Raw genomic sequence first — 143,258 nt, 5'->3', positions numbered from 1 at the left:
TGTGCACTCTGTGTGACATAGTGATGGACACAAGATGTCACTTTATAGGTGCACCTTCAGCATGCTTAAGTCTACTTCAGTATCTGATTAAGTTTTAAACTGTTAACATTCACCAATACACTGTGATCTAAAGAAAGCTCCCTTTTCATCCTGGATCTGTGTGGGAGTTATTCAGTGTCTTTCTGCTCAGAAAAAAGCACATTACCTGACAAGGCAAAACGACAAGGCAAAACAATTATGCCAAATGATTGTGCAACATGTACTAAGGAACCCCTTTCTCAGAGTACATAATGTGGGACAATGTTGCTGTTTTAAAAGTGTCAGTGTAACAGGCATTGGTGTGTTTAAGCTTTCACGGTTTGTTGTGTGGCATCAGGATAACTCAGTTGACTTAGCTTGTTGTCTTACAGGGTAATATCTTTGGCTAAGTGAAATTATCGTCGGTGTATGTGCCACCAGCGTGCCACACTCAAGCCAAGAGTGGTGTAAAATGTTACCCCTTTAAAATTGATAGTAGCCTAATACAAACCCATGCCAGGATTCATTAGATTTGGCTGACCATGATGCCATGCCAATCAGTGTGTTTCTTCTTATTTTGTTGTATTCAACTAACTATCTACTAGCCCTTACCATCACCCTAGTTTGTCAAATTGCTGTATATCAACATGGCTGTATATCAGTATAGCTGTATATCAACATAGCTGTATATCAACATAGCTGTATATCATAATAGTTGTATATCAACATAGCTGTATATCAACATAGCTGTATATCAACATAGCTGTGTATCATAATTTCTGTTTATCAACATAGCTGTATATCAACATAGCTGTATATCAACAAAGCTGTATATCAACATAGCTGTGTATCATAATTGCTGTATATCAACATAGCTGTGTATCATAATTGCTGTATATCAACATAGCTGTATATCAACAAAGCTGTTTATCAACATAGCTGTGTATCATAATTGCTGTATATCAACATAGCTGTATATCAACAAAGCTGTATATCAACATAGCTGTGTATCATAATTGCTGTATATCAACATAGCTGTATATCAACATAGCTGTATATCAACATAGCTGTATATCATAATTGCTGTATATCAACATAGCTGTATATCATAATTGCTGTATATCAACATAGCTGTATATCATAATTGCTGTATATCAACATAGCTGTATATCATAATTGCTGTATATCAACATAGCTGTATATCAACATAGCTGTATATCATAATTGCTGTATATCAACATAGTTGCAAATGTTGTATCTATATACTATAAATAGGCGACAATTTGCATAAAGCAGGGTAAAATGCTATAGGTAAATATTTAATTGTAACATTCAATCTAATATTGTTTGTTGTGAGATATATTTAGAAGTAATTACAATTATAAGAGGCTTAAACTTTGAAAAGTGTTCTCACTCCACAATTAGAGAAAGACCATATAAGTTAAAAGGTAAACAAAGAGTGAAATTCCCTCAGCCATTGAACTCTGTGACCTGTGCTTTTTCCATGTGACCTCACCAATAAGAAATGCCTTTGGTAATTTGAATCAAATGGAGGTGTCAAATGGAGGTGTGCTCCCCTGGGCAGATGTATGTATTATTATTATTTTTTTTTTACAAGAGTAGAAGAAGCTGATCGTTGCAGGTGCGAGGCTGACACAGGGGCTGGCTTTGCAGGCCTACACAGAGAGGATATCCATTGCCTGTGTTTAATAAGAGCCAGTGGGATGGGATGGGATTCATTGCTCTTTGATGGAAAAACTGTTATGAAGATGGACAGTCACTTTGCTCTCTAAGTGAAACCATCGTTTAGCCTCAATTCCCAGAGAAAAGGCCCATTTGTTATCCACAAGGAAGAGCAGAAGGAGTGGTGGTGCTGGGTGGGTACTGCATGCATTTTCCCAATTACATTGCTCAGGCATACATTTTTGGTAGTAGAAAACGGACTTTCCCAAGCCAGTGTCCAGATAGGGCACACAGTTTAACTCCTTAGCATCATACAACTGGATATTGTGGTAAATATGCCCCCATATCTAAATAGAAAATCCTAGACATGTGGGTTTTGTATCCAAGATATCAATGGGCATATCATTATCTTTATACATAAACATAGAGGTGAATAGGACTGATGAAACATAGAAAGTTGGGACTGCACACCAAAGCTCATTCAAACGTTTGTCAGTTGCCTGATGATATGTGTCAATGTTGAGGAAGAGGAAGAAATCCTATTCCGTTGTCCAGTTTAGGTAGGGGTTCAATGGGTGCTTAAAGGGACAGTTCACTTTCCTTTCAAATTCTAGCTTATTTTCAACTTCCTAGGGTGTTGTTGTTTACGCCAAACCATTTTAGAATTTGTTTGGTTATTTAGGAACATCCAGAATAACCTGTCTATCTTTTTTGGAGAATATAGCAATGCTAGTGGAAACTGATTGTATCAGTTAGCAGTGCATTCAAAATCATGGGGGAAAGGATTGGGTTATGTCTCCCTCCATCCTCTGTGGAGGCATAAAGTACTCTCTATAAAAGAATACATTAATACTAATGTTAATTCCACCATCAACCTTTTAATTGACTATACAAACCGAGCTCTTATCTAATATACACTTATAGTCAAGTCGTTATCACCCACATGGCAGAGATTTAGATGTTTAGAGGCTGCATAACTAACTACAAAAGAATGAACCCGGCCAAAGCCACGACATGGTGAGGAAGGAAAGTGTATCTGTACTCCTAATTCCTAACCCAATCATCTCAGGAGATGGGAATTGCATTCTGACAAGACAGCCTGCTACATCCTTACTCATGGAATTTGACAGGGATTCCAATAGGCTAAACTGGGGATTGTCAAGAAGGTTAATATAAGAAAAACCTCCTTAAAGTTCCAACATGTCGTGCCAATGAGAAGAATTGCTATTATAATGACTTTAACTAATAAAAATGCAAAAGGAATCAATTAGTGTAATTAAACCTTGTGTTGCTCAATATTTTTAAAGTGGAATGACCAGCTAGTAATCCCTATAATAGCATAATGCATACACACATCCACTTCACACGCAAGAACGCACATACACATGTTTAAATCCAATCGTTTTTTGTTTCACGACATCTTGACCGTTATGCTACTGTATTCTGTGACTGGATTTAAAACTATTACAACAAAGAAACTTGCAATTTCTTATTTTTGATATTAAAATATTTCTAAAATATTGTCATCGCAACTTTCTAACTAGGTGACATGCTAACTTTTGGGGATTGAAGCTAAAACAGCCATTCAGTAGACTACACGTTGTAGTGTCAAGGAATGAGCCTTGGCCAAAATAAAGATACTCTCTGCCATAAAAAAAGCTCATATCAAAACGCCTTGAAGGGATCACTTTCCTGTTTTGTTTTTCAATTCCTTTTTAACACAGCTTGATAAGCTCACTGTGAACTTATCTCATGGAGTATGGTATTAGAGTAAATGGAGCACTTCACACTTATTTTGCCCTGTCTCAGCTATCACTGTGTTGAATTTAATGATATCTCCAGCTTTGGATGACTGATACCAGCCTGAGCGGTCAGAGTGTTAGCACTCCCCCAATATCTATTACAATTAGTTTTTGATTAAGGGACCCAGCGCGTCTGTTTGAAGCCTTTAATGTTGTGTCAACTGGATGATGATAGAGAGAGCAGCATGGACACCTCCCAGTAACAAAGAGGCTGGTAAAATACTCCCAGTGAACCATTTTATCTTCTTAGTGGAAACCAGATGACCCTTGCTTTTTTCTCCTTTTTTAATGTTACACTATTTGCTGGGGTGATATATACTTGTACAACCCTCCCACTCGTGTAGTTTATGCCAGGCTTTTATTCCCTCACTCCTACAAAATAAGGTTTCCTCCACTTTTTGCCTATTGTCGGGTTTATGATACCAATCTAGGTCTTGGGGGGCTTAATAACAATGAAAACATCACATTTTTTGATTAACACAGACTTGAGTTACTAAGATTATGATCTTTTAGAATACCACAAAATGATTTGTGTGTCATCCTCTCTCAGCTTGACCCAGGTTTACCAAATTGGAAAGATATGCAGTGGTCACACAGGAATGTGACATTAGGTAAAGTCATATTCCACATAAATGTAGTGTGATGTCCGAGAGAATATACAGGAGTACTGCACTGGTTTAAGGAAAGTTGGATCCGATGTATTGATATGGTACTGTAATAAGGTATATTTTGTTGAAACTACATAAAAGCCATCTAGCCAACATTTGCAAAAGTGCAGTTATCTGAAATAAATCAACACCATTTCAACCAGTAGTATAACAGGTAATAATTGTTACTTACTTGGTGTTCTTGATAAAAATAAAAAACTCTATAAAAAGATTTTATAGATTAGCTTCACGCCATTAATTTTGGACAAATTACACCACCCATACAGAAACACTTTACAAGCACCAACCTGGCCTGACATCCACCTGGCCTGACATCAACCTGGCCTGACATCCACCTGGCCTGACATCAACCTGGCCTGACATTGAACAGACTATTGACAGAGAACTGGCAAACCTTCACACTTTCAACAGTAGCTGTATCTCCAATCCCGTCTGATGGAGAGTTGAAGTGCATGAAATTTAAAGCACTCTAAAACATTTCACAGTTTGTTTCCTAATTTTAGGGTAAGGAAAAAGGAAAAAACATGTACACAAATATGCAGGTTTTATGCATATATTCCTATGGTGTTTATGGATGATCAACTGTTGAAATGGTTCATACAGAAGAAGTAAGCTCTCCATGCCCTGACACATTACTCAAGTGTCAGAAGCATGGTGGCAAACAATGAGGAAACGCTTCACATTTCCACAAATCATCAACAGATTTTCATGAGGACAAAAAAGATGGTGAATTCCATTGATGCCTATGATTACCCTCATGTTTCTCCTGGACCCCCAAGGACTGACGAGTGTACACTGTGAAAGGACAGTACTTACAGCCTCGTCACTGAATCACTAGCCTTGAAGTAGCCTTCAATTTTCCTCTTTCGCTAGCTTGACGTTTCATTGAACAAGGTAACCACATTTTTATATTAAATTTAAAAAATGACCATGGACAAACAAAAGGGGACACTTTCTTTTATTTCATGGCACACAAAAATGTGTTTTTTTCAAGGACTTTAAATGTTGGGGTTCAAAACCCAATTTAAATGTTTTTATCAAGTATGTGTATCATGTCCTTTCCGCAATAAATAAATACAACTCTTGTATTGTATTAATTTACAACGCAGAAAAGTGTGAATTGTTATCTTGCTGATGTTGAATACTTGTGCTGAGGACAGTCAGCTCACTGTTTTGTTTTCAAAAACATTCACACTCACAAAAGTGAGAAAACAAGAAAAAACTCTGGCATGCAGGCGGCTTGATAAGTTGCAGCTTGTGCAGTTTCGCTCAGTTTACTTTATCCCTAGGCTGGAAGTGACCTTGTGAACTTGAGAGTGCTTTTTGTCTTCATTTTTACCATGAACAGCTAACAACCCACCCACTATACAATACCTGCATAAGAGTTCTGATGGCTTTCAACAGGCATATTTTACTGCTGTCCCTGCGATCAAGTGTCTGTGTGGCTCCCCAATTTTCTAAAGTGCTCCAGAGGTACCCTCTAAAACTACTGCTTTCACACATCACAAGTCAAAGATCCCTGTCCTAAAACAATTCCATTCGCTCCTTAGCACCGGCATGAACCTGCTTTCGCCCAACATGCTTTTGTGCACACATGGCCTATAACCTAACCAACCTTGGCTTAATCATTACCTTGACCTGTTTATCTGGTTGTCATGCAGGTAACCATTAACAGGTGTTTACTTTCCGATGACCTCCGCAAATGTGCATGGAGCCTTTGCCCCATAAATGTCAACACTGTCAGAGGGGTTGGCCTGATTTTTTTGTTCTTTGCAACACAGCTGTGGTCTTGAAATATTCAGGCGTCAGCTAATTTGATCAAGTTAGAGATCCTGTTGCCCTGTCGGTTTTACAATCATACGGAAACAGGGTGAAACATCCCCCATCATTTGCAATGAACTATCAAATAGAAGAATTTTAGCAAACACACCTGGTAACACTTTATTTAAATAGTCCATCAGTAACATTTCAACTAACTTCCTACTAACCTTGACCCTAGCCCTAACCTTAACCCTAACCCTTATCCTTACCCTAAACTTAACCCTTACCCCAACCTTAATCCTTATCCTAACCCTTATTCTAAACCTAGCCATAACTGTAACCTTAGCAAGCAGTTGCTTATCAACAGATAGTTTGTTGATAGTATGATTATCTGTAGAGCATCTACAGACGGACTATCCGGACTACTCAAATAAAGTGTGACACAAACACCTTTTTTGAATGATCAAGGATGTGCTTCATTCTGCTTGTAGGCATACCTGGCAGGTTACCTACTATACCTTACTAAAATGAAAATGCTTACTAACACTGTGTGACCTCTGAAAATAGTGATATGCATATTTATAAAGCATTTATGCAAATACCGGAAAATGTGTAAAGCGCCATGTTTTGAGACAGATGTGTCCCCCGCTCTGTATCAAGCTCATGAAGAATGATAAGTAATCTCTTGTCTTCCTCTGTGAAGCGGGTAATATATAGCTGTGAGGTGTCCTGACATAGATATATCTGTTGGTGTCCTAGAAAAGACAAGGAGACTCAATTAGAACACCTTTAAGAATGTCAACTCCCAGTGAGACGGCTGTGATAAATAACACCTGACCTCACACCAGGCGGTAGTTTCTCAGCAGCACCTTACAACAAGCATGGACTAAGAAATTAGAACTCAAGATGAAGCAGGAGGAGCTGTAGGAGAAAGGTGAGGGTCATAGTGCAATAGGACAGGGGACATCTGAAGATGAAATACAAGGATACAGGCAGACATGTCTAGCCATCGTTTGTACCCTTGCTCTACTGAAGGCTGGAACACAGTGTTTTAGAAATATGAGACTTTTTCACAGGCGCTGGCCCTGCTGCTGTTCATACCCTGTTCTGACAAGAAAAATAAACCTGCATCCCTTCCCGCACATGCTCTGTTCGTCCACATGAGTCAGGGAGCAGCAGGTTGGGCTGCCAGGAGCTCCCACTGTGCTCTTCTGAAAGTAATCTCTGTTGGCAGAAAGCAAGTGTGGATATCAGGTCACTCTTACACAGCACACACTACAGTAAGTAGTAATGCACTCTGCAGTGCCTCTCAGTTCAGCAAAGTGAGTACTCATATTATTGATACTCTAAGTGTAGGGACCTTCCCCACATGGTTTTGACCAGACTGACCCTATCAGGGTTGACTGTGCCCCCCCAGAGTCACTGTCTGCTGTGACAGGGTTAGGGGAGGCACCAGGGCCAGGGTGAGTGTTTGTGGGGGGGGGGTAGGGCAGACAGGGGCACGCGGGGGAGTCCCAGGGCTCATGGTAGACGCGCTGGCTGAGAGGAGGAAGGAATGAGCAACAGGCAGACACAAGGGCACAAGCAGTTGTGTGCAAGGATAGATGAGGAGATAAATCACTGCCTGTCTGGGCCCAAGGCATTTGCATTCCTGAAATGAAGCTCCAAGGAGGAACACTGCTGTACAGTCAGCTCTGACACCTCAAAGGAAAGAATTCCAGCCAAATGTAAACTATGCTGTAGAATCAAAGGAGGTTGTCTTAATTCAATTCTAGGGACAAGCTCAAGGCTGACCTTCCTCTAGCAGACTAAACTCCACTCCATGGTGAAGGAAGTTCCTAATGAACTTCACCAATGGCGTGGAGCCGAGACCAGGCTTTGTGGAATCCAGCTCCAACTACATCGATTTGCCCAAGGAAAAAAAAAAAATGGCCACCTTGTATCTATGTTTGTCCTCAGTTGCGTGCCTTTCTTTGTTTGCTGAAATCCATACTTTTTCAATTTAACTTTAATCAAATACAACCACCGACTGTTGTTCATTGTTGTTTCTCTAAGATGACAACGCGGAGCAAATGGTTGTTGTATTTTATTAACGTTCATTGAAAAAGTTTGGATTTCAGCAAACAAAGAAAGGCACGCAACTACAGATGAGAAATATGGGTACAAGGTGGGCATTTCATAATTATATATATTTTAAAGTATTGACCTTGGGCAAATCAATGTAGTCGGAGCTAGACTCCACAAAGCCTTGTCTCGGCTCCACGCCGTTGGTGAAGTTCATCAGAAACTTCCTTCACCATGGAGTCCGCTAACCATGGAGTCCGCTGACCATGGAGTCCGCTAACCTTCCTCATGTGTTAGTGTGGTAAACCATACCTCTGTAAACAGAAGAGAGCTCTACCCAACATTCCGAAGCAGTGCTACCGCCCCCTATTGATTGATTGTTGATCATACAGTCACACGCGATCTTCATAAAATTGACTTAGCAAACAAGTAAAGTATCAAATTCTGGTTACAATTTTCTGTACTTGCTAATAAAAACATAAAAAGGTCTAAAGGATCTGTGTATTTCAAAACCTGAATCCCTGTGAGTGATAGGTCTCAAACTATTCAACATTTGGTCGGGGAAAAAATGCACATGGCTTATTTTAGGCAGCCTGTGGGATGTATGGAGTAAATGTCCTGGGATAGTTCAATGCCATATGGCAGGACAGGCTCTCCTTCTGGGAACTGAGCATTCCCTGTCAGAGGCCGATGTCCATGTCACAGAATGGAAAGCAGAAGAGAAGGAAGGCAAAGAAACACACATCAAATACAGACGAACATGTGACAAAACAATATGGAACCAAAATGAGATCTTACATATAAATATCTGAACTTGACATTTGTAGTGTTTACTTACAAATGATAGTGTAAAAGAGACCCAAGATGCCTTTTCTTGAACTACACACCAGCCCCGTGTACCTCATTATGATAAATGATTTACTAGATCTATAAGCTCTTCTCTTCCTGGATGAACACTTCACCCTTAACTTATGGGAGATTGGCTTTCTCACGAGCAGAGCAAGGGAGAGTCCCGGAGCCCTCATGGTGGGAGGTTCTGAGAGTGTGGGAGGGAACAGGGTGGGGAAACTGTCAACAGGAATTCCTTGTCTGGCAGCCCAAGAAGTGTTGAGTAACTAATGAGCATGTTTTACAAGTGAAATGTATCATGGTTGAAGAGACACAGCTGGATATGCATCCCACGCAATGACGGATCCAGCTAAAACATGTCATTGTCTTAAATGTAATCCCCCTGTATAAATGACCTGTTTTCCCTTAGCTCATTTGGGGGAGTTTGTGAGATGTACTACATAAAGTGTGTGTGGTGTGTGTGTGTCAGAGAGAGAGAAAGAGAGAGAGAGAGGGAGAGGGAGAGGGGGAGAGAGAATGAAAGGAAGAAAGAGAATGAGAGGGAGATAGAGAGAGAGAATGAGAGGGTGTGTGTGCAAGAGAGACAAGGGGAAACAGCTGGGTTTATCAAGCCGCAAGGGTGGTTGCGGTTGGGAGATGAGAGAGCTACTCTTTGTACTGTAGCTATAGTGGGCTGGGAGGACAGAACCTAGCGGGAAGACAGTCTCTGGGTTGCAAATCCTGAGAGAGAGAGAGTAGACAAGGGCTGGATCAGACACCACACATTATGAATGACTAATAATCAAAAAGAGTTACATAAATGTAATTTGAAAGACACAAAGCAGGATGCATTTTTGAAATGAGATGGACTGAATGGGATGGAGAACATTTCAAGGACGTCTTTGAAACAGAATATGTCACCTGTGGAAAGAAATCATGGAAAAAGTCAGAAAACGGTTAATAAATTATCCCTCAGTTATAGTCTCCCCTACTTTGTTCTCATTTTTTCACAATTTATTGTGAAGAAATTGGTTCCCTTGAAATGAATCTCTCCCTGATATTAGGTTGGAACAGGAAGTAGTGAAAATGGGGGATATGGGCACATGTTCTCAACTAGTCCGACAATTATTTTACCTCAGATTTACTGTTGTTCTTAATTAAAGAGCCGTTTGGCAACAAACAACAACATGTGTAGAGATGCTGCGGTGGAGCCAAGTTGTTCATATTATAACTCCAGCACTCCTGGCCTGACCAGGGCTCATGCTGTTTTGTATTCTCCTCAACAGCGTATTCATAAGTCATTACACATGCCAAGTTTCTGTTTGCCGATAATGAGGTAGAAAAATCCCCCACCATCATACAAGGGCCATACTAGTTTTGCAGTGTTGAACTCTACTGTTTCTGCTACTCAGAGTTCTTTACCCAATATAATCCATCTAATGAGCCGTTACTCCAACTACCATTTATGGCCTCTCTGTATTCCAAGATGTGTATTCACATGTTGTCCAAAGTCATCATTAAAACATATTAAGATATTTTAATAAAGCATGAATTGGTATTTTCGGTCCATTCTTGAATAAACTATCGCAAACAAATTGTTTGTTGTTGAAAGAAGCATACACCAAGAACTTTGGTGGGGTAATCTTGTCAGACAAAGTGTTGGGTGCATCATTTGTCCAACAACATTACCCACAAGTTAATTTAGCAGTGTGCTCCCTCTATGTGTGGTTACACCACATGATTACATGATGACAGCCCATGTTTCAGGAAGTAATTAAGGTTTAGGGAATATCTGAGGCTACTCTAAACGGAAGTCACATATTTCAAATTGACCATCCAAGCTGTTTTAAGACACTTAAATGTGCGCAATTCGATACAGTGTTTGCAAACCGTTTACTTGTGACCTGTGCTCTCACATTCCTTAAGCCATCCACACGTCCAGGGGAATTGAAGTGCCTTTTAAGGCCCTGAGTATTGCCAGAGTCTTCCTTATATTACTGATGATATCTCTCCCAAGGAGTTCACTGACAAGAGCCCAAGGATCAGAAATGGCCATAAAGCAGATGGGAAATTACATCTTATCCAACATACGCTGTAATGGCCTGTCTGTTGATGGAGCAGGCTTGTGATGTCTTTAAACAGAGATTTAGCCTCCGAGCCCACCTCCCCAACCCTATAGGAAAATGGCTCTTGTCATGGAAGTCCATTGCATCACAAGTCAATCACTTCAGCTAGCTAGACTGGTGAGAGTACTGTAGGTGTCAAACAAGAATACCAGAGTGCACCGATTCTGAGAGAGAGAGAGAGAGAGAGAGAGAGAGAGAGAGAGAGAGAGAGAGAGAGAGAGAGAGAGAGAGAGAGAGAGAGAGAGAGAGAGAGAGAGAGAGAGAGAGAGAGAGAGAGAGAGAGAGAGAGAGAGAGAGAGAGAGAGGGGGGAGCATTAATCCGTTAAGCCCTGCAGTGATGGCCCCTGACCGGGCCATATGAGATCCACTACCCTCCTCTACTAATCTGTTCCAAACAGTGAGTAACCCAGAAAGTGGCTCTTGCATTTAACAAACTGTCTACAGCAGGATTATCCCGTTTGTCGTAATGCAAAGTTCAGAAATCACACAGTAATCCCTGACTCTCGATGACACACGTGGTTCTATGCAGAAAAATTGTGTTTATCCACTCATCAGGGTCCTTCCCTGACCTTGGGTAGAGATGCTGATTAACTTTAACTCTCCACCTGCACAGAGACAACTGACTGAAAATCCCATACTTGGACTAGACCAATCTGATGGGATGGTTGTGGTACAAGCTAAAGATCATGATTGGAACTAGGCACCTCGCATCTCGCATCTGAGCCCTGTTGAGTGGAATATTTTGTGTTGGACAGAACGATTAAAGATCTGTGGTAAAAAAAAGTGCATGTTTGTTTGGAGGGGGAATCATGGAATTAGATTCAAGTAAGGAGTTATATTATGTTAGTGTCATGTTTTTGTTTGCTAATGTTTGCTACCCCTAGCCTTAAAAACCCTAACCCAAACCTCAACCAGTTGCTAGCATGCCTAACCCTAACCCTAATCCCAATCCCTAACCCTTTGAGTTAACAGCTAGCATCAAGATGGGAAGCTGACTGGTCAGATAGCATGCTTCAAATGAGCTGAGGCAATTCTTGGCTTGTGACAGTGTAAACATTTTTAGAGACTACCTTCACGGGTGGCAGCACACATTTCATAACATTGCTACAAGATTGTATAAATGTCAGATTTTCAGTTGAAGTCAGAAGTTTACATACACTTAGGTTGGAGTCAATTAAACTCGTTTTTCAATCACTCCACAAATTTCTTGTTAACAAACTATAGTTTTGGCAAGTCGGTTAGGACATCTACTTTGTGCATGACACAAGTAATTTTTCCAACAATTGTTTACAGACAGATTAATTTACTTATAATTCACTGTATCACAATTCTAGAAGATCAGACGTTTACATACACTAAGTTGACTGTGCCTTTAATCAGCTTGAAAAATTCCAGAAAATGATGTCATGGCTTTAGAAGCTTCTGATAGGCTAATTGACATAATTTGAGTCAATTGGAGGTGTACCTGTGGATGTATTTCAAGGCATACCTTCAAACTCAGTGCCTCTTTGCTTGACATCATGGGAAAATCAAAAGAAATCAGCCAAGACCTCAGAAAAAAATTGTAGACCTCCATAAGTCTAGTTCATCCTTGGGAGCAATTTCCAAATGCCTGAAGGTACCACGTTCATCTGTACAAACAATAGTACACAAGTATAAACACCATGGGACCACGCAGCCGTCATACCGCTCAGGAAGGAGATGGGTTCTGTCTCCTAGAGATGAACTTACTTTGGTGCGAAAAGTGCAAATCAATCCCAGAACAACTGGTGCGAAAAGTGCAAATCAATCCCAGGACAACAGCAAAGGACCTTGTGAAGATGCTGGAGGAAACAGGTGCAAAAGTATCTATATCCACAGTAAAACGAGTCCTATATGGACATAACCTGAAAGGCCGCTCAACAAGGAAGAAGCCACTGCTCCAAAACCGCCATAAAAAAGCCAGACTACGGTTAGCAACTGCACATGGAGACAAAGATCGTACTTTTTGGAGAAATGTCCTCTGGTCTAATGAAACAAAAATGGAACTGTTTGGCCATAATGACCATCATTATGTTTGGAGGAAAAAGGGGGAGGCTTGCAAGCCGAAGAACACCATCCCAACTGTGAAGCATGGGGGTGGCAGCATCATGTTATGGGGGTGCTTTGCTGCAGGTGCACTTCACAAAATAGATGGCATCATGAGGACGGAAAATTATGTGGATATATTTAAGCAACATTTCAAGACAACATTCAGGAAGTTAAAAATTGGTTGCAAATGGGTCTTCCAAATGGACAATGACTCAAAGAATACTTACAAAGTTGTGTCAAAATGGCTTAAGGACAACAAAGTCAAGGTATTCGAGTGGCCATCACAAATCCCTGACCTTAATCCTATATAAAATTTGTGGGCAGAACCGAAAAAGCATGTGCGAGCAAGGAGGCCTACAAACCTGACTCAGTTACACCAGCTCTGTCAGGAGGAATGGGCCAAAATTCGCCCAACTTATTGTGGGAAGCTGGTGGAAGAATTCCAGAAACATTTGACCCAAGTTAAACAAGGTAATGCTACCAAATACTAATTGGGTGTATGTAAACTTCTGACCCATGGGAATGTGATGAAAGAAATAATAGCTGAAGTAAATCATTCTCTCTACTATTATTCTGACATTTCACATTCTTAAAATAAATTGGTGATCCTAACTGACCTAAGACGGGGAATATTTACTAGGACTAAATGTCAGGAATTGTGAAAAACTGAGTTTAAATGTATTTGGCTGAGGTGTATGTAAACTTCCGACTTCAACTGTTTATGGGGCAGTTCTTTACAAGAGCAATTCACCAATTTACCAATGCATTTGTTTATAGCAATATGATTAATCACATTTCTAAATGTTCCAGTTGCCAGATTAAGAACATGTGTAGGTGAAGAAACATTCAGTTAGATTTTTAAGCTTTGTGATACCTGGGGAAGTCTGCTGTCATATAAATTATCAAGGTCAGACCTGTAAAGACTGAAGTGTTCTGTTGCGTTCAAAATGTTTCTTTACAAATGTGATAGTGCAGACCCAGTAAAAACCTTGAACGTTTTGAGGCCGCACTCTGCCACCGCCAAATTCAATGGTACTTATTAATATGCTTCTCAGAAAAAATTATAGAACCATTGAATTACACATTAATGTTCTATCCCATTTGTGGTAAGCTTTGCAAAAATTCTCAAATAGTGAAGAACGATATATTCAAGGATGTAAGGAGGTCTCTGTATACATGTGTGATTGGTTGGTAGGCCGTTTACCCATAGTTGATTGAGTATATTAACAAAAATAATAAAGAAAGTAAAGTTTGCACGTGAATTTCTTTATTTTAAATTGAACTTTACATTTTGTTGATTAAACACAACAACAACAAAAAGATTGTCAGCATTTGTTTTCTGAATACGTTGCATTGGTCTCACAATTGCTTTCCGCCGTTTAATTTCAGTGTGGAAGGCTAAGTGAGTGTGGAAAGGTCAGAATACAGTTATGCATCCTGCCAGGTGCCAAAGGCTTTTTCTGACATGTTTTTATCTGCCTTTGTTCAGATGTGGACCAGGAAATCAACAGGATTTTCACTCCATTTAACTATTCATGTCCAGTGTGACCAAAATCAGTATCCTTAACATTCACACCTGATTGCACATTCACAGAAAAAAATACAAAAGAAAGTATCCTTAACGATTCAAACTGAAATAACTTAACATCGACCAGCCTCAGAATTCTCACTTCCTGTTTGGATTTTTTCTCAGGTTTTTGCCTGCCATATGAGTTCTGTTATACTCACATACATAATTCAAACAGTTTTAGAAACTTCAGAGTGTTTTCTATCCAATACTAATAAGAATATGCATATATTAGTAACTGGGACTGAGGAGCAGGCCGTTTACTCTGGGCACTTTTCATCCAAGCTACTCAATACTGCAACTGCAGCCATAAGAAGTTAAGAGGATGGAAAGGTCTTATGGATTGTTTTGCAAGCTAACAAAGTTTCCAGTTTACCATATAACCTTCAAAGACAGGCTTCTATGTCCAAGTACTGTATACTCCCTTAGCTTCCCTATTGAGGTACCCTACCCCCACCATGCAAACACACACACGCGCACGCACGCACGCATGCACGCACGCACGCACGCACGCACACACACACACAGACACACACACACACAACAAAAAGTTTTATTCTGGTTGGCTAGGAACCAGACACAGCTGAAAGAAAAATCTCCCTGCTTTCCATCCTGATAGAGACCATTGAGTCAGAGACCCCACACAATGACTAATAGCAATGGGAATCCGCTGAAAATATGCGACATAATCACATTAGTGTCTTAAAGGACACAAAGCGCTTAGTCAACTTCCCTTGATCAAGGCACATCTGGAGGAGCGAGGGACTTGAAACATAGTCCTGGCGTTCTCCTACTGAAATTAAAACAAGCTGTTGTGCCATGCTTCCAGGCCGGAGCAGAACAAGAACTTTGACACAATAATGGATTGCTCCGGCAGCAGTGCAGTTAAATGTGGGGCTTGTGAAAAAGGATGGATCTTAAAAGGTTTGGGAATAACGCCCACAGCTTTCCCAGGGAGTTTGAACTCTGACCTGGAAGACAAAGCGTTTAAATCTAGATCTTTGTTATTCCCTCCAGATATAAGTGTACAACACATTGCAATACATTTTTGTTTGTCAATATGTACTACACTTTGTTATTCCAGTAAAGGAAAACACGTGACAATTTAAGGCCAGGCACCACACCCTAATAGGGATTGTTTTCCCTTAATCATATCGCCAGTTGAATGTAGATACAAATATAATACTTTTTTGTATTAGTTGTTTTCTGAAATATTGTATACAAATATAGAAATAAGGCTATATCGCTTTAAATATGCACATATTTGCAAATCCCACAAAGCCTATATAATTTTGTGAAAACACTCCAGGACTGGACTTACTCAGAGCAGACGGTGGATTAATATTTTTTTCATCTTTCTATCTGTCAAATATTAAAGACATACGTAAAATGCATTTTTGGCAAATTTTTAAAGTTTTGATGATGGCAGTATGATAAACTAAAGAAAATATTCATTTATCAAGATTTTTACATTTTTATGTTTACTTTTTGAAAATACTAATATTAATGGACCAAAATACCAACGAATCTCAAAATTGATAAGTAGATACAAAAATGTAATTTCAGTCTGTGGTGCCTGGTCTTAACTACAATGGTTGTGTTTTTAGGGATCAACAGTACTGTAATAGCATAATGCTGACACCTAACATTCATAAAACCCAAATTCCACGATAATAAAAAATAATGAGAAACTACACCACTATATTGAGTTGGATATTTCATGGAAAGGGGTTCTGCATAATTTCCAAAATAGCCCTGGAATTGCAAATACCAGGTTGCTAAAGGGTTTCCAACTCCACACTTTAGAGGTGACAGTCATTATAACTGCCTTCAGTTTCACTCAATTTGAGCTTTCTTTTTTTACTGTGAATGCCTGTTCATATTTTCCAGAGGACCTTCTACACACGTTCTAGCAGCTTTTTGTCTTTTTCCTGTCCAGGGAACAAAGCCCGGTTTCTGTTTCTGCTCTCAGCCTGCTGTGAGAAAGAGTGCCTGGTCGTCTCATTATCACCCACAGGCACCTGGGAACCCAATACAAATCAATGAGGGAGCTAATTACAAACACTGGCTGGGCTTAAAAACCTCTTAAAGACAGCAAACAAAAAGAGAGAGAAAGATAGAAATAAAGAGAGGGGGAGAGAAGGGAGAGAGAGAGTGAGAGAGAGAGGGGCAGAGAGAGAGTGAGAAAGAGAGTGAGAGAACTGACATAAAGTAAAAGAGGCCAAGGGACTGAAGAGGGGGGAACCCGAAGAGGCTTATGAATCCATAGGAAGCTCCACTCCTCTGACATGACATACACACTCCCATTCAGAACAGAGGGAAGCTTAAAGAATGTTCTGCCTTTGTCTCTCCTCTAATTCCTCGAGAGGAGATGTGATGTAAAAGGTGTGTGTGCGTGTGTGTGGTTTAGGGGGATTACACAGTATCTATCCCCAAGGGCTCAAAATCAATAAAGTAGAAGATAATGAAGTAAACAAAGATTTTTGGAATAAAATGACAATTTAATTTAAATGTTTGTAAATGTTTACCTGCATGAGTGCGTCTAAGTGTGTATGTCATTTATTGCATATTATTTGCAATGATTACATTGTAAAACAATGTCCCACAAGGCCTGGGTCCAAGCCTTAAGCCCCCTTTCCCTTACTGTCCTATAGCCTTGATTAGATCTGTTGTCTTACCCTGAAGCTCACAAGACACTTGTTATACAGATAAAGCAGGAATCTATGAAGTTCTTATGATTCAAAACAGTTGTTCCTTCACCACAATGTTTGGAGTGGGTTCGTAGAAAACCACAGGTTGAGTGCAGAGAGCTTTGGAAACAGTTGATCTGTTGTTTCTGATTAGTGATGTTTCAAGTTTGCATCCAGACAATTCCTTCATTCAGAATACGAATTTAGAAGCCTCTATGCAAACTTAAAAGTACATTTTTAACAGATTAAATCATCACAACACTTGAAAAACAAAACATTTAAAATGTCAGATTTTTGTAGTCAGATCTACTATTTTTGACAATGGTTTTTGTTTGCTTACTGTACATTGTAAGATCCTCCCACATGGTCTCATTCAGAAATGCCACGAGGACATTCACCCCAAGCTGTGGTTAAAGAAGTAGCTCCCACATGTCATTTGCTCTAATCAAGTCCTGTGCGTAGACGCCTCAGGCACTGAGATTGAACTGATCTCAAAGTGTGCCATCAACCACAAATTACTGGCTTTGATTTTAGTTTAGCTACATGCCACTCCTCTAAGAATAACAGTGACAGTTGCAATACTTATGTAGGAACCACCTGTAACAGAACATAAGCAAGACACATCTCAGAATAAACACACAAATAGTATCACTTATTTAGATTTTATTGATAGATCAGAGGGCATGCAAAGAGGATAACCTTTTTTGGCAGATGGAGTTATGGATTAAAAACAGTGTGTGAATACTTTGATAACATATACTGTACATGAAGGATTTCATTCTAAATTGCTATATATCCATTTTCAGAAATGTTAAATTAGCTTTTAATGTTTAAAGAAATGATGAAAGAGATTGGTGTGTTTTTTTCACCATAGGGTTGTTCAATGACAGACAGGTATTTGTTTATGGTTTAATTTCTGAGACAAATAATCATGTTTTTTTTCTCAAACTGCTATACATCCACCTCACTCGCAGAGAAATAAGTTGTACTGCTAGGTTTTACACAGTCAAATGTAACAAATAAATACATTTTAATAAAGAACTGTACATTTGTGACATCAATATTTAAATAATATTAAATGCAGAGATTTGAGATCTGATAATATGAAATCTGTATGTATGTACATTTTAGTAATTTAGCAGATGCTCTTATTCAGAGTGACTTACAGTAAGCGCATTCATATTAAGATGAGACAACCGCATATCACAGTCAAATATACAGGATATTCCAGCTAACCAATGGATATATAGCGTTTTGCAAAAAAAAAGGTTTTCATGCACATCTAAAATCTCTGAATAAAAAATCTGAGAACAGTAATATTTTACACACACATGAAGGAACGCATATGCAATCATTTCTGATGAAAAAACACAACAAAATTGGTGGATATAGCATTTTGGAAATAAACTCTTATATTTATGCACTTTGACTGCACATACAGAACCAATAACCACCCCAGAGTGCATTTTAAGGCACATTCATAACAGCTCAATACTAATTTTAGTCTTTAATTGCCTAAAAGCTACAGATGCCTTCATAAAACAGTACACAAGGCCAGTAATAGGTATTCTAAAACATGTTATAACCATTTATAATAGCTCTTTATAATAGGCTACAATACACTTTAAATCATAGATCCAAGGAGAGAGCTTTTATGCATTCCTTGTGTGTTTTGGGGATAAACACAGCCTCCGTTTATGAAATAGCATCTTGTTTATTGTGGATTGCAAAGCCGGAGCTGAAAATGGCCATTACAGATAGATAGACAACAGGCTCTTTTCTACTACTTTGTTTTAACAATACTACTCATTGTCTATAACTGCATAGCAAATTTACAATATTTAACTTTTAGTGAACATACTATAACTTAATATTGGCTGTCATGTTAATAGAACAAATGTATTCTATGGAAAGTTGTGGATCTGTTCCTTGCACAGTTGATATTTTAACCCTTGACACAGGTTAAGATAGAGCATATTGACCAAGATGAGCTTCAAACCCTTCAAAATGTGTGAATGCCAATGTCAAGCTTGAAGGAATATGTGACATTCCGAACATTTGTACACGTTATAGAGTATCATTGTGTTCGAACATGTGTTGTGGCGTTTTGAGAGACAGAAAGAGCGAGAGAGAAAGATAAAGATAGAGGAAGCAAAAGAGCGAGAGGGTGCGAGAGAGTGCAAAAGAGCGAGAGGGAGAGAGGCTGTAAAGTTCAATACAAACTAACCTAAGCATAATCTTCTAATTTTGTATGTATGAGGTCATCTGAGGTGAAGTTACTTATTCAGCAGTTTAAAGTAATGACATTTGGGGGATTGACCAAGCAGTTAAAGTGCATGTGTCAGTAGTCTCAAAATGAGATTCTTTAACAACCTGCACTCCACACTATATGTTTACGCATCCAAATTTCATGATTTCAAACAGTGAGCTTTCCAAAGTCTGCGCAAGTTGCTTGTCCAAGGCAAATTCCAACTAAACTATACCGTAAAAATAAAGACAGAGTAAAATATTTTATTTAATCTGGCTGGGGCTTTTATTATGAGACTTTCTTGGCAGGTAAGCGGGTGGAGCTGGTGGTAAGTGAAGGAAAGTGAGTGGCAGGCTGAAGTCCCTGGCACAATCATAATCAAAGGGGCACCACCACATTAATGGCGTCATTGTTTTATTTGTATTTTTCATACTGCTGTGAACTTGGTCAGTGTCCATGGGTCCCACGTCATAAAGCTGTGCAGACAGTTTCCATTGTAGCTGACACCTCTCAAGAACGCTTTTAGTCCTCTGCAAGGCATGTGGAGGAAGGGTAGGGTACAGCACAAACATTTGTTCTCTGTTTGGCTGCAGCTATCACTAGCATGTCCCAAATGCGTCCCTTGTATTGGCTTAGAGGCTGTGTGTGCCAGTCCAGTTCATGTGACTTGTGGGTAGGCTGCCAGGAGTAAGTCTCCTCCCACTGTTGATTGAAAATAAATGTACTGCCTCATTCCATATTGCTGTTAAATTGTATAAACAAGTTTAATGCCCCTTTTAATTGAGCACCTGGTGACAGAACGTGACCTTGCTAGGGGTGGCTGTTATTTGGACTGGAGCATCCAGGGATTGGTCAGTGATGGTTTCACTGAGATATGCATCCACCTATAGACATCCTCCAACTGTAATTGTGTCCAATAACCTAAACATATGGTTTGAATTGCACATTTGACATTCATTTAGATTGAGTACGTAGCATAATTCATATTATTGAAGGAAAGATACAATGTGTAAAATTACCATGTTGAAGACAGCAAACACATTCTAATCATTGCTTAGAGTTGAGCCCACATATATACCCTTAATTTCACCTTACTTTGAGGTCTGTCTTTTTTTCATGTCTTTAAAATGTAAAGCCCTCTTTTTGTTACCTCAAAAGAGGGCTTGCCGCTAATTGAGCGTTGTAGCCAGATCATTGGGCCCGAGGACCTATCCACATGGAGAGGGTGACCCTTCTAACCTGGTCCTGAAAAATAGACAAAACCAGGAGGAGGAGTAATGTGAGTTAAGAGATTATCAGCAGCTCTTGTGAGAGCTTGTTTCACATACACCACGCAAAGTGGGGCTAATAACTTAACACGCTGGTGTGTTTTCCCTCTTGAAGAGTCTTTTCCCTGGGATCTAGAACGTTCTCCCAGATCCCTCAGTAAGGACTCTTGAGAGACTTTCTTGCCAAACTCTTTACAAAGACACACACACATAACACACATTAATTATCTGCTATTCAACAGGACTTGGACACTTGAGAATTGTGGTGACCACACTCTGTTTTAGAGGGTACTCGCAGTTCTAGTTTTTCACCAAGTATAGAGGCCTCTCTTTGTGGCTAGCAATGAAGTATAACTCCCCAACTCAAAGCTCTTTTTTTACTGGCGTAATTACTGTTTGCAGAGGTAGTTTTCTTGACCAAAATATGTATTTTGTAGGCAAACAGAACCTGTCTTGTATGAGTTGGAGCATTCTGTCATAGGTGAAACAAAGGCTCCAGATTCCCTGATAAACAGAGGGCTTAGCCAGGCTCACTCAATGTTGTATAGACAAAATCGACACTTTTATTTTGCTTTAAAAGAAAGATCATGACATTTTAAGTGACTTTATGGAGTCAGACAGAGAGGTCTCTGTTGACATAAATGGCTGTGTTGTATTGCAGATAGGCTGTGTTGAACAATAATGTAGCAGTGTTAATGAGGCCCACAATGCTCTCACAAACACGCACACACGCACGCACGCACGCACGCACGCACGCACGCACACACACACACACACACCCATTCCTCTATCAACAGGACATGCCATCCTGCCCTTGACTCAACCCCTCCTCCAGTGTTGCTCCTGCTCTCTCTCCCCCAGTGACAGCTTTGCACCAGCTGGCCTCCAGTTCCTATCTGGGCTGCTTTTTACTATCCCAGGCCTGATGACAGGAGCTTCAATTCATTGTAAGCAACAGGCTTTCTATGCGATGTGCCCCAGCTACAGTACCTGCCAACCAAGTGGAAGTATTCAGTCGTTCATTTTCCTTATCAGTCCACTGGATGATCGGTGAAACAAAAGTATTTAAAGGGAGAGGGATGGAGAAGTGGGCCTGTAGTGTTTCACTTGGTGAAAAAGAGTGTGCTTTGTAAAAAGGAAAAGAAAAACAGTTATTATGTGTAATTTATGATTGTGATGGTATAGTACAAACTTTGCTGCTAAACAACCAGATGTCATTTTCTTTGCATTTCATGTTTGGCTGTGATCTCAAAAGAGCAGCATCTCTGACTGGTTGTAACTTAACCCTGAGTTTCCCCTTCTATTACAGTACTTTGTTTACCAGTCATTCTCAAAGGTAAATATACTTGTACCATGTTGCACAGAACCCTAACATTCAATCTCGGATGTAACGATATGAAAATGAGACTCGGTTGAGACATGGATTTTATTATGAGTTAAAAGTTCAGCAGAAATGGGCATCACGGTTTTGCCCATTGAGGAGCTCGGCAGACCTCAAAACTATGATCTAATGGGCCTCCCGGGTGGCGCAGTGGTCTAGGGCACTGCACCAGAGACTCTGGGTTCGCGCCCAGGCTCTGTCGCAGCCGGCCGCGACCGGGAGGTCCGTGGGGCGACGCACAATTGGCCTAGCGTCGTCCGGGTTAGGGAGGGTTTGGCCGGTAGGGATATCCTTGTCTCATCGCGCACCAGCGACTCCTGTGGCGAGCCGAGCGCAGTGCGCGCTAACCAAGGGGGCCAGGTGCACGGTGTTTCCTCCGACACATTGGTGCGGCTGGCTTCCGGGTTGGAGGCGGGCTGTGTTAAGAAGCAGTGCGGCTTGGTTGGGTTGTGCTTCGGAGGACGCATGGCTTTCGACCTTCGTCTCTCCCGAGTCCGTACGGGAGTTGTAGCGATGAGACAAGATAGTAAATACTAACAATTGGATACCACAAAATTGGGGAGAAAAGGGGGTAAAAAAATAAATTTTATAAAAAATAACTATGATCTGATGGAAGACTTGGATGCCCATCAACTTCCTGCTAAAATGCTACATGTTTCTCCTTTTTCTGGGTAACCATAGAGCTACAGGAAAACAATATGCAACTATATTCCATATTCAACACAAGGTATACTTGGGTGAGGTTCAGTAAAAAGGCCTCTGGTAACAGGCCACAGTTCCACACATGGGAAATGATGAAAGAAGACGTATACCATTACATAATTACTGTTTGTCTATGTTGTATGTACTCTGAATATCAGATGGCATTCTATTGATGATGAACTGTGTGTCAACTCTGGGATGAGGTCCAAATATCTCTGAAAGGTCAAAGATTTGCTCTGTCTATACAAATAGTTTACAATTACTCTTCAGTGCACAAGGAAATGAATACAGATCCTGTGTCTCCAGGGATTGACCCTGAGGGATTGATTTAATGCGCCAAAACAAATATGACACAGTGTACTCTAAACCCCAAGAAATAGACAGTAATGACACTTAAATCTCTACTTCCTAGGAATGTGGAAATAAACTTTGATTATAAAAATACTGGACATGCATGACATCATGTTTGACCAATCAATTGCCAGTACTAATACAATGACTCTAGTTCTAATGTTTTACTGTGACAAGTTGGGGTGTCAAGTTCCAGTACAATCAAAGTACAAAACAAACAGTATCACTGTATATCATAGTAAAGCCTAGAGATGTTCCTTACCACACGGCCTGACCAAGAAAAACTCTCAGGGTTGGAAAAAAACTCCTTCCCCTATCATCATGTCATGTAAGCATTTATAAGACAAAGTTATTTGACTTGGATCCCCCCGAAATAGTGCTTTTAAGAATGAACACAGAGTAAATGTTGCTGTCTCTTTGATTCTCCCAGCGCGGTGTATCTGACTCACATGGTTAAATACTTTAGATGGTATGGGGAGACCAATGGCAGCGGTTAAACCACAGTAGCAGAAAGGTTAATACGCTCAGCACATGTTGCCTCTTACAACAGGTGGTGCGCAGCAATCGGCGGCTCCCAGAATTTCCAGCTTCTCTATGCCGGTGGCCCCTGGTATTCTGGGATTTACACTGCCTCCCCTCCTTCCAACCACACAGGCCTGACTGACAAGCTAATCGTTAGGCTGGGATCCCCTCAGCTATTGATTCCACTGCAACACAACACCTCCCAGTCAATGAAACTGCAATATAATGCTTGAGCTGAGAAGAAAAGGGGAGGATTAGCGTGTGGAGCAACTGGAAGAAATTTGCTGCTGCCGCCTCCACTGCTCACTCCTTTTTGCAGCTGCTGGTATGTAGAAACAGAGCGGCACAAATAAAGTGGGGAAAAAATGTGTCTCAAGGGGGAGGAGCTTGGAGAGGCAGGTTATTAAAAGCCACAAAGTGGAGCTCATGCTGTGCAGAGAGAAATAGCTGCAGCGCTGTGAAGACACAATTTTAAAAAAGGGGGTCCCTTTCTAAATTGTTCTAATCCTCTGAGTGTTTTATTTCCTTGGGTTTTGTAGTTTAGCAATGTTGCCTTGGCCTGTGCATATGCTTCACCTCATCCATTACAGGTCCAAAAAGACAGTGTTCGTGGGACCCAGCAGGGCCATATGTTGATATGAAATGATAATAGATATTTATAAAATATGTAATAATTTGCAACTCAAGCAGATAAGCAAGATGTTTATAGCACAACGACATATTTTCTCCTATATGTTTTCAGAGTGGTTGACATGCATCCTTGCAATTATGTTAAACAACCTGCAACACAGCTATGCTCATCTCTCTGATAAAGCTTGACAAGCCGTGTTCAGTTTTTTGAAACACTATACCACGCTTCTCTAAGTATTGATCCAAAAGGCACAGTAACTAAAACAGAGATTGCAATTAGTAGTATTATTGTTGGTTTCAGTCATTTAGTCAAGTATCCAATTTCCATGCTGTGTGCACACTTAATTAAAACAAATGTGTTACATATATCAGGGATCAACAGCCTTCAAAAAACATCTTGTAGCTTAGTGAGTCAATGCAACAAGGAGGATGACAAATCAATGTATTTGGTCGCTTATGCCACAGGGATTGAATTAAACACTTGAATATCGATAACTGCCACCTGGACACTGAAATAGTTTAACTCCCCAAAGGGAGTTATAGTTCAATTAAAGCATAATTTCTCAGGAATCTTTCCTCCTTCAAAATACTTTTTTAAAAGATAATAAAATATGTTAATGCTGCAGGGAGGGGAGAGAGGACAGTTAACATTTTATTACATTTGAAGATAAATACCAAACACTTGACCTATTGGCTCTCCTCCCTTAACTCTTCTCTGTGATACTTAAAAATATTCTTCAAACTCAGCTATAGTATCATGTCAGGTCGGAACACAACACATTTTCAGCGACATCTATTGAGTGTCCACGTTTGTTTGTTATGATAGTCAATGCCACTTCATGTTTTTTATGAAGCAACCAGTAGATTCCCCATATGTAATTCAATTAGATTTCCCATATGTAATACCCCCTCTGCCTGCCTTCTACTGCTGAAAGTCAAGTAAGATATGTAGTTATTGTTCTGTCACTGTGACCTCTGTAGATATTTGTCACCTATTCATCTTTGGTCCTTAATATGTCAAGATAATTGGCTGGATCATATTTAGATGCAGCGAGGGCTTAGTTGTTTGTTTCATGGTGTCCCACACAGATGGTATATTGATAATGCAGAGAAATAGCTAAACTGTACTGACAGAGGTCAGTGGGAGGACTCTATCTCACTCACTACTGTAAGTCGCTCTGGATAAGAGCGTGTGCTAAATGACTAAAATGTAACTGTAAAATGTATATTTGGTCAGTGACATTAAAATGGTGACATTTGGAACTTGATATCCCATACACATCCAGACTAGTATTGGCAGAGGAGGCTCAGTGTAAAAATAGCCGACTTGTGTCAAAGCAAATGTCAAAGGTTTACAGCACATTCCACAGCTAAGGCAACGCAATAACCAATGGTTGCGTGCCACGTCACCGGATGTGTCATTGACTGACACATTTCTATAACATATAATGTGGTTAGCTGATACTTATTAAAATACCTATCCAAGTGTTGTAAGATCTGCCAGGCGTCAACAACGTCTAAGCATAGGAACGCGCCCTTAACCTCTCTTACCCTCAACATTGACTTCAAACCCTGAAGCCTACTGACAGACCGCGAGAAGCCGGCTGTAGACATGGCTGCCTCATATTGATCTAGAGGCCATGGTATAGACTAACATGCAAATTAGTAATGAAAGAATATGTATGATCTTTCTATAAAATGTAATGGGAGTTATTAATATGCAACACATTTGCCAACAGTTTTTTGGAAACTGATCAAATACACTGAACAAAAATATAAACACAACATGTAAAGTGTTGGTCCCATGTTTATTGAGCTGAAATAAAAGATTCCAAAAAAGATTTCATACAAAAAGCTTATTTCTCCCAAATTTCGTTCACAAATTTCTTTACATCCCTGTTAGTGACCATTGTCAGAGTCTAGGTGATGTGGGTAAGGCGGAGTCAGGCGCAGGACACAGAGATGAGTAATAATAGTAACTTTACTCAAAAATAATCTTCCAACAAGGAGAACGAAAATCCAGAATCACATAAACGAGACAACTGACAACAATAAACACAAACAAAACCATGATTCATCCAGAGGGTTAAATAGGGAACTAATTAAAACGTAATGGGAACCAGGTGTGTACAATACAGACAAAACAAATGGAAAAATAAATGTAGATTGGTGGAGGCTAGAAAGCCGGTGACGTCGACCGCCGAATGCCGCCCGAACAAGGAGAGACCCCAACTTCGGCGGAAGTCGTGACAGTACCCCCCCTTGGAGCCGCGCGCCGACACCGGCCTCGGGGACGACCCGGAGGACGAGGCGCAGGACGATCCGGGTGGAGACGGTGAAATTCATGCAGTAAGGAAGGGTCCAGGATGTCCTCCACTGGCACCCAATATCTCTCCTCCGGACTGTACCCCTCCCACTCCACGAGGTACTGAAGGCCCCTCGCCCGACGCCTTGAGTCCATAATGGCTCGCACAGTATACGCCGGGGCCCCCTCGATGTCCAGAGGGGGTGGAGGAACGTCCCGCACCTCAGACTGCTGGAGCGGACCAGCCACCATCGGCCTGAGGAGAGACACATGGAACGAGGGGTTAATGTGATAATCAGGGGGGAGTTGTAACCTATAACAAACCTCGTTCAGTCTCCTCAGGACTTTAAATCGCACCACAAACCGTGGACCCACCTTCCGGCAGGGCAGGCGAAGGGGTAGGTTTCGGGTCGAGAGCCAGACCCGTTCCCCCGGTGCATACACCGGGGCCTCACTGCGGTGGCGGTCGGCGCTCGCCTTCTGCCGCCTGATGGCCCGTTGCAGGCGCACATGGGCAGCGTCCCATGTTTCTTCCGAGCTCCGAAAACATTCGTCCACCGCAGGTGCTTCAATCTGGCTCTGATGGAACGGTGCCAGGACCGGCTGATAACCTAGTACACATTGAAAAGGAGATAGATTAGTGGAGGAGTGGTGGAGGGAGTTTTGGGCCATTTCTGCCCAGGGGATGAAAGCCGCCCACTCACCCAGCCGGTCCTGGCAATAGGACCGCAGAAACCTACCCACATCCTGGTTAACTCTCTCCACCTGCCCGTTACTCTCGAGGTGAAAACCTGAGGTGAGGCTGACCGAGACCCCCAGGTGTTCCATAAACGCCCTCCAGACCCTAGACGTGAACTGGGGACCCCGATCAGAATCTATATCCTCAGGCAACCCGTAGTGCCGGAAGACATGGGTGAACAGGGCATCCGCAGTCTGTAGAGCCGGGCAAAGGAAGGAGACGGCAGGACTTAGAAAACAGATCCACAACAACCAGGATCGTGGTGTTTCCCTGTGACGGAGGAAGATCCGTCACGAAATTCACCGATAGGTGTGACCACGGCCGTTGTGGAACGGGTAGGGGTTGTAATTTCCCTCTGGGCAGGTGTCTAGGTGCCTTGCACTGAGCGCACACCGAGCAGGAGGAAACATAAACCCTCACGTCCTTAGCTAAAGTGGGCCACCAGTACTTCCCACTAAGACAGCGCACTGTCCGACCGATGCCAGGATGACCAGAGGAGGGTGACGTGTGAGCCCAACAGATCAGACGGAACGTACAGACGCCCAACTGGACACTGGTTGGGAGTGGGCTCTGTATGTAACGCCCGCTCGATGTCTGCGTCCACCTCCCATACCACCGGTGCCACCAGGCAAGAAGCCGGAAGAATGGGAGTGGAATCCGTGGACCGCTCCTCTGTGTCATACATCCGGGACAGTGCGTCTGCCTTAGCATTCTGGGAACCTGGTCTGTAGGAAAGGGTGAAAACAAAACGGGTGAAAAACATGGCCCACCTTGCCTGACGAGGGTTCAGTCTCCTCGCCGCCCGGATGTACTCCAGATTGCGGTGGTCAGTCCAAATGAGGAAAGGGTGTTTAGCCCCCTCAAGCCAATGCCTCCACGCCTTCAGAGCCTTGACAACAGCCAACAGCTCCTGATCACCCACATCGTAGTTTCGCTTCGCCGGGCTGAGCTTCTTCGAAAAAAGAAAGCACACGGGCGGAGCTTTGGTGGGGTGCCCGAGTGCTGAGACAGCACAGCTCCTATCCCAGCCTCGGACGCGTCCACCTCTACTATAAATGCCAAAGAGGGATCAGGGAGCCGAGGATAACAGAGCCTTCAGGTGACCAAAATCCCAGTCCGCGCCAGCTGACCACTTCAGTCGCACCGGGTCCCCTTTTAGCAAAGAGGTAATGGGAGCCGCTACCTGACCAAAGCCTCTGATAAACCTCCGGTAGTAATTGGCAAACCCTAAAAACCGCTGCACCTCCTTTACCGTGGTTGGAGTCGGCCAATTACGCACGGCTGAAATGCGGTCCTTCTCCATCTCCACCCCTGTTGCGGCGAGGCGGTACCCTAGGAAGGAGACGGACTGTTGGAAGAACAGACATTTCTCAGCCTTGACGTACAGGTCATGCTCCAACAGTCGACCAAGCACCTTGCGCACCAGGGACACATGCTCGGCGCGTGTAGTGGAGTATATTAGAATGTCATCTATATACACCACTACACCCTGCCCGTGCAGGTCCCTGAATATCTCGTGTACAAAGGATTGAAAGACTGATGGAGCATTCATCAACCCGTACGGCATGACAAGGTACTCATAGTGCCCAGAGGTGGTACTAAATGCCGTCTTCCACTCATCCCTTTCCCGGATACGCACCAGGTTGTAAGCGCTACTGAGATCCAATTTTGTGAAGAAGCGCGCCCCGTGCAATGACTCTGTCACACTGGCTATGAGAGGCAGCGGGTAACTGTACTTCACTGTGATCTGATTTATACCTCGATAGTCAATACACGGGTGTAAACCTCCATCCTTCTTCTTCACAAAAAAGAAACTCGAGGAGGCAGGTGAAGTGGAAGGCCAAATGTATCCCTGTCCCAGAGATTCGGAGACATATGTTTCAACAGGAACAATAGGGATCCCTAATCTAATTGCAAATGAACGATCAATAAAGTTCCCAGCTGCCACCTAAATCTACTAGCGCCTTATGCTGGGAATGCGGGGAAAACTCAGGAAATTCTATACATACACACAGGTGCGAAACAGGAAGCTCTGGGTGAGTCGGGTGCCTACTCACCTGGGATGATCCACCAGTGCCCTGCCTCCTGCCTCGACTCCCTGGAGAACCTCCCCAGCACTGACCAGCAGTGTGCCCTCTGCGGCCACAGGTGGTGCAGGGAATGGCCCCCCCTCCGGTCCCCCTCATAGCAGGACCTCCTAGCTCCATCGACGTCGGATCTGAGGTGCTGGGGGATGGAACTGACGGACCTCGATCCGGACGTCCGCGGGAGGCCAACAGGTTATCCAGCCTGATGGATAGGTCCACCAGCTGGTCAAAGGTAAGGGTGGTGTCCCTGCAGGCTAGCTCCCTACGAACGTCCTCGCGTAGACCACACCTGTAGTGGTCGATCAGGGCCCGATCATTCCATCCCGCGCCGGCGGCCAGAGTTCGAAAGTCCAGAGCGAAGTCTTGTGCGCTCCTCATCCCCTGTCTGAGATGATACAAGCGTTCCGCCGCTCTCCCTTCAGGTGGATGATCGAAAACCGCCCAAAAGCGGCGGGCAAAATCCTCATAATTGTCCAACGTCAGTCCTTCCCTTCCCCAGACTGCGTTGGCCCATTCGAGTGCTCTACCAGTCAGACAGGAGATGAGGGCGTTTACACTCTCACATCCCGAAGGAGCTGGGTGAACGGTTGCCAGGTAGAGCCCCTGCTGGAGTAGGAACCCCTGGCACCCGGCAGCCGTTCCATCGTATACCCTCGGGAGCGCGAGCCGAATCCCACTGGATCCAGGTGAAGGTGGGGGGGACAGCGGTGTTGTTGTTCTGGGAGCTGGGGTGATGATGATGGGGTTGCTGGAAAAAACCCTCTCTCCCATCGCTCCATGTTTGCAGCACGCGATCCATGGCTGTGCCGAGACTTTGTAACATAGTCGCGTGCTGCTGGACGCGCTCCTCCATAGGTAGAGGAGGGCTGTGTGCACCTGCTGACTCCATTGATGGTGCGTGTTTCTGTCAGAGTCTAGGTGATGTGGGTAAGGCGGAGTCAGGCGCAGGACACAGAGATGAGTAATAATAGTAACTTTACTCAAAAATAATCTTCCAACAAGGAGAACGAAAATCCAGAATCACATAAAGAGACAACTGACAACAATAAACACGCACAAAACCATGATGGCTCCAGAGGGTTAAATAGGGAAATAATTAAAACGTAAAGGCTCCGGACTATGGATCACCATGGATCACCGGACTGTGGACCGTCTCAGGAGGTTCCGGACTGTGGACCGTCTCAGGAGGTTCCGGACTGCGGACCGTCTCAGGAGACTCCGGACTGCGGACCGTCTCAGGAGGATCCGGACTGCGGACCGTCTCAGGAGGTTCCGGACTGCGGACCGTCTCAGGCGGTTCCGGACTGCGGACCTTCTCAGGAGATTCCGGACTACGGACCGTCTCAGGAGGTTCTGGACTGTGGACCATCTCAGGAGGTTCCGGACTGTGGACCGTCTCAGGAGGTTCCGGACTGTGGACCGTCGTTGGAGGTTCCGGACTGTGAAACGTCGCCGGAAGCTCTGGACTGGCAACTGTCGCCGGAAGCTCTGGACTGGGAACTGTCGCCGGAAGCTCTGGACTGGGAACTGTCGCCGGAAGCTCTGGACTAGGAACTGTCGCCGGAAGCTCTGGACTGGGAACTGTCGCCGGAAGCTCTGGACTGGGAACTGTCGCCGGAAGCTCTGGACTGGGAACTGTCGCCGGAAGCTCTGGACTGGGAACTGTTGCCGGAAGCTCTGGACTGGGGATCGTCGCCGGAAGCCTGGTGTTTGGGGCCGGCACTGGTGGTACCAGGCTGGTGACAAGCAACTCAGGGCGAGCGCGAGGAGCAGGCACAGGACGTCCTGGACTGGGGAGGCGCACTGGAGGCCTGATGCGTGGGGCCGGTACAGGTGGGACCGGGCTGGTGACAGGAGGAGGCACAGGACGTACTGGACTGTGGAGGCGCACTGGAGGTCTAGAGCGTAGAGCTGGCACAACGCGTCCTGCACCAATGACCACATTATAACCTGATGATGCGCCCAATTAAAATAAGGCGTAACAAGGTCAGAAGATAGTCCCGACCAGGGTTTGAACCTGGTTGCTAGGTGTAGGGTTAAGTTTGCTACACTAGCCCCTTCCTTCAGTGAGCACATCCTCAAGCTTCATTCTTTTAAGTTCCTTATGCCTGATCACAGTCTCAATCGCTGCATGCGCGGTCGCCCAATTCTGATCAATGTAGCGAAGTCAGGGGGTAGTCCCAACTGTGGCTTGAATCCGGAACCATGCGACTGTTAACTAAACACCTTAGCTGTTAAGCTAAGAGATCCGAATCCTATTGACGAGGTTGCTAGGTGTTGGGTTAAGGTAGCTTCAAACGTTTTCTGCCTTATCAATCTGATCGACATTAGTAATATTGTTTAACATTTTCAAGGATGCTTTTGATTTAGCTAAACATTAGTATTCAATATAGCCCATATTACAATATTACGCCGCTCTGTAAATAACGTGTTGCATTGTTGGATCGATTAGGGGCTAAATACTAGTAAGCACTAGTAAAGTTGTTTGCAGCTAGTTAGTAATTAGGCTCTTTCTGCGACACACTAGTATCTAATGTAAGCAATAGCCCATTAAGTCTACAAAAACAGCACACAACAGCTCACTTTAAACATTCTCAACACTGAGTGTACAAAACATTTTGATCACTTGCTCTTTCCATGACATAGACTGACCAGGTGAATGAATCCAGGTGAACGTTATTGATCCCTTATTGATGTCAACTGTTAAATCCACTTCGATCAGTGTAGATAATGGGGAGGAGACAGGTTAAAGAAGGATTTGTGAGCCTTTAGACAACTGAGACATGGATTGTGTATGTGTGCCATCAGAGGGTGAATGTGCAAGACAAAATATTTGTGCCTTTGAGCAGGGTAGGGTAGTATGTGCAGGCGCACCAGTTTGAGTGTGTCAAGAACTGCAACCCTGCTGGATTTATCACGCTCAACAGTTTCCCGTGTGTATCAAGAATGGGCCACCACTCATAGGACATCTAGCCAATGGCAGGCCAGTGTTTGAAAACGGGTCATTGATGAAAGAGGACAAAGGAGGCTGACACAAATTATGCAGAGCAATAGACAGGCTACTGTTAGTCAACTGACAGTCCAGTACAACATTGGTGCCCAAACACCCATAAAAGAATGCACAACTCATCGTACCTTGACGAAATATAGAGATCTACTTCTTTCAGCAAAACACAATAAACTGCGGTTGCAGTGCAGGAACGAAAAATCTGGACACTGGAGAATTGGAAAAACATAGCCTGGTCTGATGAATCCCAGTTTTCATGACACACACTGAGCCCCTTGATAAAAGTGAAGCAACGTTTGAATGCCACAGGATATCTGAACATCATTGCCAATCAGGAGCATCTCTTCATGGCAGCAGTGTAGCCATCTGCGAAAGGATTTTGTCAACAGGATAATGCCCCATGCCATAAGACTAGGATTGTCCAGGAATGGTTCCACAAACATGACAGTGAATTCAGCTTACTGTACATTTACATTTACATTTAAGTCATTTAGCAGACGCTCTTATCCAGAGCGACTTACAAATTGGTGCATTCACCTTATGATATCCAGTGGAACAACCACTTTACAATAGTGCATCTAACTCTTTTAAGGGGGGGGGGGTTAGAAGGATTACTTTATCCTATCCTAGGTATTCCTTAAAGAGGTGGGGTTTCAGGTGTCTCCGGAAGGTGGTGATTGACTCCGCTGACCTGGCGTCGTGAGGGAGTTTGTTCCACCATTGGGGTGCCAGAGCAGCGAACAGTTTTGACTGGGCTGAGCGGGAACTGTACTTCCTCAGAGGTAGGGAGGCGAGCAGGCCAGAGGTGGATGAACGCAGTGCCCTTGTTTGGGTGTAGGGCCTGATCAGAGCCTGAAGGTACGGAGGTGCCGTTCCCCTCACAGCTCCGTAGGCAAGCACCATGGTCTTGTAGCGGATGCGAGCTTCAACTGGAAGCCAGTGGAGAGAGCGGAGGAGCGGGGTGACGTGAGAGAACTTGGGAAAGTTGAACACCAGACGGGCTGCGGCGTTCTGGATGAGTTGTAGGGGTTTAATGGCACAGGCAGGGAGCCCAGCCAACAGCGAGTTGCAGTAATCCAGACGGGAGATGACAAGTGCCTGGATTAGGACCTGCGCCGCTTCCTGCGTGAGGCAGGGTCGTACTCTGCGAATGTTGTAGAGCATGAACCTACAGGAACGGGTCACCGCCTTGATGTTAGTTGAGAACGACAGGGTGTTGTCCAGGATCACGCCAAGGTTCTTAGCACTCTGGGAGGAGGACACAATGGAGTTGTCAACCGTGATGGCGAGATCATGGAACGGGCAGTCCTTCCCCGGGAGGAAGAGCAGCTCCGTCTTGCCGAGGTTCAGCTTGAGGTGGTGATCCGTCATCCACACTGATATGTCTGCCAGACATGCAGAGATGCGATTCACCACCTGGTTATCAGAGGGGGGAAAGGAGAAGATTAATTGTGTGTCGTCTGCATAGCAATGATAGGAGAGACCATGTGAGGATATGACAGAGCCAAGTGACTTGGTGTATAGCGAGAATAGGAGAGGGCCTAGAACAGAGCCCTGGGGGACTGTAGTGGCCCAAACACCAGCCACCAGATCTCAATCCAATTGAACATGGGAGTCAAAATGGGTCAGCATCCCTGTGGAACGCTTTCGATACCTTGTAGAGTCCATGCCCCAATGAATTGAGGCTATACTGAGGGCAAAACGGGGTGCAACTCAATATTAGGAAGCTGTTCCTAATGTTTTGTACACTAAGCATATGTTAGCTAGCAAACATTTACCGCCGTCAACCAGCAAATGGATGGTTATTAGGTAGAATTCGATTGGGATCTGTACACTGGCCTTGTTCTGAATCTTAGCTATACCTGCACTTCAGTTTTGCTCAAGACGACCTCCACTCCCTAGATTTATTCTCAATACATTTGCATGGGCCGTGAGAGAGAAGCAACTAAGGATGGATCAGAGGGATAAAAAAGGTTTAGGTGCTCTTCTAGGACCCTCAAAGCTTATAACTCTCAAACAGAGTGCCTGGGTCAGTCAATGGAGGCCAATAAAGCCCAAGTGCAGGCACAAAGAGGCCGTCTTCTCCCTGAAAATAGGCAGTTTAGCGATAAAGCTGAAGACAGTTATTACATGGTGACTTTTAATGCAGACGCGATTTGTGGTCGCTAAAGCTCAGGCCTGCCGGAGGCAAGCCTCAAGCAGCAGTGTTCTAATGGGACCAGTTCGTTGACTGTCAAGATAATAGAGAAATCAGTAGCAGACGGCCAGCGCACCGTAAATAGCAAAGGTAATTAGAGAGCCTGTCAAAAGCCGAGTATGGGTGGATGTTTCTGGTTACAGAAAGTGTAGCAGGTACAAGAACTGATGACACAAATTCAAGGTTAAGAGGCGAATCCCGGCTGTATTAGGTGGCTACTGACAATTGGTGACATGCAGTTTCATGTTGTGCGATTTTGCTGTGTCCTGAAAATGGTTCAGTAAGGTAAGAAAGAACCTGCTTTACGGCATTTGAAGATTAAACTGGGGGATTATTTGTTTAGCATGTCCTCTTTATCAATGAGAAACATACTGTATTAAACATCATTTTCCATTACATGTGGGCACAAACCTTTACTGTCCTCTTGGTGTTATGTTGTTGACATATTGGATGACTTTAGCCTGGAAATAAAAAAAACGTTCATATTACTGCTAATGATTGTCTATGATCTTATTTATATTGCATGCAATCAGTACAAAGAATACATGTGTAGAAATGCTTTGCATTCATGTGAAAAGGAACTCCTGCGTTGTTTACACATATGCGTTTCTATGTTACACATTTACTATGAACCCAACTGGATGGTGATAGGACTATTGCAATTCCTTTGAGATATATCCCATATGTGACATTAGAGCATATAACCTTATAACTCAAGGTTATGGACATTTTAAGATCGGTCAGTTGGTGATTTATTCCAGGTAATACACGTTTTGCTCCCCGACTAACATGCATCATCATGAAAGGAATGAGGGTGAAATCATGCCTGTCTGTACATGTTTAAGCTAATATTATCCCTGTTCTAAATGTGGGGATAAAAAGACAAGCAAGGTTAAGGATGCTGTTCTGGGATTCAGAGATGTGATGATTATAATTTCATCTTTAGCACATATTAGACATTTGTTACTAATGCCAAGGTGTCTAGCATTGTCTGCATATTGTACATTGTGCCATTTAGTATGTATTTGTGCTGGTTATGAGGGACAACATAGACGCTTTAAATATCAGTCCTAAAATACCTAACTAAAAGTAATGCACTATAACATTTCTTAGGGAGTGGCTATTGTTGTGTCTGTGCAGTGGACCATAATGTATCAGGGAATATGCTTGCTTTTCCCTGTTCTCTAACGTTGAACCTGAGGTCTGCATAAGCAGTGGTGCTCTAACAATGTTTTTCAGCCCTCAGCCTTTTCTAGGGAAAGCTCAGTCCCCTGGGAGTTCACAGAAATATCCCAAATATCACAGCGTCTGACTCTTTTGCAAGACTTACATTTGATGTTTCCAAGGGCCACAAAAGTCAACTGAAACTGCTTGACAACTGACTGTAAAGGCCCATGAAATCCTGCTTACTTGCACTTTTGCAATTGGCTATAGTGTATACCCATTATTGTTTTATTTGAAATGAAAGTAATATTTCATATGCAGCTTATGGACAAACCATGCAGTGTTCTTTTTAACTAGACTGTAAACTTAAATATGCGTCTGCTGTGTCTAGGTACTAGGAACCTTTAGAAATAATAGAGCATTGTTTTAAATGAAATGGAAAATAAACGCAAATTATTGAACGCAGAAATGGACTGTTACTTATTTTGTCTCTGGTAAGCCGTAACCCTCTATTAATAACCCTCTATTGATACTGACTACGGACATTTTGCCGGAAAAAAAGGTACATATAATCTGTATTTTACCTTGTGTTTTAGTGAATGTCTAACAAATGGATATATGAATTCAGCCAGAAATGTAAAAAAAGTAAATACATTATATGTTTTTGAAATGTTTAGCTAAGTTCCGGAGTTTTTGGATAGAAAGTGAAGGACTGACACTCATTTCCTGTCTATGTCTGTGGCAGGAGGAAGTTGGAGACACATCCTCTCTTTGCCCCATGGAAAGGAAGAGGGGTGTTGCTCACTGACCTCTTTGTGAAGATAGCCATGGTTCGACCTTGAAGCATTGCTGACAGGCCAGAAAAGACCCCCGTCAACAATTTTGTGTGGAAATTAAGTTGAATTCCATTGTTTGACAATTTTACTTATCGGTCATTGTGGACACAATTCAGGGGTGAAATAATAGTGTAATGTAGACACCCTTTGAGAAATAATACTATATAGGTATTTGAATGAGTGTGTTTTGTTTAGTTTTGACTTGACAAGGCACACACGGAGGGGCTATAGACATTGTTCATAACCAATCTAAGCAGGTGAAACTTTGCAAATATTTGGAATGACTTGAACAAACTAATCTTTACACCATTTGCTTAAAAGGTTTTGGCTTTCTGAGCTGTAATGCAAGAATGCATTTCAATAGATAGTCAAGCTTTGATTTAACAACAAAGACAAATATTACATTAGCAACTACTTGACTGTATGCATTTTGAAACCTACTGTACTATGCTTGCTTCTTTGTCTCAGAAGCTTTTAACTAACTCACACAACACATGCTCTGTCAATTGTTTTGTTAAGCAACAGACAAATATACAGGATAGTAGGGACACATTGGGTCTTGAGGAAGACTATAGGGGTCCTATTACTTTAAACTGGAACTTGTGAAAGTTTTAGTACAGTTTAGAAGCACTTTAAAACTCTCAGCATGGCTTGACCAGCACAACCCTATAGTGAAGGACCCTCGAAGAAACAGGAGAACCTTTATTCCTTTATGCTACACAACATGTTATTCAAAGTAACAATTCATTACTGCTTTCTTATATACATATTCCTGACACAGTAAACCTTTTTTGTATAAGACATGCTGATGGATGATTAGATATGGTATTATTGGGCCATCCTGTTGACCAAAAGTATTTCTTTTCAAAGCAACCCCTTTCTTCAACACACATGCATGCATTCTCCCTGCATGCATTGGACCATAAAGGTAAGCAGTGACTTGCTGGATTTACGAGCCCAGAACATAGGATGAAGCCATTTGGATTTTATTATTCCATTTACTCTTACCCGGACCACAAAGTGGTTCTGAGAGCCTGTTTTATGTATTCAGCTGCCTTCCCCTCAACAAGCATGTGGAGCCCCTTAAATAAACCATCAACCGGAGCACAGCTGCAACAACAAGCGATCGATCGGAGGCAGGTTACCGTCTGAACACAGTGCCGCCAGCACGCTGGCTTCAGCAGGTGGGGTGGGAGTTGTAATTTGCTGCTGAAGGGCTTTTGTGCCTGCCTGACTTCAGAAAAACTGTAACTTCTGCCTCCCTTGATAGATAGCCATGCGGGCTGATAGAATGTGTGTTTGGAAAAGATTCACTGCTGTATAAACAATCGACTCCCTACCTTCCACAACATCTGGGAACTCTCAAGTATTGAGGCAGAAACAAATAACCAGGGACTTGTTAGTTTCTGATTAGATTTTAAACAACTCATCATGGCCCATGGAGCTCCCCTCACTACCGAGCATCTCCAGTCATGCAGGAATAAAAGAGGAAATACAAAATAAAAACAATAACGCAGAAGTTACTAATGAGCATAATACCCCTATTACTATTCAATTGCTCTGTCTCTGGCTCTCCATACATGACTTATCAAAAAGCAACAAAAACAGCAAGAATTGGAAAATATATAGTTGGTCTGTAAGACGTTAGGGTGCAATCACAGATAAAACAAACTTTTATCTGCATGGCTGCTATAAACCAAACTGTGTAAAACCCAAATGCCACAGAGCCCTAACTTGTGGTATATACTAGAGTCACAAAGAGGCCAATCCCCCAATGCTATTTACCTTCCTGAATTCTGCATCCTCTGTCTAATCCCCTCTTTCAAACAAACAGGCAGCAGCATCAGATTCCTCTTTCCCCTCAGTCAGCACCCAAGCATGTTTGCCAGATCAACTTGGGAGAGGACTGCCCACATTATCAGTAATCCTCTTGTCTACTTTAGACTAAAGCTCAGATGAGTTGGGACACTAAGATCTTAACCTCTCCTTCACTTGAAAAAAAATAAAAAGCATTCCTCTTTGCATCAGGGAATTTCCATCTTTGAGCATCCTCCACCTTTGAAATTGTACCTTTTTCCACGATGTCTCTCCCTATCTTAGTGTGTTGGCAGAATAATTTGTTTTTTTGTTATGAGTGCAAGTGTGAACGTGAGTGTGTGAGTCTGTGTGCACATGCATGTGGGCGCACACACTCATGCAAGTAACCATGTGTGTGGTCTGATGATTGGCACTGAGTACCTGATTACAAATAGAGAACGAATAGCTGGTAATTTCTCTTTTTAGTTGTTGCTGTTTCTCAGGATAAGGTGATAAGGAGATGAGGTGGAAACAATATCCCTGTCTATCCCCAAAACACAGAACACAAGATTTAACGGTCCACCCTCTTCCTTTGTTTTCTTTGCAACATAGAAAGTTGAAAGTGTTCTCCCTTCATTAAGGATTTGTCAGCTAGAACACCTGACACAGCATTGTACTTTAATTTTCATACCTTCAACACTCCCTTCTGTCTAACTTTTACTTTCCCTCTCTTTTATTCTCTCTCTCTCTCTCTCTTTCTCTCTCTCTCCCACACACACATAAGCACGTGCACACCACCAGGCGTAAACACACAATCCTGTCAGGCGCAGCTGAACTTTTGCACTGTGGTACAGGGCAGGTTTCCCCCCCTGCAAATCCAGTTGCTAGACAATCTAAGCCAATTACGGTGTGAGGGCAAATGGTTAACCTGCATAATATACATTTCTCAGCCCCTTTCTCTGCACTTGCCTGTCATCCCCAGGACAGAGTTATGTACCAGGGCCCAGGGCCCAGTGTCCCAGGCGACCCAGTTTGAGTTGGCTCAAATCATTAAGCCAGGCCCCGTGCACAGGCCTGAGTTCACACGGCAAAGGCACTTGCAGCAAACAGCTGCCGCACATTCCTGATGGGAGGGCCAGGCAGATGTCCAAGGACAATCAAAGGGAGAAGCAGGGGAAAGTTTATGAGCCAGCGTTTGCCAACCTCAATGAGCAGCTCTCCATCCGATCTCCTCCTCAAAGACAGGGTGCAGCTGGTATGACTCAAGGCCCTGTCCTGGCTGGACTCCCTCTGCTCTGTCTCTCCCCCTCAAAACAGCACCACATCTCCACTTTAGCATCCTGACAATATCAGTTGACTCCACAGTGCTCTCGACAAGTACACACCCCAGCTTCCTTGGCACCAGGAAAGGTGGTCCTAGCCAAGGGGTTGGGACAGAGGGATGAAAGGGGAGATTCACAGTGCTGAGAAACTTGATACCATCTGCATTGTTTTGAATAATAAACCTGAGCACAATACACAGGATAGCTGCATTATATTATTCTTGTTTTATTACAAAAGCCATCATGTATCTAATTTAAGAGGAAATGTTTATTATTGTTCAAAACAGTCTGCCTGCTAAATAATCTAGTTTAGCTTTCAGGATTAGTTAGAGTAGATTGTTGGCCAACATTAACCCTTGCTCTTACCTTTCAGTCACCTCACTTTATCTAAGACATGTTTACATTCATGTGAGGCAATGATAAGGCAAAAATGTATATCATGACTTTTCATACAGTTTCAGTCATCCACTTTTACAACCAACAGATTCATCAAGTCTGAAATACACTGAGTGTAAAAAATATGCTCTTTACATGACATAGACTTACTAGATGAATCGAGGGGAAAGCTATTGATGTCATATGTTAAATCCACTTCAATCAGTGTAGATGAAGGGGAAGAGACATGTTAAATAAGGATGTTTAAGCCTTGAGACAATTGAGACATGGATTGTGTAGGCGTGCCATTCAGAGGGTGAATAGGCAAGACAAAATATTTAAGTGCTTTTGAATGGGGTATGGTAGTAGGTGGCAGGCACACCGGTTTGTGTCAAGAGCTGCAACGCTGCTGGGTTTTTCACGCTCAGCAGTTTCCCGTCTGTTTCAAGAATGGTCCACCACCCACATGATACCCAGCCAACTTGACACAACTGTGGGAAGCATTGGAGTCAACCAAGGAAGGAAAAAGTACCCAGTTGTCATACTTGAGTAAAAGTAAAGAAAAAGTAAAGACCTTAATAGAAAATGACTCAAGTAAAATGTTCTTGTTTTTAAATTCACGGATAGCCAGGGGTACGCTCCAACACTCACACTGTTTAGTGAGTCGGTCAGATCAGAGGCAGTAGGGATGACCAGGGATGTTCTCTTGATAAGTGTAGGAAATAAACCATTTTCCTTTCTGATAAGCATTCAAAATGAAACAAGTACTTTTGGGTGTCATGGAAAATGTATGGAATAAAAAGTACATTATTTTGTTTAGGAATGTAGTGAAGTAAAATTAAAAGTTGTAAAGTACAGATTCCCCAAAAATCGCCTTAAGTAGTTTTTTACTTGTACTTTACACCACTGAAGTCAACATAGGCCAGCATCACTGTCGAACATTTTCGACACCTTGTAGAGTCCATGCCCCAACGAATTGAGGCTGTTCTGACGGCAAAATGGGGGGGGATTGCAACTCGATATTAAGAAGGTGTTCCTAATATTTGGTAGACTCAGTGTATAGCTAGCATTTACACATTTGATTATATCTGATTGGAATTTGAAGTTGCATAATGAGGATGTCATGAAAGGCTTTCTCTTCTCCTACAGGATAAAGAGGAGTCAAGGGGGAGACCCCACTGAATTTCAAAGACAGCTGACAACTCATGAAATCTTCCCTGAACACTGTGAAAGACCACTCAGAGGGAATGGGCCTCCAACACTATAGACACAGCTTAGTTCTTCCATTCATTATTGTACATGCAAAGGCAAAAGAATAGTCATGAGTGTGTGTGTCTCTCTAGGTTTCTCTCTCTCTCTTGGTTTCTCTCTCCCCCCTCTGCCTCGTCTCAATCTTTCTTTCTTTCCACTCTCTCGATTGTACACAAACACAGCATGGTACCAGTTGTAATCACCGTTGGACAGAATTTCAGGGACAATTTAAAAACTATAAATTATCCTATTTATTATCCTCAGACTCTCTGGATGTTCATTTGAAACCTAATTGATGGAGATTTAAATGAATCCCAGCTATTTAAGTGGTTAGGTGCTGAGGCTATCTTTTTTGTTTTGATTTCTTTTAAAGAGGCCTTTTGTTTCTGAACTGGATTTCAAATGTAGGTAACACTTTATTTGTATAGTCCCAAGTAGATGGTTTGTAGATGTTCAATAACTGTCAGCAACATTTCAACTAACTATCCACTAATCCTAAACCTCATCCTAACCCTAAACTGAAACCTTACCCTAGCCCTAACCTTAAACCTTACCCTAACCCTTACCCTAACCCCAATCTAAGCAAGGAGTTGCTTATCAACAGATACTGTAGTTTGTTGATAGTATGACCATTTGTAGATCATCTATACAGTATGGTAGAATCCAAATAAAGTGTGACCTAAATGTATACCATGGCTCAAAACTCTTAAGATGCACCTCCACAATGTATCAATAGGCCTACCCTTTCAATAAACAATTATGCTACACTGTCCTACATGAGAGGCATAATTAAATGCAAAAAAAAGTACCAAAATATGAAACTGGAAAACATGAGAAGTAATAGTCTCGAAGATTATAATACATTTGTTGACAAATTATAACTGTAGTGGCAGTGGTGATTTTAACATGTCAATCTTGGTGGGGCAAACTCAACCAATTTGTTTAGATGTATGCCGGAAAAGCCACTACACAACACACTAAACAATAAACTAATTGCACTATAATGGTGACAAACACAAACTGTTAGGGCCTACATAAAGCTGTCCCGATAGCAACGCTTTCCTTTCAGCATCATGGAGTGAATCCTTACCCCCTCTACACCTGGCTATCAACAGAGCCTCGTCTGGCAGCGAAACAGTTAATTCAGCCTCATTTGCTGGCTTTTTAAAAGCCATAGCTTTGTGTAACTCGATAAAAAACGCATTCTCCTTCAATAATAACGAACGCCGAAATGAGTTTTGACTTTTGAAACATACACAAACATTGTTGCATTTATGTTTGTTACATTTGTAATGTTTTTTCTTATATCATTAACACTTAGCTCTAAGTATAAGCAAGTGCAAGCAAACAAGCTGCAATGATATAGGCCTTCGTTCAGCACTTAAAAACGGATCCCGACAAAAATTCAGATATGTGTTCAGATAAATCCAGCAAGGTAATGTAACACTTAGCTCTATGTATAAGCAAGTGCAAGCAAACGAGCTGCGACGACGTAGGCATTCATTAAACACTTTCAAAAGTTATGAGGGGGAGAGGGACCACATTCTTATAGTGAGACACATGGGCTACTAATAGTTACTACACATCATACACTTTGCATTACTTTCTTAGCTACAGTATATCCTGGCATATTACATCATTTATGCCACAGGCTACAAGACAAATTTTTGGACTCACCGTTGTTGTGCTGTGCTCACTTGAACAGGAAGGTGGCGAGACTAGCTAGACATGTTGACATGATCAGTTCAATCAAAGCTACGGTAGATATAACGTGATTTGACATCATTTTATCTGTGGCCAATGACCTTTAGCTTTCTTGGATGGGCACTTCTAATGTAAATCTATGGCAGCATCTAAGGGGGCTTGAACTGCCTAGCTCTGCCTGTAGATTCTGTGGTGACGTAGTGTCCCCATGATTGAGTGTCCCCACACCTGCATTTTGGAGCTGTCTACCTCAAGAAAGAGACCATGTTTGCATGCAGTTTTATTAACTCAAGGATTTTCTTATTTTTTTACATTGTTTGAAAACTGACATGTAACACAAATTAATGCCAAAATACCATCCAAAACAGGCCATTTTTTTTTGACTTAACAGGTGGGGCTCAAAACAGGTCGGGTCCTGCACCACCTACCCTGAATGGCAGGTCGCCACTGGTCATAGGAAACGATGGCGAAAACATTATGTACTCAAAAAATAAGAATTGGTCAGGCAACCTGGTCTCAGAGCAATTCGTATTATTCTGTATGTACATTCAAGACTCTATTTAGTATGATATGTTTAGTTTTGTATGCTATGCATTATTTCCAGGTGTCCATCACACATTTCGTATGACATGTTACAAATTACAATTCATATTATATTCAAAACGTACAATATGTTATGAATTCTAGATAGGTTGCTAGGTGGCTAACGTTAGGTAGCTTGCTAACATTAGCAAGGCTAGGGTAACGGGTTAGGGTTAAGATTAGGGATAAGTTTAGAAGTTAGGGTTAGAGGAATGTTTAGCTAAAAGGGTTAAGGTTAGGGTTAGGGTGAGATAACATGCTAAGTAGTTGCAAAGTATCAAAAAACTAGGACGTACAGTAGTTGAAAAGTTGCTAATTAGCTAAAATGCTAAAGTTGTCTGTGATTAGATTTAAACTCGCAACCTTTGGATTGCTAGGCAATCATTTATAAAATGCAATAAAATGCAAATGAATTACTTAAATCATACAATGTGATTTTCAGGATTTTTGTTTTAGATTCCGTCTCTCACAGTTGAAGTGTACCTATGATAAAAATTACAGACCTCTACATGCTTTGTAAGTAGGAAAACCTGCAAAATCGGCAGTTTATCAAATACTTGTTCTCCCCACTGTATATCCTTTATCTGTGAAGTTTCCATCCAATATGTTATGCATATAAAATTAAATGTGATGAAAGTATTTTTGTTAAGAAAGGAATGTGATTTTAGGAGGTATAAGACAACTTATCTCCTATAAACTGTGCATAAGTAAGTAGCCACACCCTGATTGAGGATGGAGAGCGTGTCAGACAGACATCCCCTTTGGCCAGAGTGCATAAACAGCATTGCCCAAAAAATGACATTACAATCAGGAAACGTGGGGCGGAGAGCTACATGTTTGAAATGGTTGAAACTTTGAACCTCAACAACGAGGTTAAGAAAATGAAGTTACCTACCAGACCAGGACACCGCCAGTCTGCAGCTACGCATGTAAAGTGGTTCAAACTCTGATTGTCCACATGAGGTGGAGAAAGGAGAAAACTCTCTTCTCAGACAGTCACTGGTACATCTAAGAGGAAGTTCTGAAGAAACACCCCAGTGAGACCGGACAACTAAGAAGAAGGACATTGTGACCTCTGATGGACAATCAGAGCATGTACAAGTGGCCCACAGGAAGGGCCAACCAAACGCTTTCCAAGAAGGCTTGGTTCCGACAGAGATAAACAACAAACAAAGACAACTATTCGTAAATACATTCATGATTTCTTATCCCAAACGGGCGGCGGTTCATGTGCAAACCTTATGATTAACGTTACTGTGAGAATAGTTCTGAAATGTCTTGACGATAAGTGTGCCTTTTTCTCCCCCCTCCATCTATGTTGTAACAAGCCGTCATATCTTGTCAATCCACTAGGGACCTTTGTCTCATGTAAAGGGTGTGCTTATTGCTTATTCTGTGTTATTATTTAGTTAGCTAGTAAATAAATAATTAAACCAATTGGTGTAGTCCTGAATCATGAGCAAGGCTGGGGTTTTTGCAGATCCAAGAAGTTTACGACGTTCAGAATGAGTATATGATAAGAGGTTATGATTAATATGTTGACTGTTTTATGGATGTTATAGGTAAAGACCTTATAGAGTTTAATTCGGGAGCTGGTAACTCTTTAAACAACGTCTTCCTTGGTACCCCAGATCCTAATGAATTAATTGATTAATTTAATAGGGTAACAATTAAACATACACTACCGTTCAAAAGTTTTGCATCACTTAGAAATGTCCTTGTTTTTGAAAGAAAATTAAAAAAATTATCCAACAGTGAAGAGGCGACTCTGGTATGCTGTCCAGAGTCTGTGTTCTTTTGCCCATCTTAATTTTTTTATTTTATTGGCCAGTCTGAGATAAGGCTTTTTCTTTGCAACTCTGCCTAGAAAGACAGCATCCCGGAGTCACCTCTTCACTGTTGACATTGAGACGGGTGTTTTGCGGGTACTATTTAATGAAGCTGCCAGTTGAGGACTTGTGAGGCGTCTGTTTCTCAAAATAGACACTCTAATGTACTTGCCCTCCTGCTCAGTTGTGCACAGGGGCCTCCCACTCCTCTTTCTATTCTGGTTAAAGCCAGTTTGCACTGTTTTGTGAAGGGAGCAGTACACAGCGTTGTATGAGATCTTCAGTTTCTTGGCAATTTCTCGCATTTGGAATAGCCTACATTTCTCAGAACAAGAATAGACAGACGAGTTTCAGAAGAAAGTTCTTTATTTCTGGCCATTTTGAGCCTGTAAACGAACCCAGAAATGCTGATGCTCCAGATACTCAACTAGTATAAAGAAGGCCAGTTTTAATGCTTCTTTAATCAGCACAACAGTTTTCAGCTGTGCTAACATAATTGCAAAAGGGTTTTCTAATGATCAATTAGCCTTTTAAAATGATAAACTTGGATTAGCTAACACAACGTGCCATTTGAACACAGGAGTGATGGTTGTTGATAATGGGCCTCTGTATTTCTGATGTTATTCTGATGTTATTTTAATGGACAAAAAATGTGCTTTTCTTTCAAAAACAAGGATATTTCTAAGTGACCCCAAACTTTTGAACGGTAGTTTTATTGTAGAATAAATAAATAACAGTCATCAGATTAATGAAAGTAAAGTCACGACAATGGCAATTACACTTGCAATAAGGTGCAGTCCTGCAATATTACTCTTGCAGGACTGCACCTTATTGCAAGTGTAATAGCTAACTGTCCTCATTCAATACTGCAAGAGAAATTTAGCAAAACATTCTTATGAGAAACACTTCCTGACCTACATCAGATGATAATTAATCAACCCAATCAACTACACTGAACAGAAATATAAACAATTGCCATTTAAGATTAATTTATTGAAACCGTAATTTCAAATCTTTGAACACAGTCTTCAAAATGGCAGTAACATCAGAAGGGGCGCTTGCTTGTAGCAGCTTTATGTTAGGAATGAAAATGACTAAGTAAAGGTAGGTTATGTAATTAAATATAAACTGACATCAAATTGTCCCATATATACTGAACAAAAATATAAATGGAACATGCAACAGTTTCAAATATTTTACTGAGTTACAGTTGATATAAGGAAATCAGTCAATTTAAATGAATTCATTAGGCCCTAACCTATGGATTTCCACGCCCCTACCTTAAAAAAAAGGTAGGGGAGTGGATTCTAAAACCAGTCAGTATCTGGTGTCACCACCATTTGCCTCATGCAGCGCGACACATATCCTTTGCATAGAGTTGATCAGGCGGTTGATTGTGGCCTGTGGGGACGTTGTCCCACTCCCCTTTGATGGCTGTGTGGAGTTCCTGGATATTGGCGGGAACACGCTGTTGTACACGTCGATCCAGAGCCTCCCAAACATGCTCAATGGGTGACATGTCTGGTGAGTATGCAGCCCATGGAAGAAATGGGACATTTCAGCATCCAGGAATTGTGTACCGATTCTTGCGACATGGGGCTGTGCATTATCATGATGAAACATGAGGTGATGGCGGCGAATAAATGGCAAGACAATGTGCCTCGGGATCTCGTCACGGTATCTCTGTGCATTCAAATTTCCATTCGGAAAAAATGTGCGTTAGTTGTCCGTAGGTTATGCCTGCCCATACCATAACCACACTGCCACCATGGGGCACTCTGTTCACAATGTTGACATCAGCAAACCGCTCGCCCCCACGACGCCATACGTCTGTCATCTGTCCAGTACAATTGAAACCAGGCTTCATCCATGAAGAGCACACTTTTCCAGCGTGTCAGTGGCCATCGAAGGTGAGCATTTGCCCACTGAAGTCGGATACGACGCCGAACTGCAGTCAGGTCAAGACCATGGTGAGGACGACGAGCACGCAGACGAACTGCCAAATTCTCTAAAACGACGTTCACACAACTTATGGTAGAGAAATTAACATGAACATCTCTGGCTACAGCTTTGGTGGACATTCCTACAGTCAGCATGCCAATTGCATGCTCCCTAAAAACTGGAGACATCTGTTGCATTGTGTTGTGTGTCCACAATAATTGAGAGAAATAAGCTTTTTGTGCATATGGAACATTTCTGGGGTCAATTATTTCAGCTCATGTCACATTGTTAATATTGTTGTTCAGTAAATATTATCTCCACCTGTGCTATGGTGAGTTGATGTGTGTGTCCTCCTCACATTCTATTGATCAGCTGGGTCCAGACAGTCTGATCTTTTGTATATTACCACCTGGATGGTAATTGTGATTTCTCTCAGGAACTCTGTCAGTGTTGAGTAGGTGCCAAGGTATAAACTGCAGACAAAGTACTATTTCCCTAAGGAACATTACAATATCCTGAACTTATAGTATCCATCTGCAATATGCCTTCAGAAAGTAGTCATACCCCTTCACTTACAAAAAAAATGGATTCAATGTATGTTTTTTCTCACCCATCTATAGACAATAACCATAATGACAAAGTGAAAAAAATATGTTTTGATATTCTTTGAAAAGGAAATACAGAAATATCCAGACCCCTGAGTCAATACATGTTAGAATCACATTTGGCAGCGATTACAGCTATGAGTCTCTAAGAGCAGTCCATCACCAGTTGTCTCCTATCACATCTATTCAACTATGTAACTGTTTAAAAGTCACAATTGGCCTTATGGTGAAATCCCTGAGCTGTTTCCTTCCCTTCGGCAATTGAGTTAGGAAGGACGCCTGTGTCTTTTTATTGACTGGGTGTTTTGATACACCATCCAGTGTAATTAGTAACTTCACCATGCTAAATGGGATATTCAATGTATGCATTTTTTTACCCATCTACCAGTAGGTGCCCTTCTTTGTGAAGCATTGCAAAGCCTCTTTGTTTTTTGATCTGTGTTTGAAATTCAGTGCTCGACTGAGGGACATTACAGATAGTTGTATGTGTGGGGTACAGAGATGAGGTAGTCATTCAAAAATCATGTTAAATAGGATTATTGCACACTTATGAGTCCATGCAACGTATGTGACTTGTTAAGCAATGTTTTGCTCCTGAACTTATTTAGGCTTGCCATAACAAAAGGGTTGAATACCTATTGACTCAAGACATTTCAGCTTTTCATTTCAAAAAAAAAAAAAACGTGTCGATAAGATGTGGTTCAAATTAATCCGTTTTAAAATAAGGCTGTAACACAACAAAATGTGAAAAAAGTCAAGGGGCGTGAATACTTTCTGAAGGCACTATATGTGTTTCAGATTTATTACAAGTTGCAGAGCCGCTGCTGAGCACCCACTGTCTGGACCCGGTGCCAGTCAACTAAGTGGTGGGACCATTGTGTTCCACAATTTACATACACCCGATGTATTGATAACTTAACTTCACAAGGGTAGGGGGCAGCATTTGGAATTTTGGATGAAAAGCGTGCCCAAATGAACCTGCCCGCTACTCAGCCATAAAAGCTAGAATATGCATATAATTAGTAGATCCGGATAGAAAACAAGTTTCTAAAACTGTTTGAATGATATATGTGAGTATAACAGAACTCATATGGCAGGCAAAAACCTGAGAAAAAATCCAAACAGGAAGTGGGAATTCTGAGGCTGGTCGATTTTCAACTCATCGCCTATTGAAATCCCAGTGGGATATGGATCTGTTTGCACTTCCTACGCCTTCCACTAGATGTCAACAGTCTGTAGAACGTTGAATGAAGCTTCTACTGTGATGTTGAGCCGGATGGGAGCTGTTTGAGTCAGTGGCCTGGCAGAGTGCCAGGTCCTGGTCACGCGCATTCCACATGATATCGACTTGCGTTCCATTACTTCTATAGACACAAAGGAATTCTCCGGTTGGAACGTTATTGAATATTTCTGATAACAACGTCCTAAAGATTGATTCTATACTTAGTTTGACCAGTTTATTTGACCTGTAATATAACTTTTTGAAGTTTTCGTCCGAAGTTCGCCTGGACCTGCGCGAGCGTTTGGATATGTGTACTAAACGTGCTAACAAAAGTAGCTACTTGGACATAAATAATGGACATTATCGAACAAAACAACAATTTATTGTGGAACTAGGATTCCTGGGAGTGCATTCTGATGAAGATCATCAAAGGTAAGGGAATATTTATGATGTCATTTCTGTTGACTCCAACATGGCGGAGAAATGTTGTTTCTATTTGAGCGCCGACTCAGATTATTGCATGGTTTGCTTTTTCCGTAAAGTTTTTTTGAAATCTGACACAGCTGTTGCATTAAGAACAAGTGTATCTTTAATTCTATGTAAAACATGTATCTTTCATCAAAGTTTATGATGAGTATTTCTGTTATTTGATGTGGCTCTCTGCAATTTCTCCGGATATTTTGGAGGCATTTCTGAACATGGCGCCAATGTAAACTGAGATTTTTGGATATAAATATGCACATGATCGAACAAAACATACATGTATTGTGTAACATGATGTCCTATAAGTGTCATCTGATGAAGATCATCAAAGGTTAGTGATTAATTTTATCTCTATTTCTGCTTTTTGTGACTCCTATCTTTGGCTGGGAAAATGGCTGTGTGTTTTTTGGACTTGATCTAACATAATCATATGTTGTGTTTTCGCTGTAAAGTGGAGGGTTCAGCCTTCCGTGTTTGTCTGCTGCGCAGGAACTCCAAAGCCATCTGTTTACCTTCCACCAGTTCCACCAGCTGATCTACGCTCTATGGGTTAGCTTGGCTTGCTAACTTTTTAGCTTCGAACGGGAGAGCGTGGAAATGTACAGTGCTGTGAAAAAGTATTTGCCCCCTTCCTGATTTCTTATTTTTTTGCACATTTGTCACACTTAAATGTTTCAAATCATCAAACAAATTTAAATATTACACGAAGATAACCCAAGTAAAAACAAAATGCAGTTTTTAAGTGATGATTTTATTTATCAAGGGAAAAAAGCTATCCGAACCTTCATGGCCCTACGTGAAAAAGTAATTACCCCCTAAACCTAATAACTGGTTGTGCCACCCTCAGCAGCAACAACTGCAATCAAGCGTTTGCGATAACTGGCAATGAGTCTTTCACATCGCTGTGGAGGAATATTGGCCCACTCTTCTTTGCAGAATTGTTTTAATTCAGCCACATTGGAGGGTTTTCGATCATGAACTGCCATTTTAAGGTCACTCCACAGCATCTCAATCTGATTCAAGTCCGGACTTTGACTAGGCCACTCCAAAACCTTCATTTTGTTTTTTTAAGCTATTCAAAGGTGGACTTGCTGGTGTGTTTTGGATCATTGTCCTGCTGCAGAACCCAAGTGCGCTTCAGCTTGAGGTCACGAACTGATGGCCGGACATTCTCCTTCAGCATTTTTTGCTATAGAGCAGAATTCATGGTTCCATCAATCACAGCAAGTCGTCCAGGTCCTAAAGCAGCAAAGCAGCCCCAGACCATCACACTACCACCACCATATTTGACTGTTGGTATAATGTTCTTTTTCTGAAATGCTATGTTACTATTACACAAGATGTAACGGGACACACACCTTCCAAAATGTTCAACTTTTGTCCCGTCAGTCCACAGAACATTTTCCCAAAAGTCTTGGGTATCATCAAGATGTCTTTTGCCAAAAGTGAGACGAGCCTTCATGTTCTTTTTGGTCAGCAGTGGTTTTCGCCTTGGAACTCTGCCATGGATGCCATTTTTGCCCAGTCTCTTTCTTATGGTTGAGTTATGAACACTGACCTTAACTGAGGCAAGTGAGGCCTGCAGTTCTTTAGATGTTGTTGTGGGTTCTCTTGTGACCTCTTGGATGAGTCGTCGCTGCGCTCTTGGGGTAATTTTGGTAGGCCAGCCACTCCTGGGAAGGTTCACCACTGTTCCAAATTTTCTACATTTATGGATAATGGCTCTCACCGTGGTTCGCTGGAGTCCCAAAGCTTTAGAAATGGCTTTGTAACCCTTTCCAGACTGATAGATGTCAATTACTTTGTTTCTCATCTGGGCGGCTGTCAGTTGGCTAAGTTCAGCTTGCAGGAGAGCGGTCTGCTGACGCTGTTTCTCTAGCAGCTCCCGATGCATAGCCTGCTGCGCTATGTTCGCCTCCACCAGCTGTTTCACCAATGCTTCCATTGTGCTCCGTGTCTGTTTAGTTATTGAGCTTGGTTTGGGGTACCCGCGATCTCCACCAAATGTAGCAGGCTCAAGGGGGTGGGGTTTCCACGTCACCAAATTCAATAACCAAACACGCACACGAACCACAACTAGAATACAAATGGGGAATTTATTAGGGAGATTTGCATACTGGGGAAAAGGGGGGAATCTAGCAACCAGTTCACAGTTCACAATCCGTTCTCATTGTCCGTTCCGTTCTCCAGGGGTAATCCTAAAACTCGGGCCATCAGCCAAACCGGTTCGGTACACAGTGGGGTAGTCAGACAGTCCAGGTCACAACGGGTAATCACATAGATAATTCTCTCTCTTTGAATTCCTCTCCATAACACAGGTTTCCCTCTCAGTCCTCTTCCTGTTTGTGCAGCCCGCTTCCTCTTTTATCCCCAAGCACTCCATGGCTTAATGCTCCACAGGCTTGCCTCGTTGGGGCAGGAAGTCCATATAAGGTTCGGCGGGAGCCAGCAAGACAATCACCACTCCCCTCACCTCTCCCTGCCGTCTGCCACAGTGTGTACAGCAGTAGTTACATAGAATGAGCCATGACTGGAATACAGTATATACTGTACATATGAAGTGGTTTAAACAGTATGTAAACATAATTAAAGTGACCAGTGTTCAATCACTATGTACAGATGTGCAATCTCTAAGTTGCAGGCGTGAGTACCAGGTGGTAGCCAGCTAGTGACAGTGACAAAAGTTCAGAGCAGTGTACTGGGCGGAGGCCGGCCAGTGGTGTCTATTTAACAGTCTGATGGCCTGAAGATAGAAGCTGTTTTTCAGTCTCTCAGTCCCAGCTTTGATATACATGTACTGTCTTCGCCTTCTAGATGGTAGCGGGGTGAACATTCTGTGGCTTGGGTGGCTGAAGTCTTTGATGATCTTCTTGGCCTTCCTGTGACACCGGTGCTGAATAATAAAAAAAAGTATTTTACATAAGAACTTCAACTAGTTTAGTCTAGTGACATGTCTGCTGTTGGTGTATGATGTCCTTTTATGGCCTGGACAAATACAGCTAAGAAGCTGTTTTTAAATGAGGTGGTCTGGGCCATCTCAGCCTCCCTGGCTGCCCTTTCTGCTATACTGGTTGCTACCTAATCTTCACGTAGCTGATTGAAGTGCTGATCCTTCTGTTGACACTCGGCCTCAAGTGTCTCCAGGTATGAGGCCTCGGTCTCCCTCATGAAGTTCAGGTATTCGCTGGTTGTGCTCGCAAAGTGTTTTGTCTTCCCTGGGAAAATATATAGACAGAAGTAATGACATGTACAGTACAGAAATGATAAGGTACAGACTCTAAAGCAAACCTAAGGGCAGTCAGTGTGAGTGCAGTTTTGTTCTCCAACCATGTATTGTATATCAAATTTATTAAATCTTATCCAGCAAAGGCCAGTGTGGGACCAATCAGATCTAGCAATCAAATACACCAATGGCGAAAAAAATAAAGGTATTCGGTCAGAATATGATTAATTGAATCAGAGTGACAGTTTAATATTTAAATTTCTAGATCCACACTGACTCCTTGAATAATCTCATAACCCTGTCATGACAAAAACCCTCTGTGGATGAGATTGCTCACCCCTGATGAAGACAGCTAAATTGTGTGATTACGGCTGAACAAGTGAACATGACAATCAATTGATATTGATCTGTTTACTGACCGAGAATGGACCCTTGGCGCCTAGGGATGCAGGGCTCAGGGGTTGCAGGAGCATTGATTGTGTCGATGGACACTGGGTGCTTGGGGGTGCAGAGCTCTGAGGTTGTGGCTTCACCATTCAAGCACACAGCTTCCTCTGAGTCCGTACGTTCAGGAATATCCTCTGAAAATGTTGGTTTGTATAATGTAAAGTCAGACACTCCAACTACAGTCAAACATGTAGCTAAGTCTACACCTTTGGCCTTCAATGGATGTTTATATGACAAGTTATCAACTCTGGTTCGCGCAGTGCTCACTCTCACACGCTACAGCTAGCTACGCTGAAGACAATGTATTACCATGCTGATCATCTCTGCTCAGTGTCAATATGGCTTCCAATATCACTGTCGGTGATGTCGAATCCAGCGTTCCCTGACTAGACATTCCTGGTCTGCATTGTACCACAGCATAGATGGTGTCGAACCTGTGCTTTGCGGTCGGATCCACTTTTGTTGTGGCCCTTTTAACTTTTTATACTCTTGTTCGTGTTTCTTAATATTTTTCCTGAACTGCCTTACTGACCAATGAATTCCCATTTCGGGTAACGTATCCAATATTTTTTTTATGACCTTTTCATTCCTGGTGGAAGAATCCAGTTGCCTCTGGATACGCAACACTGTGACATCATTGCGTGGTGCCAATTATTGATTACGGCCATTTGTAATCTCACCCACCGGACTACTTGGTTCGAAGTCACTACCAGATATCAAACGAGGCTGAATATCCAGCTTGGTTCCAGGAATCAAGCCGGCCATGGACAAATGGAAATTATACAGGAAACGTGATATTTACGGCCCGGCATGTCCCTGCAGTGGAAAAGCGCCATTAGTGGCCACTAACAGATGAGGTGGATGGGACAAAAAAGCACCAAGGGAAAGTTTCTCAGCAAGGCACCAGGTAACACAAACGTCTTAATCACACATGACCCGGCAGCCAAAAGAGAGAGCTAAGCAGCAGCATGGGGCCTAGCTCACAGTGGTCCCTCCTGTCAACCAATCATTAGCACAAGCACATGGCTGCACTGCATCGAACCCTCTGTTAAGTGTTTCCAAACATATGTACAAGTACGTGATAGTTTACGTGACTGGAAACCTGTGGCTTCATTTACCCAGACATTTTCTGGTAATGGACTGGAAACAATGACAACCCCATTTAGTCCCAATCCCCCTGCTAAATGAATAATGTCATAAAACTGAGGAATTTCAAGGGATGTTCAACTAGAACAGTACTTCAGTGTTTCAGATGTTGAAGCTACAGTATCATATTTGTTAACTGTTAATTAAGAGATCTACTGTAGACTACCATGTTTGTTTTTTAAGAAATCAAGTCAAGTATGATTGTTTCACTGAGTATGACTTGTGATAGCCTATAGCAGGTAAAATATTTTACAAACATATGTCCAGAGGAAAACTATTTGTTGGAGGAGGAATATGTCATCAAATTATCATGATATGCTAATGCTAAATGTTCACAGCTATTAGCTGTACCAGACAATTTGATTAACTAAATCTGCATTTCCAGACATCTGAGGCAAGCTTTGATGCAACCTACAGCCCGCTAACACTTACATTGGGGAAATTGATTGTGCTTGTATAGCTGCCCACTTTTTACAGTTCATACTGGGTGAGTTAACCTTTTTTTGAAAGAGATCAAAGGTCATTCCCAACATAACAGTTGTAGAGAATTGATTTATTGTGCTGGAAAAATAATGGGGGGGATTAGAACGTTAAACAGACTTGGTGCTGTCACTAAGCAGTCTCTCTTGTTTAGACTGCTGGTTGCAATTTTGACCAATGAGTTTCTTGATTTAACTAAGAGGCTACACTGAGAGACTAATAGGTATCAAATGTATGTGAAATGTTTCAATTCATTGATACAGATCAACCAGAATCTACTCAAAAATGCGATGGTTACCCTGTCCCTAAAAACTAATAGAAATTAGATTTAAAGACAACACTGAGGTCTCAGAGAGTGGAAAGGTGTCAAATTGACAACGGCTCCTACTCTGTTTTATGATGTTTAGAGAAACACACTGGTCTTCAAGGGGAGATGATCTTGAGTCCTTCAGGAAGACATGTGTGAGATGTGAAGGTCATATAACAAGCAACACTCTGCTGCCATAACTCAAGGAAGTATTCTGTTGCATGTGAGCTGATAACACAGGTCATTGCATTCCACTGTATGAAATTCAGTGTCAAGGATGTACATGCCTATGTTGCTACCATGGAAGTATGCAGTAGGTACTCTAAACCAAACCATTTTGGGGTGATTTGTTCGTCTATTTGTGAGCATTCTGATGTGCACCATGGCCTAAGAAAAGGATCTTTAAGACCTGGGGAAGTTTGTCCATCTGCTGGAATGCAGAGGGAGGCTTGTAAATTAGAACCCCTAATGAAAACTCTCTGGTGTCCAACTGGAGCAATCATCTGGTTAAAATCAACCAGTAATTCCACTGATTTTCCTGCCCCTCTTTCCCAGCCTCAACGCCTAATTTAAAAGAAAAGTATACGTTCTGCTTCACACACATGCATTTTGAACTCTGCAAAAATCTGTACCCCTTAGCAATTAAACCTTTAGCATTTCTTTTTAAAGACAGTAAAAAATATATATCTGAAAATAGAACTCATGGAATATTTTAAGCAACACATTTCTGAATCATACCAAATACAAATAATCTTACAACTAAACATTGCAAAATAATCAACAGATTATCATGAATAATCAAAAAGTAATATTGTCACACATAGTTTAAGGTAAAGGCTTTCCAGATGTAATTAAGTGATAGAAATGCTAATTGTAGTTATGGTTGATTGAGTGCATAACACACCTGTGCTCAATCAAAAAGGTATGCTTAGTGAATGAAATAATCAAGTGCTAAACATTAAAGTGTCATACATAACACGGGCACGGATTAGAGGGAGCCTGGAGTAGTGTCTGGCTAACTAAAACATAGAGAACTAGAGTCTAAACCTATTAAACATCTCCCCTCTGAAATGGCCACTACTTTCCTTGGAGTTATTCAACCTTTCACCCACTGAGCCCCCTGACTGTGACCTTTAGCCAGATGTCATTTGCCCAAGATCTCTTCTGGTTTCAACCTCTGGACTCTGCAACACATTAAAGGAGGAGAGGGGAACACAGGCAATAGATTAGAGGCAAGCTTGGTTATTAGTTTGCTGATACTGTTTTACAAGGGTCAAATGCAATGGCAGGGAAAACAAGTTGAGGGGGGAAAAGGGTTTTTATTACGAAGCCTTGTACTAGGTGGACTACTGATGGTGTATTAGATAACCTAGTCCAGAACATGCAATATCTTTCTTGAAATACTTCATCACATGTAGAGGGTCTCTACAAGATTGTCCAAATGTAGCACACTGGACACTACAGTAAAAATCCCTAGTTATCTAAGGTAAAGGATACTAGGGCACGTTAACTTTGCACTTGGGCTCAGCGGTCACGTCAGTGTGCGGAGAGGAGATGGGTCATCAGTTACTTCTCAGGGTGTGAAAGAGGCCTTTGTCATTGACCTCAGCTCAACCAAAAATGGAAGATATTTGCAAGATAGTGGGAACCTCCCAAAATCTAATCAAATCAAATTGTATTTGTCACATGCGCCGCATAAAAGAGGTGTAGACCTTACCGTGAAATGCTTACGTACAAGCCCTTAACCAACAATGCAGTTCAAGAAATAGAGTTAATAAATATTTACTAAATTAACTAAAGTGAAAAAATATAATAAAATATAATCATTCCAATAGTAACAAGAAATGTACATAACAGTAACGAGGCTATATACAGGGGATACCGGTACCAAGTCAAGTGACTATGCATAGATAATAAACAGTGAGTAGCAGCAGTGTAAAAACAAAGGGGGGGTGCATTTGTTTGGGTGGCCATGTGATTAGTTTAGTTGTTCAGCAGTCTTGTGGCTTGGGGGTTGAAGCTGTTAAGGAGTACTTTGGTTCTAGACTTGGCGCTCCGGTACAGCTTGCCGTCCGGTAGCAGAGAGAACTGTGACTTGGGTGACTGGAGTCTTTGACAATTTTTTGGGCATTCCTCTGACACCGCCTAGTATATAGGTCCTGGATGTCAGGAAGGTTGGCCCCAGTGATGTACTGGACCGTACGCACTACCCTCTGTAGCGCCTTACGGTCAGATGCCGAGCAGTTGCCATACCAGGTGGTGATGCAACTGGTCAGGATGCACTCGATGGTGCAGCTGTAGAACTTTTTGAGGATCTGAGGACCCATGACAAATCTTTTCAGTCTCCTAAGGGGGAAAAGGTGTTGTCATGCCCTCTTCACAACTGTCTTGGTGTGTTTGGACCACGATAGTTTGTTGGTGATGTGGACACCAAGGAACTTGAAACTCTTGACCAGCTCCACTTCAGTCCAGTCGATGTAAATGGGGGCCTGTTCGGCCCTCCCTTTCCTGTAGTTCACGATCAGCTCCTTTGTCTTGCTCATAATGAGAGAGAGGTTGTTGTCCTGGCACCACACTACCAGGTCTCTGACCGCCTCCCTATAGGCTGTCTCACCGTTTTCTGTGATCAGGCCTACCACTGTTGTGTCATCAGCAAACTTAATGATGGAGTTGGAGTCGTGCTTGGCCACGCAGTCATGGTGAACCATGGAGTTCAGGAGGGGACAAAGCATGCACCCTTGAGGGGCCCCAGTGTTAAGGATCAGTGTGGCAGATGTGTTGCCTACCCTTACCACCTGGCAGCCCGTCAGGAAGTCCATGATCCAGTTGCAGAGGTAGGTGTTTAGTCCCAGGGTCCTTAGCTTAGTGATGAGCTTTGTGGGCACTATGGTATTGAACACTGAGCTGTAGTCAATGAACAGCATTCCAAGTGAGAAAGGGAAGCGTGGAGTGCAATTGAGATTGCGTAATTTGTGAATCTGTTGGGTTGCGTAATTTGTGAATTGGAGTGGGTCTAGGGTTTCTGGCATGATGGTGTTGATGTAAGCCATGACCAGCCTTTCAAAGCACTTCATGGCTACCGACGTGAGTGATACGGGGCGGTAATAATTTAAGCAGGTTACCTTCGTTTTCTTGGGCACAGGGACTATTAAGCATTTGATTGATTGAACTTGAAAGACTGTTATCCTTCTTTGTGTCATGACTTCCGCCGAAGTCGGTTCCTCTGCTTGTTTGGGCGGCGTTTGGCGGTCAGCGTCGCCGGTCTTCTAGCCATCATCGATCCACTTTCATTTTCCATTTGTTTTGTCTTGTCTTCCCACACACCTGGTTTCAATGCCCTCATTACATGTTGTGTATTTAACCCTCTGTTCCCCCCCATGTCCTTGTCCGGAATTGTTTATTGTAAGTGCACGTGCACGTTTCTCTGGTGTGCGACGGGTTTTGTACCCATTGATTGTTTGTTATGGATGCCGGTGGTTTTATGTATTAACTTCCCTGGGATAGGTGGGACGGTAGCGTCCCACTTGGCCAAAATCCAGAAAAAATGTAGCGCGCCAAATTCAAATATATTACTATAAAAATCAATCTTTCATGAAATCACACATGAAAGACACCAAATTAAAGCTACACATGTTGTGAATGCAGCTAACATGTCTGATTTCAAAAAGGATTTACGGGGAAAGCACACCAAACACTTATGTTAGCTCAGTACATAGCCACAGAAAAACATAGCCATTTTCCCAGCAAAAGATAGTAGTATCAAAAAGCAGAAATAGAGATAAAATTAATCACTAACCTTTGATGATCTTCATCAGATGACACTCATAGGACATCATGTTACACAATACATTTATGTTCTGTTCGATAATGTGCATATTTATATCCACAATTGGCGCCATGTTCAGAAATGCCTCTAAAATATCCGGAGTAATTGCAGAGAGCCACATCAAATAACAGAAATACTCATCATAAACTTTGATGAAAGATACATGTTTTACACAGAATTAAAGATACACTTGTTCTTAATGCAACCGCTGTGTCAGATTAAAAAAAAAAAATACGTAAAAAGCACACCATGCAATAATCTGAGACAGCGCTCAGATTTAACAACATTTCTCCGCCATGTTGGAGTCAACAGAAATACGAAATTACATCATAAATATTCCCTTACCTTTGATTATGTTCATCAGAATGCACTGCCAGGAATCCTAGTTCCACAATAAATCGTTGTTTTGTTCGATAATGTCCATTACTTATGTCCAATTAGCTACTTTTGCTACTTAGCTACTTTTGCGTGTCCAAATGCTCACGCAGATGCAGGCAAACGTCGGATGAAAACTTCAAAAAGTTATATTACAAGTCGAATAAACTGGTCAAACTTAGTAGAGAATCAATCTTCAGGATGTTGTTATCATATATATCCAATAACGTTCCAACCGGAGCATTTCTTCATGTCTGTATAAGTAATGGAACGCAAGGCGATATCATGAGGAAAGCGCGTGAGCAAGAACTGGCAATCTGCCAGACCAGTGACTGAAACACCTCCCATCCGGCCGCACATCACACTAGAGGCTTCATTCAACGTTCTACAGACTGTTGACATCTAGTGGAAGGCATAGGAAGTGCAAACAGATCCATATATTACAGGGAATTAAATAGGCGATGACTTTAACATCGACCCTTCTCAGAATTCTCACTTCCTGTTTGGATTTTTTCTCAGGTTTTTGCCTGCCATATGAGTTCTGTTACACTCACAGACATAATTCAAACAGTTTTAGAAACTTCAGAGTGTTTTCTATCCAATAGTAATAATAATATGCATATATTAGCATCTGGGACAGAGTAGGAGGCAGTTCACTATGGGCATGCAATTCATCCAAAAGTGAAAATGCTGCCCCCTATATCAAAGAAGTTAAACTGCTCCGTTGCAAACCCAGTTTTTGCTCTCCTGCGCCTGACTTCCCTGTCGCCAGTATGCACCCCTAACAGAATTCCATACCACTAATATGGAGTCAGCAGGAGCAGGTACCAGGGAATAGGGGTGGAGGAGCGCATCTGGGAGCATGCGGCGGTGCTCCACCATCTTGGCACCGCCATGGACCGCGTTGTCCAGACAATGGACCGCTGGGAGAGACAGGGAGTTCTTCCAGCGCCTCCACCAGCACAACCTGGGCCTCCACTACTCGCCCCCCCTTCTCCTGGTCCCAGTTGGATTCGTCTCTCCCTTCCCGGGGAATATGACGGGACGGCTGCGAACTGCCAGGGATTCCTGTTGCAGCGAGACTTATACCTGGCAACCGTCCACCCGGCTCCTTCGGGTTGTGAGAGGGTGTCCGCCCTCGTTTCATGCCTCACCGGGAAAGCCCTGGAGTGGGCCAAATCCATCCCTCTACCGGCGGGTGAACTCCTCTTCCATCTGATTCAGGGGACGAGGAGCGCCCAGGAGTTCGCCCTGGAGTTTCGGACTCTGGCCGCCGGCGCGGGATGGAACGACAGGGCCCTGATCGACCATTATCGCTGCAGTCTGCGCAAGGACGTCCGTCGGAAGTTGGCCTGCAGAGACACCACGCTCACATTCGACCAGCTGGTGGACCTGTCCATCCGTCTGGATAACCTGCTGGCTACCCGTGGACGTTCAGATCGGGTTCTGTCGGTTCCATCCTCCCGCACCCCCTCTCTTTTCCCCGCATTTCCAGCATAAGGCACTCGTCGATTCAGGCAAGGCTGGGAATTCTATAGATAGATTGTTCGCCCATAGTTTATATATAGTCTATATATATACAGTGGGGAGAACAAGTATTTGGTACACTGCCGATTTTGCAGGTTTTCCTACTTACAAAGCATGTAAAAATCCAGAAAATCACATTGTATGATTTTTAAGTAATTCATTTGCATTTTATTGCATGACATAAGTATTTGATACATCAGAAAAACAGAACATAATATTTGGTACTGAAACCTTTGTTTGCAATTACAGAGATCATACGTTTCCTGTAGTTCTTGACCAGGTTTGCACACACTGCAGCAGGGATTTATAGGGTACACATGTAGCCTATAACCGGTTTTGGAGAAAAGTAATCATCAAATATTGTAAGAGCTTTAATTTTCTGCTTATATGCCCCCTTTATTTATCCCACGGTTCTGACTTGGTGTACAGGGAGAACATTGTAAGAACGGCCCATGTTCTGAATTCTGTTGCTGTACATTTCAAAAGTGCTGAACAAATAGTTAAATTGACTCCATCCAATTAATGTCTTCATCGAAATTACGGATTGCCTCTTATCTGCTTGTCGTCCCCTTATGCCATAGTTTGTACATCTCAATTGTCAGTAGAAATCAGCTATGTTTTTTAAAAGGCAGTAAATAAGGCTGAACAAACTAAACAGTTTGTTCAGCCTTATTTACTGCCTTTTAAAAAACAGATAAGGCTCCGCTGCCAGATAAGGCTCCACTGATAGCCAGGTGTAGTAGTGGTAAGGTGTTGTGACTCTGCTGTTGGGATGGCTTTTTGTAGGCCCTAACAGTTTGTGGGCACCGTTTGTCACCATTATAGTGCAATTAATGTATTGTTCAGTGTTGTGTTTTGTGTTTTGCCCCACCAAGGTATACATGCTAAAATCGCCACTGCCCACAAGACAAGAAGATATCTCAGTGACTTTGAAACAAGGGTATCTAAGGAGCACACAGGGTTTATTAAAGGGTGTGTTTATGTGTCTCAGTCAACAACCCGACTTATGGGAAATTCTGGAGAGGCGTGTCTATAGCCACATCTTCATTTATTCGATCTCCACCCCAAACGAATAGCAGGTGAATAATATGCTATTCTCAAGCTTATATTCAAAATCAGAATACACATAGAGACAAATGTGCATAAAAAATGAATTACGTTCCATTTAAGGACGCTTAACTCAGGTCGGAATTCCACCCTAAGTGCTTAGGAATTTCCCCCTAAGTGCTTAGGTCCCCATGCACTTTCCAAAATAGAAAGTTATGCATGGCTTTGTCCCCAATGTGTTATTTTTTCCAGTGACTGATCCAATGATAATTGTGGGTTGCCTGTCAAGTCATTAACTAGTCCCGCCATGCTTTATTTCCTTTTCTTCACTTATTTCTTTGGGACCTCTTTGTGGATCTTATTTTCCCTCCATCCTCCATTAGAAAGTGAGTTTTTTGCAGGGGAGGGTTGCAGCGAGTAGAAACACTGATGTATAGAGCTCAGTTGCTTGTCTTTAGTGAAAGCTTTTGTTTCCTGGGGCTCCCTATTCATCACAAAGCCTTTGGTGGGAAGAGATATAAAGACAGGCCCTGACCCTGGTGTGAGCCCTTGTGACCTTTTTGAACCCAAGGGGACAGATTTCGGCAACTGTGCCATCAGTATTCGTTGACCGCAGGCCTCCCACTGGAGAACGGCCGGTGCCGGACAACATGAATGGAGGGATATGGTGGGAAAATGTGGTAATTTATAGAAGTAGGGAGTCTATTTCAAAAGATGCTATGCTGGATCAGCTGACAGGCAGGGTCAGAGGTCACGTTTGGGCCTGATATCCTTGCCATGTTACTGTAACATCTGCGTGTTTAGAGACTTCTGGGACACACATTATTTTCACTCTTGGGTCACTGACAGGAAAAATCTACGGTTAGGATTATTGGATGTTAATGACCAATGTTTGATTTAGTATCCTGAAGGACTGTTTGCTTGAGGACTATTCGCTGAAAGCTTTTCTCACCTTAGAAACAAATCCTTATTTTGTTTGCATACAGGTTGGTTTACTATTTACCATTTCCTAACTCTTGGATGGGGTCTAATTTTGCCAGCATTTTCCCAAAAAGTACAGTATACCGTATTGAATACGAATACTGGTTTGAGGTGTTAAGTTTAAATAATTTTCCAAACTATACCTTTACAGTAAAATGTGATTGTACCATAAACACATTGAAATCAACAAAGCCCATATGTAAACCTTCTCTGCATAGTTGATCACTTGGGCTCCCTAGTGTCATCTACAAGTGGCCAAGTGAAGTGATACCAGGGAGTCCCCAGCCTCAGGGCTAGCCATTAAGTAAATTGGTCTCTGTAGACTTATAGCTGTGTCACTGTCTGTGACGGCCTGCCACAAATTTGACCCAAGGACAAGAGTCCAGTGCTGACTAGCTGTTCTGTGGGCTTCTCTCTCAGACCCTGGGAAGACGCTCCTAATTAGCCTCCCACATCCATAAACATGTCCAGTAGGTCAGTCACTCCAGGCTCATTGATTGGACTGATGTGTTCCATACCCATGTTTGACTTAGCCTTCACATCAAGAACAATGATGGCTACCAGTTGACACCAGCACGTTGATGAAACCCACATGCTCAAACTGAGAAGGCCTGTTATTGCAGCAAAATACTGGGGTTAGTTGAGCCTGTTGTTGTAGTATTACAAACAATATTGTGCTCATGAATTTAGCATAAGATGTAACCCTTGATTGTAGGGGTAACAAAACAACATATTTCTTCTGCTGCTTCAACCTTCACTGGTGTTCTCATAGATTTATATCTGTTCTCATACAGACATCATGACCGGGTCAATACTTCTACAGTAACAACTGCTGGTTATGACTGTAGTGATTAACGGATGGAACTAGACTCTGCCAGAGGACAATATCATATCTGGTGTGTCAGATAGGAGTTTTGTCTTTTATTGAGGTCACAGGATACAAGTCTTGAGGGCCTGCCCTCCCAGATCACTGCTCGAGATATTTTTCTCGTCCTTTTCTGCCCTCCCTGAGTTGTTTTGCTTTCATTTAGCTGGCCTCCCCCAATAAAAATGCAAGCCAATATTCCAGCACATTAAGCCAAGAGATCTTTAATACACAAGCGTTTTGGTGCAAAGGGGACGGCAAGGCCTCACAGAAAGATGGATGGGCCTGCAGACTAAGAGTGGGCAGTTTTCCCACTGACCTGGTCTCGGCCAGGGACAAAGGCCTCATTGAGTGGGATGCTTGACATCAGCATCATAAACTAGTCATGGCTACAAAGGCCCTGACACTTTAAAGTACCAGCTACTGCAGCCTTCTTTTCTCTCCTTGTACAGCGTTGCTAAGGCAGGTCCAGTCACCAACAGTTGTGTCCTTTTTTTCCGCAGACATCCATTAAAACGATGGGCTACAGATAACCATTTTCCTTCTCCTCCTCCTCTTGCTCCTCCTCCTCCTCCAGACTCTCTCCACAGAAGTACTGGAGGAAATGAAGGTTGTTTCATTTCTACTAAGTCCAGCATTGTAACTGCTGCATTGTTACAAACTATTTTTTTCTGTGACTTTTGTGAATTCAATTCAACCATTCCAAATATCACAACATGGTTCACCTACCTCCATGGAATTGCTATTTTCCATGGAATTGCTATTTGATTGTTCGTGTTGATTGCGGTCCCAGGTTAACTTGCTGGATTAAAGACTTCTATATCTGTTGTCATTATCAGGGTAAAGCTACCCTGCTCTTAGGATTCTCTGACATAGGAAAGGGAGCCATGTAAGTTTCACTGACCTCAAAGTCAAGGCAGCGAGAGATGAGTGTGGCGAGCTGAATGAAGGGTCAGCACAAAGCCAGGTTCAGAACCTGAATGTCAGGGAATAAAGTGAGGGGTGCACTTTAATGGATTAAATACAGTGTCACACCCTGGCCATAGAGAGGTGTTTATTCTCTATTTTGGTTAGGCCAGGGTGTGACTAGGGTGGGCATTCTAGTTTATTTATTTCTATGTTTTCTTTTTCTTTGTGTTTGGCCGGGTGTGGTTCTCAATCAGAGGCAGCTGTCTATCGTTGTCTCTGATTGAGAACCATTCTTAGGTAGCTCTTTTTTCCACCTGTGTTTGTGGGAAGTTGACTTTGTTTAGGGCACATAGCCTTTAGCTTCACGGTTTGTTTGTGTAGTGTTTATTGTTTTGTTCGACGTCATTTTTATAAAAATAAAGAAAATGTACGCTCACAACGCTGCACCCTGGTCCTCTTCTTTTCACGGCCGTGACATACAGAACTTCCCACCACCAAAGGACCAAGCAGCGTGGTAGAGAGGACTCCTGGACATGGGAAGAGATCCTGGATGGTAAGGGACCCTGGAGGCAGGCTGGTGAGTATCGCTGTCCACGGGAGGAACTGGAGGCAGCTAAGGCGGAGCGGCAGCATTATGAGGGAACAAGGCTGGCAAGGAAGCCCGAGAGGCAGCCCCCAAAAATGTTTTGGCGGGGGGCACACGGGGGGTGTGGCTGAGTCAGGTTGGAGACCTGAGCCAACTCCCCGTGCTTACCGTGGCGAGCATGTGACTGGTCAGGCCCCGTGCTATGGGGTGATGCGCACTGTGTCTCGGTTGAGCATTCACAGGCCTGTGTGCTCAGTGCCAGCGTCCCGCATTTGCCGGGTGGAAGTGGGCATCCAGCCAGAACGGGTTGTGCCAGCTCTGCGCTCGAGACTGCCAGTGCGCCTCCACGGCCCAGTGTATCCGGTGCCTCGGCCAAGGAAGAAGCCTCCTGTATGTCTCCCCAGCCTGGTGAGTCCTGTGCCTGCTCCCAGAGCCAGGCCTCCTGTGTGTCGCTCCACTCCAGAGACGGCCTCCAGCCCGGCGCCTCCGGAGACGGCCTCCAGCCCGGCGCCTCCGGAGACGGCCTCCAGCCCGGCGCCTCCGGAGACGGCCTCCAGCCCGGCGCTTCCGGGGACGGCCTCCAGCTCGGCACCTCCGGAGACGGTCTCCAGCCCGGAGCCTCCAGCGAGGGTGCCCAGTCCGGGGCCCGCAGCGAGGGTGCCCAGTCCGGGGTCGACGACGAGGGTCCCCACACCAGAGGTGCCACCAAAGTGGGGTGAGCCAAAATATGGCCAGGGTGCTGATAGATGGAATAATATTTCAGATGGTTTCCTGAAGAGCACGTTTGTCTGCAACACAAACTCAATAAGCGTTACACAATGATCTTCAAGCACTAAAGCCACAATTCATCAGGGTATGTACTCTACAAGGCGTCGAGAGCATGTTGACTACAAAAGATATCCAGCCAACGTGACACAACTCTATATACACATAGGAAACTGTTGAGCATGAAAAACCCAGCAGCGTTGCAATTCTTGACACACTCAAACCGGTGTGCCTGGCACCTACTATCATACCCCATTCAAAGGCACTTGCAAATCTTTTGTATTGCCCATTTACCCTCTGAATGTTACACATACACAATCCTTGTCTCAGTTGTCTCAAGACTTAAAAATCCTTATTTAACCTGTCTCCTCCCCTTCATCTACGCTGATCAAAGAAGATTTAACAGGTGATATCAATAAGGGATTTTAGTTTTCAACTGGATTTACCTGGTCAGACTTTGTCATGAAAAGAGCAGGTGTTTCTAATGTTATGTTCACTCAGTGTAGGTTACAGTGCCTGAACCAACCTGATTTTGATATGCTGCTAGCTAGCCGTTGTTAGCTACAGTTAGCTAGCTAGAAATTCGAGGGGACAACATACTAGCTAGCTTTATCCCAGCAGTCATTTTGATGTACAGGTTATGCGGGTTCGATTGAACCCCTAGCTACATGTACATCCTCCAGACATAACACTTAGGTCCATCCTCATATTTGGTCAAATCCAGAGAGAAGGGAGTCGGAAAAACTGTGAGATTGAATTTACATGCGGGGAAACAGCTGCTTCACATTTCTAACCCCTGGAACAATGTAAAGATAGAATGTTTGGACAGGTTCAGGCACGAATGGACGTCACCATTTTCTAGGGGAGATGTCAGTCATGGCTGTCAACCTCGGGAAAGAAACTGTAAAATGACATTGGCCTTCATTGGCATGTATTTTTACTTTCCTCTTAGTCTGATCAAACCAAGTGCATTTTGGAAATGCAACGTTTCTTCTCACCCTGTCTTTATTTTACCTTAAACTATTCATATTTTATCACACAATAACTATGACATAGTTATTATACAGTAATACCCACCTGTCACTGATGCAATGGTATCCTGCAGCACACTAGGTGACTACCCTTAGAGCCGGAGTCAGTCATATCACAGCCACAAAGAAGGGCGACACAATTCATCCCACGACCCACAACCCTGCAGCTGCCCTGTCGATCTATAGGTGAAGTACTCTACTGTGCTTTTGTCACCCATTCACCTAGCCATGTGTAATCGATCCCTCATATGTCTGAAAAAAGACTTCAAGGTCCAGAGATTATCACCCTGGTCAGCTGGCTCACATGCCGTCTCGTCTATATTTAAATACAGTAAAATCATAAGAGGAATGGGTTTGGAAATAAACCATTACTGCTGGGCAGGTCAGGGGCAGCCCTAACTTACAGAGAGAGTAAGAGGTGGAGTAATTATCACACCATGTCTAAGTCTGGCCCGGCCTCCCAAAGACCTCTTGCCCCTGTGCTATACAATGTTCTAGTCTGGCCTACTCCTGCTGGAGAATCCCATTGTCATTTCCATCTTCTGAATCTAGTTCAAATGTAATGTTTTAAATGTGTCTTTAATGACTTGAAAAGCATGCAAACAACATTGTGTGGTTTAGCACCAAATTGGTACCTCCCTATAATACGTTTTCTTTAGGCCAGCATCATGATGTTTATGCAGTGTCTTTGTTTACAAACTTCCAGGAGAATTATAATCTACTTTCCATTAAATTGTTTTTAGCATGTGGAATTTTTCATACATACTAAACTGTTAAAATACATCAAATGTTGGCTATTTATGAAAGTCCTTTTTTCATACAATATAAAAAAAACAACGAATAATAGTATTTATTTATACCACAGTATACCTACAGTATGCCTACAGTATGTCTAGCCACTCAACTAAAGGGCTTTCTATTTTTCTGGATGTCATGTGTGGCTTCAAATAAAACTAGCACCCATATGTTTCTCCCTCTTGTGAATGGCTGTGGCAGGATTATTCTCTTAATAGTTATCTGTCCTCAAGTCCTTGACCTCCTTGAATTGTAAACACATTTTTTACACCCCTCTCAGCACTCTGGGACCGAGAGAGTTTTGTCGACAGTGGAGCCCAAAGATAAGCATGCAGGGGCTGAACCTGTTCCGGCCTGCAGTGCCCTCTGCAGCACCTCAGCACCACACTCAGTCAAATCTCTCCCAGCACAGCCAGATCACATCTGTTCATCTCCTCTGACCACAACTCTTCAATAGTGGTGGAAAAAGTACCCAATTGTCATACTTGAGTAAAAGTTAAGATACCTTAACAGAAAATGACTCAAGGAAAAGTGAAAGTCACCCAATAAAATAATACTTGAGTAAAAGTAAAAAAGTATTTGGTTTTAAATATAAGTATCACAAATAAATATAATTGTTCAAATATACTTAAGTATCAAAAGTAAAAGTACTTCAAAATAGTTTTACTTAAGTACTTTACACCACTGCTCTTCAAGAGTACAAGCGCGGCACTTTTGGACTCAGGCCGAGTGAACTCTATGCAAGTGCATCCAATGCCATGGATGTACAGCCCACACACATCCCTGACTGCTCACTGGCACCAGTTAGCAGACTACAGAAAATATGAGGTAAAAGAAGAGAATATCAGGAAGTCCGACACCAGCGAACGGTGTAGTAAACAAACATTTGCATACTTCTGACTTATGTACTTTACAAATATATATTAAATATCTTTTACACTCAAGGAAAACAATACCCACACACTGTTTATGGTCCCAAACATACATAGATCATTCTTTACGTATGTGGAACATTTAGTTTCCTCACATAGTTTTTTTAGGAAGTGTTTAGCAGTAGATATCAGTTACATGTTACATCAAGTTTTTGTAAAAATACAGTCATAGGCCTTTTGTAAATGCACAAATAATAGTACAACATCCACAAATGCTTTAATAATTCTCTATTTATACTTTTTGTTTCAAGTCACCAAATCCTCTAGTCTAAGCCATACATTTCATATTTAAAATCCACAATTTTCCAGTAGGGCCTTCAATTTGTAAATGGTTTGTGCGGTTTAAAGCCAGAAACAGAGATTGCATAGATAGTGTGGGTTTATAAGGTCAAATTGTTCAAAAGCAGTTTTACAAGTCCCCTGCAGAGACATATTTATCCCATGCTATAAATTCTCTTCCCTGTGTAAATATATGTCACAGGAATACATTGTATGTGACAGACCTTCAGAGATTTTAGATAGCTTTGGGAGGGAACAGTGACACTTATATATGCATTGGAATTAAAGGGAAATAGAGGAGCATCTCCATTGGGAGACTAGGCCTCTGATGTCCCTCCCAGGTACTTTGATCCATCTTGTGTAGTGAAGCAAAAACCCAATCATTCTTAACCACATAAAAGTTAACAGAGCATGGCCTGGTATTTAGCTTGATGTTTTTCTGTGTTATTAATGTGAGTGATAAGAGCATGGCTTGTCACTGCAGGTCAGATTGGCAGGTGTTGTGCTTTTCCAAAGCTCTGGTTTCATAACCCTTTCCGCTTAGCCACCCACAATGCAGAGCAGCCTTTTGCTTAGGTGCATGAAACGGGGAAGACGTCGACAGGGGGTGTGGGGACATAGACCTAGAATTCTTCTGAAGATGACAGGTTAACAGGTTATATGTGAATTTGACCTTTTGAAAAAACATGCATTTTGTATAATATATTTTTCTTTCTTCAATGTTAATGACATCTAAATACCACTTATACATGAGAATGAACTGTAATCAGCATGTTGAGGTTGGAAAGAGCTGTCTTTGATCTGTTGAATGGGTACCGCTTTCAGGGCTCCGATAGTATCTCAAAGACTAGAGTGAGAGGCGGTGGGGGAGAGGAAGATAAAGAGCACACTCCCTCGCTGTACATTCTGTGGGACTACAGCTGATGAAGAGGATTGAGGCCCTCTGATTAACCAGCCAGTGAGCACCATGCATGTCCCTGCCGGGGCAAACAAATGAAACTATTGTAATGGTATGGCAGACCTTAATCACAGACGTGTTCACAATGATATCTTAATCAGACGTGCTCTGCAATGAAACTGTCGCTGGGAGGAGGGTCATTGCATTGCGTTGGGTTTCATAGGACACACATGTGCAGTAATAACATTGTAGCACCATGTTTTGGGGTGTGTAAGCTCTTAGGTTACAAATGCTGTCAGTCTAAACTAAGAACATACAACAAACTTAAGTCTGATTTAACATAAAACAAACATAAGCCTGATTTAACATACAACAAACATAAGTCTGAATTAACATAAGTCTGATTTAACATACAACAAACATAAGTCTGATTTAACATAAAACAAACATAAGCCTGATTTAACATAAAACAAACATAAGTCTGATTTAACATAAGTCTGATTTAACATACAACAAACATAAGTCTGATTTAACATTAGTCTGATTTAGCATACAACAAACATAAGTCTGATTTAACATACAACAAACATAAGTCTGATTTAACATACAACAAACATAAGTCTGATTTAACATAAGTCTGATTTAACATACAACAAACATAAGTCTGATTTAAGTCAAACATAAGTCTGATTTAACAAACGTCTGATTTAACATACAACCAACATAAGTCTGATTTAAAATACAACAAACAAGCCTGATTTGTCAGCTCACTAACTTTCATTATTTATTTTTTGTCTTTCAAAATTGTCAAACATACCCTACAGAAATTGATAAATGAATACTATGTAGAACTTTTACATCTGCTTCCAGTGCACCCGCTACTGCTGTAATATGTATTCCTAAAAGAGTTCCATTTGAATGATGGAAGTGAAACTGTCCTGTCAGCTGTCTGCTCTAAAGCATTACAATGCAGAGCTGTATAAACCAATTGACCTCATCGTTGAAGACAGCAGAAAGTTTTCACAGCCAGCAGTCCCATCTGTACAGCTCCACAATGAATATGCATGAAGCCAGATATGTTATACATTGGGCCATTAATAATCTTGTCATCTGATTTGAGAGCTCAAAGTTATTCTGTACCCCCTCCCCATCCTCTCCTTGCATTCTTCCAACCACCGCAAATGCCAATGCCTGATTCTCGTTCTACAGAGAGAAGCTAGCACAGTGCAGAACAAGCCAAAATTAGAAAAAAGTACAAGGGAATATAGGGCCTTTTTACCTTATTCTTCTCCCGTTATTGGGATTAAACGGTTTGATATATCCAGTAGAGGACTTGCACATATACATGCAAAAATGAAGTTGGTCTGTGTGTCAGGAGGCCTACAGAGATGCCAGTAAGTTGGGGTGTCAGGGTGTGCAAACTGACCTTGAATAGTGAGCAACTATTAGGGTGAGAAGGTGGGGGGCAAGATGACTGATCAAGGTAGCATTTGCAATTGGGGGGTTTTGGTTTCAGGCTCTCCAGTCATCAATCATCCAGGGCCTATTCTGTTCTTTGACAGCTCACTACAAGACTTGACATTTAACACTCGCAACCCTGGCCCAGGCTATGCCTAAGCCCAGGGACTTCAGAAACACAAAAATTGAATAGAATGACACTTTCGCCCCTTTGGTAAGTGGTAGAGCTGAAGCAAAGCAGATACAAATTAATAATTTCCATCTGCAATAGAGTTTAGTCTGGTGAAATTGCTGCTAAATGCCTCCCATAGCTCCCTTGCTGTTTACCCTCCCACACACAAAAGGGCAAAATGAAGCAGTCAAGAGGACTCAAGGCCTATTAGAATACATGAAAGTATGTTCCTGTGTGTGCTGGATGGGGTGATGGGTGACGGGCTAGAATGCTAGAACTGACTCAGTGAACTACAAGAGATTGATAGGGGAAAGTGTAACCTGCCGAAGTCAACAATACCTAACCTGACCCAGTTAACATTATTAATATTGTGAATTAGAAGTAAGGACATTGTTGATATTCTCTAGTAATGGCCATAGACAGGGGCATTAACAACTGTTAACCATCCTACTGTATCTCACAGTATGATTTTTTCATTGATTAATTTGCCTTTGCATATATCATAAACCAAAAATACATTTTATTCAAATGATTTTGTCTTTGTCCTTTGGTTGGGTTTAAATATTCCAATTCTCTCCAGAGGGACTGAGCTCATGTTTATCTGACCACAGTTTGTTCCATCGTGTTTTTAGGTCAGTAGGTCGCTTTAAATAGCGCAATAATATTATGAGGGGATAAAACAAGTAATGCCATGACTAATCTGCTGTAACTGTTTGGAGAGACTCCATGTGTGAAAGCAGATGTAACCAACATCAAACAGGACTTGTGTCAAGGACCTCTTTTATCACCCCCCACCCCAAAAAATATTATACTTTTTCCCCTCATGCACCTTATTAACTGCCATAGAATTGTGATCTGTCAGAACATCCCTTCTCTGGCTCAAGCATATGCATTACACAACCTCACACACAGACAACCTATATGCTATATATCAGCATTTCTTTCATTTAAAGCTCCAAAGGTTTTAGGAGGCCCTCTCTGCCCAACAAAATGCTCTTGGTATCAACATGGTTTTAGCCTGTGGATGTTGATAGTATATCCTGGCTATGAGTAAAGTCATACTTATGTTGGGAACTTGATAGCTTCTTTTGGATTGTCTGGGCCACAGAGTAGACATTCTATCTTTAATCTTTGTGCGCGATACGCTCTGCTTGCCGAATACTAAACATGTTGCCAGACAACTCATTATGTCTTAACTGGGAAACTGGCAACTATTGTTGTTGCAGCTATTGAACATGCCTTTAACGACTCCAAGGGCAACCTTTCAGCCTCCACAGGACTTATATGTATTGAATTGAATCATGTTACAATCCCTCCCTTAAAGATCTACTTCTGGTCTAATAGACACATAATTTGAAAGTCACAAATAGTTTTGATTATAGTAAAACATACATTTGTCAACACAGTTGAAGTAACTTGAATCTGCAGTATGATAATACATTTTCTAAAATCTGAAAAGTTAAACTATTGGTTGGCTTTCTTCAGACAAAATTACTCACACATAAACACACACAGAAACATACACAGAAACATACACAGAAACACACACAGAAACACACACAGAAACACACACATAAACACACACAGAAACTTACACAGAAACACACACAGAAACACACAGAAACACACACAGAAACATACACAGAAACACACACAGAAACACACAGAAACACACACAGAAACACACACAGAAACACAAACAGAAACACTCCCAGAAACAAACACACATGCATGCTCATACATGGAAAGCCTGGTTCAGTCCAGCTGGCTAGCTGTGATGTCATCTCAGAAAAATTCTGAGAAAGATTCATCAGATCATGGCCATCCCGAGCCTCTGCACACTCTGCTAGCAACACCATATGGCTGGGTTCTAAACCCACGGGTAGAGGCTTAATGACGGAGCGGATGTACACTGCACATGCCCAGGGATGTTGGGGAAAGGGGGAAAAAAACACTCATCAAGTCTTTGGCCTGGAAAGGCTGTGTAAGGTCAGCTGTTGGCAGGGGGTAGGGGGTGTGTGAGGCAAACGCTTGTCCAAAACAATAGGCAGGTGACCATGACTACACATGTAATTTAGAAATACAGTATTTTATATCAGTGCATGGCTACATTGGTATGCTGTAATTCTAACATCTGTACGACACCAATCCTCCTAATCCAGGGCTACTGTAGTACTATTGTTGACTTCTGCCTATTTCTATACTTGAATAAAGGTGTATCCTGTTATAGTCCTGTTTTGTAATGTTGTGACTTAATGTGTCTACAACATACCACATTGCTTACAGCCAGTGGTAAAGGCATATCCAAAATATATGCACCAAAGACCCAATCACTTTGACAAATACACACAGCTGCTTGTGTGGGATCCTGGGATGAGTATACAAAGGCAAGCCCCCAAATAATTAATGTTTACTGAGGCTGATGCAACTGCATGCCTTTTTTATGGTCATCATATCATTATTATGCTTTTTCTGTGTGCATGGCCAAGTCATGATTCCCAAACAATGCATATTTGGATTTATAAAACCACAAATATTTAAATGTATCCACTATAGGACATTTTGTGTAGAGCTTTCTTTAAACATGGACCCTATGCGGTCCGGATGTATTCTCTCTCTACCAAACATGATGGATTAAAACCAAACTTTGGAGAGGGAATCCACTCTATTCCGACCACGTGTGTAAAAGCACAAAGGCAGTTTCCACAGACACAACAATATTAGCCCAGCAGTGGTGAGGTGGGAGATGGGGGACATGATGGGGAACATTGGGGCAGCCCAAGGAGTAGGGAGGTAGACCCTGTGATTGATGGAGATGTGGCCGGTCTATAAAGGTCTGCAAAGAGTGCTGGGAGAAAATCAGAGAGTGGGCGTCTGCAGGCTCGTCTGCAGGCTCGCCCCCCACCCCCCAAGAGAGAGATGCCTCCGAATTATTAAGCAGTCAGGAGCGCTGATGATGAAATTCTGAAGGTCGGCCGTAACAAGAGGCACCTTACAAGGGTCGTAACCTTTTCCTTGCTGTGTGTTTTGTTCTTTGTACCCCCCTCACAACATCACCTTCCCACCTCTGTGTTCATCAGGGGCGGCGGGGCGCGGGGAGCACGGGGAGGGGGGTTGCGTTACACCACTGTTTATCTGTTCCTGACCTCTAGCCGGCAATTCTGCACTTGATAAGACGAGGGCTCGCCTCATAATGTGCATGGCAGCTGATATCAGCCCTGTATCCTTGTGAAATGGATTATCAAGGCCTGAGGAGCGTGCAGAATATAATAAATAGAGATGACACACATGGAGTTGTAGGCTGATAGGCAACACCGCCTCAGCAATTACCTGCTGCCCACTTAAAACAGGGGTCACACAGGGCAGGCCGATGGAGAGACGAGTTATGGTTATATCTTATTTTCTCTGCAGGGCAGGCGCTCTATGTCAGTGAGCCACTGCGTGTGTGTGTGTGTGTGTGTGTGTGTGTGTGTGTGTGTGTGTGTGTGCGTGTGCGTGTGCGTGTGTGTGTGTGTGTGTGTGTGTGTGTGTGTGTGTGTGTGTGTGTGTGTGTGTGTGTGTGTGTGTGTGTGTGTGTGTGTGTGTGTGTGTGTGTGTGTGAGAGAGAGAGAGCAGGCTTAAGCTAGTTTGGGTACCAGTCTTTTTAGCTAACATTCCCCTCTTTGCCACTCTTGTCTTTGGCAAATGACAGGAGTGGCAAGGAGTGGAATGTAATAGCTGAACAGAGACAGCAACCAGGCTAGGCTTAGGCATACTGCTTACAGATATGCTACCTAATACACCTAACCTCTCCTGTAGGGATCTGTCACTTTCAGAGCTCTTTTCTGTCCTGGCACCCCAATGGTGCAACCAGCTTCCCCCTGAAGCTAAGACAGCAGAGTCCCTGCCCATCTTATGAAAACATCTGAAACTCTACCTCTTCAAAGAGTATCTTAAATAATCCCGCAGCACCCCCCTCGCTCCTCCTCCCCACCCCTCTCCCCCCACACACAAAAGAGCCTTTTGTCAACTCGCACTTGACTCTTTTCCCCTTACTAGCTCTGACTTTGATGCTAGCTACTTTATTGAGGAACAATGTACTTACTTATGATGACTGTGATATGTGGTTGTCCCACTTAGCTATCTTAAAATGAATGCACTAACTCAAAGTCGCTCTGGACTACAATGTAAAAATGTAAACGATCAGGCCAAAAAATTATTGAATGACAGATTTACATTGAATACTAATTGTGCCTTCATTGATATTCAACAAAAGATATACACATTTCTTCATTACGGAGTATTGCTCAACAAATGTATTTAGAAATAAACAAAAAATCAAGAATCAACCTCCTCCATGAACCAATACTTATGCCACTTAACACATTTGACCAATGAAGCCCAGTGCCACTTGATCTGTGTGATAGTATTTATGGCAGAGCGTAGATATGAAGGGCTCTAAAAGGTGTTGTTTTCACCTGGCCACACAGCCAGGCCCCACATAGATTTTTATATATCAATAACTCTTGATTGAAAGCTGTTATCGCTACCCAGAGCAATTAAATAATTGATCTCATTTTCCCAACACTACTAAAGCTATTTCACCACCATGCCGCCCTCTTCATTGAATTGTCGTAAGATAGTTTTCTGTTGATCGAAAATCTAGTATTTGGTATCACATACTGGCAGAGGGGCATATTTTTTACCTTCTATCCAGGAATCTCTGGTATACTCGTTCGTATTGAACATGGGCCTCTAATTTTGGTCACCAGACATTAATGGAATGATACAGATCCTCTTGAACCCTCTGAAAGGTCCTTGTTGTCGCTCACCTCTTGGATTTCCCCAGTTTCACTTTGATCTACCAGAGTTCTTTGTGTTTACTGTTAAAACATCTCCTTAATTTACATGGCCTGGAGGGTCCCGCCCTTTGAACCCATCCATACACCTTTCAGAAAGAGGACCCTCACCAACTTGACAAATATAGTAATTATTTGAGGGGGTAAAGGACTTGGATTCAGCTCATATATTGGTCAAATTTGGAGCCTGTTTTGACATCTGCAGATTGAATGAATCAGTCTTATGATATCTCTGTACACTGTGTACATAGTTCATTCAGACATATAACCTATTGTGAGTTCAGCCTATGATGTGTACATAATTGATCGTACAGCAGCAGTCAAGTTTATATTTTACCGTGCATTTTTATTAATCACTGGTCCAAGAAAAGTATTTAACCATATAAGCCAATTAAACACTCTTAAAGTTTCCACCTGAGATATCTTAGAGTGTGTGAAGAATAATGTATGGTTCATTTCAGAAACAGGCAGTCCAGCGGCGTAATGTCAGTATAAAACAGGCCTTGGAGACTAGGCTCTGTCTGTTTCAATGAAGAAATCTGAATGGCTGTAAGCTGCCAGGCAAACCTTTATATCTATTTGTTCCACTCGTCTGGCTCTCAATGAGTTTAATCAGCTGAGAAGAAATGGTGAAGGGGGTGTTGCCCTACCCGCCCATACCTTAGAGAGCTCCCCTCCGCCACACACTCACAGTCAAACACACACAACCCCACAACCTCATTCTCTGTGCATCGATGTGAGAGTTGAGGGTCTCCCTCTCCCCTGTTGCCTTGCGGATTATCAAGTACACTTCAATTACTGCCGATCGATACACTTCTGGCTGCAAAAGGGAGGGCGAGGGAAATTAGACAGACTTTGGGTATGGCTGTGACTACAAAGCAATGGATTAACACTGATATGCATCTCTTCATTTACATCAGGAACGGGCCCATTCTTCCCCAGCATACAGCACTCTCCTCTGCACGGACGCACATTCACACAGGCTTTAATTGAAAGGCGACTTTTTGAGAGATTGCTTCTTTAAGTGCTGGGCAAGGTGAGGGCAGGCCTGTCATATACTGTAGGGGGATTAAAGCTCTTACACTGAACAGTGGAATAGCTGGAAGTACCTTATATAGAAACATACTGTATAGTTCATAATAGACGTGTGTGTGTGTGTGTGTGTGTGTGTGTGTGTGTGTGTGTGTGTGTGTGTGTGTGTGTGTGTGTGTGTGTGTGTGTGTGTGTGTGTGTGTGTGTGTGTGTGTGTGTGTGTGTGTGTGTGTGTGTGTGTGTGTGTGTGTGTGTGTCAAAGAGATAATTATTTTTTCATTTTGCTGAAAAGAAAAGGGGGTGGACTGTATAAAAATACCATTACACAATATAGGTCTATAATGCATTTTAAGAATGGATATCAAGAAAATATAAATGTGGTAATGTAGAAAAGGTTACAGTAACAACAAGAAAAACTAACTATCTCCTCTCTTAAAATGCTTGTCAGCATATCTAACACAATGGTTTTAAGTAGGAAATAATGCTAGAATCATTGTTCTCCTGAACTGGGAGGGAAAGGGAAATGAAAGCTGGACTGTGGAAGAGGATAAAAAAGAAGCGAAAGTGTAGGAAGAGATAAGCAGTGTCTGTGTTCCCCTGAGGCAGAGCGTGAAGGTCTCTGGTGCCTGGCCCTTGTCTCTGAACCCCCTGCAGGTCATCTGCCCTCACTCCCCCACCCTCCCTCTCCGCAGAGGCAGTGAAAACACTCCAACACCTGGGTTCACTCTTTGCTTTGCTTCGCACTGCACATATGAGCCTCTCCAACCCACAGACACCGTTTATCATCTACATGGACAGCAGACACAAGCTTTCTGATTAGCTGTTGAAGTTCTACTCAGGATTATTATACTTTTTTTAGTAAAGAGGGCTTAATGAAGCCATTGGCTATTTTGGGTTGACATAATTCATGTTATTCCATACCGTGTGTAGACATTTGCTGCACACTAGCCTATAGATTGGAGCACATACCAGTTTACAAGCAATGCTCAGTAACCCGTGCTTTCCCCCCTTCTGCTACATCTGTAAATAAATATATGTTTTATACATTTTATTCATTGTAGAAGAGTGAACATTGAGGGAAACATTTAAATGTTTTATTTTACAGAAAATAATAAAACAATATGTTGATTAACACTGCTCTTGTTTAGTGCTCCATTTCCTTTTCTTTTCTTTGTATGTATAGACATCTTCGTCTTTCACAAAGCTGATACGAAGGACATTCAAATGCTGAGAGTACTTAGGAGTTTGTTGTGATCATCTTAATTTAGGTTTATCTGCCACCAAAGCCTCAGGTTACAGGGACTGATGAAGCGTATCCACTTCTGTCCTCCCAGGGTAAGAGTCACATTACACATCCCTACTCCTAGCCGAAGTGCAGCTCTGCCTCTGAAATGGCCTTCGCCCTCCAAATAAAGATGTCTCTCTGTTGAAAGCTTCTCACTCCACCATGAATTTGGTCTCCCCCCCTTCCCTCCCACTGCAATCTGTCGTGCCAGCTCCCACGGTTTGTCTTTGGAAGTGATCCGTCCCCGAGCGTTGAGCAGAGCCACTCCATGTTCACATCGCCCCCAGGGGCATTCCTGCCTGCCCACTACCCTTGCTTTCCTTTGTCAGCCAAATGGATACCAATTAAATCAACTGTTCTCCAATTAGAATTTGGAAGAATCTATCTTGTTCAGTGTTCTAAATCCCAATGCCTGACTCCCGATCTTTTTTCTTTCTCTCTTGTACTCCCTTTACTGGAATCAGTTACTGGGAGAGTGAGAGTAGTTATTTCCTGCAATAGGATACTCCTGGGTTTTTTCGTCCTGTCTATTTATAAAATATGTTACTAGAATTTAGCCAAATGTTATTAAGATTGAACATGTTTTATGTTGTGTTCCATGCAACAAAATCCCTGTCCAGACTAAATTGCACTTATGTTTAAATATAAGTAATTTCAAATAATCCAATGTACTGTACCTGTGATGGATTAATAACTCAGGGGCAAAAATGACTAAACTGGATTGACTCCATAGAAAATGAACTCTCATTACACACCCATATTCTCCTACCGCTGTACAGTCTGGGGCCCTCAGTCATTAATAAAGAGGGGGCATATCTTATTCTGCAGACATGGGCAACGAATTGCTTGGACGCAAGCCACGTCATTATTGCCTATTAATCGTGTTCAGAAAGTATGCCCCATTGTGTTTCTTATGACCAGGCAACACCCTGCTGCAACTCGAAATCACATCCAACTAAACAAACCAGCCAGTCAAGCTTCCTGTGGAGCTGTGATTCAAATCCCAGGGCTTGGCTTACAGGAGCTCCTGAGCCTCCTGCCTCCTGCACGCCACCATCACAACATATGTGGATGGATGGCTCACCCAGCTGCCCACAACCACTCCGGTTCCAGATTAATGTAGATTCCTGTATTATTTTGTAACTGTGTCAAAACAGAGCAGGACTTGCATACCCTAACTCCCCTGGTTTATGTTAGTCAGCTTCCCTTGCCTTTCTCCATTGGTGTTGGCTGTATGATATGGACAAAGCAGCCAGGCCCAGGCCGTCAGTGCTGTCACTGTGGTAGGCATGCATCACCACATGCCATGTCAGAGGGTTTGAGTCAATGAAGTTATCAATATGACATTTAATATATATATATCTTTTTTTAATTAAAGATGCACACAAACGGGAATTCCTACCAAAATGTGTTTTTGTTTAAAAATATATATATACATACTGTATGTATTTTACAGGGATATGATTCAAATTACTCATGTTATCCTTGGTGGTACAGAGGAACTGAATATGCTCCATTCTATCAACCTGGAATATTAACCATAGGAGCTGCTCATAATGTAATAACACATTTAAAAAATAACAGATCCATTGTTTGGCCTCACTAATTCACTTGTGTCATTCCTCGACCTTCTCTGTTCTCACATTTAACATTGGTTTGAAGGTTAATTAAGAAAGGGCAAATGTAAACGGTTGCTGCATGGAACATAAAATTATTCACAAAGTTGAACTTTTTTTTCAGATTTTCAAGACAGTCATGGCCAATGTTCCCTCTAAACTACATGCGTGTGCAGTTGCGCAGTAGCCCTGAGACTCAGAACCTCAGAAGAAATATCAGCCAACAGAGAGAAGCATGGGATTGAACCTCACTCAACTTTCTAGAGTTTTCCCTGTTAGTTAACACTATCAACGTTTCACTTTACTGTGGCAATTGTGATCGAATCAACGCAATATTAGCCACTTTCAATGGAACATACCAAAACAAAACGAACTATGCAAGATATTTTGTAGTAGGCAGAACGCATAGGTGTAGGATTCTATTGTGCACGACTCAGCCATACTCTACACAGACCGCTGCGGCACAACCAATCAGAGCTGCATTAGGCCTATATGCAAACAGACCACAGCCATATATGGACCTGTGCCATTTACTTTGAACTGGACTGTGTTTACAGCTGTGGTCATGAGTAGATGAGCTTGTTTTGAGATCAAAGTAAAAGCTGCATGTAGCCACATGTGCACATTTTGTTCATATCCTTTGCTAGTTAGTGAGTTATTAGCCCAGTTATATCTAATTTGTAGTCAGCAATAGGGGAGTGATTACTTCCTACAAGAGTACAACATGGGTAAATTTCTAGACATCTTTTATAAGCAAGTCAGGTACAGAGCTTTTTTTGTCTTAAAGGCACAGTGTTATATTTTGAGACAGGCTTGAATAATCTAAGTAGCCAATAGGTAGAGGGTAACATCATTTGTATGATTCTCTGTAATAATGGTATGGAAATAATAATCCATTTTATTTTTGTAAAGTGGTTGCTTGTATCAAACAAAACAACAACATTTTCAGTCACCTCGTTGTCTCAAGGACAAGTGGATAAAGTCACCCAGTAAAATACTACTAGAAGTCTAAAAGTGTTTGGTTTTAAATATACTTAAGTATCAAAAGTAAAAGTAAAATTATAAACCATTTCAAATTCCATATATTAAGCAAACCAAATGGCACATATACACTCAGACATAATTTACAAACGAAGCAATTGTGTTTATTGAGTCTGCCAGATTAGGGATGAGGCAGTAGGGATGACCAGAGATGTTCTCTTGATAAGTGTGTGAATTGGACCGTTTTCCTGTCAAAATGTAACGAGTACCTTTGGGTGTCAGGGAAAATGTATGGAATAAAAAGTACATTATTTTCTTTGGGAATGTAGTGAAGTAGAAGTAAAAGTTGGCAAAAAAATTTAAATAGTAAAGTACTGTACAGATACTCCAAAAAACTATTTAAGTAGTACTTTAAAGTATTTTTACTTAAGTACTTTACACCACTGAGGACTACGTTATTGTCAAATAGCCACAGTAGTCTACTTGGCCACTGTTAAAACTGTAATTTAAAGCAGGTACACTGTTCACAACTTCAAAATGTTCAAGTTTGCGTTCAGCAGACCTGAAAGTTGCTCAGTGCCCCAAAAATGTTTAGGGAACATTGGTCATAGCCTGGTATAATTCTGAGGCTGTCTTCTTTAAGACTGGGCAGAATTTATTAATCAGTAAAGTTATTGAGCAATTCTCCGATCCTTCCATCAGCGTTGACAATATGTAAATACAGTTGCTTAGACACATCTCTCTTTGCCCTATGATGGCCCCCTACCTTTACTTTGTTATGCTTATCTGCTAGAAGAATGGAGCCTTATTGTTCACCAGCAATAAAGGCCCTTTTAAGTCCATTACGGAACAAAGATTGTAAGTGACATTTTGTAACAACAGATTGACCTAGCTTAGTCCGTTGGAGGACTTTAGTTGGACTGTGCAGAGAGAAAAGCAACAGACTATGTCTCGGTGATTGCCTACCCCTCCTCTGGGAATATAGGAAAATCATCCGCTTTTCAAAGCTATCCCTCTGTGTCACATGACTGCATCTCTTAGAAATAGTGCCCCATGAGAGGAATCATTCAAGGCATTATCAACTTCTCACCAACACCGTCACTGGGATATGTTTTCATAGAATAAATAAATAAAACTGGGGGCTTTATATTAAACCCCTTTCCCCAAAAATGTAGTTTGAGTCTCCATAGGTTTGTTTTGTTTAGACTCCTTTGTACGGAACAATAAAAATAACCACAAATGCTCACTGCCATTCTTACCAGCAAACTCAACCACACCATTTGAAATTGGAGATTTCCTAAGGGTCTAATTCAACTTCAACATTTGGTCCATTTGTTTTGACAATTACAGATGGCTTGTTTGGCAAACAAATGGCTATTACTTTGTCAGGTGAGAGACAAAGCTTCTTTTGTTTAACTTTTTCAGTGTATAAACTACAATGTTCTCACTTCACTTTGAATGAAATTCTGAATCCGAAGCCCAGCTTGTAGTATGAACAAAGCTTGAAGTGTGCAGGCAATGAAATACATTCTTCTGCATCAATGTTCAATATCCGTCCATACATAGCTACATAAATCAATCAGTTGATTGAGTCTTTCAGTAGTCACCTAGTGTGACACACTGGAGAGGATGTCTGGAATATAATCATTACAGATCAAGACAATTTGGCCAACAAAAATAACATCTGTCTCTAGACATCCATGAACTTCCAGAGCACCCTCCAAGTCCTCTACCCCAGAGTTTAACCTAAAAACGCTCCAGTCAGGAAACCATCTGATTGTGCATTTAATGAACCCAAAAGTACAGCATTTGTTATTCCAGCTGTTGTTACAGGCAGGTTCCTAAGTGTAAAAACATAGAGACTAAATATGCTCTCTTAAAAGTTGGCTGATTTATGAGTTACCCTTACATATTTTTCAAGAGATGTGCAGCACTATTGCCATATTATCTTTGTCTCATTGAGAAAAAGTAAAATTATTACACTGATGAAACGGCAACAAACTGGATTTGACTCTTCATCTATGTTCGTCATATTTTATGGCTACTCATTTTCAATCTTTGCCACCCACACTTTCATGACGTAAGGTAAATAAATGAACAATCACGACATTTTTCCACTGGCTAATTCCAGACGAAGAAAAAAAAACAATTAAAAGTCGCTTCCCCTTCCCATCCAGACTATTCCCACGCATATTTTGGCAGAGGACTCTGACAATCTCCAGAGGCCTTGCTTCTTTTCCAGTCAGTGAGGAACTTGTCAGGAAAATATCTACATTTCCCAGAGAGGAGTGTAGGCGAATGTGTGAGGAAAACTGCAAGACGGTCCAGGAGGTTAAGTGAAAGCCAGAGAAAAAGAGAAAGAGAACAGAGAAGGAAGAGAGTTTGTGTGTGTTATAACAGAGAGGGATGGTGAGGTATAGTGAGTTTGCAATGGGACGGGGGGGGGGGGGGGGGGAGTGTAGGGGATTTGTGATAGCCACAGAAAGAGGAAAGAAAGGACAGCTGAAGAGAAGGAACCACACAACTCTTTTAGGGGCCATCTTCCACTGACTTGTGTGTGCTAAAAGAAATGATGGCATTAAGTAACCCAGGGGAGAAATACAGATCCTATAATAACACTTTTGTTCTACAAACTCTGACCCACAGAGCAGAAGTGCATAGCTAATCAGTTTAACCCTGCGTATACCCGCTTGACTCTCTGTGGTTTCACATGATCTGTGGGTGACAGCAGTGCCAGGCCCACTCTGAACGAGCTGTGGCCTGATGGTGGCCTGGAGCACCAGGCCAGGGCAAAAGCCTCGACCCCAGAGGCATACTGACCTGTCAGGAGAAACCTCTGTGTGGCATTTTGACTTGCAGTTCAGAGACAATAGAAATCTTTGTAACAGATTCTCATAGACTCCTCAAGCCGCTACTATTATTTCTGAGATTATATTATCTATATTCTAATGAGGGTTACTTTCTTTAGTTTTTTATCTGTCTTGGGTTGACACTTTGTTGACATGTTGTTGACACTTTGTAAATGACTGGGTCAATAGTATAACCAATAGGTCACAAGCTGACAAAAATGTCTAAATTGATTGTTTCAGATTGGCAGCCTTGTACCTATCAACAAGACCCCCCCCCCCCCCCCACACACCTACATTCACAGATCAACCCTGCTTCTCAGGCCTTCTTGACTTCTGGCTTTAAAATAAGGCTTTAAAATAAGGCTTGAGTATTCCGTGCAGGAGAAAAGTAACACCAGTTATGTGTCTGACATCATGTGGGACCAACATTTTGTAAGGCATTTCTTCTTTTCTCAAATTTCTGTTACTGGATTCATCAACAATGGCAAAAAAAAGTTAACTTAAATGTAATGCCCGAGACACTTCAACAAAGAAGACCAAATTCCTGTTCATATTGAGTCCTGTAGCCAATTCCCCCCAGTAATGATTGAAATGAAACATTTGCAATAATGTTTGTTTAGACCTGACCTTTCATGACAAGAGTGACAGTTCCATGAACTTTACTAACTAGCTGTTGAAACAGGTCAAACTATAAAGACATCGCATTCCACCCAGGGCCATAATACTACCAGAGAATACCTATTTTATACAATGCCTGCTCTCAAATACAGCCACCCATTAGTATTAAGGCTATACTGTCCGTCTTTGGACCTATACACCGTCTTCCATTTCACTCCTCTGAAACCAGGTTTTAAATGACTTCTTAGGTGATGAGGACTCATAAAGCCCTCCAGGTTTGCCAGATATTGGTCTCATGCCTTTGTTTGGTCTCTGGCCACCAAAGGCCAGTACGTGTCAGTTTGTCTTTATTAAGCAACAAGCAGGTTTAATCAATGCTAGGGAAGCTGTATGCTTTCCTCCCTCTAATGTGCCATTAAGTTTCATTCAGAGTGACTGGACAGTTGTCACACAAAGTGGAGAAGCAGTAAGTAATCAATGCTAGTTAACAACTGTAATTTATCACCTTGCCGCAGCCAAAGGTTTGTGAAATAAGGCCTCCTGCGTGTAGGGTGGAGTGTGCAGTGGGAAGCTGAGGTGATATGGTGGTCAAGGTGTTTCATGGACCAGGGCACAATTACTCTTCATCTACTTCTCAATTGCTGCATTATCTAGGTATATCAATAATGTGGAATTAAAAGGCATTGATTTTTGCATGTGTTTTCTGTTGTTGAAAAGGAACTAGTAAGGGTATTTCTCTTTACGTGATTTACTAAAACGCTAAACTGTATATCAAAGCTGTATTTCCTCACCAGAAGGATATGAAGGGCAACATAATTAAATATTACGTTAATCAACGCTGTTATAACACCTATTTACTAGTTTAAGACTATATCTTCTACCTATGTTTTCTCCCATGTTGATATCAAGCCCACCCTCTAGCGTTTGAATGTTGCATCAGTCAAACATACATGTTAATGATATGAAGGTATGTCTCTAACAATATCAGGCTATATGTATTTTAACCTAAGTACTTAAAACCATCCAAGTGGTAAACTGGTAAATAAGCAAAAATGAAGTAAATAGTATATTCCTATGTAAGAAATACCATATATTGATGATGGTCCTCCATTTCCAGCAGTGTCTTGGATAACCACACAGCTGTGAGAGAATGGGATCGAGAAAGAAAGCAAACATCTCTCAGAATTGAAGGATTGGCATTGTCAGGTTACAAGTGTTGTCTATAGTAAAAAATACTGAAAAACATATTCAAAGACATGTCACAGATGTCTATGTGAAAGTGGGAGAGCATAATTTTTGAAAGGCCTCTAAAAGCAATTACCATGACAACACTAAACATACAGTACTGTTAACTCAGATGGTATATGTACTGTATATGACATATTTTTTTAAACTATTGTCAAAATAATGTTAACAATGTTCTGAATTCAATATTAAATTGTGCTCAATTAGAGTATAACATGAAGTTAACACATCCTATACTATATTGTATTTAAATTGCAGAAGATTCAATATAAGAATCAAGAAAACAACTGAAAGAAACACATTTAAATTGAGGTCTCATTTTGTTTCTTAGCATTAACTTTCTGATGTAACAGACAAACTATTTCTACCAGATGCTGTATGTTGTAAATGTTTGGACACATTACCAGTGGTGAAAAATGGCTTTGGCTCAGTGGAATCAGATGGTGGAGATGCACAGCTACATTATTGGCTATTATGAGAGCAAAGTGATTTGTTAGGCAACTCTTGAGTTTGAACTGTGAACCAGGGACGATCTGAGGTGACCGCATGTCTTTTTTATGTGCGCTGTGGTTGCTGTGTAAATTGCACAAAGAAAGAAGGTCAATTCCTGAGGGCTGGATAATGGGTTTCATTTTAGATTGATTGCATCCCTCTGGTCTGCTTCTGTCCTCTTATTTTACCTCATAATTTGGGTTATGAAATATTTTCAGTGCAAATAATGTAGAGGACTTTTTTTCATCAACGACATGGCCAGATGAAGCCCAATGGGAAGAATGGACCCAATAATAAAAAAAACATGCAAGCAATTGCACACAAATCACATCACGCATGAACAGTCAGAACGACCATGGAGGAAAAAGTTGAAGGGGCCAAAAAAAGAATAAGAAAAATTTCAATTTCAAGAGCATTATTATTTTCATTAATCATATCTCTGTCGTCACCCCTTTCCTTATGCCTTAGCGAGAGATCTATTATACGCTCCATTTAGCCCCAGCCATATTACCTCATATGTTTTCCTGGCTGACCAAATAAGACTTAAGAGATAAAATAATTTACTGTTCATTATGAGCCATGTCACTGGAATCAATCTATTAACCTGCGTTAACTGGGCAGGGTGGCGAGATCTCATACCCGGCATCGACGGGGGGAAAATTGATATCTATTTATTGTATGTCTATGGTCATAAAGAGGAGATGGCATTTAATTTACCGACACCACCACCACCACAACCACCTTGGTGGATGGCTTCATTTTTCTGGTGGCCTCGTCGCCTTAAAGCAGCCTTTGACCTGTAAAAGATTCTAACAAATTAGCTTCTATTGTGGAGCCAAAGGTGCCATCATTGAGGGGACGCTCTGCTGAGCCTAAAGTATGATGGGAGAAGCGGGCGACAGAGCAAAGAGCCTTGGCGTGATTGAATTAACCCTTTACCGCCAATGTGCTGATAAGAAAGGTAGTGGGAGGGGGGTTAAAGGATTGCACTGCTTGTCTCTTTTGAAAAGGAACAGGTGCCAAGGCCAATTTTTTCCGTTCTTGTGCATTTCCATTCACAAACATAGATGCCTGTACAGCTCAAACTTGGGTTCAAATAGTATTTGTTTTCTTTCAAATACTGCCCCTGATTGCCAAAGGCACTCCAGGCATGCTAAATTAAACACTCGACACTCAAGGCTGATGGAACGCAAATGCAGCCCTGTTACACTCAATATTTTCACATATTTACATAATATGTAACCTAATACCAATGCAAGTTTAGACATTGGTTACCCATTTGTTCAGTGCTTCAGCCTGAACTCATGATTTTAGAGCTAGCCTCGCAGATGTGTTTTCTCAGAGACAACATATTAAGTCTTAATGGGCAACTTGCTGAGGGGGATTAGGGTGTTTGTTGATGTGTTTGCTGCATTACTATGAGGTTATGGGCAGCATTATAAGGATCCAGGATCAACACAGCAAGGTTCAATGACAATCTAGGGTCAACACAGCTCAATGATGATCCAGGATCAACACAGCTACATTACAATGCAGGTTCAACACAGGTAGGCTCAATGATGATCCAGGATCAACACAGCTACATTACAATGCAGGTTCAACACAGGTAGGCTCAATGATGATCCAGGATCAACACAGCTACATTACAATGCAGGTTCAACACAGGTAGGCTCAATGATGATCCAGGATCAACACAGCTACATTACAATGCAGGTTCAACACAGGTAGGCTCAATGATGATCCAGAATCAACACAGCTACATTACAATGCAGGTTCAACACAGGTAGGCTCAATGATGATCCAGGATCAACACAGCTAAATTACGATGCTGGTTCAACACAGGTAGGCTCAATGATGATCCAGGATCAACACAGCTACATTACAATGCAGGTTCAACACAGGTAGGCTCAATGATGATCCAGGATCAACACAGCTAAATTACGATGCAGGTTCAACACAGGTAGGCTCAATGATGATCCAGGATCAACACAGCTAAATGTATTGCAACTCATGCTCATAATAATACATAAAGTAGCCTGAATAATATCAGGACGTTAGATTATTAGCAAAGAGGGAGCAAGAGCTATGTCAAAAGTGCATAAAGACACAAAACCAATGCTTTTTTTGACATTGTGGATAGTGTTAGAAATAACATCAGTCATGTATTCATTAAAATTATTTTTGAAACTGTGGTTAACAAGCTGTGTCAGTGTGTGGGCCTCAAGGCATGTCAGAGCAACTCCACTCTGTGCCCCAAAACTACCCGACCTCTGATCCCTACACATCTGTAAGGATACAAACAGAGATTTGCCTCAGGTGACCATGTTGTACTGTCAAGAGAGTAAAACCTTTCATATTAGAGTTGATGGTGGTTAAAAGCAGGGTTTTACTACTTTCATTTGTTCCCTGTGTTGAAAATTCCACCAAGCATAGGAACGTTGTGCATGAGTTAATAATTTATTTATTTTATAAAATAATCTTGTTTACTTGAAAAGGTTAAATAAGCAGCTGAGCTCTAATCCAGTTTGTATCGTAGAATGTTAAAAGAAAATAGCAATATTTCTGATGTGAGTTCACACAGCTGAAGGACAGTCCAGACTAAGGCTGTTGCAGTGACCATTTTACCACCACACCGGCGGTCACAAGTCATGAAGGCAGTCAAATTCCATGTGATCGTTAGTTACCGTTAGTCACGATAATTAGGCTTCTCCAAGCTCTGATGCTGCTGCTGGTCATTAGTAGCTTACCAAACTTGCTAACTGTCTGGTACTCAGCTCTCTATTGTCCCTCCAATCACTTTGACATCAATGCAAATGTAATCGAAAATCTAATCAAACACTTCATGAGAACCCATGAACTCATGTTGCGCAACATTTCTATAGGCTATGCAATTGCGAGAGAAAACAGAGTGACGGTCTTTACTAAAAAGAGAAGTATCCCATCAGCTTTCTATAGGCTAGACCTACTATATTTATTTCTCAACTTTCCTAATATTAAGAACATTGCTTATATTTACAACAGGAGTATAATAGCCTACCTGGCTGGCATGAAAATAAACCACGGAGAAAGCGTCCTCCATTCGGTATTTAAGTGCATATATTTTTTCCCACTGCCCCTGTTTTGATACAGGTGCATGATAAAGGTCCATTCTAAATCAAAACAAACTTCACACATAGAGGCATCACTACAGACCCTGGTTCAATTCCAGAATATATCACAACCAGCCGTGATTGGGAGTCCCATAGGGCAGCGCACAATTGGCCCAGCATCGTCCAGGTTAGGGTTTGGCCAGGGTAGGCGGTCATTGTAAATAAGAATTTGTTCTTAATTAACTGACTTGCCTAGTTAAATAAAGGTAAAATAAAAATTAAACAAGGGGTGTAGAGCCTAACTGGCATGCATAAGCAGTGCATGAGTTTCAAGTTTGGGGAACCTTTATAATAAAAGCATTACATGCATAATTGCATCTGCGTTCACTGTTGATAATGGTGTTTTCTGATAATTGAACATTAACGCTTATAGCCTACTACCATGTGCACATTGCTGCGCTTATAATGTGAAGAAATAGCCTAATAGTTTATCAACATTTTAAGCTAAATGTTCTGATCTGTTGCGTCAGCCACATTTCTTTAAAAATATATTTTTAAAAGAGCTGCCCAGTGATACGAGCTTACCAGACGAGCTAAACTACTTCTATGCTCGCTTCGAGGCAACTAACACTGAAACATGCACGAGAGCACCAGCTGTTCAGGACGACTGTGTGATCACGCTCTCCGCAGCCAATGTGAGTAAGACCTTTAAACAGGTTAACATTAACAAGGCCGCAGGGCCAGACGGATTACCAGGACGTGTACTGCGAGCATGCGCTGACCAACTAGCAAGTGACATTTTCAACCTCTCCCTGTCTGAGTCTGTAATACCAACATGTTTTAAGCAGACCACCATAGTGCCTGTGCCCAAGAACACTAAGGTAACCTGCCTAAATGACTACCGACCCGTAGCACTCTCATCTGTAGCCATGAAGTGCTTTGAAAGGCTGGCTCACATCAACAACATTATCCCAGAAACCCTAGACCCACTCCAATTTGCATACCGCCCTAACAGATCCACAGATGATGCAATCTCTATTGCACTCCACACTGTCCTTTCCCACCTGAACAAAAGGAACACCTATGTGAGAATGCTATTCATTGACTATAGCTCAGCATTCAATACCATAGTGCCCTCAAAGCACATCAATAAGATAAGGACCCTGGGACTAAACACCTCCCTCTGCAACTGGATCCTGGACTTCATGATAGGCCACTCCCAGGTGGTAAGGGTAGGTAACACCACATCCACCATGCTGATCCTCAACACAGGGGCCCCTCAGGGGTGCGTGCTCAGCCCCCTCTTGTACTCCCTGTTCACTCATGACTGCACGGCCAGGCACGACTCCAACATCATCGTTATGTTTGCCGATGACACACAGTGGTAGGCCTGATCACCAACGACGAGACATCCTATAGGGAGGAGGTGAAAGACCTGGCCGTGTGGTGCCAGGACAACAACCTCTCCCTCAATGTGATCAAGACAAAGGAGATGATTGTGGACTACAGGAAAAAGAGGACCGAGCACGCCCCCATTCTCATCGATGGGGCAGTAGTGGAGCAGGTTGAGAGCTTCAAGTTCCTTGGTGTCCACATCACCAACAAACTAACATGGTCCTTGCACACCATGACAGTCATGAAGAGAGCACGACAAAACCTATTCCCCCTCAGGAGACTGAAAAGATTTGGCATGGGTCCTCAGATCCTCAAAAGGTTCTACAGCTGCACCATCGAGAGCATCCTGACTGGTTGCATCAGTGCCTGGTATCGCGACTGCTCGGCATCCGACCGCAAGGCGCTACAGAGGGTAATGCGTATGGTCCAGCTGTAATGCAGCCAGTCAAGATGCTCTCAGTGGTGCTGCTGTAGAACTTTTTGAGGATCTGAAGGCCCATGCCAAATCGTTTCAGCAATTACAATAGATACAGTGGGGAGAACAAGTATTTGATACACTGCCGATTTTGCAGGTTTTCCTACTTACAAAGCATGTAGAGGTCTGTCATTTTTATCATAGGTACACTTCAACTGTGAGAGACGGAATCTAAAACAAAAATCCAGAAAATCACATTGTATGATTTTTAAGTAATTAATTTGCATTTTATTGCATGACATAAGTATTTGATCACCTACCAACCAGTAAGAATTCCGGCTCTCACAGACCTGTTAGTTTTTCTTTAAGAAGCCCTCCTGTTCTCCACTCATTACCTGTATTAACTGCACCTGTTTGAACTCGTTACCTGTATAAAAGACACCTGTCCACACACTCAATCAAACAGACTCCAACCTCTCCACAATGGCCAAGACCAGAGAGCTGTGTAAGGACATCAGGGATAAATTGTAGATCTGTACAAGGCTGGGATGGGCTACAGGACAATAGCCAAGCAGCTTGGTGAGAAGGCAACAACTGTTGGCACAATTATTAGAAAATGGAAGAAGTTCAAGATGACGGTCAATCACCCTCGGTCTGGGGCTCCATGCAAGATCTCACCTCGTGGGGCATCAATGATCATGAGGAATGTGAGGGATCAGCCCAGAACTACACGGCAGGACCTGGTCAATGACCTGAAGAGAGCTGGGACCACAGTCTCAAAGAAAACCATTAGTAACACACTACGCCGTCATGGATTAAAATCCTGCAGCGCACGCAAGGTCCCCCTGCTCAAGCCAGCGCATGTCCAGGCCCGTCTGAAGTTTGCCAATGACCATCTGGATGATCCAGAGGAGGAATGGGAGAAGGTCATGTGGTCTGATGAGACAAAAATAGAGCTTTTTGCTCTAAACTCCACTCGCCGTGTTTGGAGGAATAGAAGGATGAGTACAACCCCAAGAACACCATCCCAACCGTGAAGCATGGAGGTGGAAACATCATTCTTTGGGGATGCTTTTCTGCAAAGGGGACAGGACGACTGCACCGTATTGAAGGGAGGATGGATGGGGCCATGTATCGCGAGATCTTGACCAACAACCTCCTTCCCTCAGTAAGAGCATTGAAGATGGGTCGTGGCTGGGTCTTCCAGCATGACAACGACCCGAAACACACAGCCAGGGCAACTAAGGAGTGGCTCCGTAAGAAGCATCTCAAGGTCCTGGAGTGGCCTAGCCAGTCTCCAGACCTGAACCCAATAGAAAATCTTTGGAGGGAGCCGAAAGTCCGTATTGCCCAGCGACAGCCCCGAAACCTGAAGGATCTGGAGAAGGTCTGTATGGAGGAGTGGGCCAAAATCCCTGCTGCAGTGTGTGCAAACCTGGTCAAGAACTACAGGAAACGTATGATCTCTGTAATTGCAAACTAAGGTTTCTGTACCAAATATTCAGTTCTGCTTTTCTGATGTATCAAATACTTATGTCATGCAATAAAATGCAAATTAATTAATTAAAAATCATACAATGTGATTTTCTGGATTTTTGTTTTAGATTCCTTCTCTCACAGTTGAAGTGTACCTATGATAAAAATTACAGACCTCTACATGCTTTGTAAGTAGGAAAACCTGCAAAATTGTCAGTGTATCAAATACTTGTTCTCCCCACTGTATGTGGATCTCAAAATAAATGATTGTCAGCATGTAGAGCACACAAGTTAAAAGTCTTTCACTGGTTCTCGAGGTATTAATAAGACTGTTGTGTCTGCCTAAATCTATTCAAATGTACTGTATGTCTCACCAGGTTAATAACAAAAGGACTTAAGAGGGTGGGAATAAGTATGAAATTACCTTTCTAAACGACAGTGATAATTAGGTAGGTAGATTACTTTCTAAATATAATTTGTTACAGTTTCTAGTTACCTGTTCAAAATTATAATCAGTAACGTAACCTTTAGATTACATAAACTCAGTAACTTAATCTGATTACGTACCCCTTAAAAAAACAATTAGGCACATTTGGGCAGTCTTGATACAACCTTTTGAACAGAAATGCAATGGTTCAATTCGCTCAGTCTAAAACTTTGGCCATACACTGCTGCCATGTAGTGGCCAAAATTTAAATTTCACCTGGGCTGAAATAATACATTATGGCCTTCCTCTTGCATTTAAAAATTATGGTATGAAAAAAAACACAAAAGAACGGATGTTTTTTTCTTTGTATTATCTTTTACCAGATCTAATGTGTTATATTCTCCTAAATTCCTTTCACATTTCCACAAACTTCAAAGTGTTTCCTTTCAAATGGTACCAATAATATGCATATCATTGCTTCAGGGCCTGAGCTACAGGCAGTTAGATTTGGGTATGTCATTTCAGGTGAAAATGGGCGGATCCTTAAGTGGATTTATTAAATAAATGTGTTTTCTACTGACAATTGAGCGTGGCACAAATCATGCTTCATTGACAGCATGGCCAATGTTGAATGTTTATAATTTTAAAATAGGAAAAGAGACCACACAGCCACTCCACTGAATAGTAGGCTAATGATTGCTTTGCAATGATTGCAGTTAGCCACTGTTTTTTTCCAAACCACTCATTGTTGAATTTGAGATTTCCAACTTGTTGTGTAATGTTTATGTCCAATGGCCAATGAGCACCGATACGTTTTATCTATAATTTCTCTTCATCATTTCTCTTCATAGTACAAGGTTTGGATTTGCCAGTAGATTGTCCACTTGATTCATGATGATGACTTCTAGCTAAGATTTTGAAAGTATGATGTTGACATGATCAGTCCAATCAAAGCTACTGTAGATATAATGTGATTTGATGTCATTTTATCTGAGCCAATGACCTTGAGACTTCTTGGATGGGCACTTCTAATGTAACTCTATGGCAGCACCCAAAGGGCTTGAATTTTCTAGCTATACCCTTAGACTTGGCGGTGACGTAGTGTTCCAATGAATGACCGAACACTGAGCCAATCACGGCGCAACGCTCCGTATTTTCTGCTGGCTCGCCCCACCACCAAAGAAAGCACTGAGCTAGGCTGAAACACCTGCATTTTGGAGCTGCATTACTCAAGAAAACAAAAAAGAGACCATGTTTGTATGTGGCTGTATTAACTCAATTATATATATGTATTTTTTTTAACGTTGTTTGCAAACTGACATGTGACACGTATTTTATGCCAAAATAACATGCAAAAAATAACATAAAAATAATGTGGGGCTCAAAACCCCACCTGCCCTGAATGACGGGTCACCACTGACTGTAGCATACAAAATCCTATTGCTGCTCTTGTCCCATGATCCATCAAATGCATTTGGTGTGTCATCATAGTGGTCTCTGACTTCTGGTCAGACTTGCTCAGATGGAACAAACTTAAACGTGCACCTTTTTTCAATGCTGATTTGAATGTCATTGAGAAAACAGAAAGGTGTCATAATTTTTTACGCAAACATGCTTTCTGAATTCAAAACTTGTCCTAGAAGTATTCATCAAATTTTTCAAAAGTTGTCTATCTGTAATCTGATTCAAATATTTTACCTGGTAACGTAACGGATTTCAGTTACAGTTCTTTTGTAATCAGTTACATGTCCCCAACCCTATGAGACATGATGCTTTCCTTATCCTAACTCTTCTGTGATTGGTGTTACAAATGTCTCATCTGAGCTAATCTCCCCTCACTCATATGACTTCATACCTTCAGAGTTAATGTGACATTTCCCAAATAAAAAAACAGCCCTGCATCTGAGTTAAATGCCTGTCTGTGTTTCTAAAGATAGTTCATGTCCTTGGCTGTGTTTGCTTATTTAGACTACCGTCAGAGAATAACCCACACCACCCAACTCCCATTACTGGCTGCTTGATGACCAACACAATTACTGAAAGTGAAGGAAAGGCTGTGGCTCTTGTAAAAAATGACCATTATGTCTGGCCATCCACAATACTTCAACAAAAATCTTTAGATCGTATTTCTATTATCATATATTTCAAATCAGGCTTGGGCTGCAGAGACACTTATCATCATTGAGGGGGCAGATGCCACACATGGAAATGAGTTTGGATGGAAAATTAAGTTGAAAGGTCATTCTGGCGTGATCTGAAGGGTAACAGCAGATGAAATGTGGCTATTTGTTTTTAGCCAAGACTGATTTCATCTTGGCTGGAAAAGGTCAACGTGACATGAAAAAGGATTCATCTCCATTGGTATAGGCATTGCTGCCGGCTCTCCAGACGCCTGTGTTTACTTATGTATTTACACTTGGGCTGGCTAACCGGATCATTATTCACTGGCCAACAGCTTCTCCAGGTTCCAAGGTGTGGCCAGGCAAGCCAGTTTAAGGGATCTGTCTCTTTCTTTGTACTCTTTATAAGCAAGTATGATGATTTCTATGAATTTCTACACACACAATTACTTGCAGTATGTACAATGAATATAAAAAAAATCTGATTGTGTTTTCACTGACATGGAAACTCACTGCCAGCTCTTGTCTGGTTGAATATTCAGCTATCACAATGGGCAAACACCATTTAAAATGAAAATGGTAATCGGCTGTGGTCCTGAATGCTGGTTAGTTTACCCAAGGAAATGTATGTACCTTATGCCCTTAGCTGCAGCCACACAAAGGAACAAGATAAATAAAGTCAAGAAAGGATCCCATAACACAGCATTGCCTTTAGGGGACTAGGAGTGTGGATATGACAATGGGGTCAAAGCAACTTGATTTGTATCTCATGTCCTGTGGGACAGGGGGATACACCAGTCTGATGCATGTTACCTGCCCTTTGGCTACCTCGTTGCTCCCAAACAATAAGCTGGAATACCGGTAGGTGTTTACCCCAGAGGTGGAAAGGAGGGAAAGGATGAGCAAAAGAGAAAGAGAGATAAATATTTGTACGATTATAAACCTATAATGCCTTTTGAGGCTGGAATTCATCTGATAATTAAATATATATGCACTGTTCAAAGATAGTAATTGTAGACATTTTATTTATACAAAGATTCATCGCACAATTGTTTAGTTACATTTATACTAATGTTTTAATAAATTGCTTGCTTAGTATGGAAAACTAATTCAACATGCCGGATTGACTTAAATGTGTGCAATTAAGTGATGTAGGCAAGGCAACATTAAAACTTGTCCCTATACACAGGCAGTAGCGAAACTAGGGCAGGCCAGGGGAAGAGTGATTTACCACATTAGCCTCCTGGTGGGATGTCGTCTCTATAAATATGCAGCCACACATTGCATCCTTCCTTTTTCAGGAACATTAGCAGGTACAGTAATCACATGCTGTTTAACAAGACACTGGCTATCCCTTAACTGACCCCCACCCGTCCACCCGTCCACTCCCACACCCACATCCCTTACCACATCCTTATAACCTGATGGCAATACATTTATTGGACACCCGTGTTGTGTAACAGGGGAGTAATTAACAGCACAGACGAGCAACTTGGTGCAATCTCCTTGCAGGGCTTGCATGGTCCTCTTAGTATGTGGTCCCGTTCATTTTAATTAAAATAACTCTGTGGAAACACCCTAGAAAAGCAGCAAAGAAAGGTCATATAATTCAGAAGTTAACTGTTTACAAAGGTCCTCCTTCTGAGATCAGTACTTATAGTTGAAATGCATCATTGATTAGCTAGCCCTAACAAGCAATGCACCCCTAGCATATCCCGTCACATGTAATATAATTTGGAAAACCTAAGTATATTGTCACATCACATCACCTTTGTGTTAAGTCCCTTTGTGGATAAGAACATGCTAGAAAACTAAATTATAAACAAAAATGTAAAAAACAATGTCATTTTGAATATATGTTAACACGTTCACCAAATGAAAACAATGTGAAAAATGTAAACAATATTGCTAGTCCAAAAGTAACATGGGTGGGAATTTATGTCTACAGCGCTAATCCTATTATATCCAATCCCCCCACATATCTTGTTTTTTAAAATATCATTGCAATCCCAATACACAGCTATGATAATCTAAAATCCCTTGATGAGGTAGACAACAGTAATGATATTTTATGCTTCTCTTTGCTTTGCCACCTGAGTCATTAGCTTCATATTGACATCATTCTAAGCCTTTCAATGGCAGCATCATTGAAAGCTTGCTGGAAAATCAATAGGAATAATATTAGCGAGTTCAGATGGGGTTAGATAGGTTAGTGGGCAATGTGCAAGAGCAACACCTTGGTTCTTTGTATCCTAACACTAGACAGTGGGACCTGAAACAGAATAAACACAGAGGAGAAGTGCTTAACAACATGGACTACATAAGGATGAGGACTGTACACAGTTTCCAGTGCCACAAAGGTTTGAGGAAAATGCTAGAGAAAATCACCCATACGTAGCATAATATATTTTATGGTAAAATATAACACTACTTTCATATCTGTTAGCTGAGTAATGTGAATAAAATATTTGTAAGTATAAGTATTTATAACAGATTCATAACACACTTGAACGCGACATAACATCTACATTAGAAAATAATCTATGAATGGAGTGGTTGAAGAAGCAACCCGTACCAGTGTTAGCCAGCATAGCAATGCTGCCGTATCTTGCTACTATGTGAATGGAAAATGGTCTAGACTGAATGACAAAGGGAAGGTCAAATACAAAGTAAAGTAGAAGTTCAGCCGCATTCACCATCATAGTTCCCATTTCAGCAGGTGATGAAAAATTGTTGGTGATAGGATAAGTTGCAGTTTTAGTTAACAAAATAAAGTTGAGGTATTTCAGGCATATTGACCTCTCTCTCTCTCACCCACTCACACGCACACACACGCGCACACACATACACACACATGCGCACACACATGCACACACACGCACACACACCAATGTAATCGATTGAAAGGAGGAGATGTGCTTATTTCCCATCTCCTGAATTGCCACTTGAAGTTTCTGCTCTGGCATAACAGCATTAGGGGTCAGTATCAGGGTGGCTAATGGTGAGCCCCTCAACACTCCTCATCCTGCAGGATACTATTTTTATTAAGTGTTCTTGTTGGTTAGAAATGATTGCATGGCACCAAATGAAATTACTCTGGGATGTGGTATATACTCTCCTCTTTTGTTGTGGGTTTGCTTATTTAGAATATATACTTTTTCCATATGAACAACATTTAACTTCCAATCTTATCAAGATATGAATAAAAAAATAAGTTATTTTTAGTTTTTGGGATGAATTTTTGGAAGTTATAGATCAGGTTCAAATACAGGTTGTAATACGATAATGCCAATACATTCATAGCAACTTACAGATGCCTTAGGAGTACACTGAAACCTACTCATTGTACAGTTTCATGTGGTCATTCCAATGTATAGCCTGTTGTATTTTTCCGGGGTTTGCTCATGAGAAAATGACTTGGGCATTAAATGGTGGACTTACCTATTTTTGTGTTTAATTGGCCATGTTGTCTCTGGAGTTAATTGGTTCTCCAAGTCCAGGTAGTTACTAAATGTTTGGCAGCATTAGAACCTCAGCACTTTTCCATTAATGGTGCGTGAAATGAAAGGTTTGATACTGCAAATAAAATCAGTGATATTCAAGGATGTTATGGTTGGTAATGCGTTGAAACTGCCATTTAATGGGTCCTGGAAGATTGGGGTAGTGTCAGCTGGAACCGCCTGGGCCCTCTCCTGACATTGCTAGTTGCCTCTTCATTCCCTTAACGATTGTCTGCACTGATTACACAGACACCCAAAAGCTTCAAAACTATAGAGACATGCTCTATTAGAAGTCCAATTAGAGTCATTAGCATATTCGACTTAGCTCTGCCCCAATGCTTGTGCGACACAAAATATAGAGCTGTTAGGGAAGCAAACTACAGTCCGGAACAATTACTTAGTAAGAAAGATAATTATTTCATATGCATTGACCACAAATGCTAGCCAGCCAACTCTGCGTTGTGATTCCTCTAAATGGACCTCAACCCTTTGTTGACAAGATAAAGTTTTGCTGTGGAAAAGGGATGTTATCATCAGCTCGGATAATATGTAATGCTGTGCTCCCCCATTCTATGAGGGATTTGTCTTGGTCCCTGGTAATACTGCCAATAGCTTTTTAAAATCATCTGTATTTTCTAACATTACCCCTGATGTCAATTGTACTACAAGACCTGTTCTGGGATATTCAAGTGTACAGTACTGAGGTATCTTTATCTTTAACTCTTCATTGTTGGAGAAGGACCCGTAAGTTTCTAAAATAAAACTTTATTTTATTTGATGTGCGAATCATCCCTACTGTAGGTACATTTGATCATAACTGTGACTAAAGAAGAAAGCATCAGAACAAAGTCTTTCTAAACAAGTTGAAAGCCATACAACCAAGTTAAATGGACATCAATCTCCAAACATCAAGTACTACCCTTTCTGTTTGTTTATCTAACTTTCAGTTGCATTGGAAATGGGCATTGAGTAATTATGCACCCCTTTCATGTGTGGAACTTTATTTCATCTTAGCTGTTGACAATTTTGACATTGATAAATGGTCTTAACAGAGCATGGCTGTTTGCATATGAGAGGGAGCGGAGTGACTGACAGGTTTTAATGAGTACAGCAGCGTGACAGTGTCATTATACCTTTGCAAAGGTTATGTCCCTTTTTCTTAACATCACAGTTAACTGTCGATGATTTAAATCCACCTGACAATTATATCGGCCTAATAGATTTTTCAGATTTTGAATAAAATTGGATTTACACATCACAAATGTATATTTCAAGAAAACATCTACTAGTTCTATACCCCAAGAGTCTAAATGGATATAAGATACAGCAGCTGAGAAAGGTTTTGAAACAAAAGTGTCACCTCTTTTGTTGTGTCTTTGTTCAATGTTTATAATTGGGAAAGATAGCATTCCATTAAGCAGTAATGGTAACTAAAGATTAAGTATCCACCTCAAAAGCTACATGATACCTAGCTGTTTCATTCCTCTTTTCGCAATGTTTTGGTTGTGATTGAGCATGACAATTACTCCTCTTTCAAGAAATTATCTAATTATATCAAACACAGACACTCAATCAAATGATTGTGGTCTGTGGCTACATAAAGCAGCTAAATGAAAGACATTTGTAGAGAGCAGGGATGACTAAAGCAGTATGTATTAACAATACCTAATGGGGCTCCCGTAGGTCAATTATTATGCTAAAAAGCTAAGAGATCACAGCAAAATCTTTAAGGAGCTTAATTGCAACCTCTCCTTTATAAATACATTGAATGTGATTTCTTGTGCATATATTTATTTTTAAGAACGATAATAAATATTGTAGATGATTTTGTGAAAATCTCCAGCACCATCCCAACATCAACATATGTGAAAACACCCCATTTCTATGTTTTTGGGGGAAAAAGATAGAGGAAGATAAGTGTTTCCAGTGACATAATTGGTGTGCATCACGTGATTTAAACCAATTATTAGTAGGTATTACCTACTAATTGCCTACTAATTGGTTGATGATGTCATTGGAAACATTTAGCTTCCTCTATCTTTTTGACTGCCAAACATAGAAATGCGCTATTTGCACATGATGTTGTGGTGGTGTTGGAGATGATGAATATGAAAGACTAAACTCAACTTATATGATATTTGTATATACATTATACTCTATATCATTAGTTATAGGAACATTTCACAATTTTTCAACTTCTCTCTTGAAACGGTGAACTTGATATAAACACTTGCACAAAGTTTTACGAAACACTAAATGTCACCAAATGGCCCTGCAGGCCAAGGTTATCCTTCAGTATTGCTACAATGGATGATAGTGAAGATGTTCTCCCTGTCCTATCTGATGGTCTGATGAAGGCTTAGAATAATAGAATATGTCAGCTGGCTTGAAGTATGTAACGCTTTGAAACTGAATGTCCTGACATGTTCCACCCGCTCATTCACTCATGTTTCATCCTATGATCTGCAATATCAAAAGCATTGTATTTGTCTTAACAGGAGGAGAGGAATTCTAGCTAGGAAGAATTTCTCACTCCAGATTGGTCTCAGAGGCCCATTTAGAAGACAACCTCACAGCACAGCTCAAGGGCAGCTTAGTGTTGTGATACTACTATGTAATGCACTCCATGACTCCATATCTGTGACCCTGCAAGGCTTTGATATACAGTATGCTGGACAGGACAGGAAATTAAGGCAACTGTCTGGCCAATAACATACATTTTACCTTTATTTAACTAGGCATGTCAGTTAAGAACAAATTCTTATTTACAATGATAGCCTACCCTGGCCAAACCCGGACGACACTGGGCCAATTGTGCGCCGCTCTATGGGACTCCCAATCACAGCCAGATGTTATACAGCCTGGATTTGAACCAGGTACTATAGTGACGAGATGCAGTGCCTCAGACCGCTGCACCACTCGGGTGCCCAGTATAATATTCATCAACATCACAAGTGGCACTAAACATACAGTTGAAGTCGGAAGTTTACATACACTTAGGTTGAACTCATTAAAACGCGTTTTTCAATCACTCCACAAATTTCTTGGTAACAAACTATAGTTTTGGCAAGTCGGTTAGGACATCTACTTTGTGCATGACACAAGTAATTTTTCCAACAATTGTTTACAGACAGATTATTTCACTTATAATTCACTGTATCACAATTCCAGTGGGTCAGAAGTTTACATACACTAAGTTGACAGTGCCTTTAAACAGCTTGGAAAATCCAGAAAATTATGTATATAAATTATGTCAATTGGAGGTGGATCAATTGGGTCAATTGGAGGTGTACCTGTGGATGTATTCAAGGCCTACCTTCCAACTCAGTGCCTCTTTGCTTGACATCATGGGAAAATCAAAAGAAATCAGGCAAAAAATTGTAGACCTCCACAAGTCTTGCTCATCCTTGGGAGCAATTTCCAAACGCCTGAAGGTACCACGTTCATCTGTAAAAACAATAGTACGCAGCCGTCATACCGCTCAGGAAGGAGACGCGTTCTGTTTCCTAGAAATGAACGTACTTTGGTACGAAAAGTGCAAATCAATCCCAGAACAACAGCAAAGGACCTTGTGAAGATACTGGAGGAAACAGGTACAAAATGATCTATATCCACAGTAAAACGAGTCCTATATCGACATAACCTGAAAGGCCACTCAGCAAGGAAGAAGCCACTGCTCCAAAACTGCCATAAAAAAGCCAGACTACGGTTTGCAACTGCACATGGGGACAAACATCGTACTTTTTGGAGAAATGTCCTCTGGTCTGATGAAACAAAAATAGAACTGTTTGGCCATAATGACCATCGTTATGTTTGGAGGAAAAAGGGGGAGGCTTTAAAGCCGAAGAACACCAGCCCAACCATGAAGCACGGGGGTGGCAGCATCATGTTGTGGGGGTGCTTTGCTGCAGACGGGACTGGTGCACTTCACAAAATAGATGTCATCATGAATAGGGAAAATAAGGATAAAAAAATTAAAAAAGGATATATTGAAGCAACATCTCAAGACATCAGTCAGGATGTTAAAGCTTGGTTGCAAATGGGTCTTCCAAATGGCCAATGACCCCAAGCATACTTCCAAAATTGTGGCAAAATGGCTTAAGGCTCTGGAGCAACGAACCGCCCTTGCTGTCTCTGCCAGGCCGGTTCCCCTCTCTCCACTGGGATTCTCTGCCTCTAACCCTGTTACAGGGGCTGAGTCACTGGCTTGCTGGTGCTCTTTCATGCCGTCCCTAGGAGGGGTGCGTCACTTGAGTGGGTTGAGTTACTGACGTGATCTTCCTGTCTGGGTTGGCGCCCCCCCTTGGTTTGTGCTGTGGTGGAGACCTTTGTGGGCTATACTCGGCCTTGTCTCAGGATTGTAAGTTGGTGGTTGAGGATTTCCCTCTAGTGGTGCGGGGGCTGTGCTTTGGCAAAGTGGGTGGGGTTATATCCTTCCTATTTGGCCCTGTCCGGGGGTTTCTTCGGATGGGGCCACAGTGTCTCCTGACCGCTCCTGTCTCAGCCTCCAGTATTTATGCTGCAGTAGTTTGTGTCGGGGGGCTAGGGTCAGTTGGTTACCTGGAGTACTTCTCCTGTCTTATCCAGTGTCCTGTGTGAATTTAAGTATGCTCTCTCTAATTCTCTCGTTCTCTCTTTCTCTCTGAGAACCTGAGCCCTAGGACCATACGTCAGGACTACCGGGCATGATGACACCTTGCTGTCCCCAGTCCGCCTGGCCTTGCTGCTATTCCAGTTTCAACTGTTCTGCCTGTGGTTACGGAACCCCTACCTGTCCCAGACCTGCTGTTTTCAACTCTTAATGATCGGCTATGAAAAGCCAACAGATTTATTCCTGATTATTATTTGACCATGCTTGTCATTTATGAACATTTTGAAAATCTTGGCTCTCTCTAATTTTCTCCTTCTCTCTTTCTTTCTCTCGGAGGACCTGAGCCCTAGGACCATACGTCGGGACTACCGGCCGTGGTGACTCCTTGCTGTCCCCAGTCCGCCTGGCCTTGCTGCTATTCCAGTTTCAACTGTTCTGCCTGCGGTCATGGAACCCCTACCTGTCCCAGACCTGCTGTTTTCAACTCTTAATGATCGGCTATGAAAAGCCAACTGAGATTTATTCCTGATTATTATTTGACCATGCTTGTCATTTATGGAAATTTTGAAAATCTTGGCTCTCTCTAATTTTCTCCTTCTCTCTTTCTTTCTCTCGGAGGACCTGGGCCCTAGGACCATGCGTCGGGACTGCCGCCCGTGGTGACTCCTTGCTGTCCCCAGTCCGCCTGGCCTTGCTGCTATTCCAGTTTCAGCTGTTCTGCCTGCGGTTATGGAACCGCCACCTGTCCCAGACCTGTTGTTTTTCAACTCTTGATGATCGGCTATGAAAAGCCAACTGAAAATTATTCATGATTATTATTTGACCATGCTTGTCACTTATGAACATTTTTGAACATCTTGGCATAGTTCTGTTATAATCTCCACCCGGCACAGCCAGAAGAGGACTGGCCACCCCTCATAGCCTGGTTCCTCTCTAGGTTTCTTCCTAGGTTTTGGCCTTTCTAGGGAGTTTTTCCTAGCCACCGTGCTTCTACACCTGCATTACTAGCTGTTTGGGGTTTTAGGCTGGGTGTCTGTACAGCACTTCGAGATATTAGCTGATGTACGAAGGGCTATATAAAATAAAATTGATTGATTAAGGACAACAAAGTCAAGGTATTGGAGTGGCCATCACAAAGCCCTGACCTCAATCCCATAGAAAATTTGTGGGCAGAACTGAAAAAGTGTGTGCGAGCAAGGAGGCCTTCAAACCTGACTCAGTTACACCAGCTCTGTCAGGAGGAATGGGCCAAAATTCACCAAACGTATTGTGGGAAGCTTGTGGAAGGCTACTCGAAATGTTTGACCCAAGTTAAACAATTTAAAGGCAATGCTACCAAATACTAATTGAGTGTATGTAAACTTCTGACCCACTGGGAATGTGATGAAAGAAATAAAAGCTGAAATAAATAATTCTCTACTATTATTCTGACATTTCACATTCTTAAAATAAAGTGGTGATCGTAACTGACCTAAGCAGGGAATTTTTACTAGGATTAAATGTCAGGAATTGTGAAAAACTGAGTTTAAATGTATTTGGCTAAGGTGTATGTAAACTTCCGACTTCAACTGTACATGAGCATACCATATCAAATCACACTGTACATTTGGACACTTGACAGTTGGGTAACACTATACAATTATGTTTCCCCTATTACTATGCAACTACACAGTAATAACTGGAGTAAGAACATAGTAGGTACATAGGTTTTACTATGTAATTACATGCTATTAAGGTTTTAGCGCTACCAGTTCTCACACAATTTGAACCAGGAATGTGTAATTACACATCCACTTTCTGAAGATTATTACTGTTATTACATATTTTCTTGTTCCACTATATAAGTTATGTTTTGTAATTACACGTTTGAAAGTCACCTGTGAATTACCATGTTAATAACTGTCAGGCTGTGGGTAACTGGTGCATGGAATCAGGTGCAGGAGAGCAGAGATGAGTGTACAAGGTCATTTATTCCACGAAAAGCACCAGTATAAACAAATACTGAAGGTGCGTGAAATTACCGGTCACTCGTAAATAATGGGCGTAATAACGAACCCGGCAAACAATACCAGCCAACAAGTAACGACCTGAACATTATATACAAACACGCACACAAACATGGGGGAAACAGAGGGTTGAATAATGAACATGTAATTGGGGACTAGAAACCAGGTGGGTAGAAAACAAAGATAAAACAAATGGAAAATGAAAAGTGGACCGACTTCGGCGGAAGTCGTGACAATAACTCAAAACAAAATAACTACAAGGTGCCACTATCATCAAATCCAAATGCAATATCAGGGTTGATAAATAGGCTAGGACCTGGTAACAGCAATTGTAACAAGCCACACCCTGTCATTAACTACAGGTAATTTTCAATTAGTTTATTTCTATGTTATGACCTGGCTCAAAGGATATACTGAATCAAGTGTAATTTATGAACAATATAGTTACATAGAATATACTTGTATATATAATGTACCTACTGTACATAGGAGCAAGCAACTTAACCCTTGTGTGGTGTTTGGGTCTGTGGGACGCATTTTAAATGTTTACTAAAATAAAATGTATTTTTTTCAATCTGAGACGCATTGGCCTTGGCTCATTTTCTGTGAAGAACATGTAAAAGAACACATTTTCATTGAGTGCACACTGTGAACCCCCGACACATTGATATTACATATGTAGTGTTCGGGTTCACTGGACCCGAGGGTAATAAAAGTGTGGAAGAATGTGTGTGTAGATGAAAACAAGTAAAAATCAACAAAAAGCTGTGTGCCTTCACTCTGTCTTCCTCCTCCCTTCTGTTTCAACGTAGCACCAAGAACTGGTCTGTCTCCCTGCATGTCTGCCTGCCTCCCGCTTTTCTCGTACTCTTTATCCTTTGTAGTGTGTGAAACTACACAATGTCTTGCAAGAACCTGCACAATGTTATTACAATACATTATTTCAATACATTATTTCGATACATTGTAAAATAAAGTATGTATTTTCCCCCACTTCTACCCCAGCCAGTTGCGAATTGTGGGAGGGACACAACATATAAATAGCTTTGCATGTGTGGCTCCTTACCACAATCAATTAGCATGGTAAAAATAATCTCTGCTCAGAGGGCCTGAGAATTTTTTTTTTTGCAGAGAGAGTAGCTAGTGTGGAAGGAACGTCTTCCACTTTGGAATATGAAGAATTTTCCAAATATGAGGATCATGTCTCTGTCAATTCAGAGTCTGACAGTGAGTTGGAAGAAGAGGATGAGATTGAACCTCAGCCAGCCCCAGGACCAGCCCATCAGCAGCCAGCCCCAGGACCAGCCCGTCAGCAACTACCTCATCAGCAGCCTGCCGGAGGAGAAATATGATGTGAAAGAAATTGAAATCGAGTGGTCTTCTTGCCCAAGGAATGAGCCACCCGCATGGCTGCCAATATGACAAGGTTGCAACCAGGGTCGACGTGGTTACAGATGTGCAGATGTGCAGGACATAAAGTCTTCTTTTGAACTGTTCATCCCAGACACCACCCAGAAAATCATTCTGGACTGCACTAATTTGGAGGGAAGGCATGTTTTTGGAGAGATGGTAGGAGATGGACCAAACTCATTTACATGCATACTTTGGGGTTCTTATCCTTGCTGGTGTTTTCAGATCCAATAGGGAATCCACAGAATCCCTGTGTCATGCAGAAACTGGCAGAGAACTTTTCAGTGCAACAATGTCTCTGGAAAACTTTCACATTATTTCTAGGATTATCTGCTTATCTGCTTATCTGCATTATCTCGGCGGCAGAGAGACAAGCTAGCGGCAATCAGGTCAGTGTGGGACAAGTGGGTGGACTGCCTTACCCTGTTTTACAAACCTGGTTCTAACGTTACTGTTGGTGAGCGGCTTATGCCATTTAGGGGCCGCTGCCCCTTCAGGCAGTACATACCGTCTAAACCCGCAAATTATGGAATCTAGATCTGGGCTGCCTGTGATGCTGCTTCATCATATGTGTGGAATTTGCAAGTGTATACAGGGAAGCCAGATGGAGGAGCCCCTGAGAAGAACCAAGGGATGCAGGTTGTCCTGGACGTGACACAGGGACTCCGTGGCCACAAGATCACTTGCGATAACTTTTTTACTTTGTACAAGCTGGGACAGGAGCATCTCAAGTGGAAGCTGACGATGGTAGGAAAAATGTGTTACTCATGAGTACGCTGCATAGGGATGGGAGAATCTGTGGCCAGGAAAATCAAAAACCAGAAATCATAATGGATTACAATGCCACAAAAGGAGGGTGGACAATTTAGACAAGCTGGTGACTGGCTACATATGTAAAATAAGAACCCTACGCTGGCCACTTGTGATATTCTTCAACATCTTGGACATCTCGGTGTACAACAAGTTTGTCATCTGGATGGCGCTGAACCAAGATTGGAACAGAGGGAAGCTCCAGAGGAGACGGCTCTTTCTCGAGGAGCTGGCCAAGGCATTGGTAAGACCTCAAATCCAGAGGAGGCAACATATCCCAAGGACCCCAGCTTCTGCAGCCATCGTGACGAGGATTCAGGAGGAGGATGCTGGTGCCCCATCAGCCCGACCCACAGAACCAACAACTCCAATACCGGAAGTAAGTGTGAGTGATGTTGTTGCATGTGTGTGTGTCTGACTGTCCTACCTTGGCCTGCTGTAACTATATATGTGATTGAGTGAGTGAGATGTTAGTAAAATTCCTGAACTAAGTGCTTTCATCATTCTAGATTGCAGACGGTACCAACAAGAAGAAGCACTGTGATGTGTGTGGACCCAAGAAGGACAGGAAGACACAGTACACAATGGCCGCTCATTTATCATTTCTATAAAATAATGTATGTAAAATGTGTCCTTCCAATTTGTTCAGTTCAAAGCAATAAACATCAGCAGTGATGAAAACCTTGTTTCATTTATATTTGATCAAGATAAATATGATTTAATCCACCCATGTCTTGATTATATATATTTTTTACAAAAATCATATTTTATAAGGATTAGCACCCTTTTTAAAATTTTCGCCTAAAATGACATACCCAAGTCTAACTGCCTGTAGCTCAGGCCCTGAAGAAAGGATATGCATATTTTTGAAAGCATTTGAAAGGAAACACTTTGAAGTTTATTGAAATGTGAAAGGAATGTAGTAGAATATAACGCAATAGATCTGGTAAAAGATAATACAAAGAAAAAACCAACCGTTCTTTAGTATTTTTTTTGTACCATCTTCTTTGAAATGCAAGAGAAAGGCCATAATGTATTATTCCAGGCCAGGTGCAATTTAGATTTTGGCCACTACATGTCAGCAGTGTATGTGCAAAGTTTTATGTCCTGCAATAAAATGCAAATAAATTACTTAAAAATCATACAATGTGATTTTCTGGATTTTTGTTTTAGATTCTGTCTCTCACAGTTGAAGTGTACCTATGATAAAAATTACAGACCTCTACATGCTTTGTAAGTAGGAAAACCTGCAAAATCATCAGTGTATCAAATACTTGTTCTACCCACTGTATATTAAAACTCAGCAAAAAAAGAAACGTCCTCTATCTGTCAACTGCGTTTATTTTCAGCAAACTTAACATGTGTAAATATTTGTATGAACATAACAAGATTCAACAACTGAGACATAAACTGAACAAGTTCCACAGACATGTGACTAACAGAAATGGAATAATGTGTCCCTGAACAAAGGGGGGGGGGGGTCAAAATCAAAAGTAACAGTCGGTATCTGGTGTGGCCACCAGCTGCATTAAGTACTGCAGTGCATCTTCTCCTCATGGACTGCACCAGATTTGCCAGATCTTGCTGTGAGATGTTACCCCACTCTTCCACCAGGCACCTGCAAGCTCCTGGACATTTATTTATTTGTACAAGGGAAATGTACAAGGGAAATACATGTACAAGGGAAATGCATGTACAAGGGAAATACATGTACAAGGGATATACATGTACAAGGGATATACATGTACAAGGGAAATACATGTACAAGGGATATACATGTACAAGGGAAATACATGTACAAGGGAAATACATGTACAAGGGATATACATGTACAAGGGAAATACATGTACAAGGGAAATACATGTACAAGGGATATACATGTACAAGGGAAATACAAATACAACATTGTAATTAAAGAGTTGGTTGTTAAAAATTGTTACATTGTAAGTACAATTTAACTAAAATGGTTATACCTAATGTTCTCCTTTCTCCTAATTTCTCCTGGTCAGCCTTTTGTCAACAAAGGTGGTTACATTGTAACTTCATAGTAATTATAAAGGTTATACCCTACTGGGTTTCACTTTACATTCAGTTGCTTGCTCCTGGGTAGGTACATGATAGATACAAGTATATGCTATGTAACTACATTGTTCTTACATTATACTTAATTCGGTATAGCTTTTGAGCCAGGTCATAACATAGAAATAAACAAATTGAAAATGACCGGTAGTTAATGACAGGGTGTGCCTTGTTAGAATTGCTGTTACCAGGTCCTATAGCCTATTTGTCAACCCTGATATTACATGTGGATTCAATGGTAGTGGCACCCTATAGTTAAATGTAACAAGGTCAGCTTTTGTTTTGAGTTATTAACATGGTAATTCACAGTTGACTTTCAAATGTGTAATTGCAAAACATTACTTACATAGTGGAATAAGAAAGTGTGTAATAACCTCAGTAATTACACATGTGGAATAACCTTCAGCAATTGTGTAATAACTGATAGCTCTACAACCTTATTAGAATGTAATTGCATAGCAACATCTATGTAACTACTAGGTTGTTACTACAGTTATTACTGTGTAGTCACATAGTAATAGGGGCAACTTAATGTTTAGTGTTACAGACAGCTGTTCTATATATCCAGCATATTAAAAAAATGACACAAAAAAATGATATGGGACTACAGCGGCATTCCGGGAAAATTGCAAATGTGCAATCATATATTTAATGGGTTTTGTTCAATCTGTCCAATGTTTTCTTAAGAGAGCAAACCCCCATTTACCCTGCAGTAAATCTACTACAATTGTCAACCAAAGTATTGGCCTCACTAACTGCTATATGGGTTCTCATATTGAAGGGACAGCAAGGTTCAACATTAATTTAGTTTATGTTTGACAAGAAAGGCCTCCCCTATATATGAGGGCATGCTTTAAGACCTTTCCATTTTCCTGTGCTTGTCAGTCATTGAAGATTGAGATTCCCCTGACTAGACAGAATAAACAAACCATGTTTTCACATTATTCACACCTGACATTTTTGCCATAGGTATATGGTTTTCTTTTTAAAGACTCACTATTCACCAGCTTTTACACCACCCATTTCAATATGTATGTGTGTGTGGTTGTGTGTGCACATATGTGCATGCGTGTGTTTGTGTATGTGCTGCATAGATGTATGTATGTGTGTTTGATAATACGGTGGTTATTTGTTGATAGATTCACATCTTTCCAGAAAAGATAACATGTCCCTTTCTTGTATTAGCTGGTAAACATGCAGGCATAGTGATACAACAATGAGTCTGTTTTTAGCGATAAATATCCAGTTGTTGATGACTGGCCAAGATAACCAATGTGTCTTCAGAGGTTATCTGTTAGGCTGTCACATTTGGCTATATTTTATCACAGTTGATCTTTTATCTGTTTGGCTAGTGGCTACCAATAGCAATCACAACAGGGAGATTCTTTGGGCTTGGAAGGAGCAAAGCTGTACTTACTGAATCAATAGAACTTGACATAACCTTTTTGCCTCTGAGAGGGGCAAAATAGCTATATTTTTCTATACTTCTAAATGTTAATAGGGAATTTGAAGCAATGTAAATCTAGTAATGGGAGCTCATCATAATGGAATGGCTAGTTTAATTTGTATTAAGGAAATGTTAAGTATGCTCTATTGAATAGGCTTGTCAATATCAATATTTTGTTATTGTATACTATTGTCAAATTACAAGAATTTAAAGGTTGAATGCTATATGAGATTACATGAAACTCCCATAAGAAAATAGAACGTAACTTACCTTTTCTAATTTCTGTTGTAAAAAATTGCATGCTATTGTCTTGAATTCCAATTGGAAAATAAGTAAATTAAATGCATATACAAAAAACATATTTGTTGTCACCCACACTTTAGTTATAAAATAAAACTCTAATTAATGAAGCACTCTAGTGGCAGCATCTCAGATGTATTTCTATCCATTTTCGCCCATTAGGCCTGTGAAGGTGGGACTCCTTTTGAGAGAGGCTTTTAGATGAATCATATTATCTGTAGGTTCTGACACAAGAAGCCTTCTTGACCTCCCCTTCTAGAAGAATCCATTATTTTAAACTATCACGGTAATCCTGGCTTTGGGAGGCGAGAGAGGGAAGCTAGAATCAAGCCTAATAGATAGCAAATAAGATTAATCTATGATCTAAGTGCCGATTACACTTGGACCTGCCCTTGAACACTCAGGTGTAACCTTGAGATCTGCATCCACTCTTGGCCAGCAATTGGATTGAAGGTCCCATAACGCCTGGGGTTGTAGGAGGGGCACTTTGCCAAGACCTCACCCCTGAGAGATCAAAGGCCAAGCAGCTTAACCCTTACAAAACCAAAAGGTGTTAAATATTATGGGTAATGGCTGGCCAAGACAAATATATGAAGACCACCTATTTTGTATTGGTAAATGTTTCGCAGCAGTGAAATGGCACTACTAAACATTGTGTTGATATGATCCCTATACGATGATACAGAATGACACATTGTAGACCAGTATCTATACTACAAAAGATCTGTTTGCAGTCATTTGCATATAAGAAAACTGTGTATATACAGAGAAATGACCGAAATACAGTACTTTGTGTGGTAGGTTATAGGTTTCAGAATAAATCAGAAAAAGGTCTGAGGATAGTCACATATTTTGACTCTGAATAACTGTCATGAAATGGTCTCATGAAATGCATGTTTAACATATGGAGATCAATAGTTAGTAGGTGTCTCTCACTCAAAGTTCAGATCTCCCTAGCTACACGTAGGAGCCTCAGACACCACACAGACTCGTGGATCGATGGTCCCTCCAGTTTGACTCCGAAGCTGACTATTTGATTAATCTGCCGGGGCAGCCAGGGAAGAGACAAGGCACACAACAGCAGATAGTTTCATGCCATTAGGATGGCTGGAGTAATGAAATTTCATTTAATTTGTCAGGGAGGGAGTGCTAATGTTAAAAAGCTTTTGGATAATAAAAAAGTCTGAGAGATCTGAAGGAAAGCCTTAAGTAATTACTCCAAGTGTCTTGGGTCCTCTCAGTAGAATATTTACATTACTGTCATAGAGGTCCTGAGAGTAATTAAATTAGTGAAGTGGGTAAGCTCTTTATTCCTAGATGTTTCAACAATTTTTTTTGACAGAAATGGCTAGCATGCATAGACAAAAGCTTTGTCCTTTATGATATAATAGTGAAGCAGTAAATCCACAACAGGCTATGTGAGTCGGGGTAGACCTTTTAGAGGAGGACAGTATTTCATAGCAGACTACAAGTAAATGCCACCTATGCACCAATCCACCCCGGGAGTCTGTGATATGTCAACCATTCACCGGTCTTTCTGCATACTGTTTGTCTCCATTGATGCTATTTAAAGTGTATGCAATTTGCATTGCCATGAAACTCCTGTAAGGTAACAACTGTACATAAGTGGACATTTGTTAAAAATAAGTCATTTTAATCTCTCAATTGAGTCTTACAAATTAGAGCTAACAGCTGAGTAAACATTGTAATACATGTACCTTGAGGTCAATCCAGTTTTTTTCTCCCATTCAAGCATATGCTTGTAATCACTTGAATTTGTTTAACTATTTTTTATTGGAGATAAGTTTATGATGAGACAAGTACATAAAAATAATGATTCTCATTGAAAAGGAACTTGGTTCAGCTTAAAGGCCATTCCAGTTTACATTTCAAGGTAAAGGCTCCTTGGCAGTGTTAAAGAGGTCTTTAGAACAAAACAAGAATAAATCCAACTATGGATGCGTACAAACTGACATCTCTATCAGGGTATATCAGCATCCTTTCTCACTCCGCTCGGGCCGTTCTAAGATAGATGAGTGAAAGGGCCTGGAAATGTATCTGACCGCAGGCTTACTCTAATGAATAACTTCCACTTTAGGTCCTGCAATGTAAGCAGAAAGTCCACCTTGCAAGTGTTGAAGCCCTGTCATGAATCTAACCCAACAGCCGACATAATATCAGGGCGACAACACTTGTATGACTTCCATTTTCTTAGCTTTCTATTGATTTTCAGTTAATAACTGGAGGAAATACTAAACGTCTGTGCTGAGTACATAATAAATCCTGTCTGAGCTTTTTTATTGAGGAGAATTTAATAAAAGCAACGGTCTGGGCATGGGGATTTGTCTCTGGCTTGAGAGGACAAAAAAGAGGATGGGAGGAGAGGGAAACATGCAGAGAGAGGCTAAACCCCCATCTTCATTAAGTTGACATCTTTGAGGACCTTGACCCGGATGCATAAAACACCATAAGTTAATTTCCCCCTCATCTTTTCGCTTAAAGTTTCCTTAACTTTAAGTCCTTAACTTTAAGTCAGTTGCACAAAACATTTTAAGGTACATTTCACCTCTAAATTAAGTGAAAAAGTTAAGGGTGCTCATGAGATCCCTTAACTGCTTCATTCAGTATGGATATTAATGTAAACAGCACTTGTGGAGGTGAATGTTGCTTTCATCAGCTCTGGTAACAAAAGGAAAACATCAACCAGCTAGTTACTTAGCTAAACAATGGAAGGTGCACAATCCATGGCTACAAAGCTAGCTGGTTAGTTAGCTATAGCTACAATGTAAACTATCTTGACGTACTTGAAAGTAATATAAACAAGTTGAGAAAAAAGTAACAAGAAATGTGGTTTATTATATTATGAAGCAATTTGGTTATTCTGTCTTGATTGTAGAAGTTCTATTGTGCTATGTCACAAAATGAAAGTGATCTCTTTGACGAGACGTTTAGTCGGTGTCTGGCTTACTATGAATCCATGGTAAGGCGTACATGCCTTCAAACTACCGTAAAACCCCTTGAGGACGCCTTACCTAAGGCTCTATGCAATGCCCTTAAACAATATCCCCTTAGGTAAGGGAAATTATTCCTTAAGGTAAACACCTAAGATGTTTTATGCAACCGGGCCCTTGGCTATAATGCAGTCCACATAAGGTAAACAAAGCTAACCTATGAAACTATATGTAGCATATATGTATACATTCATATAGCCTTCATAACAGCTATGTAAGACATAACACCTGTCATAGAATATTATGAAACTCGTTATAATGGCCGGTATAGCTGACAGAAAAATGTTTTGCCATGTAACCTTAAGTAAACTGACAAATTCCATGCTCTATAACAGTTTTACTATAATCTCAATTGAACTTTGTTGCTGTTGAACTTTGTTGCTGTATTGAACTTTGTTGCTGTTTTAAAATCACCATGGTGTTATCCCGAGCAGTTTCCTTCCTCTCCAGCAGCTCAGTTAGGAAGGCTGGATCTTTGTAATAGCAGGGTGGTATGATACCAGGAGTTTAAATGATCATGCATGCAATTATGAGTGATCCTTTCCTGGATCCATTCAAAGCAGCATTGGCATGCTGTATCTCCTCAAACTTCTGAAAATCTGAGAAATGTGGTAGCTCAGAAATGATATGATGTTATAGTCAACAATGGATAACTAATGATATACTTGCTATTGGGATTCTATGTATTTATTAGCATAATAACAATAATCCCAGAATAAAACATCTTCCCTAAGGCCAGGTAAATCAACGGATGGTTAATATGTCCCCGTCAAAAGTGTATTGACAATGAGAATTCAACATAAAATCTCCACTTCTTTCATATCAAGGTAGAACATATTAATTTGCCATTCACATTGACTCCTAAATAGCAGCATCACTCCCTCGTGTTTGGTAACCATACGATATACTTACAGGAAAGAAAAGTTGAATCAAGGAAGCAACCACTCAAAGCAGGTTATACAAAATAAAAGCAGTCATGTAAACATAAAGTCTGCTAGGATAAGCAGGGGATGATTGAACCAAAGGTATTTATAAGGGCTCATTGGATAACCTGGCCTTCATGGAGAAATTGAACATCAGAGCATCTAATGGTCTCCAGAGAACTACAAAAATAACAATTGAACTCTTGGCTTTATAGTGTTGCAGATTTTTACAGTACAGTGTACTTGTGCCAATATACTCAGAGGGAATGTTGAACGGACTCAGATTGTCAACCTCATTATGTATACCTATTTTATCACGCACTGGCATTTGGATGATCAAATATTCATTTACAAAGGGGAACTGGTTCCATATAAATGATCAATTAACCAATGCTCACTCATGAAACAACAGGGTCACATTTGATCATTTGGCTTATCTTTCTCAGTGTATACTTAATATGAATGTCTGGTGTGCTAGGTAAGACTTAAGTTCACCTGTCTGCTTTACTTTTTATGCGTTATTGTCATTGGAAATAAAAGGTGCAAACTTTGCCACAGTTTGAATAATCAGAGCTACGTATGTAATTTCCAAGTACAGATGTTATTCCCCTGCATATTCCCCTGAATTTGATCAATAAAATGATGTGAATTAAGATATAAGCCACCATGGGTAAATTATAAAATACAAAATACACACAACATCCCTTTGCTGGTTCAGAGCAACGTTGTAGTCAAACTGAATAGAGTGTGTGTGTTCTTTATCAGTAATAGCATATTTTTTCATGTGGATTCTAACTCATCTCCTAAAATGCACTTACATGTTTGATACATGAATAAAGAGTAATGTCTGTGCCTTGAAGTTTATTCAGGTCTATTGAATGGCGGTAGAATAAAACACTTCCTGGTTTTATGAGGTGCCACAAGAGGCTTCCCTGTTTAAGGATTCTATACACAAAAAGGGTTGATATGACGTTTTTATATGTTTATTCCTTGATTATAAGATCATAAATTGTAACTTGTGTCTCAGTTAAGTGAGGGAAATGCAACTATATTTCAAAACAGAACAAATTGTATTACATTGTGTTGTTTGATTAGGTTCCAACAGCACATTCCTGAGATCATCAATCTATGTTTCATGCGGATGTTATACAAAAAATACACATATGCTTTAGACAGATCAGCTTTCAGTCTCAGAAGATGAACATTAGTTTTCATATCACACATATACACTGAACAAAATAAAAAATACAACATGTAAAGAGTTGGTCCCATGTTTCATGAGTTGAAATAAAATATCCAATACATGTTCCACACACACACATTTGTTTATATCCTTGTTAGTGAGCATTTCTCCTTTGCAAAGAAAATCCTTTCACCTGACAGGTGTGGCAAGAATCTGATTAAACAGCATGGTCGTTACACAGGTGCACCTTGTGCTGGGGACAATAAAAGGTCACTCTAAAATGTGCAGTTTTGTCACACAACACAATGACACAGATGTCTCACGTTTTGAGGGAGAGTGCAATTGGCATGCTAATTGTAGGAATGTCCACCAGAGCTGTTGCCAGATAATTTAATGTTCATTTATTTACCATAAACTGTATCCAACGTCGTTTTAGAGAATTTCGCAGTACATCCAACCCGCCTCACAACCGCAGACAACGTGTATAGCATCCTGTTTGCTGATGTCAACGTTCCCCATGGTGGTGGTGGGGTTATGGTATGGGCAGGGATAAGCTACGGACAATGAACAGAATAAATTTTATCGATGGCAATTTGAATGCACAGAGATACCGTAATGAGATCCTGAGGCCCATTATCGTGCCATTCATCCGCCGCCGTCACCTCATGTTTCAGCATGATAATGCACGGCCCCATGTCGCAAGGATCTGTACACAATTCCTGGAAGCTGAAAATGTCCCAGTTCTTCCATGGCCTGCACACTCACCAAACATGTTACCAATTGAGAATGTTTGGGATGCTATCAATCGACCTGCACGACAGTGTGTTCCAGTTCCCGCCAATATCCAGCATCTTCGCATAGCTATTGAAGAGAAGTGGGACAACATTCCACAGGCCTCAATCAACAGCCTGATTAACTCTATGCGAAGGAGACTTATTGTGCTGCTGGAGGCAAATAGTGGTCACACCAGATACTGACTGGTTTTCTCATCCACGCCCCTACCTTTTTTAAAGCTCTCTGTGACCAACTGATGCATATCTGTAATCCCAATCATGTGAAATCCATAGATTAGGACCTAATTCATTTATTTCAATTGGCTGATTTCCTTACACGTAACTCAGTCAAATCTTTGAAATTGTTCCATGTTGCGTTTATATTTTAGTTCAGTAAAATAAAATATTTGGGCCATCCTCTACCATTCTTGCATCTCAACATGTCATGTAATATGTTGTCGTACTGTACATGAAAATGTCCTCTTTTTAGTATTCTCGAATGGCAAATAGTGTTTCCATATGTCCTATGGCGCCGGAAGAAATGGCAGCAGTTTTATGGGCGCCCAACCAATTGTGCTATTATGTGTTTTTTCCCCCGCATTATTTGTAACTTATTTTGTACATAATGTTTCTGCAACCGTATCTTACAGCAAAAAAGAGCTTCTGGATATCAGGACAGCGATCACTCACCTCAGATTAGACAAAGATTTTTTCTACATCAAGGATGAGACAAGACATTCTCCAAACACCCCACAGGGCCAACATCCCCGTTATTTGCAAGAGGAAGCGACACAGGTACAGCGGACAAAGAGCCAGATGCCTGGTCAGGACCCGGAGAAGGCGACTGGGAAGCTGCCGTTACCGTCAATATTACTCGCCAACGTGCAATCATTGGACAATAAATTAGACGAGGTACGATCACGAATATCCTACCAACGGGACATCAAAAACTGTAATATCCTATGTTTCACGGAATCGTGGCTGAATGACGACATGGATATTCAGCTAGCGGGATATACGCTGTACCTGGCAAGATAGAACAGCACACTCCGGTAAGACGAGGGGGGGGCGGTCTGTGCTTATTTGTAAACAACAGCTGGTGCACGAAATCTAAGGAAGTCTCTAGATTTTGCTCGCCTGAAGTAGAGTATATTGTGATAAATTGCAGGCCACACTACTTGCCTAGAGAGTTTTCAGCTATACTTTTCGTGGCTGTTTATTTACTACCACAGACAGATGCTGGCACTAAGACCGCACTCAGTCAACTGTATAAGGAAATAAGCAAACAGGAAACCACTCACTCAGAGGCGGCGCTCCTAGTGGCCGGAGACTTTAATGCAGGGAAACTGTAATCAGTTCTACCAAATTTTTATCAACATGTTAAATGTGCAACCAGAGGGGGAACAATTCTAGATCACCTGTACTCCACACACAGAGATGCGTACCAAGCTCTCCCTCGCCCTCCATTTGGTAAATCCGACCACAACTCTATCCTCCTGATTCCTGCTTAAAAGCAAAAATTAAAGCAGGAAGCACCAGTGACTCGGTCTATAAAAAAAGTGGTCAGATGTAGCAGATGCTAAACTACAGGAATGTTTTGCTATCACAGACTGGAACATGTTCCGGGATTCTTCCGATGGCATTGAGGAGTACACCACATCAGTCACTGGCTTTATCAATAAGTGCATTGAGGACGTCGTCCCCACATTGACTGTACGTACATACCCCAACCAGAAGCCATGGATTACAGGCAACATTCGCACTGAGCTAAAGGGTAAAGCTGCCGTTTTCAAGGTGCGGGACTCTAACCCGGAAGTTTACAAGAACCATCAAACAGGCAAAGCGTCAATACAGGGCTAAGATTGAATCATACTACACCGGCTCTGACGCTCGTCTTATGTGGCAGGGCTTGCAAACTATTACAGACTACAAACGGAAGCACAGCCGCAAGCTGCCCAGTGACACGAGCCTACCAGACGAGCTAAATCACTTCTATGCTCGCTTCGAGGCAAGCAACACTGAGGCATGCATGAGAGCATCAGCTGTTCCGGATGACTGTGTGATCACGCTCTCCGTAGCCAAAGTGAGTAAGACCTTTAAACAGGTCAACATACACAAGGCTGCAGGGCCAGACGGATTACCAGGACGTGTGCTCCGGGCATGTGCTGACCAACTGGCATGTGTCTTCACTGACATTTTCAACATGTCCCTGATTGAGTCTGTAATACCAACATGTTTCAAGCAGACCACCATAGTCCCTGTACCCAAAAACACAAAGGCAACCTGCCTAAATGACTACAGACCCGTAGCACTCACGTCCGTAGCCATGAAGTGCTTTGAAAGGTTGGTAATGGCTCACATCAACACCATTATCCCAGAAACCCTAGACCCACTCCAATTTGCATACCGCCCAAACAGATCCACAGATGATACCATCTCTATTGCACTCCACACTGCCCTTTCCCACCTGGACAAAAGGAACACTTATGTGAGAATGCTATACATTGACTACAGCTCAGCGTTCAACACAATAGTGTCCTCAAAGCTCATCACTAAGCTAAGGATCCTGGGACTAAACACCTCCCTCTGCAACTGGATCCTGGACTTCCAGACGGGCCGCCCCCAGGTGGTGAGGGTAGGTAGCAACTAATCTGCCACGCTGATCCTCAACACTGGAGCTCCACAGGTGTGGGTGCTCAGTCCCCTCCTGTACCCCCTGTTCACCCACGATTACTCCTGAACAGGTAATCAAATGGCTACCCGGACTATTTGCATTGTGTGCCCCCCCAACCCCTCTTTTTACGCTGCTGCTACTCTCTGTTTATCATATATGCATAGTCACTTTAACTATACATTCATGTACATACTACCTCAATTGGGCCGATCAACCAGTGCTCCCGAACATTGGCTAACCGGGCTATCTGAATTGTGTCCCGCCACCCGCCACCCACCACCCACCAACCCCTCTTTTACGCTACTGCTACTCTCTGTTCATCATATATGCATAGTCACTTTAACCATATCTACATGTACATACTACCTCAATCAGCCTGACTAACCGGTGTCTGTATGTAGCCTTGCTACTTTTATAGCCTCACTACTGTATATAGCCTGTCTTTTTACTGTTGTTTTATTTCTTTCCTTACCTATTGTTCACATAACACCTTTTTTGCACTATTGGTTAGAGCCTGTAAGTAAGCATTTCACTATAAGGTCTACACCTATTGTATTCGGCGCATGTGACAAATAAACGTTGATTTGATTTGATTCATATACAGACATACGTGTACATCCCTCTAAAGGTGTGAAAGAACCCTGTGGAATAATAATAATAACATTATTCTACTGGTTAGTATTGTAGCAAAACAGATTACTATGATAAATACATATTACAAATCAGTCTGTAGAAGCTATACAATTAGCTATTGGGTATATCGGTACCTGGCACACATTAAGTCTTTCAATGTGATTTCCAAAAGGGCATATTATATGTGTACGACTTCACCGGAACTTGAACCATGGCATCCTGGAGTTAATGGATTACATTAGGCTTTAAGTGATCCTCTTAACCGTGTTAACAGCTAATCACTGTACAGGATATGTGATGCAAAGAGACTTTTCATTCCAATTAACAGGTTGAATCAAAGTGATGGGACATTGAGAGTAAGTACTGAGTAGAAGGATAAACAAGAAAAGGACATGATCATTTGTAATGATTATTTCACTGCATGTGGTCGACACTATTGTCATAGGTAGGTGTTGTCACTGATTACAATTGAACATGGCTGTCTGTCCAATGTTACCCCAAAACTGTATGTTCTGAGAAAATACACAAAACAGCCCTATAATACACATTGTTAAATGAAAATACATGTTAAATGTTCTAAAGGACATATGGTATAGTGAACGGGACACATTTAATTGTTATCCACTGACTATTAAGATAATGAAATCAAATGTCTTCAAAGTTGTGCATTAACCAGTGTTGTCAGCTGAGCACTTGCGATTGAGGCCCCCAATGCATAACACACTAATTAGTAATACATTCATGATGGATTCTGTCAGAAAAGTGTGCTGCTCATATTTCTTTGGTTTTGTTTTCATCATTAGTCTGCACATTACCCATTACGCATTACCCTTACCTAGTAGTTTGATTGGGTATAGTAAGCTCAACATTACAAGCTTAAATTGTACCTATTTGAATGGATCCCTTCTTTTCTTCATATGAGAAAAAGCACCGTGGGTTAAGCTATTGAATGGCTATTCTGTAATGGATGTTGTTTCTCACAATTGTAACCTGGAGTCAGAGATTACCAGACAATTGATTAACGGGAAGAGGAAAACTAAGTATAGTAGAAGATAACCCACACAGGTCAAGGTTTAACATCAGAGACTAATAACACTGCAATTATACCTCCTTGTCCAGTTTAAAAGAATAAACAGGGAAGGAATGTAAGATAGAGAATCTAAAATAATCCGCATGCACCCCTAACATTGCAAACTGTTACCTGGACCCTTTTGACTTTCCCAAGATCTGAACTACTTCTTTGGTGTGGGGTTAGCCTTTTTGTGTATATTTCAATTAAAGATACACTCTGCATTAAAATTACCAAAGGCACAGCCAACACTCAGGGAAAACAAACCATGTAGGCCTATCCCATAGAGACATTGTTAAGCTATACTGTAAAAGAGATGTTTGGTGAATTCCTGTACTAGTAATTAACATTCACACCCTCATCTGCACCTATGAGCTGCTTTATAGTGTATGCTAAGAACTCTGTAAATAGCTATTGATAATTGTGAAAGTTATGTTGACAACTTAACTGAGATTTAAACAAATGTTGCTTACTATTCAGGAAGTAACTTTAATAATTTAGCAAATATAGTTTGAAAAAAACACCAGCTTACTATGGTAGGTTAGTTAGCCAACATTACATTATCTAGGTACAAACATATTGTGTCGTAGTCCTGATTGCAATAGACAATGAATGTGCAATTTTACCAATTGTAGTCAATGTGAAGCATGATATATGTTTTACTTGAGAGCTTATTCAATACTTAGTCAAGTCTACGGTGCGGACTGTCACGACTTCTGCCGATGTTGATGCCTGTCCTTGTTCGGGCGGTGCTCGGCGGTAGACGTCACCGGTCTTCTAGCCATCACTGATCCATGTTTCATTTTCCATTGGTTTTGTCTTGTCTTCCTACACACCTGGTTCCAATCCCATTCATTATTATGTTGTGTATTTAACCCTGTTTCCCCTCATGTCCTTGTCAGAGATTGTTTTTGTTACGCTCGTGTTTTATGGACTGGTGTGCGACGGGTTCTTGTACCCACATTTATTTTATTATGTACTTTGGTTTTGGAGTTTTTGTTTCATGTTATTAAACTACTCCATTATACCAAGTTTGATTCTCCTGCACCTGACTTCCCTGCCACCTACACACACGACATGACACGGGCATTAAGTTAAGCAAAAAATCCAAAAGGTCATTATTAGATATAGCGTTGGAAACAGAGTCTTCCGTAATTAAGTCAGGACATTTTAATAATCCTAGTTATCAACATCAAGTACATCATCCTACCCGACTGCCAAACATACGATAATTAAGTTTTACTATACTGATAAATCAGGCCTGCATTAACATATTACAAGGGAAGAATCATTTAGTTGATTGAAAACAGCTTTTAAAGACTGCATCTGAAGAAGACCTACCTCTTTTCATTCAACACACAAACAGACACCTATGTGAAAGCTTCATCATAGCTACGCAGAATTTCATGTTTGTGTTACTCTTTACTGAAATAACAGAGCTACTGATTGTGAATACCAACGCTTTATTAAGTCAAACAAGTGAACTAATTGCATAATATTTGTTTTAAGTGTGTCCATTGTACAGTAGAATTATAAAATCAATATGCTAATGTTAACACAGTGATTAACATAAATAGGTTACCATGATGTTTAAGATGATAATTCAGTGACCTGTTGATATAACCTGTGATGTATCTTTGTTGCATGTACATCACAGAAGAAACTATTGACAAGATGGAAAGCTGTGGTAAAAGAACTTTGCTCCCTGGGTTTAGCTACATTGGTTTATATACTGCAGCACAGTGTATATCCTATAGTTTTTAATCATGGATCTTCATATATATATACAGTACCAGTCAAAAGTTTTGACACACCTACTCATTCAAGGGTTTTTCTGTATTTTTATTATTTTCTACATTATAATAGTGACGACATCAAAACTATGAAATAACACATGTAGAATCATGTAGTAACCAAAAAAGTGTTAAATAAATGTTGTGATTCTTCAATGTAGGCACCTTTTGCCTTGATGACAGCTTTGCACACTCTTGTCATTCTCTCAACCAGCTTCATTAGCTAGTCAACTGGAATGCATTTCAATTAACAGGTGTGCCTTGTTAAAAGTTAATTTGTGGAATTTCTTTCCTTCTTAATGTGTTTGAACCAATCAGTTGTGTTGTGACAAGGTAGGGGTGGTATACAGAAGATAGCCCTACTTGGTAAAAGACCAAGTCCATATTATGGCAAGAACAGCTCAAATTAGCAAAGAGAAATGACAATCCATCATTACTTTAAGACATGACGGTCAGTCAAGAACTTTGAAAGTTTCTTTAGGTGCATACGGAAAAACCATCAAGCGCTGTGATGAAATTGGCTCTCAGTTCGCTGCAGGAAAGGACAACCCAGAGTTACCTCTGCAGCAGAGGATAAGTTCATTAGAGTTACTAGCCTCAGAAATCAACAATTAACTCCACGTCAGATTGTAACTCACAGAGTTCAAGTAACAGCCACATCTCAACATCAACTGTTCAGAGGAGACTTTGTGAATCAGACACCAATAATAAGAAGAGACTTGCTTGGGCCAAGAAACATGAGAAATGGACATTAGACCGTTTAAATCTGTCCTTTGGTCTGATGACTCCAAATTTGAGATTTTTGGTTCAGACCGCCATGTCATTGTGAGACTTGCGCTTAGAGGGACTATAATTAGTTTTTCAACAGGGCAATGACCCAAAACACACTTTCAGGCTGTGTAAGGGCTATTTGACCAAGAAAGAGAGTGATGGAGTGTTGCATCAGATGACCTGGTCTCCACAATCACCCGACCTCAACCCAATTGAGATGGTTTGGGATGAGTTGGACCGCAGAGTGAAGGAAAAGCAGTCAACAAGTGCTCAGCATATGTGGGAACTCCTTGGAGAAGCATTTCAGGTGACTACCTCATTAAGCTGGTTGAGAGAATGCAAAACTGTCATCAAGGCAAAGGGTGGCTACTATGAAGAGTCTCAAATATAAAATATATTTTTATTTGTTTAACACTTTTTTGGTTACTACATGATTCCATATGTGTTATTTTATACTTTTGATGTGTTCACTATTGTTTTACAATGTAGAAAATAGTAAAAAATAAAGAAAAACCCTTGAATGAGTAGGTGTGTCCAAACTTTTGACTGGTACTATATATATATATATATATATATATATATATATATATATTTAATCTCTTAAGGTGCAGAATGTTTCATAGCTACTAAAAAAAATAAAAAATAAAAACGTATACAAAAAGGGATTTGTTTGTGTTACTACGCACAGCAATGGCAGGAGCGTATAGAGCAGCCTATTGGGCTTAAACATAGAGACAACCACACGGCATCCTTGTTCAGCCATACATTACGTCTCCAAGGCTAAAGCATTGAAGAGAGATTAGCCTGGTAATATATAGGGTGTGTTTGGGAGGGAGGGGGGGGCAGCGATAACAACGCACTTCTTGGTTAACCTTTCTTAATTAACACCTTCGGCTGCGGAGTCCTCATTAAAGATGTGCCAAAGATTTATCAGTCCCTATTTGCCTAATAGGAACCTGACTCCGGAGATCCTGGCCTTAGCAGTGAGCGTGTGAAAGTAAAGGTTAAAGAGAAATAGCACAGTGTAAGAAAATGCAAGTTATTGGTTGTCCCAGCAAATACAACACCTATTTTCCATATGAATGAAAGACACTTCTAAATTATGCTTAGGCTACCTCTCCATTTTCTTCCACAGCTAAAGGTTACAGTAGCCATTGTGTTGCAGAAAATCAAGGATTCATTGTTGTTTTAATATTTAAAGGTATTGGTGTCTAATCCATGATGGCAGAATAGGTCTCTTGACAAACAGTTCTAGAATGCCTATGTACTACTGTTTGTACGCCTGTGCGAGTACGCATGTGTTTGAGTCTCTCCGCCTGTTTGGGAGTGCGTGTGTCCGTTAGCTTTTAACAAGTCAGGCAGGCGACTGGAGTTTCCTGTGTTTGTGGGCCAACGCTGCCGGACTCTCTCCCTCTCCTCAACTGCTATTATTCTGTCAGGAGCTGCTGTGTTTTCCTGAGGAAAGGAAGTTATTTCATTTCCAGCTTTTGTCTGTGGCTGAATGCGAGCGACGCTCTTTCAGCAATATTCTCTCGTTTCAACTCCGTTCTCCATCCTAACAAAAATATACACCCCGTCTTGGCCTATAACTCACGTTGGGCACAGAAAAATAGCCACTTCCTCAATTGGTTTAATTTCCCTCACCAGATTCTCAACAGCCGTTTCTCCTTGCTTCAGCGGATCCTTATCTTGGACTTTCACAGCTTCATAGAATCATGCCAGCAGATTCACTAGAGAGGGGGGCCCGGATGTGTGATCCCTTAGTCTAGGTAATGGATGCCAACAGAGGGCCTGGAATGTATTCTGCCTGGTCGTCTAATGTTTCTTGAAACACGCTGCACTGAGACAGTTTGCAACAACATACTACACCTTTTGACAGCCATTTACACGTGGAGATGGGTTACTAGGGTAAATGGTAGTGGCCTGTGAATGTAGTATAGCTTTCAGTAGAAGATACGAACCTCAGAGTTATGGACTGACCAGTGTGACCAGCAATTGCTATTCAGTTCTGTTCACATTGTAAATTATACTTGTACTGTTGGTCTCTGGCATATTTTAGTGAACTTTTCAGGTGACTATTCAGAGTTTAAAAAGCACATGTGATATTATCTTAAGGTACCTGAAACATTGTGCTCAATGTCAGTCATAATACACTCTGGACTCTTCATTGAGGGTGCCTTCTTGCAATTCCTGCTGTTCTGACAGAGGAAAACATGAACTGATTTAGCATGGCTCATTACATAACGAGTACTTGACCTATTTTATGCAGCTGAGTTCTAAGAGCCATCATGTCCATATGTCCTGCACCCACAAATCATCCCCCGAACTTAATGCTTTCACCTCCATTTGCTCCTCTGACTGTCTTCACCAACTCTGACAGCTCTCACCCTATTATGGCTTCAGAGGCTTATGCATAAAGCTTGTCAATATCGTTGAGATTCTATGGGGACTAGCGATGACATATGTTTGAAATGTCCATGAGTTGTCATGTATCGTAGGCGCTGAGAGATTTATGCGGGGATATCATCAAGCCTAACTATGTACTATAGTACAAAAAATGACTGCGGCAGATACTGTACATCTTCATGCTGTTTGTACCTCTGTTACAACAACTCATATTATGTCTACAATTGAATGATGATGTGCTATATCCTCCCGCAAACTGTCTGTGGTCCTGGGGTTGCTGACTTTTAGCTTGCTCAGATGTAGTATGTAACTGTCAGAGCAGAGCAATGGGAGTTGGCATGAATTGAGGAAGATGCCATTAGCTCTTAGCACTCTGGCAGGGATAATGGCGGAAACACAGACTGATTTAAATGTGAAAATATGAAGGTCAGATACTTGTTTTTGACAAGACTGCCGCAACACCCTTTTATAGTGCAGTCAGCTAAGTGGCAAAATGTCAAACCAGTTAACCTGTTATCTTCCATCTGGGGAAATGCTGTTCCAAGTTACTAAGATGATGAAATATACATTTTTAGAAAAGGAAACACTGAAAACATGAGAACCTTAATTCACATGTAGAGTTATGAAGTACAGTACTCATACATACACGTCTCCGTACTATGGGGGACTGAGCTTTCTGCTCCCTTGCCCCTCACCTATAGAATGCACTCCCTGACCATCTGGGAGGCGCTCCTTTAATCGGAGACTATAAAATGGCCGGACCTTAAAACATATTTCAACAGACTATCTTTCTGATAGTCCTAACCTGAAAAGTACTTTTAGCACAACTACTGTTGCTATTACCCGCCTATATTCTAAATGTGTGTTGTTTTTTATTGTATTTCTATTTTATTATTATTATTATGTTTATTTTCACCTATTTAGAGCTTTGAGATAACACTGTAATGAAAAGCGCTAAACAAGCTAAATGTATTATTTGAATTTATTATTATTACATATTACAAATTGTATACTGAACAAAAATAGAAAGACAACATGCAATAATTTAAAATATTTTACTGAGTTCATATAAGGAAATCAGTCAATTGAAATTAATTATCTATCTATATCTATTTTCTTCGTATATATCCCCCCTTTCCTTCCAGTTCTCTGCTGCCAATGACTGGAACGAACTACAAAGATCACTGAAGCTGGAGACACATATCTCCCTCACTAGCTTTAAGCACCAGCTGTCAGAGCAGCTCACAGATCACTGCACCTGTACATAGCCCATCTGTAAATAGCCCATCCAACTACCTCATCCCCATACTGTATTTATTTATTTATCTTGCTCCTTTGCACCACAGTATCTCTACTTGCACATTCATCTTCTGCACATCTACCATTCCAGTGTTTAATTGCTATATTGTAATTCCTTTGCCACCATGGCCTATTTATTGCCTTACCTCTCTTATCTTACCTCATATGCACACACTGTATATAGACTTTATCTACTGTATTATTGACTGTATGTTTGTTTATTCCATGTGTAATTCTGTGTTGTTGTATGTGTCGAACTGCTTTGCTTTATCTTGGCCAGGTTGCAGTTGTAAATGAGAACTTGTTCTCAACTAGCCTACCTGGTTAAATAAAGGTTAAATAAATCAAATAAAAAGTATATATTTTGTATATTTTTAACCTCAATTTCAACATACTCTACTGCAACCCGCCTCACCCAATGTGGTATGGATCTGCTATTTTTTATACTTTAGACCCGGAACCCCCAACAGAAGCTAGCCAGCTAACTAGCTACTAGCTAGTAGTCAGTTAGCCACTGCTAGCGGTCATCAGCTAGCCTCAGCCCGGTCAACTCCTGCCAGTCTGCACAGCGCGATTCAACCCAGAGCATATCGGACTGCTTTTTCTCAACTACATCTCCACATCTCCGGATTCCTAACGCAAGCTCTGAACCTTTTCATCTGGATCATCGCAGCTAGCTAGCTGCTATCCGAGTGGCTACTCCTGGCTAACGTCTCTGTCCCGAAGCGAGCACCAGTTAGCCTGGAGCTAGCCTCGTGCTAGGCCCATCTCCCAGCTAGCTGAAGAGGTTCATAAGCCACTTCTTGGGCTACAATACCTATTTTGCCAATTGGCCTGGACCCCTTTTACTGCCGACACGGAGCCCTGCCGATCCATCACGCTGCTGGTCTACCGACGTAATCCGCCCGAGGAGGTTTCAACAGGCTCCTCAGTCGCGACGTCCCCTGAAGGCCCATCTGCTAGCCTGCTAGCCGCGGCCCGCTAGCTGTCTAGAGCATATCAGACAGTTTTTTTCTCTCTACCACATCTCCGGATTCCTACCGCAAGCTCTGAACCTTTACACCGGATAATCGCAGCTAGCTAGCTGCAATCCAAGCGGCTACTCCTGGCTAATGTCTCTGTCCAGAAGGCAAGCCCCAGTTAGCCTTGAGCTAGCCCCGAGCTAGGCCCATCTCCTGGGTAGATAAAGAGGTCCATCAGCCAATTTCTTGGGCTACAATACCTATTTTGCCAATTGGCCTGGACCATTTTACTGCCTAAACGGAGCCCCGCCGATCCACCACGACTGGTCTGCCGACGTAGCCGTCCGAGGGGGTTTGAACAGACTCTTCTGTTCTTATTGTCTTATTTCACTGTAGAGTCACCAGCTCTGCTCAATATGCCTTAGCTAGCCCTTTAGTTCCACCTCCCACACATGCAGTGAACTCACCTGGTTTAAATGGTGTCTCTAGAGACAAAACCTCTCTCATCGTCACTCAATGCCTAGGTTTACCTCCACTGTATTCACATCCTACCATACCCTTGTCTGCACATTATGCCTTGAATCTATTCTTCCATGCCCAGAAACCTGCTCCATTTACTCTCTGTTCCGAACGCACTAGACGACCAGTTATTATATCCTTTAGCAGTACCCTTATCCTATTCATCCTCTGTTCCTCTGGTGATGTAGAGGTTAACCCAGGCCCTGCAGCGCTTAGCTCCACTCCCATTCCCCAGACGCTCTCATTTGTTGACTTCTGTAACCGCAAAGGTCTTGGTTTCTTGCATGTTAACATTAGAAGCCTCCTCCCTAAGTTTGTTTTATTCACTGTTTTAGCACACTCTGCCACTTGGAGGTCCTAGCCATATCCGAATCCTGGCTTAGGAAGGCAACCAAAAATCCTGAAATTTCCATCCCTAACTGTAACATTTTCCGACAAGATAGAACTGCCAAAGGGGGCGGAGTTGCAATCTACTGCAGAGATAGTTCTGTCATACTATCCAGGTCTGTATCCAAACAATTCGAGCTTCTATTTTTAAGAATTTCCTTTCCAGAAATAAGTCTCTCACCGTTGCCGCTCATTATAGACCACCTTAAGCCCCCAGCTGTGCCCTGGACAACATATGTGAATTGATTGCCCACCATCATTCTTCAGAGCTAAACTGGGACATGCTTAACACCCCGGCCATCCTGCAATCTAAGCTAAATGCCTTTAATCTCACACAAGTTATCAAAGAACCTACCAAGTACAACCCTAAATCCGTAACCATGGGCACCCTGTTAGATATCATCCTGATCAACTTGCCCTCTAAATACACCTCTGCTGTCTTCAACCAGGATCTCAGTGATCATTGCCTCATTGCCTGTGTGCGTAATGGATCCGCGGTCAAACGACCACCTCTTATAACTGTCAATCGCTCCCTAAAACACTTCAGTGAGCAGGCCTTTCTAATCGACCTGGCCCGGGTATCCTGGAAGGATATTAACCTTATCCCATCAGTAGAGGACGCCTGGTTGCTCTTTAAAAGTGCCTTCCTCTCCATCTAAAATAAGCATGCCCCATTCAAAAAATGTAAACTAAGAACAGATATACAGTGGGGAGAACAAGTATTTGATACACTGCCGATTTAGCAGGTTTTCCTACTTACAAAGCATGTAGAGGTCTGTCATTTTTATCATAGGTACACTTCAACTGTGAGAGAAGGAATCTAAAATCTAAAATCCAGAAAATCACATTGTATGATTTTTAAGTAATTCATTTGCATTTTATTGCATGACATAAGTATTTGATCACCTACCAACCAGTAAGAATTCCGGCTCTCACAGACCTGTTAGTTTTTCTTTAAGAAGCCCTCCTGTTCTCCACTCATTACCTGTATTAACTGCACCTGTTTGAACTCGTTACCTGTATAAAAGACACCTGTCCACACACTCAATCAAACAGACTCCAACCTCTCCACAATGGCCAAGACCAGAGAGCTGTGTAAGGATATCAGGGTTAAATTGTAGACCTGCACAAGGCTGGGATGGGCTACAGGACAATAGGCAAGCAGCTTGGTGAGAAGGCAACAACTGTCGGCGCAATTATTAGAAAATGGAAGAAGTTCAAGATGACGGTCAATCACCCTCGGTCTGGGGCTCCATGCAAGATCTCACCTCGTGGGGCATCAATGATCATGAGGAAGGTGAGGGATCAGCCCAGAACTACACGGCAGGACCTGATCAATGACCTGAAGAGAGCTGGGACCACAGTCTCAAAGAAAACCATTAGTAACACACTACGCCGTCATGGATTAAAATCCTGCAGCGCATGCAAGGTCCCCCTGCTCAAGCCAGCGCATGTCCAGGCCCGTCTGAAGTTTGCCAATGACCATCTGGATGATCCAGAGGAGGAATGGGAGAAGGTCGTGTGGTCTGATGAGACAAAAATAGAGCTTTTTGGTCTAAACTCCACTCGCCGTGTTTGGAGGAAGAAGAAGGATGAGTACAACCCCAAGAACACCATCCCAACCGTGAAGCATGGAGGTGGAAACATCATTCTTTGGGGATGCTTTCCTGCAAAGGGGACAGGACGACTGCACCGTATTGAGGGGAGGATGGATGAGGCCATGTATCGCGAGATCTTGGTCAACAACCTCCTTCCCTCAGTAAGAGCATTGAAGATGGGTCGTGGCTGGGTCTTCAAGCATGACAACGACCCGAAACACACAGCCAGGGCAACTAAGGAGTGGCTCCATAAGAAGCATCTCAAGGTCCTGGAGTGGCCTAGCCAGTCTCCAGACCTGAACCCAATAGAAAATCTTTGGAGGGAGCTGAAAGTCCGTATTGCCCAGCGACAGCCCTGAAACCTGAAGGATCTGGAGAAGGTCTGTATGGAGGAGTGGGCCAAAATCCCTGCTGCAGTGTGTGCAAACCTGGTCAAGAACTACAGGAAACGTATGAACTCTGTAATTGCAAACAAAGGTTTCTGTACCAAATATTAAAGTTCTGCTTTTCTGATGTATCAAATACTTATGTCATGCAATAAAATGCAAATTAATTACTTAAAAATCATACAATGTGATTTTCTGGATTTTTGTTTTAGATTCCGTCTCTCACAGTTGAAGTGTACCTATGATACAAATTACAGACCTCTACATGCTTTGTAAGTAGGAAAACCTGCAAAATTGGCAGTGTATCAAATACTTGTTCTCCCCACTGTAGCCCTTGGTTCACCCCAGTCTTGCCTGCCCTTGACCAGCACAAAAAACATCCTGTGGCGTTCTGCATTAGCATTGAATAGCCCCCGCGATATGCAGCTTTTCAGGGAAGTCAGGAACCAATACACTCAGTCAGTTAGGAAAGCTAAGGCTAGTTTTTTCAAACAAAAATTTGCATCCTCTTGAACTAATTACCCAAAATGTTGGGACACTGTAAAGACCATGGAGAATAAGAGCACAGCCCTCAGCTGCCCATTGCACCGAGGATAGGAAACATTGCCACCACCGATAAATCTACAGTAATTTATCATTTCAATTAGCATTTTACTACGTTTGGCCATGCTTTCCATCTGGCTACTCCTACCCCGACCAACATCTCATCCCTGTATGTAACGATCCTCTTCCTGTGAATAACTGGACCAAAGCGCAACGTGAGACGTGTTCATTATATTTTATTAAAATCAGAACACTAGAACAAAAAATAACAAGAGGAAAATGAACAGTTCTGTAAGGAAACTAACAATACAGAAAACAACTACCCACAAAACACAGGTGGGAAAAGGCTACCTAAGTATGGTTCTCAATCAGAGACAACGATAGACAGCTGCCTCTGATTGAGAACCACACCCGGCCAAACACACAGAAATAGAAAACATAGAACACAAAACATAGAATGCCGACCCCAATTCACGCCCTGACCAAACCAAAATAGAGACATAAAAAGGATCTAAGGTCAGGGCGTGACAGTACCCCCCCCCCCCCCAAAGGTGCGGACTCCGGCCGCAAAACCTAAACCTATAGGGGAGGGTCTGGGTGGGCATCTATCCGCGGTGGCGGCTCTGGTGCGGGACGTGGACCCCGCTCCACCTTAGGCTTGGCCCACTTAGGTGGCGCCTCTGGAGCGGGGACCCTCGCCGCGGACCCCGGACAGGAGGGCGACTCTGGCAGCTCCGGACAGGAGGGCGACTCTGGCAGCTCCGGACAGGAGGGAGACTCTGGCAGCTCCGGGCTGGGGAGACACACAGGAGACCTGGCTCTGGGAGCAGGCACAGGACTCACCAGGCTGGGGAGACATCCAGGAGGCCTCTTCCTTGGCCGAGGCACCGAATACACTGGGCTGTGGGGGAGCACTGGAGATCTGGTGCATAGCCTTGGCACCACTCTTCCAGGCTGAATGCCCACTCTAGCCCGGCACCTCCAGAGCGCAGGCACAGGTCGAACCGGGCTGTGGGGGAGCACAGGAGCTCTGGTGCGTAGCCTTTGCACCGCTCCTCTTGGCTGCATGCCCACCTTAGCCCGGCACGTGCGGGGAGCTGGAACAGGCCGCACTGGGTTCTCATGGCGAACTGGGGAAACCGTGCCTAGAGCCGGTGCAGGACTCACCGGGCTGTGGAAGCGCACTGGAGGTCTGGAGCGCCAAGCTGGCACAAGACGTGTAGGGCTGGGGAGGCGCACAGGAGGCCTGGTGCGTGGGGCTGTTACAGTCTTCACCAGACCGCTAGCACGCACCTCAGGACGAGTATGGGGAGCTGACTCAGGTGACATCAACTCGAGGACACGCTCCGTAGGGCAAATGCCGTGCCTCATGCACCAACACAGCAGCTCTCTCATAGCTCTCTCCTCCAATCTCCCCATCAACTCCTTCTCTGTCTCTGCATCGCTCCTCTCGCCCACCTCCAATTTCACCCCGACTGGCTCTGGTTCCATCCTCGGCTCCGCCGACCGTCCCGTGTGCCCCCCCAAAAAACAAATTATTGGGGCTGCCTCTCCTGGCCACGCTGCTTGGTCCTTTGGTGGTGTGTAGTTCTGTAACGATCCGCTTCCTGTGAATAACTGGACCAAAGCGCAGCGTGAGACGTGTTCATGATATTTTATTAAAATCAGAACACTAGAACAAAAAATAACAAAGAGGAAAACGAACAGTTCTGTAAGGAAACTAACAATACAGAAAACAACTACCCACAAAACACAAGTGGGAAAAGGCTACCTATTTATGGTTCTCAATCAGAGACAATGATAGACAGCTGCCTCTGATTGAGAACCACACCCGGCCAAACACACAGAAATAGAAAACATAGAACACAAAACATAGAATGCACACCCCAACTCACGCCCTGACCAAACCAAAATAGAGACATAAAAAGGATCTAAGGTCAGGGCGTGACACTGTAGCAACCTGCCCAAGCCCCTCCCACGCTTCTCCTTCACCCAAATCCAGACAGCTGATGTTCTGAAAGAGCTAAAAAACTGGATCCCTACAAATCAGCTGGGCTAGACAATCTGGACCCTCTCTTTCTAAAATGATCCGCCGAAATTGTTGCAACCCCTATTACTAACCTGTTCAATCTCTCTTTCGTATCCTCTGAGATCCCCAAAGTTTGGAAAGCTGCCGCGGTCATCCCCCTCTTCAAAGCGGGAGACACTCTAGACCCAAACTGTTACAGACCTATATCCATCCTGCCCTGCCTTTCTAAAATCTTCGAAAGTCAAGTAAACAAACAGATCACCGACCATTTCGAATCCCACTGCACCTTCTCCACTATGCAATCTGGTTTCTGCGCTGGTCATGGGTGTACCTCAGCCACGGTCAAGGTCCTAGACGATATCATAACCGCCATCGATAAAAAACAGTACTGTGCAGCCGTCTTCATCGACCTGGCCAAGGCATTCGACTCTGTCAATCACCGCACTCTTATCGGCAGACTCAATAGCCTTGACTTCTCAAATGACTGCCTCGCCTGGTTCACCAACTACTTCTCAGATAGAGTTCAGTGTGTCAAATTGGACGGCCTGTTGTCCGGAGCTCTGGTAGTCTCTATGGGGGTGCCACATGGTTCAATTCTCGGGCCGAGTCTTTTCTCTGTATATATCAATGATGTTGCTCTTGCTGCTGGTGATTCTCTGATCCACCTCTACGCAGACGACACCATTCTGTATACATCTGGCCCTTCTTTGGACACTGTGCTAACAAACCTCCAAACGAGATTCAATGCTATGCAACACTCCTTCCGAGGCCTTCAACTGCTTTTAAATGCAAGTAAAACTAAGTGCATGCTCTTCAACCGATTGCCCTTACCCTCCCGCCCGACTAGCATCACTACTCTGGACAGTTCTGACTTAGAATATGTGGACAACTATAAATACCTAGGTGTCTGGTTAGACTGTAAACTCTCCTTACAGACTCACATTAAGCATCTCCAATCCAAAATGAAATCTAGAATTGGCTTCCTATTTCGCAACAAAGCCTCCTTCACTCATGCTGCGAAACATACCCTTGTAAAACTGACTATCCTACCGATCCTTGACTTCGGCGATGTCATTTACAAAATAGCCTCCAACACTCTACTCAGCAAACTGGATGCAGTCTATCACAGTGCCATACTACCCACCACCGCGAACTGTACACTCTCATTGGCTGGCCCTCACTACATATTCGCCACCAAACCCACTGGCTCCAGGTAATCTATAAGTCTATGCTAGGTAATGCCCCGCCTTATCTTAGCTCACTGGTCACTATAGCAACACCCACCCATAGCACATGCTTCAGCAGGTATATTTCACTGATCATCCCCAAAGCCAACACTTCCTTTGGCTGCCTTGCCTTCCAGTCCTCTGCTGCCAATGACTGGAACGAATTGCAAAAATCACTGAAGCTGGAGTCTTATATCTCCCTCACTAACTTTAAGCATCAGCTGTCAGAGCAGCTTACCGATCACTGTACCTGTACACAGCCAATCTGTAAATAGCACACCCAACTACCTCACCCCCATATTATTACTTCTTGCTCCTTTTGCACCCCAGTATCTCTACTTGCACATCATCATCTGCACATCCATCACTCCAGTGTTAATGCTAAATTGTAATTATTTTGCCTCTATGGCGTATTTATTTCCTACCTCTCTACTCTTCTACATTTGCACACACTGTACATAGATTTTATCTAATGTGTTATTGACTGTACATTTGTTTATGTGTAACTGTGTTGTTTGATTTTGTCACACTGCTTTGCTTTATCTTGGCCAGGTCGCAGTTGTAAATGAGAACTTGTTCTCAACTGGCCTACCTGGTTAAATAAAGGTGAAATAAAAAATACAAAAATCAGAAGTTTTTCCCTCAAAAGGGCTTTATTACAGACAGAACTACTCCTCAGATTCATCAATGTCTGGCTGGCTGGTCTCAGACGATTCCGCAGGTGAAGAAGCTGGATGTGAAGTTCCTGAGCTTGCGTGGTTACACGTTGTCTGCTGTTGTGTGGCCGTTTGGACATATGGCCAAATATACTAAAACGGCTTATGGTAGATAAATGAACATTCAATTCAATGGCAACAGCTCTGGTGGACATTCATTCAGTCAGCATGCCAATTGCATGCTCCCTCAAAACTTGAGACATCTGTGGCATTGTGTTGTGTGACAAAACTGCACATTTTAGAGTTGGCTTTTACTGTCCCCAGCACAAGATACACCTGTGTAATGATCATGCTATTTAATCAGCTTATTGATATGCCACACCTGTCAGGTGGAGCACACTAACAGGGATGTCATTAAATTTGTGCACAAAATTTGAAAGAAATAATCTTTAATGCGTATGGAACATTTCTGGGACCTTTAATTTCAGCTCATGAAACATTGGACCAACACTTTACATGTTGTGTTTATATTTTTGTTCAGTATATATTGTTGACATATATTTACACATTTCATTATTGCTGTTATTACAATATCAATTGTCATTGTTATCTAAATCAAAAGCCATTCAAAATATACACTAAACACTGTACCTACCATTTTCTGTATGCTTACTTCCGTAATCTCTGGCTCTTGGCTTTTGTCCACCTATTTGCACAATATATGACCTGTCTTCCAGCTGAGGGGAGACATTAGGAGCAATGAAGCTAATGATATCAGAGCACTCTACAGAGCACATCAGTGCACAGCGATGACAAACCTGTCAAGTGGCATAATCTAGGAGGCGATCGTAACATCCTCAGAAAACCATAGTGCCTTTCCCTTCTTTCCCTGCAATCCCCTAATAATGAAGAACCAATAAATTCGTGGCCTGCCATGAGACAGCGAGTTCACGCGTAATAGCCAATGGCATGGAGAGATGATAAATATCAAAGAAAATGGTTGTCAGACTAGGAGCCCAGGACCTTGTTACAGAGTCTTAATTTTAGCCCGTGCCCAGAAACCCTTTATCACTGGCTTGTTGGGAGGTGATGTCTTTTTTTATTCTCTCAGTGATGGAGTTTGTGTGTCATGAGATGTCCTTTCAGTGCAGTCCAGCACAATGTTCCCAAAGGTCCATGGAGTCCCTCCAGATTTATAGGCAACGACTTATGTTTTGGTGGAATAGCTTTGAGCATGTCTGGAGCCAAGACTGCACCTTGCACAATGATGTCACTGACCCTGACTTGTCCCTTTGCCACTCATAGTTTGAGGAGGGGCTATATGCTTCTGAAAATCAAGGTTATATTTGATTAGCATATTCTACTCAGAGGGCACACCCTTCTCACCGAGTGCAGTGGCACATGTGATATGGCAGGCAAACACACACTTTAAGCACTTGTGAAAATAGATGCACATAGATAAGTGTTGAGGAAGTGTCACATATCTACTTAGGCTCTTTTGAAGATCACACAGTAAGTGTAAGGTATAGATTATAGAGCTGTACAGGGAATGGTAAATCCCAAATGGAACAGCGTTACCTGGACCTCACAGAAACATGTTTCTGCTGTTTCATTTCTAGTTTAAAAAAGGCTATTGACCTTTGTTGAGGAAAGCTGACACCATAAAATGCAGTCTGCTGGTGACCAAATAGGAATGCCATCGCAGATTAAGGACTTTTTAAATTATGCATTTGGTTCAGGCTCCTGGGGTGAAGCAGTGCATGAGAGATGGAGCTGTGGGAAGATAATGCATTAAGTGGCACACAGCTGAAGTCGGGACACTCTAGAGAGAAGCTAACTAAGTCAGGTTTACAGTACATGGACTGAGCATGTTAACACGAGGCTGGCAATCAATAATAGGGTGTAAAACTAAATCGAGGTGCATTACTAATGACTGCTTGACTGCCAAATTAAAGAGAATGTGTGATATATGTATGTGTATGCTTATTTCACGAGGTTAACAAATCATCTGATTTCATTCCCATCTTCTTTAAACATCTGATTGGAAAAGTTATGGGAAATGCATATTGGCACCATATTATGTTATGTTATCAACCTATACCGCAGCTAATGAATCAAGTTAATTTAGTCAAACTCTTAGTCTTTTCAAGTTATTACAAAAATACTATTTGCTATTGCCAAATTATTAAAATGAATTCTTAATGTTCGCTGTGCATTGATTGACTGTTAGGAAAGAGAACACAGCCATATTTTCCCACATCAACAAAGAAGTTTCACATTAATAGATATGATGTTCAACACATGTCCGACCTTTCCAAATGTCAAGAAGATGTATAGATGTCAGAAGAATATACAAGGAAGAATAAAAACCTAAATGAAAAAATATAGTTGTTATCTCTTACCACTGGGAGGTATCTGTTCTTTCTGAGAGAATCTGAAAAGGTCACTGAGGAAGGAAAACGTGTACTGTAGCTCTATAATTTAAACCTTGAAGGACATCTTAACAACCTAAACTTCTTGTACTGTGAAGAAACAGTTTATATCCTAAATCATGTTTACTGACAATGTAAAGGTAAAAGAGTGTGCTGAATGAATAAAAGCTATTTCCCAGTGGTTCAGGTAAATCTTGAAAATTATATTTATTTGGGAATTCATCAAGTGAGATTGGTGACATTTAGTCCAAGTGAATAATTGTTGGAGTGATGTGTATCCCAAGGCACACATAGAGGAGAAATTAATGGGCTATTAAGGGAATAAAGAAATCCCTTAATTCATACTTAAGGAAGAGGTGGACTTTGTATACAAAGAGCATGGTAAGAGACAACTAAAAGCAGTTAGGATTAATGTATAGACTGCAACTGTACAAAATACTGTAGTCATAACTTACAGTATGACTCTAATTAAGATTCTGAATCACAATGTTTAATGGCATAGTTTTCTCCCCTATTAGTCCAACAATATGCAGGGCTATAACGAAAATGGCTAATTTTCAGTAGTAAATATATAGCGTGACTGTGAAAAAGGTTATGCTAAGTGTTAGGGTAAGTTTAGGCATGATAGGGAGTGGTTCATGTTATACTTAAGGGTTATGTTTAGTGTTATTTTATTGTTTAGCTAGCAAGTGGTCAAGGTATGGGTTAGGTAAGGTTAGAAAACAAAAACAGGCCTGGATTTGAACTGTAGCCACTCGCAGATTACGAACCCTGCCACTCGAGGACGCAGTTTCAGGAAATGTAAATATTTGCTTTATAAAGACCAACCATTAGTGAAGTAGTCAAGTCACTAAACCTCGAGATCCAAGTGGAATCTCAAGTCCCTAGCGTTCAAGTCCAAGTCCTTTATGCTCAAGTCCCAAGTCCCTAGCGTTCAAGTCCAAGTCCTTTATGCTCAAGTCCCAAGTCCCTAGCGTTCAAGTCCAAGTCCTTTATGCTCAAGTCCCAAATCCCTAGCGTTCAAGTCCAAGTCCTTTATGCTCAAGTCCCAAGTCAAGTCACGAGTCCCTTGATAGTACTAAAAGCTGCATTCCAACAATCTTTAAACCTACATGACTTAAACCTAAACGCTAGCCTTGTATAGTCTTGCACATTAGTCAGCTATAGTAATTCAGTAGCTATTGTACCTAGCATGTTGAATTAAGCAAGGCTGAGAGACTTTCTAACAACACAGTCATCACTGGTCGAGTCCGAGTGGAGTCACGAGTAAGAGAAATCATAATTTAAGTCCAAAAAGTCAGAGTCCTGGACTCAAGAACTACAACACTGCCAACAATGAATCAGTCTTTCTTACGCCTCTAGTGTGATAATAGCCTGTTTTCTCACTGTTTGCTCAGTGAAGATCACCCTGTGAAAATTGATTTACACACGATTCATAATCACATAAGCACTAATTTAAGAAATCATTATACGCTTGTATCGAATTCAAGTATCAAATCATTGATGCAAATGTGTCATATTTTTATTTCACTGAACACTGATATATAAAAGTGATGGAAGATAACAAAGGGAAACATCACAACATGTAGTCTTCAGTATCTTAAGTACAATGGATTTGAGGGGGATAAAAGATATGTTGGATTTCCCTCACGTCTGTGGGTTGTCAGGGATAATAGAAAAGATTGGTGAATTGGTCTGAATCTGAGAGCAGAGTCGTTTTGTTAATCCTGCTCCACGGTGCTGCGCTGAGACTGCTTGTATTTACATATGCAGAGGATCCCGCTGTTTTGAATAGCTCCATTCACAAGACAGAGCAATTAATCATTCCCAAATACTCCCGTCGAGCAACAAATGACCCCAGCCGAACATGCTGCCACAGAGAGCGTGCAGGTATGAATAAAGCTGCAGGAGAACTCCTCAAAATCACCATCTCCCTTTATCTCTGTCACTCCCTCTATCACTCTGTCTATCTCTATTCCTTCCCATTTTTTACTGTGAGAACCATACAAACCACCTGATATAAAGTGTCTGAATTATCAAATGCTGTCATGGTGTACTTCTATATTTCTTCTACATGTTGTGTGAAAGCACTGAGTGAACGAAGTGTATCTGCAATTGAGGTCTAAATCTACAATCACAAAAGCCAACATGGGTAGCTAGCTAGATAACTAAGCTATTAAGCTGGTTAGCTGGCAGTGACCATAATACAAGACCTTGTTATGCTAGGTAACATAGCTTAGTAGTTATCTAAATGCTAACATTGTCAGACTAGCTAGCTTATTACCACACTTGTTATCAAGCACATTGAACACTAGTACATGTATGTGCTGCAAAAGTCAAGAGAGACTTTGACTCCCAAAAGCCACTGTTGGACCCCTAAACAAGACAGGCTTGTGGTGTTTCTTAGAAAAAACATATCTTTGTTTCAACAGAGGAATAATAGCAATGTTTGGAGCAGGTTCCCCTGATAGATTTGCCATGGTTTCTGATGATGTTGCCACTAACTTTCCTTCTGGCTACCTTTGTTTAGAGGCTTCATATCCACAAAAACCTGTTGGAGGTCAGGGTAATTATCTAATAATGTCCCTGTGCAGTTTGTATCGTGATTGCTTGACCATAGTGCAGGATGATTATGTCAACCACTCTTCCTACTCCACATCTTAGCATAAATACATTATACTGTAGATCTAACAATGCAGGGTTTGAGATCAATAATTACTTTCATACTTGTGTAGCAATCATAACATAATCAATAATAGGTCATAGAAAGTAGATTGCAGGCTATCTCTCAGCCTAATTATTTAGTTTAGGTTCGGATGATGAGAAAAATGTTTTAGTAGCTGATCATTTTGGCATGTCAACTTTATACCCTCTGTCTTGTATTATGCTACATGTATTATTCGATGATATTCCATAGTTTTCTTTAACATATACAGTTTCCATCTCATTCACATGAGTACAGAAAAATACAGGTAATGTATTTTACAGTAATGTTCTGTATTGTTTTTCCATGCATCTGAAAGACACACAAATGTTCTAATCCAGCTGTACACTATCTGTCTCTCAACAGAGTTGCAGTGAAATCCCATGTAATGCAACATGCAATGAAAGGCATACCTTCCCAGTACATGTTTAGCCCAAGGGCACTTCAAACTCCAATAACAAACAGAAATGGCAGTAGGAGCATCTGTTCCCTTGGCATTTGACTTCACAGACAGATGTTTGATTCCAGCTGTTAACAGAATAACATTTGTATGTTTGAGGAGAGGGATCCCATTTGGTTTTTATATTGATGGATATTTTCACCTTTTCATCAATATCAGCCAGCATTAATGTTTGAGTTTGTAATACTCATTGCACCATACCCCCCCCCCCCTTCCACTCTTTCTTCTTGTAGAGTTACTACTAATGATAGCTGCTTCATTGGGGAAATGTTTTACTTACTATGAATGTGATATGTGGTTGTCTTACCTAGTTACCTTAAGATGAATGAACTAACTGTAAGTCTCTCTGGATAAAAGCCTCTGCTAAATGACTAAAATGTCAAATGTAAATGTACTAACTCTCCTACTAACTCTCTCTCACTAACTGGGTGTGATGATGACCCTGAGAAGTAGATCCATCTTATTTTTAGCCAGGAGCCACTCATCCTCATCATCATCATCATTTGTAAATCAATTACTGTAACCTGACCACAGCAATCCTTTACCATGATTCCCTCTTCAGAATGAAGGTAATGCCGGGATAGCACCTGCAGTAGCTGCTCCCATATTAAGAGGCCAAGATAAGTTCAGAGAGCTGTGGAGTAGGCCTATATGATTCAGTTCAGACGTCATTTTCCCTCTTGAAGGTAGTCAGAGAGCTGATTATTTACAGATGATCCTTGTTGTAGCTAGTTAATGGGCAATTAGGATGAATAAGTATGTCGCATAGTACAGTACACATCTGTACATGGCTAAGGAATTTGACTATAATTCAGGCAAATCACCAAATTAGTTCCTTTCAAGCATAATATGACTTCACCACATCCCCACATATCAATGCAAGGGACACTAATCACACACTTTATGATAATGTCAAGCAACTATAC

At 41.7% G+C, this 143,258-nt stretch overlaps 1 long non-coding RNA gene across 3 annotated transcripts; it reads right to left on the bottom strand.

Annotated features, from left to right (window-relative positions):
• Positions 1-50,557: 50,557 nt before the first annotated feature.
• On the bottom strand, positions 50,558-105,294 carry LOC139584710 (uncharacterized). Of its 3 annotated transcripts, XR_011676813.1 has the most exons (5): positions 102,569-105,294; positions 86,181-86,233; positions 53,468-56,612; positions 52,904-53,040; positions 50,558-52,718 (listed from the first exon to the last, which is right to left on the bottom strand). It is a non-coding gene; the product is annotated as an uncharacterized lncRNA (long non-coding RNA). The 3 variants fall into 3 exon arrangements; XR_011676811.1 differs by having other exon boundaries at positions 50,558-53,040; XR_011676812.1 differs by lacking the exon at positions 86,181-86,233 and having other exon boundaries at positions 50,558-53,040.
• Positions 105,295-143,258: the final 37,964 nt, after the last annotated feature.

Source organism: Salvelinus alpinus, chromosome 9, assembly GCF_045679555.1.
Source record: "Salvelinus alpinus chromosome 9, SLU_Salpinus.1, whole genome shotgun sequence".
NCBI classification, from domain to species: Eukaryota; Metazoa; Chordata; class Actinopteri; order Salmoniformes; family Salmonidae; genus Salvelinus; species Salvelinus alpinus.
Note: the sequence above shows the minus strand (reverse complement) of the source record. Positions and strands in the feature narration are given on the sequence as shown.